This window comes from Vipera berus, assembly GCF_964194415.1.
Source record: "Vipera berus genome assembly, chromosome: W".
Taxonomy (NCBI): Eukaryota; Metazoa; Chordata; class Lepidosauria; order Squamata; family Viperidae; genus Vipera; species Vipera berus.
In genome coordinates, this window is record NC_138210.1 from 33,801,399 (window position 1) to 33,945,577 (window position 144,179).

At 42.1% G+C, this 144,179-nt stretch overlaps 1 protein-coding gene across 1 annotated transcript; it reads right to left on the reverse strand.

The window, feature by feature from the left end:
• Window positions 1-40,436: 40,436 nt before the first annotated feature.
• LOC308676565 (male-specific lethal 1 homolog) lies at window positions 40,437-109,073 on the reverse strand (the record flags this gene model as incomplete). The annotated part of the gene is made up of 8 exons (XM_081342442.1): window positions 40,437-40,963; window positions 51,578-51,650; window positions 51,801-51,925; window positions 53,053-53,120; window positions 60,210-60,274; window positions 67,594-67,970; window positions 72,387-72,607; window positions 108,366-109,073. The coding sequence occupies 8 exons, from the start codon at window positions 109,071-109,073 to the stop codon at window positions 40,873-40,875; spliced, it is 1,728 nt and encodes a 575-aa protein (XP_081198568.1). The 3' UTR covers window positions 40,437-40,872.
• Window positions 109,074-144,179: the final 35,106 nt, after the last annotated feature.

Genomic DNA, 144,179 nt, shown 5'->3' on the forward strand with positions numbered 1-144,179 from the left:
ACCCTTAAAACTACATGATCTATAATTGAATTGTTACCACAAAATAAGCTTTATCTTTGATCATGTGCATTTCTGTAGATATGTGGTGATCTCTTACATATAGTGCAGCTCCACCTATTTTGTTGGGTCTGTTTCTTTTGAATAGTTTGTATCCTTCCATCAGTACATTCCAATCACGGGTTTCATCCCAAGAAGTTTCTGTAATGGCAACTATATCATACCCTCATGTACTAATGCTTCTAGTTCACCCTGTTTGTTCCCCAAACTTTGAGCATTTGTATATAAGCATTTGAGTCTTTTATGCTGTCCATGGGTATGTTTCCTGTATCTCCTACTTGGTGTTTGAGATTTTCTTTTTTCTCATTACTCCCTACCTCATTGTTTGATTTGTTTTCTTGGGGTTTATGATTGGTTTTGTGTTCTAGAGATTCTAGAGATTGGTCACTCTCCCCCCTCAATTTTAGTTTAAAGCCCTTCTGGTGAGCCAGTTGTTTTCCAAGTACATTTTCCCCTGTTTTCATGAGGTGCAGCCCATCCCTTGCCAAGAATCCTTCATGTAGGTAATACAGTCCATGGTCCAGGAAACCAAAGTTCTCTTGATGACACCATCCCTTTAGCCAGCGGTTTATTTCTAGATTTCTTTTTTCCCTCGATGGGTGTTGACTTTTTGTTAGAAGTACTGATGAGAACACCACTTGTGCTCCTAGCTCCTTAACTTTTTGCTTTTTTATCACAGGTGTGTTTGATGATATGACCTTTTAGGGATATTTGATGATGTCTCTTTTCTAGGTGACAGGATGTTTTCTTTGAGGGGGAGGTTGTGAGTGTGCATGTTTTCATCTAGGGCAGGGTTGTGAAACTCAATTTCTTTTTCCCCCCATGTTTTTTATTGATTTTCCAATATTATATTTACATATTTGAAAAGCAACGTGGTGACTGGGTACAGCAATTCCATTACATTTAAAAATCATCAATACAAATCTCAGATTATTACAACTAATTCCCTTTCCCCCATATTATACACTGTCTCATGTTCAAACCAACCTATTTCTTATTCTATCAATCAAGCAAAAAAACCTTTCTAAACTTCATCAATAGTTTTCAGTTTATACATATCTTAATTAATTTGACATTCCATCTTTTAGACAATCTATTACCTGATAAGTTTTTCTTAACTTTAATTTCCTATTAATATTTTAAATTTAACGTTTAACCTTTGTAATTTCCAAATTTTAAGTGACCCCAGTTTCTATCACGATCCCCCCACAGTTCAAGGTTCCAGATACCTCTTATCTGTACATGATTCTCATCATCTGCATCAACCAATTAATAATACAAAGTAATGTTTTTATTTTTCTAGTAATTCTCAAATATCTTTGCACTTCAAATTTAACAGCCAAAATTTCTTCTTGGTTTTACTTAACCTTTGTCTCAATTCATAACAATATCTTTTTTTTATTGAAAAGTTTTACAATACATTTTAAGCATAAACTCCTTCCCTCCCCCTCCCCACCCACTTCCCCTCCCTCCCCCTCCCCCCCAAACTTTCCCTCCCTCCCCCTCCCCCCCTGACTTCCCAGAGCTGAATACAGGGTATTGCCTCTAACAAACTTGAGCTAAAATATGCTAACCATCTATAAATACACTTTAAATCCTATCACACTTTAACTCCACTTGAACATAACTAAATAATAATACATCTTATAATTCTAATACTCATTCATATGCTAAATGAAATTTTTAGTCCCATATTTATTCTGAATATAATCGATCCATCTTCTCCATTCCGAAATATATCTCTGCTGTGATTGTTCTTTCAAATATGCTGAAATTTTTGCCATTTCTGCCATGTTTGAAACTTTTAAAGTCCACTCTTCTATAGTAGGCAGTTCCTCCTTCTTCCAGTATTGCGAAACCAAAAGTCTTGCTGCCGTTATTAAATTCAACATCAATTTAGTTTCTATAACAGTACAATCTGTAATAATACCCAACAGAAATAACTGTGGAGAAAACCTTATCTTTTTCTTAAATATCTTCTGCATATTCCACAAAATTTTAATCCAAAAAGCTTTAACTTTTTTACAAGTCCACCATATATGGTAGTACGTTGCATCCTCACAACCACACCTCCAACATTTAGGCTGATAATTTGGATACATACATGCTAATTTTTTAGGATCTAAATGCCATCTAAAAACATTTTATAAAAATTCTCTCTTAAATTTTGTGCCTGAGTAAATTTTACATTTCTGACCCAAATTTTTTCCCAAGTATCCATCGTTATTGGCTCTTGAATATTCTGGGCCCATTTTATCATACAATCTTTAACAAGTTCCGTTTCTGAATCTATTTCTATCAATGCATTATATATCCTTCTTATATGCGCTTGACTTTGATCTCTAATTTGCTTCACCAAATTTCCATCTGTTGTCGAAATGCCAATTTTCTGATCTTCTTTCCATCTAGCTTGTATCTGGCCATACTGAAACCAAGTTTGTACTATTTTCCCTTCTTTTAAAATATTAAATGGCTTTAATTGCCATACATTCCTTTCCAGTCTAAGAATATCTTTATATGTAATCACATCATGTTTAAATCCCAAACTTATATTTTCTATCGCATGTTTAGGTATTGCCCAAATTGGTATTTTATAATTTAACTTATATCGATATTTTTTCCAAACTCGCAACAGGGCATACCTTAATATATGTGTCTTAAAAACATTATCCACCTTTTTATCATACAATAAATATGCATGCCAGCCATATAATAAATCACATCCCTCAATATTCAATAATCTTCCTTCTGTTAAATTAAACCAATCACTAATTGACGATAAAGCCGCAGCCTCATAATATAATTTAAAATTGGGCATTTTAAGACCACCTCTTTCACGTATATCTTGCATTATCTTAAGTTTTACTCTCGGTCTTTTCCCTGCCCAAATAAATTTATAAATACCTTTCTGCCATTCCTTCAAATTTGAATCTTTTTTAAGTATAGGTATCTTAATCAATAATATTTCCAATGTTAAAACAAACAGCAATGGTGACAACGGACATTCCTGTCTTGTACCCTTTTCAATTTTGCAACCTTCTGTTAAACTACCATTAATTATTATTTGAGCTGTTTGTTTCTGATATATTGCCCTAATAGGTTGTAAAAACTTATCACCAAACTCCATCTTCTCTAAGACTTTAAATAAAAATTGCCAATTCAATTGATCGAACGCCTTTTCAGCGTCCAAAAAAATCAGCGCTGCAGGGACTTGATTATTTCTTTCCAAATATTCTAATAAGTTTACAATATGTCTCACATTGTTTTTCATTTGTCTACCACTTATAAATCCTGTTTGATCATTATGAATCATTTGCTGCATAACCTTCATTAATCTATTTGCTAAAATTTTAGCAAATATCTTATAATCAGTATTTAAAAGCGATATAGGTCTGTAATTTTTAGATTGGGTAAGATCTTGATCTTCCTTTGGAATCAATGTTATAAATGTTGTTTTCCACGATGGAGGCACTTCTCCTCCAGATTGAATTGTTCTAAATAATTCTTTTAGAGGTTCCACCAACTCTAATTGTAAGTTTTTATAATAAATGGCTGTCAAACCATCTGTTCCAGGTGCCTTACCCACTTTTAGTTGTTTAATTGCTAAAATAATTTCTTCAGCAGTTATCAGTTGATTCATCCCTTCCCTTTGCTCTTGTGTAAGTATAGGGATATTCTCTTCTTGTAGATACCTATCTATATCTAAACCTTGAGTTATATCCCTAGCATATAATTTGGAATAAAATTCAACAAAAGCCTTTTTAATAAGATTTTGCTGAAACACCTCTTTACCCTTATATTCTATCTTATCTATATTACGTGATTTTTGTTTTTTCCTTAACAGATAAGCTAACCATCTACCTGGCTTATTAGAATTATAAAAAGTATTATGTTTAACATATCGTAAATTAGTTGCCACTTGGTCTGCCATCAACATATCAAACTGCCCTCTTAACAAATTAATTGCTTCTTTCAGCCTCTTATTAGATGAGTTCAAAATAAAAGCCTTCTCTTTCATCTTTATTTCCTCCTCTAATTCTTTACACTTATATTCCAATCTACGTCTATATTTATTATTCAAATATATTAACACTCCTCTCATATAAGCTTTACTTGCATCCCAAACCATTTCAATGGGTGTACCCTTATGCATATTTATAATAAAAAATTCTTTCATTTGTTTTTTTGCATTCTTCCACATTTTCTTCATATCTAAACAAATTCTTTTTTTATTGAAAAGTTTTAAAATACATTTTAAAAAACATAAACTCCCTCCCTCCCCCTCCCCCCACTTCCCCTCCCTCCCCCTCTCCCCCGACTTCCCAGAGCTGAATACAGGGTATAAACTTTAACCAACTTAAGCTAAAATATGCTAACCAACTAAAAAAGACACTTTAAATTCTATCACGCTTTAACTCCTCTTAACATAACTAAATAACTAAATAATAATAACTACTTAATAATACATCATATAATACTAATACTTATTCATATACTAAATGAAACTTTCTAGTCCCATATTTATTCTGAATATAATCAATCCATCTTCTCCATTCCAAAATATATCTCTGTTGCGATTGTTCTTTCAAATATGCTGAAATCTTTGACATTTCCGCCAGGTTTGAAACTTTTAAAGTCCACTTTTCTATAGTAGGCAGTTCCTCCTTCTTCCAATATTGCGTAACCAAGAGTCTTGCTGCCGTAATTAAATTTAACATCAATTTAGTATCTATAACAGGACAATCTGTAATAATACCCAACAGAAATAACTGTGGAGAAAACCTTATCTTTTTCTTAAATATCTTCTGCATATTCCACCAAATTTTAATCCAAAAAGCTTTAACTTTTTTACAAGTCCACCATATATGATAATAGGTTGTGTTAGGCATATGGTGATAGCCTACAATGTTGGGTTGAAAATATATTAACCATGATGTTGTGACTTTAAGATGTTAATTGGCCAATGGGTGTGTAAGTGTTCTCATGGCCATAAGAAGGAGCTAGTAACGTAGCTTCTTTCTCTCTCTGAATTCACTGCTCTCTCTACTATTACTGTTTTGCTGTACTATTGGTTTACTACTGTGATAAACCTGAACTATGTATTGACCTCTGGACCGGTAAGAAGACTTTGTATTTTGGATTACTCCTTGGACTGTTGCTATTGTGTATGACCTGGACTGTTTATTTTTGACCGTGCATTTTTGTTCTTACACCGCCTCAAAGTAAAATACTTTTTGCTTTTACAACTCAGTGTACTCTTGTGGTTACTGTGTGACTCTTACTGCTCTCAGTACCCTTCCTTGTCTGTGCAACTCCTTGGTAGCACAAGGAGACCTCTGCACAACAATACCTAACAGGTTGCATCATCACAACCATACCTCTAACATTTAGGCTGATAATTCGGATACATACATCCTAATTTTTTAGAATCTAAATGCCATCTATAAAACATTTTATAAACATTGTCTCTTAAATTTTGTGCCTGTGTAAATTTCACATTTCTGACCCATATCTTTTCCCAGATATCCATTGTTATGGGCTCCTGAAAATTCTGGGCCCATTTTAACATGCAATCTTTAACAAGTTCCGTTTCTGAATCTATTTCTATCAGTGTATTATATATCCTCCTTATATGCGCTGGACTTTGACCTCTTATTTGTTTAACCAAATTTTCATCAGTTATCGAAATACCAACTTTCTGATCTTCCTTCCATCTACCTTGTAACTGCCCATACTGAAACCAAGTCCACACTATTCTTTCTTCTTTTAAAATATTAAATGGCTTTAATTGCCATACATTCCTTTCCATTCTAAGAATTTCTTTATATGTAGTCACATCATGTTTAAATCACACACTTATATTTTCTATTGCATGTTTAGGTATTGCCCAAATTGGTATTTTATAATTTAACTTATATCGATATTTTTTTCCAGACTCGCAGCAGGGCATACCTTAATACATGTGTCTTAAAGATATTATCCACCTTCTTATCATATAATCAATATGCATGCCAGCCAAATAATAAATCAGATCCCTCAATATTCAATATTCTCCCTTGTGTTAGATTAAACCAATCACTAATTGATGATAAAGCCACAGCCTCATACAGTTGCAAGAAAAAGTATGTGAACCTGGAGTTTTGCAAGAATTGGCCATAAAATACGCTCTAAACGTCATGTAGTCACAACAATAGAAAAACACAGTCTGCTTAAAATAATACTACACAAACATTAGCTGTTGTCATGTTTTAATTGAACATAAGATGGAAACATTCACAGTGCAGGGTGGAAAAAGTATGTGAACCTTTGGACTTAATAACTGGTTGACCCTCCTTTGGCAGCAATAACCTCAACCAAATGTTTCCTGTAGTTGCAGATCAGACCTGCAAGATGATCTGGAGTAATTTTGGACCACTCCTCTGCACAAAACTGTTTCAGTGTAGCAATATTCTTGGGATGTCTGGTGTGAATCGCTCTCTTAAGGTCATGCCACAGCATTTCAATCGGGTTGAGGTCAGGACTCTGACTGGGCCACTCCAGAAGGCGTATTCTGTTCTGTTGAAGCCATTGTTTTGTTGAATTACTTGTATGCTTTGGGTCATTGTCCTGTTGCATCACCCATCCTCTGCGGAGCTTCAGTTGGCGGACAGATGGTTGTACGTTTTCCTGCAAAATGTCCTGATAAACTCTGGAATTCATTTTCCCATCAATGACAACAATCCGTCCAGGCCCTGAGGCAGCAAAGCAGCCCCAAACCATGATGCTCCCTTCGCCATGTTTTACAGTGGGGATGAGGTTTTGATGTTGGTGTGCTGTGCCTTTTTTTCTCCACACATAGTGTTGTGTGTTTTTCCCAAACAACTCAATTTTGGTTTCATCTGTCCACAGTATATTTTGCCAGTAGTGCTGTGGAACATCCAGGTGCTCTTTTGCAAACTTCAAACGTGCTGCAATATTTTTTTTTGGACAGCAATGGCTTCCTCCGTGGTGTCCTCCCATGTACTCCATTCTTGTTTAATGTTTTCCTTATTGTAGATGTGTCAACAAAAATGTTAGCATGTGCCAGAGATTTCTGTAGGTCTTTAGCTGACACTCTAGGATTCTTCTTTACCTCATTAAGCATTATGCGCTGTGCTCTTGCAGTCATTTTTACAGGATGACCATGCCTAGGGAGAGTAGCAACAGTGCTAAACTTTCTCCATTTGTAGACAGTCTGTCTTACCGTGGACACATGAACATCAAGGCTTTTGGAGATACTTTTGTAACCCTTTCCAGCTTCATGCAAGTCAACAATTCTTGATCGTAGGTCTTCTGAGAGCTCTTTTCTGCGAGGCATGGTTCACATCAGACAGTGCTTCTTGAGACCAGTAAACCCAAAACAGGTGTGTGTTTTTAAAGGGCAGGACAGCTGTCAGCAACACATCCAATATCCTCACACTGGTTGGAGTCAAGCTTGGCTCACTCCTGGCTCCAATTAGCTCTTGGAGAAGTCATTAGGCTAGGGGTTCACATACTTTTTCCACCCTGCACTGTGAATGTTTCCATCTTATGTTCAATTAAAACATGACAACAGCTAATGTTTGTGTAGTATTATTTTAAGCAGACTGTGTTTTTCTATTGTTGTGACTTACATGACGTTTAGAGCGCATTTTATGGCCAATTCATGCAAAACTCCACGTAATCACAAAGGGTTCACATACTTTTTCTTGCAACTGTAATATAGTTTAAAATTGGGCATTTTAAGACCACCTCTTTCATATACATCTTGCATTATCTTAAATTTTACTCTTGGTCTTTTCCCTGCCCAAACAAATTTATTAATACCTTTCTGCCATTCTTCCAAATTTGAATCTTTTTTGAGTATAGGTATCATTTGAAACAAAAATAAAAATTTTGGTAAAACATTCATTTTCACTGCTGCAATTCTTCCCAATAAAGACAATTGTAATTTTTTCCAACTATCTAACTCTTTTTGTATTTTTAACCATAATAGTTCATAATTATTTTTATATAATTTCGCATTTGAAACTGAAAGATATACCCCCAAATATTTAATCTTTTTAACTATTTCAAATCCTGTTAATTTTTCTAGGACTACCTTTTGTTCTGTGGTCATATTTTTAGGCAATATTTTATTTTTTTTGCGTATTTATCTTAAATCCAGAAACTTTTCCATATAACAATATTATCTCCATCAGGTCTACAACCGACTGAGTCGGTTGACTTAATGTAATAACCAGGTCATCCCCAAACGCTCTCAATCTATAATCTTGATCTCTTATGTTAATTCCCTTAATTTTATTTTAATCACGTATCTTAATCAATAATATTTCCAGTGTTAAAACAAACAACAAAGGTGACAACGGGCACCCCTGTCTTGTACCATTTTCAATATTACATGGTTCTGGTTCCGGATGGCAAGGCGACGCCGGAGGCAGCCATTTCTTGGCTGTCAGCCTCGCGGCTCCGTAGAGCCACCGAAAACAGCGTCGATCAGCTGTTCGGCGGCTCGGAAGCCCCCACCTCGGGAGAAGAGGAGGGGGTGAGCGTCCAGGTAGGGGTAGAGCTCTCCGGGGCCGCCAGAACTTAGAGTTTTGGTGGCGGAAGGATTGAGCCCCCCCCCGAAGCCTGGGCATGCTCCGGACTGCGAGGCGTCTCTGCTCCGGGTTTTTTGGAGCAGAACAGGGCGTTCGCAACCATCCCTGCTAGCAAGGAAGAGCTTTTGAGAACGAGGACGCAGGCAGAGCGATGCAGGAGATTTTGGTGAAGATGATGTTTTGATCTTTAACTCAATGGACTTTGCTGAATTTGCAAGTGAAAGTGCGTAGTTAACAATAGAGGGTGAAAATGGTGGCTATATCTTCTAAAGTTCCTGCCCTGAGGCAGCAGTCTTCGGTGAAAACTTCATTGTCCTCTGCATCTGAATCTGTATCAGCTTTTACAGTAAAAGATTTGCAGAGTTTGCTGCAAGAGACTATGGAAAAGCAAATGCAACAATTTGTTAAGATAATGGAGAAAAAGTTGGAGGAGAAGTTTACAGAGAAATTAGCAGAAATGAGAGCAGACATCACATCTGTAATGTCAAATTTGGCTAAAAGCATTGAGATTTTGGATGAAAGAGTGGAAGATCTTGTTCAAAATGATATTAGAATGGAAGCCAAAATGACAGAAACTGAAAATGTGATAGAGAAAATGGATTATGATTTGATTTCGACACAGTATTCTCAGATGGAGTTTGCTTTGAGAATCAGAGGCCTAAAAGAAAATCCTAAGGAAAAATTGACGAAAATGGTTTCTGAGGTTTTGGAAGGGGTGTTGGAGCGACCAGCAGATGAAATAATGGAAGATATAGATAAAATCTTCCGTGTTAATTCGTGGATTGCAAGACAAAGGAAATTACCCAGAGATGTGGTGGTTTATTTTACAAAGAGAAAGATTAGAAATGAAGTTATCCAGGCCTCCTATAATATTGATTTTGTAATGGATGAGCAAAAAGTTTTGATTTTAAAAGAGATTCCTGCAAGAATTTTAAGAAAAAGGAAGGAATTTGCTTTTTTGGCACAAGAATTGAGACGACGTGATATTAAGTTTAGATGGCAAATACCAGAGGGTATGGTGGTGACGTATGAAGGTACGAGGCATTGTTTTACCACGGTGATTCAGGCACGTGACTTTTACAGTAATGTTTTAAAAGCAGTCCCCATACCGTCTTTGGAGTCTACAAAGAAAAAAGGTGACAGAGAGCCTCAACGTTCCAGAGAGAATCCAGAAGATGTTGAAGGGTTAACGCAGACAGATGTGAAAGCTACAGGAGTGGGTCAAATTTCATCACCACGGGAGAAGGCCAGAAATTGGAAGAGGTGTGCTGCTTCTGGAAGAATGAAGCAAACCTGAGGATTTAGTTGCATAATTGCAAGAGATAATAATGTAATAAGGATGCTAGAAGGATTAAGTATTTGGGGATTCATTTTTCACCCTTATAAAATAATTATATAATATTTTGTGTTGCTTTAGTTTTAAGATGATTATGAAAATTTAATTGGGAAGATTTGTAGTAGTGTTTATTGATATTCTGTAGGTTATGCTTTGTTATTTGGATGGAAAGTTTTAAGCCTGGAAGGTAATGTATGGTATTTTAAGTTGTATAATACATTAGGAGAAGGAAAGGTTGTATAAACTTGGTTTTAGTATGTTAAAGTTTAGTTGGATAGAAGAATAGTTTTATAAAACTGATATAAATTGTTTTATGTGTGATTGAAATTAATTTGTAATACTTTTATGGGCAATATTGGAGTAGGTAATAGAATATAAGAATATAAGAATGATGTGATTATATAAAAAAATTTTAAGTTTGGAAGTAGTCTATGGTATTTTAATTTGTATAATATATCAGGATAATATGAATTTAAAGCTTAGTTGGGAAGAAGAACAGCTTTAGACAATTGATATAAATTGTTTTATTTGTGATTGTTTTTATTGGGTAGATTGAAAAGTATTATCTTGTTTTTGAATAATTATTGATATGATGTATATATATGTTTGGAGTTTATCTATATGAGTTAAAGTTCGATAGTCTATATAGTTCAGGATTGTTTACGTAAGCTAGATTATGATTGTTTGTATTTTTATACCCTGTATTCTGCTCTGGGAAGTGGGGGGGAGGGGAAAGGGAGGGTGGGGTTGGGGAGGGTTGGGGAGGGTGGTAGGGAAGGGGGCTGGGGGGGTTTCTTTTTCTTTTTCTTTTTTTTGTTGTTTGTTAAAGATAAAATGTATTCTAAAACTTTTTAATAAAAAAAAATTACATGGTTCTGTCAAACTACCATTAAATATTATTTCAGCTGTTTGCTTCTGATATATTACTCTAATAGGTTGTAAAAACTCATCCCCAAACTCCATCTTCTCTAATACTTTAAATAAAAATTGCCAATTCAATTGATCAAAGGCCTTTTCAGCATCCAAAAAGATCAGCGCTGCAGAGACCTGGTTATTTCTCTCCAAAAATTCCAATAAATCTGCAATATGTCTCACATTGTTTTTCATTTGTCTACCACTTATAAATCCTGTTTGATCACTATGAATCATTTGCTGCATAACCTTCATTAATCTATTTGCTAAAATTTTAGCAAATATCTTATAATCAGTATTTAAAAGCGATATTGGTCTGTAATTTTTGGTTTGGGTAAGATCTTGATCTTCCTTTGGAATCAACGAAATAAAACCTGTTTTCCACGATGGAGGCACTTCTCCTCCAGATTCAATTGTTCTAAATAATTCTTTTAGAGGTTCCACCATTTCTAACTGTAAATCTTTATAATAAATGGCAGTCAAACAATCTGTTCTTGGTGCTTTACCCACTTTAAGTTGTTTAATTGCTAAAATAATTTCTTCAGCATTTATCAATTGATTCATCCCTTCCCTTTGCTCTTGTGTAAGTACAGGGATATTCACTTCTTGTAAATATCTATCTATATCTAAAGCTTGAATTCCATCCCCAGCATATAACTTAGAATAAAATTCAACAAAAGCCTTTTTAATATAATTCTGCTGAAACACCTCTTTTCCCTTGTATTCTATCTTATCTATGTTACGTGACCTTTGTTTTTTCCTTAACAAATAAGCTAGCCACCTACCCTGCTTATTAGCATTACAAAAACTATTGTGTTTAACATAGCGTAAGTTAGATGCCACTTGATCTGCCATCAACATATTAAACTGCCCTCTTAACAAATTAATTGCTTCCTTCGCCCTCTTATCAGATGGGTTCATAATTAGAGCCTTCTCTTTTCTCTTGATTTCCTCCTCTAACTCTTTACGCTTACATTCCAATTTTGCGCCTATATTTATTATTCAAATATATTAACACTCCTCTCATATAAGCTTTACTTGCATCCCAACCCATTTCAATAGGAGTACCCTTACACATATTTATATTAAAAAATTCTTTCATCTGTTTTTTACATTCATCCACATTTTCTTGATATCTAAACAGATTTTCATTCAATCTCAAAGACCTCCTCTCTCCACTCTCTTTTTCCAATTCCAACCATACTGGACTATGATCTGATAAAGTTCTTGGACATATCTTAATCTTCTTGATCCTAGAAAAAAAATCATTAGTAGTTAATACAAAGTCAATCCTGGAAAAGGATTGATGTCTATCAGAAAAAAAGGTAAAATCTTTTTCTTCCAAATTTCTTTCTCTCCAAACATCTCTCAATTCCAAGTCATCTTTCATCTCAAAAAAAGATTTAGGCAATCTAGCATGATTTGGCATGCTTTTAAAAAGACCTTTTTTGTCTTTCTGTGTGTCCAGGACTCCATTCCAATCTCCCATCAAAATACACAATTTATAATCCCATTGAATTATCTTACTGTGTAAAAGTTTATAAAATTTTATTGCTGTTGATTAGGAGCATATAATCCAACCAAAAGAATTTTCTTGCCTTCTATTAAAAGTTCAATTATAATATATCTTCCTTGTTTATCTGTTTCAATTAAATTAGCTGTTAAATTCTTCTTCACATAAATAACTACTCCATTTTTCTTTTTTTTTATTGAAAAGTTTTACAGTACATTTTATCTTTAACAATCCCCACCTCCCTCCACCCACCCCTACTTAACCCTCCCTATCCCTCCCCCCATTCCCCCCTCCCCCCCGACTTCCCAGAGCTAAGTACAAGGTATAAAAACAAAGAACAATCATAAACATCCATATGCTAACAACAATAAACTATTAATTCTATCGCACTCTAGCTCATATGAAATGACTACAAGCAATACAAATATTACATGAAAAAGAAAAAAAGAAAAAAAAAGAAAAGAAGACTTATTCAAATGCTAAATGAAACTTTTTGGTCCCATATTTGTTCTGGATATAATCAATCCACTTTTTCCACTCCATAATATAACGTTCTTGCGAATGATCTTTCAAGTAAGCCGAAATCTTTGCCATTTCCGCCAGGTCAGAAACTTTTAGTGTCCATTCTTCTATAGTCGGCAGTTCCTCCTTTTTCCAATATTGACCTATTAAGAGTCTTGCTGCTGTGATTAAGTTCAACATCAACTTAATGTCCACAACAGTAGCATCTGTAATTATGCCCAATAAAAACAATTGCGGACAAAACTTTATCCTTTGCTTAAAGATCTTCTGCATATTCCACCAAATTTTTATCCAAAAAGCCTTAACCTTTTTGCAGGTCCACCATATATGAAAATACGTTGCATCTTCGCCACCACACCTCCAACATTTAGGTTGATAATTCGGATACATACTTGCAAGCTTTTTAGGATCTAAATGCCATCTATAAAACATTTTATAAAAGTTCTCTCTTAGGTTTTGGGCTTGCGTAAATTTTACGTTCCTCACCCAGATCTTTTCCCACGTATCCATTGTAATAACTTCTTCAATATTCTGGGCCCATTTTATCGTACAGTCTTTAACAAGTTCTGTTTCTGAGTCAATATCTATCAATGCAAGATAAATCCGTTTAATATGTGCTGGACCCTGGTTTCTAATTTGCTTTATCAAATTTTCATCGGTCATTGAGAAACCAATTTTCTGATCTTCTTTCCACCTGGCACGTAACTGAGTATATTGAAACCAAGTTTGAACGATCTTCTCATCTCGCAAGAGATTGTATGGCTTCAAACACCAGACGTTCCTTTCCAAGCTTAAGATCTCCTTATACGTAGTCACATCATGTTTGAAGCCAACATTTATGTTTTCTATTGCATGTTTCGGGATTGCCCACAACGGCATCTTGTAGTCTAACTTATGTCTATACTTCTTCCAAACTCTCAACAATGCCTGTCTTAAAATATGCACTTTAAACACATTATCTACCTTCTTATCATACAACAAATATGCATGCCAGCCAAATAACAAGTCGTGGCCCTCAAGATTTAATAATCTCCCTTGTGTCAAATTAATCCAATCACTTATTCCTGACAACGCAGCAGCTTCATAATATAATTTAAGATTAGGCATTTTAAGACCACCTCTTTCACGAGTATCCTGCATAATCTTAAGTTTAACTCGTGGCCTTTTCCCTGCCCACACAAATGTATTGATACCCCGTTGCCATTCTTCCAAATTAGAGTCTTTTTTAAGGACCGGTATCATTTGGAATAAAAATAAAAATTTAGGCAGGACATTCATTTTCACTGCTGCAATTCTTCCCAGCAAAGACAATTGCAGTTTTTCCCAGCTCTCCAATTCTTTTTGAATTTTTCCCCATAACTTTTCATAATTATTTTTATATAACTTTGCATTGGAGGGTGACAAATACACCCCCAAATATTTAACCCTTTTAACAATCTCAAATCCAGTTAATCCTTCTAAAAGGGCCTTTTGCGATGCTGTCATATTTTTGGCTAAAATTTTTGTTTTTTGTACATTAACCTTAAATCCAGAAACCTTCCCATATTGCATTATTATCTCCATCAGGTCCACAACAGAGTTTTCTGGCTGGGTCACCGTAACAACCAGATCGTCTGCAAACGCCCTCAATCTATAATCCTGATCTCTAATTTGAATACCCTTAATTTTTTCCGAGTTCCGTATTTTTATCAATAATATCTCCAATGTTAAAACAAATAATAAAGGTGATAACGGACACCCTTGTCTTGTACCCTTCTCAATATTGCATACTTCAGTCAGGCTATTGTTAACTATTATTCGGGCAGTTTGTTTTTGATATAATGCCCTAATTGGTTGTAAAAATTTATCCCCAAAATTCATTTTATCTAAAACTTTCATCAGAAATTGCCAATCCAATTGATCAAAAGCTTTTTCAGCATCTAAAAAAATTAGCGCCGCAGGGATCTGGTTGTTCCTTTCCAAAAACTCCACCACATCAACTATATGCCTCACATTATTTTTCATTTGTCTACCACTAATAAACCCAGTTTGATCCCCATGAATCATCTGTTGCAAAACCCTCATCAATCTGTTAGCTAACACCTTAGCAAATATCTTGTAGTCTGTATTTAAAAGTGATATTGGTCTGTAATTTCTTACTTGAGTAGCATCCTGATCTTCCTTCGGAATCAAGGAAATAAAAGCAGTTCTCCAAGACGGAGGCACCCTTCCCCCCCTCTGAATTGTCTGAAACAATTCCCTTAATGGCTTTATCAGCTCCATTTGTAAATTTTTGTAGTAGACCGCAGTCAGTCCATCCGTACCTGGTGCTTTGTCCACCTTCAATTCCTTAATTGCTAAAAGAATTTCTTCTTCTGTTATCAATTGATTAATCTCTTCCTTTTGTTCTTGTGTGAGAACCGGGATGCTAGCATTCTTTAAATATACATCAATATCTGTTTCGTTAATCTTCTCCTTAACATATAATTTGGAATAAAAATCCACAAAGGTTTCCTTGATAAGATCCTGTTGAAACACAACCTTTCCTTTGTATTCAATTTTATCTATATTAGAAGCCCTTTGTTTTTTCCTTAACCTGTAGGCTAACCACCTACCTGGTTTATTGGCATTGCAAAAAGTATTATGCCTAGCAAACCGTAGGTTAGTTGCCACCTGATCAGCCATCAACTTATCAAATTGTCCTCTTAACACGTTAATGACCTCCTTAATCTTCGCATCCGATGGATTCAAAATTAGGGCCTTTTCTTTTTCCCTAATTTCATTCTCCAGTTCTTTCCTTCTAACTTCCAAATTACGTCTGTATTTATTATTCATATATATTAACACCCCTCTCATATAGGCTTTGCTAGCATCCCAAACCATGTCCATAGAGGTATCCTTATTCATATTAATTTCAAAAAAATCCTTCATCTGCTTTTTACATTCTTCCACATTTCTCTGATTTCTAAACAAATTCTCATTTACGTGCCAGGAGCGCCTATCTCTATTGTCATTGTTAATCTCTAACCAGACTGGACTATGGTCAGATATAGTTCTTGCACAAATCTTTATCTTCTTAGTCCTAGAAAAAAAATCATTAGTCAGTAATATAAAATCAATCCTGGAAAAAGATTGATGTCTATCAGAAAAAAAAGTATAATCCTTTTCATGTAAGTGTGTATCTCGCCAAATGTCTCGCAATTCCAAATCATCCTTCATTTCAAAAAAAGATTTAGGCAATCTAGCATGACTCGGGGCACGCTTAAAGAAACCAGATTTATCCAGCTGTACATCAAGGACACCATTCCAATCTCCCATAAAAATAAAAGATTTATAATCCAACTGGGTAATCTTTGTATGTAATAAACTAAAAAAATCAGTTTGTTGTTGATTAGGAGCATACAGTCCAACTAAAAGCGTTTTTTGCCTTCTAACAGCAAATCTATCATAACATATCTTCCTTGTTTATCTACTTCAATTAGTTCCGCTGTCAGAGTACTCTTGACATAGATAACCACTCCATTTTTCTTATTAATTGCAGAAGCAATAAATTGCGTGCCCAGCCTTGAGTTCAACAAATACTTTTGGTCCATAACCCTAATATGCGTTTCTTGCAAACAGATAACATCAATCTTAAATTGTTTTAAATATTGAAAAACTTTCTTTCTCTTCTGTGGTGAATTTAATCCATTAACATTCCAGGTTAGGAACTTAGTCGCCATTCTTGGCATCCCGAAGCTTCTGGAGCACGTCTGCCAGGACCCCTTTAACTTCCTTAGGCCGCGCCCCTCCCACAGCTTCACTGTAAGTACGCTTTGGAGGTTCCATAACTTTCTGCTGATCTTGCTCTTGCTCTTGTCTCACTCGTCTTAAGGCGGCACGCGTTATCCTCTGCTCTCCAACAGCTGCTGATGAAACTGTAATTTGATCCCCTCCAGCACCATTCTCCTCTATCTGTATTCCTTCAGCATCTTGAGACTTTCCCTCGCCATTTCCCTTTACAGGTTCCAGAAGTGGTAGAGGGGTTGCTTTTAAAACTTTACTGTAAAAATCACGTGCCTGAGTCACTGTAACCAGACGATGTCTTTTACCTTCGTGCATCACCACCATGCCCACTGGAATCTCCCATCTAAACTCGATGTCACATTTCTTAAGTTCCTGTGCTAAAAAGGCAAAATCTTTCCTTCTCCTTAAAATCTTTGGAGGAGTCTCTTTTAAGACCAAAACTTCTTGCTCAGCAACCACAAACTTAGTATCATAAGCAACTTGAATAACTTCATCCCTAATTGCTCTCTTTGTAAAGTAAACCACCACATCTCTAGGTAGCTTCCTCTGCCTTGCGATCCATGAGTTCACACGAAAGATTTTATCTATACTTCCCTCAATTTCAGCTGCTGACTGACCCAGTACCACTTCCAAAGCCTCGGAGACCAGCTGCTTTAGATCTTCTTTAGGATTCTCTTTTAAGCCCCTGATTCTGATAGCAAACTCCATCTGATGGTACTGGACGAGGCTCAAGTCTCCATCCATTTTATCCCTTATATTTTCATTCTCTAGTACTTTTGCTTCTAATATAGAATTCTTTTGACTAAGATCCTCCACTTTTTCATCCAAGCGTTGCACACATACAGCCACAGCTTCAATTGTAGGCAAGATGTCTGCCCTCATTGCTCTAAACGTCTCTTCCATCTTCTCCTCCAGTTTCTCCTCCAGCTTTTCCATCATATCTGACATTAATTGTGAATGCTTTTCGAAGGCATTCTGTAAATCCTTAAGCGTCAATGCTGGAGCAGGTGCAGGAGGAAGCAAAGCTTGCAACGAAGTCTGTTGCACCGGGGAAGCCCCCACACTCCGGAGAACTTTGGAGGCTTCGTCGCCATCTTCCCCCACTTTCACTTGCTGCGCACTTTCACTTTAAAGCCATAAAATCCATTGAGCTAGAGAGTAAAGATAAAAGTCCACTTCACCTTGACCTCCTGTACCGCTCTGCCTGCGTCTTGATACTCAAGAGTCTTTCCTTCTGGCAGGGGTGGTTGCTAACGCTTGGCTCTGCTCCAAAAATCACGGAGCAGAGACGCTGCGCAGCCCGGAGCAAACCCAGGCTTCGGGGGGGCTCGATCCTTCAGCCGCCCAAACTTAAAGCTCAGGCGGCCCCGGAGAGCTCAACCCCTACCTGGGGCCTCACCCCGTCCTCTTCTCCCGGGGAGGGGGCTTCCGAATCACCAAAACAGCTGATCGACGCTGTTTTCAGTGATTCAACAAAGCTGCGGAGCGGACAGCCCGGAGATGGCTGTCTTCAGCATCGCATCACCACCGGAAGCTCCCTACTCCATTTTTCTTATCTGGAGCAGACGCACTAAACTGTACACCCAATCTAGAGTTTATCAGATATTTTTGATCAGCTGCATGAATATGCATTTCTTGTAAACAAATAACATCATTTTTAAATTGTTTCAAATACTGAAAAACTTTCTTTCTCTTGTGCGGGGAATTTAATCCATTAACATTCCAGGTTAGAAATTTTGTCGCCATCTTTTGCGACCTGAAGCTTTTGGAGCGCCTCTTGCAGAACCACCTGGACCTGCCTCTTCGGTGTCGCTCCTCCCACAGCTTCACTATAAGTAAATTCTTGAGATAAGATTGCAGCTTTCTGTTGTTCTTGTTTTTCTCTCATTCGTCTAATTGCAGCCCTTGTCATTCTTTGTTCTTTAACCTCTTCTGTTGACGTCTGGGGCTGCTCAACTTCTACAAGTAGCTGAGATTCTTTAATCATCTGTGAAGTAACTCCTTCTCCTTGTTTACTCTCCATTTGAGTCTGACGCTCTCCTTCTTCCTTCCTTCCTTTGAATTCTGGAGATGGCGGAGGACCTGCCTTCAATATGTTAGAATAAAAATCTCGTGCCTTCAAAACTGTATTAAGACGATATCTCGTGCCAGCATAATTCACCACCAAGCCTACTGGTATCTCCCATCTAAACTGAAGCTGCCGTTTCTTTAATTCATCTGCCAAAAAAGCAAATTTGTGGGAACGGCCAGAATTTGGCTTCTCAAGAATTTGGTTTCTCACCCTTCTGCTTTTCCGCCCCCTCCTTAGCTTGGCCTTCACTTGAGTTACAGTGAGAGCACACTCTCCTGGCTCATGGGAGGGCTGGCATGTGGGAGGTTTGGGAAACGCTATGATAAAGACTTCACATACATCTTATGCTACCTTGTTTTTGTGTGATCTCATAGGTACCTGAGTAATCCAATTATTTCTATGTATACTATTTGGTGTGAGACTGATGTAGCTTTTTGTGATGATGGAGGTGAATAAAGGTTCAGCGGGCAGTGCTCGGGGGAGTTCTTTTTCTGGAGATGAGGCTGCCTGGCTGGTTCAAAGCTCTCTATCGACTCAGGTCTGAATTCTTTTTCCTTCGCCTGAATTCCTGTCCCTACATCTGAATTTCTTTCCCCTTCATCTGGTGACCCTGACGTGATGCCTGTGCCCGAAGTGATGCCTGTGAGGGGTGTGATACATGTGCGGCTGTGAGGCAAACTGTAACTTCTGGCTTACCTCCGCTCAGCAGGAGCTAAACGAACGCGTTCAACTAATTCATCCCGTTTTAAGGGGTCAACGAGGTAAGACCAACTTATTCATTCCGTTTAAGGAGTCAACGAAGTCAGTTCAACAATTCATTCCGTTTAAGGAGTCAACGGGGTAAATATGGGGACTTCTCTTTCAACAGGACAGGAAAAACAGGTATCTGACCTTTGCAATTTGTTGACAAGGACTAAGCAAACAGTTAAAGTTTATAAAGAGGATGTAGAAGAGCTGGTTAAGATTATTGGTAAATTATGCCCTTGGTATCCTGCAGATGGATCTCTTAATCCCTATGATTGGCAAGAAATTGGGAAAGATTTGCATCAGGCTGTAACCACTCCAGTATCAGTACTACACACTTGGCAACTCTGCTATAAAGCTATTACTGAGTGGTCCAATCCTCTCTTGTACCCTCCAAAATTAATAACTCCTGAGGCACCAATCTTGTATCCTCCAAAATTAATAACTCCTGAGGCACCAATCCTGTATCCCCCAGACCCTCAGCCACCACTGTCTTATCATAATTCTTCACGGCAGGGGAGCTCTGAGAGTCAGCAAAATTTGGACTTTCAACAGCCTCAAACACAGACTGCTATTCAGCAAATGGTGCAGTCTGCATTGGTCTCTGAAAATTCAGAGGACATCCAGGAGGCATTGCCATTAATGTCTGCCTGCCCTGTGGTCCAAAACACTCAAAATCAGCAAGTCCATGAGTCTGTCCCATCTGCAGTTCACAAAGAGCTGAAAGGAAGTGTTACAGACAATGGGTTGCAAAGCAATTTCACCCGGGAGCTTTTCCCTGAAAAGGTTCAAAACGAAGGTGCTGCTGACGTTCTGATGGAACAATTGGCATTTGAAAATACTAATCAGAACTGCAAAACAGCCCTGAAAGCAATTGATTCCAAACCTGAGACAACTATTGCTCCGATGATTGATTTGTGTCAGAACATTGAAACTGAATCTCCTAAGACAAAACTTTTAGCTACAGCTCTTGCAGCTGTAGTTCATCCAGCCAAAGAAAAAAAATGCTTTGCTTACCATTTTATGGATGATTTCTTGCTTGCTAGAAAGCCTTTACCTGTTAACTGTTTCCTAACCTTACAGGAAATCTTGGCTAAATCGGGACTTGTCATTGCCCCTGAGAAGGTTCAAATAAAACCTCCCTTTCTATATTTAGGTCTTCGGATGCTTCAATCTTCTTTTTCTCCTTTTGTTTCAACTCTGTGCATTCCATCTCATTTTACTCTGGTACAATTGCAAAAGTTTTTAGGAGATCTTAATTGGGCTAGACCATTTTTAGGGTTAACTACTGCTTTGTTGCGTCCACTTTTTATTGCCTTGCAAGGTCATTTAACCCCTGACGTGCAGATTCCAGTCTCCACGGCGATGCAACATTGCCTTCATCAAATCAATTCTGCCTTTCGCAAAGTTATGGTTAACAGAGCTTCTCTTTTAGGATTGTTACAGCCAACTGCTATTTTATTTTTTCCTGAAACGCTTAAATCTATCTGCATTGTAGAATGGTTGTATTTGATACACACACCAGCTAAAAATGTATTTCCCATTGAGGTGTTATATTCTGGCTTTCATCCTTTAGTCTTTCACTTGTCTTGCACTAAGGATCAGCATGATTTTTTTCTGCAAATGTCTAATGCTTTTGTGATTGCCTTTGTAGATTATGTGGGAGCTGTGTTGTTTAACCCCCCCAAGGACCAACGTTTGATTTTCTTACAGGAATTACCTTTTGTTTTTCAATCTGCACAGGTTTTTACCTCTCTTCCTAATGCTATTACTTTATTTACAGATGGATCTCGTACCTGTGGGATGCTTGTTTGGCAAATTAATGGAAAATGGCAAACTAAGTTCACAGCTTCTCAAACCTCAGCCCAGCGTGCTGAACTTTCTGCAGTGATTTTAGCCTTTAAATTACATGATTTGATTCCTTTTAATCTTATTGTGGACAATCTTTTTAATCATATTGCCTTTGCTTACCTGTCTCCACTTTTGGATCGTAATTTACTTTCTTTATTCCTTACTTTTCAAACTTTCCTGCGTGATACTATTCCTGATGGCAACCATAGAGCCGATGTGGTTTTCCATTTTCTTAAGGAGGCTTACCCTTTGACTAACCATTCCTATTTTCACCAGAATGCTAAATCTCTTCGTGCTACCTTTAACATTCCACTTTCTCAGGCTGGTGATATTATCTCAGCCTGTCCTCCTTGCTCTTCCTCCCCCCTCTCTTTTCCCTTTGATGCTGTTGGTCCAAGAGCTGTCTGGCAGATGGATGTTACTCACATTCCGCAATTTTCTCCAGCTTCCTATCTTCACGTTTGCATAAATACTTATTCTGGCTATGTGTGGGTTACCCCCCTTCGCAGCGAAACTACCTCTCATGTTATTCAGCACCTTCTTGCTGCCATGGCTGTCATGGGATGACCACTTGTTTTAAAGACTGACAACGTTCCTGCGTATACTTCTAATGTTTTTTTTTTCAATTTTGCAGCACTTGGGATATTTCTCTCCGACATGGCATTCCATACAATAGCTCAGGCCAAGCTATCGTGGAACGTGCACATGGTACATATAAAGCTTTGTTGTTTAAACATTCAAAAGAAAGGGGAATTACTCCCTCAGATCTTAAATCCTTGATTCCAGTATTGCTATTTACTTTGAATCATTTAACTATCACTAATCAAGCTTATACTCCTGCAGAGAGACATTTTAGGAAGGAGCTTTCCCTGGAACGACTACGAGTGCTATATAAGGAGCTGCCCGAGCCAACCTGGAAGGGACCAGCTGAATTGATTACTTGGGGAAGGGGTTTTGCATCTATTCTTACTCCTACAGGACCGGTGTGGGTGCCTGCCAGGTGTGTGAAGCCATTTCGAGCCAAACATGAGCTGGCACCAGAGGCTAAGCAGTCCGCTCCCAGAATTCAATCCAGCCCTGACATTCAACCCGAACCCGGTGGGTGAAACACCACGAAGGCGTAAAAGACCTTCGTGGCCAGCAGGAACTCAGCCACCAGTAACATGGGGAATGTTATAAACACTCAGCGCAGATGCCCTTTGTGACCTTACAACTATTCCTGTCGGCATTTATTGCTCAACTTAACACCAATTCAGCACTTGGACTGTTGCTGTGTTTTTTTTGGTTTTTTTTATTTTTTCATCTGTAGGAATTCATGAAGTTTTAGCAAATAGAGGACAATTCAATTTGTGGCTACAACTGGCCAACATTTCTGGTCAGAAAAATTTTTGTTTAAAAATGTCTGCTTCTGCTCACGAAGTTATTAGCTTTTGCATTGTTCCTGTCTGTGCTCCAGCTACTACTATTCAAAATTATACTCTTTTTGCCAATTTTAATATAACTACCATCTATATACTATGTATTTTTGGGGCTCTCCAACTTATAGACTTAGGAAAATGCTTTTTTTATGGCTACCAGATTTAGCTTCGCTTAAACATTTATTTGTTTATGGTATTTTAATTATAGTTATATTGCTTAGTTTGTGTTGCTGTATTCAATGTATTCCCTCTTTGCTGGCATTACGCCGTTCGCTTTTTGTTAAGCGATCCCGCACCTCTACCTTCAACACCAAAGATTTACACGTTATACAAGCTTATCTCAAACATTCTGCTTCTGTCATTACACAAAAAAAGGGGACATGTGGGAACGGCCAGAATTTGGCTTCTCAAGAATTTGGTTTCTCACCCTTCTGCTTTTCCGCCCCCTCCTTAGCTTGGCCTTCACTTGAGTTACAGTGAGAGCACACTCTCCTGGCTCATGGGAGGGCTGGCATGTGGGAGGTTTGGGAAACGCTATGATAAAGACTTCACATACATCTTATGCTACCTTGTTTTTGTGTGATCTCATAGGCACCTGAGTAATCCAATTATTTCTATGTATACTATTTGGTGTGAGACTGATGTAGCTTTTTGTGATGATGGAGGTGAATAAAGGTTCAGCGGGCAGTGCTCGGGGGAGTTCTTTTTCTGGAGATGAGGCTGCCTGGCTGGTTCAAAGCTCTCTATCGACTCAGGTCTGAATTCTTTTTCCTTCGCCTGAATTCCTGTCCCTACATCTGAATTTCTTTCCCCTTTCCCCTTCACAAATTCTTTTCTTTTCCTTAAAATTCTTGGAGGAATCTCTTTCAGAAGTAAAACTTCTTGCTCAGCAACTTTAAATCTATTATTATAAAAGGCTTGGATAATCACATTTCTGATCGATCTCTTTGTAAAATAGACCACATCTCTAGGTAGTTTTCTTTGTCTGGCAATCCAAGAATTAACACAAAATATTTTGTCTATATCCCCCATATCTTCCGCTTGATGCTCCAAGATCGGTTCGAGGGCTTGTGGCAATAACTCTTTCAAATTTTCCTTTGGGTCCTCTTTCAATCCTCTAATCCTCAAAGCAAACTCCATATCTCTATATTGTATCATAACTACACCATCATCAATCTTTTCCATCTTATTTTCAGCTTCCAACATTTTAGCATCCAATCTCAAATTATTTTGATTCAGCTCTTCCACACGATCATGCAGGCGCTCAATACAGACTGCAAGCCCCTGAAATGCAGCTAAAATGTCTGCTCTTATTTCAATATTCTTCTCCTCAATAAGATCATCTGTTAGCTGGGATTGTATTTTTAAAGCATATTGTAAATCTTTTAATGTTAATGCGGGTGCGGGTGCCACAGGAGGAGGCATCAAAGCCTGTAACGAAGAATGCTGAACTGGTGAAGCACCAGCACTTCTAGTAACAGAAGCTTTGGTTGATTTAGAAGCCATCTTAACACCCAGTTAATTTCCGTTGCGCACTTTCACTTTCCACACCACTTGCAACTTTTTCTTTCAAAGTAAACCAGAGTTAAAGTTCAAATACTTGCTGTTTCAATATTCTCCTGCACAGCTCTGCCTGCATCCAAGTAATCCAAAGTTAATTGTTGATTGCAGGGATGGTTGCAGCATCCTGCTCAGCTCCAAAGCCTTGGAGCAGAGGAGTCCCCGAGTCCAGAGCAAATTCAGGCTTCGGGGGGGGGGCTCTCACCCTTCAACCCCCAGAATTTAAACTCTGGGGGTCTAGGGGAGCTCTACCCCTACCTGAACGCTCACCCTCCCCTCTTCTCCCGAGGAGAGGGTTTGCAAACTGCAAAACAGCTGATTGTCGCTGTTTTAGCGGTTCCAACGGAAAACAACGGGGCTGACGGCTGAAACGGCTGCCATCGAGGGAGCCTTGCCACCCGGAAGTCCCCCTTCTTTTAAGTTAAACCGGAGTTAAAGTTCATATACTTGCTGTTTCAATATTCTCCTGCTCAGCTCTTCCTGCGTCCAAGTAATCCAGAATACAATATTGAGTGCAGGGATGGTTGCAGCGTCCTGCTCTGTTTTAAAAACTTAAAACAGAGGCGTCCCCGAGTCCGGAGTTAATTCAGGCTCCAAGGGAGCTCTCACCCTTCGACCCCCAGATTGAAATTCTGGGGGTCTAGGGGAGCTCTACCTCTTCCTGAATGCTCACCCTCCCCTCTTCTCCCGAGGGGAGGATTCCCAAACCGCGAAACAGCTGATTGTCGCTGTTTTCATGATTCGAACGGAGCAACGGGGCTGACGGTCAAAAATGACCGCCATCGATGGAGCCTTGCCACCCGGAAGTCAATTCATAACAATATCTTAAGTTCAAATCTTAGTTATTTTTAAACATTCAAAATTTTAGCCAATCGGTGACCTGATAGTCAATTTTCCCTTAATATTTTAATTTAACGTTTACTATTTTTTCCAAATTTTTAATTAACCACAATTTCTTTATCACAATTCCTCATACAATTTAATATTTAAAATACACACCTTATATATAGATTCTACCATCTACCTTAACAAACTAGTAAAAACAATATAATATTCTTATTTCAGTATTTATGGTTCAAGATTTTATATAACCAAAATTTTCTTTATCTCAAGTCATTACAATATCTTTTATTCAGAATACATGTTCTATCCATTTAGATATATTCTATTTTAGATCTCATGTGTAAATCAAAACCCCAATGCTTTTCAGTCTTATTCTAGTTTTTCTTCTTTGCCAAATCATCTTTCGTGTCTTTGCTTTTAAATCACCATATAAATCTTTTTGTGTTGTTGTGGCTATCATTTGATGTTGAAAAAAACATCCAATTTATTTATTTATTTATTTATTTATTTATCACATTTATATACCGCCCTTTCCCGAAGGACTCAGGGCGGTTTACAGGGTGATTAAAAAACAGAGATACAAAAGTTAAAAACAGATTTAAAAAAATTATATTCGTCCCTGCATAAGTAAAACCCCAGTTAAAATAAGATTAAAGCTAAAATTAGAATTCTCAGCCTGGGCCAGAGAGCTCGAAGAGCCAGGTCTTCAGGTCCCGTCGGAATGAACGGAGGTCGGGGGCAGTCCTCAGCTCCACTGGCAGCTGGTTCCAAAGGGCAGGCGCACCCACTGAGAAGGCCCTATCCCTGGGTGTCGTCCGCCAGCAATCTCTTACCGGTGGCACCCTGAGAAGACCCTCCCTGTGGGAGCGCACTGGACGAAGGGAGCTTGATGCCGGCAGCAGGTGTTCCCTCAGATAACCCAGACCCAAGCCATTTAGGGCTTTATAGGTCATCACCAGCACCTTGAATCTCACCCGGAGGGCAACCGGGAGCCAATGCAGCTCGCGGAGTAGAGGTGTTACATGGGAGTATCAGGAAACCCCCATCACAACTCGTGCGGCCGCATTCTGCACCAGCTGAAGCCTCCGAGTGGTCCTCAAGGGCAGCCCCATGTAGAGAGCGTTGCAGTAGTCTAAACGGGAGGTCACGAGCACATGAGTGACTGTGCGTAGGGCATCTCGGTCCAGATAGGGTCGCAACTGGCGCACCAGGCGAACCTGGGCAAAAGCCCCCCTGGTCACGGCTCCTATATGGTCTTCAAAATTGAGTCGTGAATCCAGGAGGACGCCCAAGTTGCGAGCCCTATCAACGGGGGGTAACACCTCACCCCCCATCGTTAGAGATGGAATAGTCTGGTTGACCCGAGATGCCGATATGCACAGCCACTCAGTCTTGGCGAGATTGAGACGAAGCCTGTTTCTCCCCATCCAGACCTGGACCGCCTCCAGGCAACGGGACATCACGGCGAGGGCATTTGCTCTTTTCTCAAGAGGACTAGCTGATCTAGCAGGTCGTCTCCTTATTTTTCTGACTCAGCGTAATTGTCCTGAAGTATCTTCTGTTTTGTCTGCTTTTCTTTTTGATTTTCGGATTCCTTCTGGTTTATAAGAAGAGTCATTTCTTTGTTCTCTATTATCAATTTCTTTTCTGTGTTTTCCATTATCTGTATTTGTTGAATATCTAAGTCTTCTCTCATAATATTTTATTGCTCTGCTTTCTCTGTAGAATCCTGTATAGATGATTGTTTAGTTAAAGTCACAATTTGAGTTTGCATATCCAGGCTGGTTTCTTGTTTTTTCCTGCTGCTTCTTAATTCATCACCAATTATCAGGAGAGAATGGATAATCTCTTTTAACATGTGAAGGGTTTGTTCCTGTTCTTCCTCTGTGGAAGAAATCCATTCCTGTTCTTCTTCCATTATAGTATATTAAAATGAAAGCTTACAGTCAGAGAATCCACTAAGTAAGGAGCTGAGCTGAGTTGGTTGCAGCTGGTGTCTCAAGGTTACTTATTATCTTATCTATTTTCAAAGCTGTCAACAAGTCTCTCTTAAAGAATAGCAGGTTACAATCTCAATTTTAGCCACCAGATGTCACCCCAGAGTTATTTGGATCTTTTCAGATTTTTTCTTCTATTTTAAAAGAAAAAACCCTAGATCTTCATCAAAAATAGTGAGTAAAAATCAAAGAAAAATAAAAAGCAGAGAGTTACAAATCTTATAATCCAGTAATTTTAGGAAGTAAAGTTCCAGTTAAGATCCCAGTAGTTTTCCAACCTTTTAAACTCCCCATGGTAATTAATCGCTGCTGTTTCTGGAGGGAGGGCTAAAATCCCCCTTCCCTCACCACAGGGGGGAAAGTACTTTAGCAGCTTATGTAGGTAAGTAAGTAATTAGGGTGTGAGAGAGGTAGATCTCACCCAGTCTCTTCCGCGCTGCTCTAAAGTTGCCAGATGGTAGATGTGACTCCAGCTGTTAGCAGCTTAGGGATGAGCCATATTTCTATGGCCGGTCCTTTCATCCACTGGTTTGGAGGGAATTACCGGCTCTAAAGGGAGAGTTGCTGCTCTCCTGCAATCCAGCGAAAGCCCCTCCTTGCTGGTTGCTTCTTCGGGGTGACTTTCAGCCATTTTCAGGGCCCCCCAGTGATCTGAAACTGAACGGGGGAGAGAGAGCAAGTTTCCCAACCATCCATGGTGGCCGCGTGGCAAACCGGAAGTCGTGTGAAACTCAATTTCATTGAGGGCCGAATCAGCATTGTGGTTGCCCTCGGGGGGCCGGGTGGGTGTGGCTGGGATGGGCGTGGCCTATTGGGTAGGCGTGTCCATCTCTATATCACTTGCGTCAGCAGTGCCTGGGCAGGACTGGGGCAGATCTGAGGGTCTCCAGTGGAGGAGGGTGGGAAATGGGGCGAGCACCGGGACATGGTCCCTCCCACCCTCCCTTCCTTCCTTCCTCTGTTCCTTCCTTTCTTCCTCCCACCCTCCGTTCCTTCCTCCCTGTTCCTTCCTTCCTCTATTCCTTCCTTCCTCCCTCTGTTCCTTCCTCCGTTCCTTCCTTCCTTCCTCTCACCCTCCGTTCCTTCCTTCCACCCTCCGTTCCTTCCTCCCTCCGTTCCTTCCTTCCTCCCACCCACCCCCCTCCGTTTCTTCGTTCCTCTGTTTCTTCCTTCCTCTCTCCCTTTTTTCCCTTTCTAGAGAGAGAATAAAAAGCCTTTTTGCCAACTTCCTATCTTGCTCTCCCTCCTTCTGGCTTGCCTCTCCAGAAAAGAGAAAATAAAATCTTCCCCCAGTCAATCTCTTCCCCTTTAAAAATCCCTCCCCCAAAGTCCCACCCTGCCGCCGGCCACCGCAGAGGCCGCCGGAGCTCCCAACCTCTCTGCTGAATCCGCAGAGCTCCAGCAAAGCCTCCCAGCCACCGCCGATCCCAGCCAGCACTGATTCCCCCCCAACTCCCCTCTCCGCTACAAAAGGAATGAAGGAACGAATGTTCCACGGGGCAGCCCTGGAATCAGCAAGGAGCTGCCTTACCTCTGCCTCGTCCCCTGGGTGTATGCAGTGGAGATGGCCAGCGCCGGCATCCTGGGTGAATTCAGCCTGTGGGACAAGACAGCCAGCAGGGATGCCAGACTCCACTTGCACATGCACCCAGGGGGTGGGGTGGGGCTGCCCTGTGGATTTAAGACTGAGCGCGTTCTGGCTTTGATGGACGCAATCAGGTTGTAGATCAGTGCCTGGTGGGCCTGGGCTGGGCCAAGGTGCAGTGGGCCAGTCCTTTGCTGTTTCCAGAGCAGGTCCCCGGGCCAGATGGAACCACATATCAGTCTGGATCCAGCCCGGAGGCTTTGTGTTTGACATGTCTGATCTAGGGGGAGAAATTGGTTGCTCAGTTGTAATGGGGCTGTGTCAGGATGGGTTAGATTGGGCAGTAGGGGTTTGTTAGATGTATGCTGCTTCTTTTTTTGATTGTCATGTTTCCTTCTATGTGTGACGTGGGATGGCTGCTCAATGGTAAGGCACCTTTTTTCTCTTACCAACAATCTGCTGTTTTCACTGCCAGAGCTGGTTCTTTGGCAGTGCTGCTCCCTGGATTTGAATGGGAGCACTTAGGAATGACCCAAGGTGATTTTTGGACAAGTGTAGACCCATCTGTGAAGAGAAGTCTTGAAGATTTCAGTTGCCTTTTGGAGTGGTTGGAAAGTCATTGGGCGTATACATCTTCCTGTCAGCATTTTCGTTTTCTTAAGTATGGTAAAGTGCTTTCATTCGACTCATATTAATACTGGATTCTCATCACAGGATTTCTGTATTTTTTGAATTTACAAAATATTTGGAGGGTTTTTTTGTTTGAAATATCCAGAAATGATTTTCTTGTTTCCTTCTGCTTCAGTGTCTTTTGTTCCCTGATCAAGTTACACAGAGCAACAATGGATCAGATTACAGACAACATGCAACTTTTTGTTGCAAGTTTTATTAAAAGGTTTTTTAAAAGGTTTGACAAGATGATAATGCTCATGAAGAATATGCAGAGACATTTAGCAATAGCACTTAGCAATAACACTTAGACTTATATACCATTTTTTGTACTTTACAGCACTCTCTAAAAAGGTTACAGAGGGAATTCACCCTCACCTTAACCTGACTCGTTGTCAAAACACATACTGTAAAAACACACATTGCCTTGGCAATATGTAAATTAAATTGTAAATTATTAAGTGATATACAGGTGAAACTTGAAAAATTAGAATATCGTGCAAAAGTTCATTTATTTCAGTTGTTGTTGTTAGTTGCAAAGTTGTATCCGACCCATCGCGACCCTATGGACAACGTTCCTCCAGGCCTTCCTGTCCTCTACCATCTTCTGGAGTCCATTTAAGCTCACGCCTACTGCTTCAGTGACTTCATCCAGCCACCTCATTCTCTGTCGTCCCTTTCTTCTATTGCCCTCAATCTTTCCCAGCATTAGGCTCTTCTCCAGTGAGTCCTTCCTTCTCATTAGGTGGCCAAAGTATTTGAGTTTCAGCTTCAGGACCTGGCCTTCTAAAGAGCAGTCAGAGTTGATCTCCTCTAGGACTGACCGGTTTGATCACCTTGCAGTCCAAGGGACTCGCAGGAGTCTTCTCCAGCACCATAGTTCAAAGGCCTCAATTCTTTGGCGCTCAGCCTTTTTTATGGTCCAACTTTCACTGCCATACATTGCAACTGGGAAGACCATAGCCTTGACTATACACACTTTTGTTGACAGGGTAATGTCTCTGCTTTTTAGTGTGTTGTCTAGATTTGCCATGGCTTTCCTCCCGAGGGGCAAGCGTCTTTTAATTTCTTAGCTACAGTCCCCATCTGCAGTGATCTTGGAGCCCAGGAAAATAAAATCTGTCACTACCTCCATTTCTTCCCCATCTATTTGCCAGGAATTGAGAGGGCCGGATGCCATGATCTTGGTTTTCTTAATGTTTAGTTTCAACCCACGTTTTGCACTCTCCTTCTTCACTCGCAACAAGAGGCTCTTTAGTTCCTCTTCACTTTCTGCCATTAGAGTGGTATCATCTGTATATCTTAGGTTGTTGATATTTCTTCCAGCAATCTTAATTCCAACTTTTGATTCATCTAGCCCTGCCTTTCTCATGATGTGCTCTGCATATAAGTTAAATAGGCAAGGCAACAGTATACAGCCTTGCCGGACTGCTTTCCCAATTTTGAACCAATCAGTGGTTCCGTGTCCCGTTCTCACTGTTGCTTCTTGGCCCACATATAGGTTTCTCAAGAGACAAATAAGATGGTCTGGTACGCCCATCTCTTTAAGGACTTGCCACATTTTGTTATTATCCACACAATCAAAGGCTTTAGCATAGTCAATGAAGCAGAAGTAGATGTTTTTCTGGAACTCCCTAGCTTTCTCCATGATCCAGCGTATGTTGGCAATTTGATCTCTAGTTCCTCTGCCTCTTCGAAATCCTGCCTGTACTTCTGGTAGTTCTCGGTCCACATACTGCTGGAGTCTAGCTTGTAGGATTTTAAGCATAACTTTACTAGCATGAGAAATGAGTGCAATGGTGCGGTAGTTTGAACATTCTTTGGAACTGCCTTTCTTTGGAATTGGAATGTAAACTGATCTTTTCTAATCCTTTGGCTTTTCCAAATTTGCTGGCAAATTGAGTGTAGCACTTTTACTGCATCGTCTTTTAAGATTTTGAATAGCTCAGCTGGAATACTGTCACTTCCGCTAGCTTTGTTGTTGCTCAGCTTTTCTAAGGCCCACTTCACTTCACATTCTAGGATGTCTGGCTCGAGGTCAGTGACCACCTCATTGTGATTATCAGGGACATTAAGCTCATTCTTGTATAGTTCTTCTGTGTAATTTTGCCACCTCTTCTTAATCTCTTCTGCCTCTGTTAGGTCCCTGCCATTTTGGTCCTTTATCATGCCCATTTTTGCATGAAACGTTCCCTTCATCTCTCCAATTTTCTTGAAAAGATCTCTGGTCCTCCCTCTTCTATTGTTTTCTTCTATTTCTTTGCACTGTTCATTTAAGAAGGCATTCTTATCTCTTCTAGCTATTCTCTGGAATTCTGCATTCAATTGGGGGTATCTTTCTTTTTCTCCCTTGCCTTTCACTTCTCTCCTTTCCTCAGCTATTTGCAAAGCTTCCTCAGACAGCCATTTTGCTTTCTTGCATTTCTTTTTCTTTGGGATGGTTTTGGTTGCTACCTCTTCTACAATGTTGCGAACCTCTGTCCATAGTTCTTCAGGCACTCTGTCTATCAGATCTAATTCCTTAAATCTATTTGTCACCTCTACTGTATATTCAATAGGGATATGATTTAATTCATACCTGAGTGGCCTAGTGCTTTTTTCCTACTTTCTTCAGTTTAAGCCTAAACTTTGCAATGAGAAGCTCATGGTCTGAGCCACAGTCAGCTCCTGGTCTTGTTTTTACTGACTGTATAGAGCTTCTCCATCTTTGGCTGCAGATCATATAGTCAATCTGATTTCTGTGTTGACCGTCTGGTGATGTCCATGTGTAGAGCTGTCTCTTGGGTTGTTGGAAAAGAGTGTTTGCTATGACCATCGTATTCTCTTGACAAAATTCTATCAGCCTGTGCCCTGCTTCATTTTGTATTCCAAGGCCAAACTTGCCTGTTATTCTGGTTATCTTTTGGCTTCCTACTTTAGCATTCCAATCCCCCATGATGATAAGGACATCAATTTTGGTGTTAATTCTATAAGGTGCTGTAGGGCTTCATAGAACCAGTCAATTTTATCCTCTTCAGCACTGGTGGTTGGGGCATAGACTTGGACTACTGTGATATTGAATGGTTTGCCTTGGATTCAAACTGAGATCATGGTCATCTGAATTAAATTCACCCACTCCTGTCCATTTTAGTTCGCTGATACCTAAGATGTCGATGTTCAGTCTTGTCATCTATTTTTTGACTACGTCCAGCTTTCCTTGATTCATGGATCTTACATTCCAGGTTCCTATGGAGAAAAAATCTTTACAGCATCGGACTTTCCTTTCACCACCAGACACATCCACAGCTGAGCGTCCTTTCGGCTTTGGCCCAGTTGCTTCATTCTTTCTGGCGCTACTAGTAGTAGCCCTCTGCTCTTCCCCAGTAGCATATTGGACGCCTTCCGACCTGAGGGGCTCATCTTCTAGCATCATATCGTTTTGCCTTTTGGTACTGTCCATAGGGTTTTCATGGCAAAGATACTGGAATGGGTGGCCATTTCCTTCTCCAGTGGATCACGTTTTGTCAGAACTCTCTGCTATGACTTTTCCGTCTTGGGTGGCCCTGCATGGCATAGCTCATAGCTTCATTGAATTACGCAAGCCCCTTCGCCATGACAAGGCAGTAATCCATGAACGGGATTTTCTGTTCTACGTTGCTTTTTATCTTTAAAAGTTGACTAGCTGGTTGAATGCTGATTTATTTCAACCCCCTGCTGGACTCTAGCTGTTCCTTTTTTTTTCTCTTTTCCTCCTTGATTTATGTTATTGTTTTGAATAACTTTAGTTTTCCCTGTAAGGAAACATGGCATGTTTTTGGATGGTGAAGTGCTTTCATTTGATGTACATTCATATTGGACTCTCACCACAGGGTTTTTGCATTTTTTGCATTTGCAAAATATTTGGAATTTATTTTTTAATTTTTCTTTTAATCTTAGATTGAAATATCCAGAAAAAAACTTTCATGTTTCTTTCTGCTTCAGTGTTCTTTGTTGCCTGATTAAGTTACACAGCGCAACAATGCATCTGATTACAGATAAGCAAGGGTGGCTGAAACCTGAGAAAAGACCTTTTTGGAACATGCAACTTGTAGTTGAAAGTTTTTTTAAAAAAGGATTGAGATGAAAATGGCTGTGGAAAATATTCAGAGGCATGTAGCTTTGAATAAGTTAGACTTACAAAAGAAACATGATTTGAAAGCTGCAGACCAAAGAGATATGGACTGTAGAGACGTAGAAACAACAGAGCTGATTGCATACTCCTCTCTGAAGTTGAAGTATGATGGAACCATGAATTAGAAATGCTTTATAATTCTGATCCAGATAGCATAAACTCTGCAGAATGCTTTTAAACAAAAATTTATTGATCAGGAATCCTAGGCAGACTTACGTTTGTTGTTAGGTCCATCTGTTCATGAGCATATCTGTCCATTCTAGCAGTGTAAAAAAAATAATGGTAGATTCACCCCATGTTTGTACGGAGCGAAGAAGCCTCGTTGCTTGGATTCATGTGGTTCATTAGACAAAAGCTTTTACAACCTGGCATGTAACAGGACGTCCTGCAATAAACTTTGAAACTCCTCCCACAATTCTAGATAAGCTATAGCAGGGGTGTCAAACTGCCGGCCCGCGGGCCGAAGCGTCACGGAGAAACAGCGCCCATCCCATTTTCGGCAATGGGAAAAAGTTCCAATACGTTGCACGACGTCATGTGACGTCGCTAGTTTCACATGCCTGAGCTATAGGATTTACTAAGAACTGGACTACTTTTTGCAGAAGCCATCTCTTAAGGAAATAGCATTTAAACCTTTAAATTCTAAATGTTCTCACATGCATTTCTCTTAATGATACATTAACCCTGTAAATGCTAAATACTCTAACACAGTTCTTAAGTATATGCTCTGGCCAGATGGTTACATACAGGTGAAACTCGAAAAATTAGAATATCGTGCAAAAGTTCATTTATTTCAGTAATGCAACTTAAAAGGGGAAACTAATATATGAGATAGACTCATTACATGCAAAGCAAGATAGTTCAAGCCGTGATTTGTCATAATTGTGATGATTATGGTGTACAGCTCATGAAAACCTCAAATCCACAATCTCAGAAAATTAGAATATTACTGGCAATCAATAAAACAAGGAGTGTACATAGAACAATATCGGACCTCTGAAAAGTATAAGCATGCATATGTACTCAATACTTGGTTTGGGCCCCTTTTGCAGCAATTACTGCCTCAATGCGGCGTGGCATGGAAGCTATCAGCCTGTGGCACTGGTGAGGTGTAATGGAAGACCAGGATGCTTCAATAGCGGCCTTCAGCTCTTCTGCATTGTTCGGTCTCATGTCTCTCATCTTTCTCTTGGCAATGCCCCATAGATTCTCTATGGGGTTCAGGTCAGGCAAGTTTGCTGGCCAATCAAGCACAGTAATCGCACGGTCATTGAACCAGGTTTTGGTGCTTTTGGCACTGTGGGCAGGTGCCACGTGCTGCTGGAAAATGAAGTCAGCATCCCCATAAAGCTCGTCTGCAGAAGGAAGCATGAAGTGCTCCAAAATCTCCTGGTAGACGGCTGCGTTGACCCTGGACTTAATGAAGCACAGTTGACCAACACCAGCAGATGACATGGCTCCCCAAATCAACACAGACTTTGGAAACTTCACACTGGACTTCAAACATCTTGCAGTGTGTGCCTCTCCATTCTTCCTCCAGACTCTGGGTCCTTGGTTTCCAAATGAGATGCAAAAGTTGCTCTCATCAGAAAAGGGGACTTTGGACCACTGAGCAACAGACCAGGTCTGTTTTTCTTTAGCCTAGGTAAGACGCTTCTGACGTTGTTTGTTGTTCAGGAGCGGCTTGACAAGAGGAATACGACATTTGAAGCCCATGTCCAGGATCCGTCTGTGTGTGGTGGCTCTTGATGCACTGACTCCAGCCTCAGTCCACTCCTTGTGAAAGTCCCCAACACTTTTGAATGGCCTTTTCCTGACAATCCTCTCCAGGCTGCGGTCATCCCTGATGTAGTGTGCACCTTTTTCTTCCACACTTTTCCCTTCCACATAACTTTCTATTAATGTGCTTTGATACAGCACTTGGGGAACATCCAACTTCTTTTGCAATTACCTTTTGAGGCTTTCCCTCCTTATGGAGGGTGTCAATGATGGTTTTCTGCACAACTGTCAGGTTAACATGATTGTGATTCCTACTGAACCAGACAGAGACCATTTAAAGGCTCAGGAACCCTTTGCAGGTGTTATGGCTTAATTAGCTGATTAGAGTGGGACACCTTGAGCCTAGAATATTGCAGCTTTTCACAGTATTCTAATTTTCTGAGATTGTGGATTTGGGGTTTTCATGAGCTGTACACCATAATCATCACAATTATGACAAATCACGGCTTGAACGATCTTGCTTTGCATGTAATGAGTCTGTCTCTTATATTAGTTTCCCCTTTTAAGTTGCATTACTGAAATAAATGAACTTTTGCACAATATTCTAATTTTCCGAGTTTCGCCTGTACCTCCTATGGTTATTATGATATTTGGTATCATCACCATACTGATGATGCCAAACCAGAGGATGACCTCTCCCAGTGTGCTGCCCTGCTCTCCCCCCCTCCCACACACATATGGCAAGAGTTCTACAGGTGTTTATTCAAACCCCCCAAACAGGTCCTCAGAAAGCACCCCTGTTGTGCAGGTCCAGATTCCAAACTCAGTACAGCAGGAGTTTCTGGGTAACCAAGTCCAATGAGCACACACAAAGTCCAGGAAAACAGTCCAAGAGTCAAACAGGCCAGAATACACAGAATGAGCACACAGCAAGGCACAGAACTAGACATGCTTCTCCCCCAACACTTAAGTCCTCAGGGCGGAGTTAAGTAGGCAATGCCAGTGCAGCCCTTCATGAGGTGAGGTTGCCTCCTCATGAGTAGTCTAGCAGCTGACCAGTATTGTCCCTGTCTCCTCTCTGCTCTACATGTCCTTGGATCAGGAGGTGGTGTGGACTCCACCTCCTCCTCATTGGTAACAGGCAGCAGCTGCTCCCTGTCCTCGCCTGCAACCTCCTGGCCAAGTTGCTGTAGCTCACCTCCCTCAGCCTGTTACTGGTCCAATGAGTCTATCTGATATATTACTTTCCCCTTTTAAGTTGCATTACTGAAATAAATGAACTTTTGCACGATATTCTAATTTTTCGAGTTTCACCTGTAGTTGTCAAAAATTGTTTGATTCAAGGATGGCCTCTTGAGGAGGGGGTGCCAGCACTGCCTCTTTCAAGGCTGGAAGTATCAGCCCCTCCCTCAAGAGAGACTGACACCACAGCATAGACCTAACCATGGGTCACCTCCTTGGCTACTTTTAAGATTCCAAGAGGCCCAGATCTAGTAAACAGGTGGTTGAGCTGACAGCTCAGAGAACCCTGTCCATTCCTAGCAATGGTCAGATTACTTTTTTGATGGATGACAGGAAAAGCATTGAATTTTAGAACTGTATCTAGTCTGTCAAATGAGACAATGTATGACAAAAGTATTAATATTTGTTTCATTTTATTATAAAAATTATTTCAATTTTGTTTAAACATACAAGCAGAAATTTTCTTTTAATACCCCTAGTTAACACTGTTAAAAATGAACCAAAGCAAAACAATTTTAAAAACAAAAAAATATTAACAACCACAAATTTGGTATTTATAAATTTTTCCTTTATATAAGACAACTGATTTTACATATTTAAAATGGTATAAAAAGGATGCATTTGCAGACAACCACATTTGAAAAGGTGGAAAAACGAGGGGAAGGGAATTATACAGTTTTTAGAATGACCATAAACTTGGTTAAAGAAAATGTTTACTTAAAAAAAAAATCAGTCTAATTTGCATTGCCTTTTTCCATTAACACAATTTTCAAATGTTGAACTCCCTACAGGTTGGGAAACTATTTTTTTGCAACCCATTCCCAGCTAACATCCACTGCAAACTCTTTCTAAAAATCCTACCTACTTCCATACACCTATTAATCTTTTTATGATGCACATGTTTTAACTGACTCTAAGTCTTTCTGAAAGAGTCAACATTGTGTTCAATGAGGGGAGGGAAGAGACAATATGCAATTTTATTCAGAACACAAATAGAATTATTTCTGATAAGTCTTATTTTGGGCCAAGCAGAAACAATGTCTTCTGAAAATGGAATCTAGATTCAAGACCTCATCTTGTGTCCCATTTCCAATTACTTTAGAAAAAGCAAGTTCAAGTTCCAAAATCAACATTGGCTTCAAGAAGTTTCTACGAAAAGTCTGCTTCTTTGAAACATCCACCCTTGCAGGGGACAAAAAACAAACACTTATGGATGCATGCTAGCATGCAAAAGTTCCAAATACAGTCTTATTTAAAGCAAAATTAGGCAAACATTTTGCATGACTTCAATAGACTACATGGCAGAAGACAGGTTCTGTTGTCATTTTAATTTCAAGTCATAGAATATAACTTTCAATAATGCTCATACTAAGTGTGCTACCTTTGGTGGGAAAATAGTATTTTAAATTCCCAGGGAAAATTACTCAGAAGTGGGACTGCAACTGTCCTGAAACATCTGGAAATTAAAATGGAAAAATGAGACTTTTTTTTAGTGTCCTGCATAAGTGACGCAGGAAAATAACCCAAATTAGGGTTGTTGTTTTTTACAATCCAGGAAACTGAAATTTTTTCTCCATTTATCTAGAAATTTTAGTGATTGCAAAAAAAAAATCAGTATTCTAAGTAGGCAATACACAAACAAAGGCAGCTTCCAAAAAGTATGTACCTCAGGCAGAAGGACATGCAGGTTTACAAAGGAATTCCTTATTCTCAAGGAAGGATGGAAGTTTTGATTTCCATATACTGTAAAAGTTACATGATTATGATTGGCTTTAAAAAGTGTCAAACTTTAAGACAATCACAAATTAAAGTTTGAGCTACTACTCAGTATTTCTATTGGGAAACCCAAACAGTTCAAATAAAACAAACCCCAATAACAATTGTTTCAGTTTTGACAGGATATCTGGCAAAACAAAACAGGAAAACATCTAGAGACAGACTAGCATTATATGGTTAATTCTGGATTTTGCCAAATTATCAGAACTGTGACAAAGTTGTGAAGGCATGTAGCCCTTCATTACCCAAACTACCTGCATTCAGTATTACAAATTCAAGACCTGATTAGTAATTGTATTTTGATCAAAAGGCATGAAAGGAACCCATAAAAAGGCCTTGAAAAGCCAATGGAGAAGGGAAAATACATGAATCAATATATGAATGGTCCACAGAACAGCAATTAGAAGCAATAGGTCAAATGAAATGTTTTGATGGATAATCCCCTCCCCCAAATTTTCAAGTCCCTTAATTAGCAAGCTAATTATTCCTAAGAAATATATATACACATACAGTATAGATGTGTGTATATATATATGTGTGTGTGTGTATAAAAATCAGGTAGATTTTATGTTTCTGAGGAACTCACAAGTGGGTAATGTTTCATTATACAGGTGAAACTCAAAAAATTAGAATATCGTGCAAAAGTTCATTTATTTCAGTAATGCAACTTAAAAGGGGAAACTAATATATGACATAGACTCATTACATGCAAAGCAAGATAGTTCAAGCCGTGATTTGCCATAATTGTGATGATTATGGCTTACAGCTCATGAAAACCCCAAATCCACAATCTCAGAAAATTAGAATATTGTGAAGAGGTGCAATATTCTAGGCTCAAAGTGTCCCACTCTAATCAGCTAATTAAGCCATAACACCTGCAAAGGGTTCCTGAGCCTTTAAATGGTCTCTCAGTCTGGTTCAGTAGGAATCACAATCATGGGGAAGACTGCTGACCTGACAGTTGTGCAGAAAACCATCATTGACACCCTCCATAAGGAGGGAAAGCCTCAAAAGGTAATTGCAAAAGAAGTTGGATGTTCCCAAAGTGCTGAATCAAAGCACATTAATATAAAGTTATGTGGAAGGGAAAAGTGTGGAAGAAAAAGGTGCACAAGCAGCAGGGATGACCGCAGCCTGGAGAGGATTGTCAGGAAAAGGCCATTCAAAAGTGTTGGGGACTTTCACAAGGAGTGGATTGAGGCTGGAGTCAGTGCATCAAGAGCCACCACACACAGACGAATCCTGGACATGGGCTTCAAATGTCGTATTCCTCTTGTCAAGCCGGTCCTGAACAACAAACAACGTCAGAAACGTCTTACCTGGGCTAAAGAAAAAGAGACCTGGTCTGTTGCTCAGTGGTCCAAAGTCCTCTTTTCTGATGAGAGCAACTTTTGCATCTCATTTGGAAACCAAGGACCCAGAGTCTGGAGGAAGAATGGAGAGGCACACACTGCAAGATGCTTGAAGTCCAGTGTGAAGTTTCCACAGTCTGTTGATTTGGGGAGCCATGTCATCTGCTGGTGTTGGTCCACTGTGCTTCATTAAGTCCAGGGTCAACGCAACCATCTACCAGGAGATGTTGGAGCACTTCATGCTTCCTTCTGCAGACGAGCTTTATGGGGATGCTGACTTCATTTTCCAGCAGCACGTGGCACCTGCCCACAGTGCCAAAAGCACCAAAACCTGGTTCAATGACCGTGCGATTACTGTGCTTGATTGGCCAGCAAACTCGCCTGACCTGAACCCCATAGAGAATCTATGGGGCATTACCAAGAGAGAGACATGAGACCGAACAATGCAGAAGAACTGAAGGCTGCTATTGAAGCATCCTGGTCTTCCATAACACCTCAGCAGTGCCACAGGCTGATAGCTTCCATGCCACGCCGCATTGAGGCAGTAATTGCTGTAAAAGGGGCCCAAACCAAGTACTGAGTACATATGCATGCTTATACTTTTCAGAGGTCCGATATTGTTCTATGTACACTCCTTGTTTTATTGATTGCATGTAATATTCTAATTTTCTGAGATTGTGGATTTGGGGTTTTCATGAGCTGTACGCCATAATCATCACAATTATGACAAATCACGGCTTGAACTATCTTGCTTTGCATGTAATGGGTCTATCTCATATATTAGTTTCCCCTTTTAAGTTGCATTACTGAAATAAATGAACTTTTGCACGATATTCTAATTTTTCGAGTTTCACCTGTATGCTTTTCCATCTTTCATAGCTTCTCAGTGGATTGTGCTGGTTTCAGCTACCCAATACAGTGCAACAGAGGCATACCATAAATTGCTAACCTTATTTTCTCAACACAAGCCTCCAATACATTCTACCAAGCAAAAGAAAAAAAATGAAAAGTGAAAAAAAAATCCAGGGGAAAAAGAAAAAAAAGGATAAGCATAAAAATATTTATAGCTAAAAACAATGTACATCATGGAGGATGGTAGAAGAAAGTAACATAACAAAACATACACTTCTCTGCCATTTGTAGCAAATAACACATGCCAACCATCAAGACAGATTTCTCCTAGTTTGACATGCTTATTTCCTGCATGTTCGATGAGGTGTCTGTTTCTTCTGCATCTCTAGCCGGCAGCGACTTCGTTCATCCAGCCATGGCAGTTCGAAGTTCCTGCCAGACAGAAAGTGGTCCACAGAAAATTGTTAAGTGATGGTGAAGAGAAGAAAGGGGTTAGCAGTTATGTCTACATTTGCGTAACTCGGCTGCAAGCCAACATGCCTGGTGGCAAAAATCATACTAGAAATCAAACACAAACTCAAAAAAATTTTTTAGAACATTTGCATAACATTTGAATATAGATGATATTGAACTTTAGCTACTGAAAAAGTGTTTCACCTTAGCATTCTTCTGCAATATTGGGTGCTGTTAAATCATTTTTGCTGAATAAATCACAATTAGCTGAGTTCACATCACCTGCTATCCCTTAAGCAACAGATTACAAGCTGTAACAAATGCATCCACACAACATGCAAAGATGAAACGTCAATAACCACATTATGGCTTAGTGCAATGTGTAAAGCCAGCCACTATTAATTGTTGAAAAAAACAGGGAAAAAATGAAAATGTGAATTTTAATTCATGGGAGCTAAAAGTAAAACCAAATTTCAAAGTATTTTATCAATACATTTTCACCTCCTTACCTTTGCAATGTGAAAGGAAGTAAACCACAACTTCAAGAATGCAAGTAATATGAAGGCCACAGAAATGTGACTTCTGTGATACCATTACGATGGGAGAATCCATCAACAAAATTAGAAAGTGGAAGCATTTTAAAAAGGGAACAATTCAAGGTTTCCACTTGTAAAATGATAAACAGCATCTTTTATAAACAATAGTATATTTCTCTGAGATACGATTGATAGTGACAAGTATTTCTTTGCTTAATCCGTGAACAAGCAACTGCTGAAAGTCAGGAGTTACAAACGAGCTTCCCAGCCTTTTCCATATTTCCTAAAGGTAACAATATTGGTTAAATCAGGGGTCTTCAAACTTAGCCCTTTTATGACTTGTGGACTTCAACTCCCAGAATTCCTCAGCCAGCGTGCCTGGCTGAGGAATTCTGGGAGTTGAAGTCCACAAGTCATAAAAGGGTCAGGTTTGAAGACCCCTGGGTTAAATGCTATTTAATAAAGTATTGAATTGGCATTTTCCCATCACAGTGAAACCCAAGCTTCATGTTTCCCACCATTGGAAAGAGTTCAATCCAAATTTATTAGAGCAATTCTCCAGATGCCGCATTGTGTCTCAAATGCACTTCTGCACCTGGAGACAGGATTGATAAAAGTTGAAGCAAGAATCTGTATAACTTCTTTGAACCTTTGGCTAAAGCTTAATTTTGTTCCGCAAGGCCTTGCTCCTGTTGTGATTCAGGGTCAGCCTGTGGGTTCGGCAGTTGGGTCGGATGACTCAGAGGAGGAGGAGGGGGGTGTTGAAGAGCTTGATGAGAGTCCTCAGCCAGGCCCCTCTCATCTGGTCACGACGCAGACCCAGCTGTGTGAGCCTGACAGCGTGGATGAAGATGACCCACAGCTGGCCCTGTTCAAGGATGCCCGACGCAGGAGGCAGTCAATCAGGAGTAAACAGAGGAAGGCAATGGGGCTCCTCGGAAGGAGGCAGAGAGAAGCCACGTCCTGAACTGTATTTAAGGGGGAATGCGTGGGAGGGCTGGTTTGCTGAAGGCAACCGCTTGAAAAGCTCCTGTTTCTTGGTTCGTGTCTTGTTCTATTTGTTTTTGTAGCAATAAATTTGGCAGGCGTAATTCCAGCCTCTTGCCTTCTTGTAAAAGGGGTTGCCCCTGCCTTTTCTGCAGGGCCGGTAGCAGGCTGGTACAGAACAGTTTGCCTTCAGCCTCCCACCCCTTACTAATATTATGGAGCAGCTACATGCTGAGAATGCCCAGCTCACCCAGCAACTCACTTTGCTGGCAGCTCAGGTGGCTCAACTGCAAGCTCAGGTCCATGCTGCACCCCCACCATCACCCCCACCCAGGAGAAAATGCCAAGTTGCAATGCCGGATAAATTTACTGGCAATCCAGTACTGTTTCCTGCTTTCCTGGGACAATGCCAGCTCTTTATCAGCGTGAGAGCAGCTGATTTCCCCACTGACCGGGATAAGGTGGGGTTTGTGTTAAGCCTTCTTTCGGGTGATGCAGCTCGTTGGGGCACGCCTCTGCTGGCTCAACCTAGTCCATTGTTGGACAACTTTGTGGGGTTTTGTAATCATATGCGTCTGATGTATGAGGACCCCATAAAGACGCAGACTGCTACCCGATGCCTGAAAGCTCTGAGGCAAGGTCAATGCCCCCTACAGGGCTATATCAGCGATTTTCGGCTGCTTAGCCAGGATTCTGCCTGGAATGAGGCTGCGCCTTCCAGGATGGATTGTCGGAGGAGATGTTGGATGAGCTGGCCCGTGTGGATATTCCCTCAGACCTGAATGGGCTGATCCATCTCTGCCTGCGGATCGATGCTCGGTTGCAGCAGCGAAGGAATCGCCGTGCCACCCCACAGACCCCTGCAGCCCCTGTTGTGCGTGAGCCCCCAGTTCAAAGAGAGGAGCCAATGGAGCTGGGTGCCGCCAGGTCTCATCTATCGGTGACTGAAATGAACAGACGACGATCGGAGGGGTTGTGTTTTTACTGCGGGGACCCTGGACATTTGGCTGCTTTTTGCCCAAAGAAGCGACAGTGGGCATCACTGACTGAGTCTGCCCCGAGAAAGTCCCCTACTTTTCTGTCGGGAAACGCCCCGAGCCCGATCTAGACGGTTTGATAGATCGGGCGTCCCACAACAACACTGAGCGACGTCTTTCCGATGCTGCCTGTGGACCTCCACGGCATCTGATATTGGAGGCACGTCTGATCCTTCCTGGCAAGCCAGAGGGGATTCCAGTCCATGCCTTAATTGACTCTGGGGCCACCACAAATTTTATGGACTCAGCATTTCTGGCCAAATGGGCTGTTCCCCAGTGCCCGGTGGATCCGCCCATGTTAGTGGAGACTATCGATGGTCGAGTGCTCCTGTCTGGGCCAATTACGGCCACCACGCAACCATTATGTATGGCCATCAGTTGCCATGTGGAGGCCATCCAGTTCTATATCACCTCAGATCTGCATTTCCCCATGGTCTTGGGACTGGCGTGGCTCTGGGCGCATGACCCACAGATCTATTGGTCACAGAACTTGGTCACCTTCCCAAGCTTGCAGTGCGTGGACCACTACCGCTATATCTGTGCCGGCCAGGTGGAGGGTTCCCCAGGGGTTTCCTTGTCTCCCAAACTGTCCGACTTTGCTGATGTGTTCAGCGAGACAGAGGCGGATCAATTACCCCCGCACAGGCCCTATGACTGCCCCATTGATTTAGTCCCTGATGCGCCTCTCCCAGTGGGGCGTTTGTACTCCATGTCGGACCCCGAGTTGGCTGCATTGCGGGACTTTCTGGAGAAGAATTTGGCTCGCGGTTTCATCCGGCCCTCGTCCTCGCCAGTGTCTGCACCCGTGCTCTTCATCAGAAAGAAGTCGGGCGAATTGCGGCTTTGCTGCGACTATAGGAAACTCAACGCCATCACGGTGCGCAATCGTTACCCGCTGCCCCTCATCCCCGAACTCTTGGACTGACTCTGGGAGGCTAAGATCTTCACGAAACTGGACCTGCGTGGAGCTTACAACCTCGTCAGGGTTCGGCCGCGTGATGAGTGGAAGACGGTGTTTGGTACTCGCTATGGACATTTTGAGTACACGGTGATGCCGTTTGGCCTGACCAACACCCCCGCTGTGTTTCAGCATTTCATGAACGACATTTTCTGGGATTTGTTGGATCAGTTTGTCGTGATCTACTTGGACGGCATCCTGATCTACTCCCCGTCGCGTGAGGTGCACCATCAGCATCTCCATCAGGTCCTGCAGCGACTCCGAGAACATCGGCTGTTTGCCAAGTTGGAGAAGTGCCAGTTCTACCGGGTGACCATCGATTTCCTGGGTCACCGCATTTCTCCTGAGGGCATCGCCATGGAGCCGAGTAAGGTTGAGTCTTTGCAGAGTTGGCAACCCCCGCGTCGCGTGAAGGATGTTCAGCAACTTCTTGGGTTCGCCAACTATTACCGAACTTTCATCCCTGGGTTTGCTGCCTTGACAGCCCCCCTCACCCGGCTCCTGCAGAAGAAGACTCGGTTCCAGTGGAACGCTTCAGAACAACGGGCTTTCCAGACTTTGAAGGAAGCCTTCATGAAGGAGCCCATCTTGAAGCATCCTGACCCGCAACGGCCGTTTGCCGTGGAGGTGGACGCCTCCGACATTGCCATTGGGGCGGTGTTACTCCAGGCAACGACGCCCAGCAGTACCCTCTTCCCTTGCGCGTACCATTCACGAAAACTGAACCCTTCGGAGCGCAATTATACAATCTGGGAGAAGGAGCTGCTGGCCATCAAAGTGGAGTTCGAGGCCTGGAGGCATCATCTGGAGGGAGCGCGGCATCAAATCGAGGTCCGGACGGACCATAAGAATTTGGAAAGCCTGCAGACCGCTCGGAATTTGAACCAACGCCAGATCCGGTGGTCTCTTTTCTTTGCGAGGTTCGACTTCCGAGTTCGGTACATACCTGGCGGGCACAATCAAAGAGCGGAAGCTGTGTCCAGGAAGCCCGAATATTCCCGAGTGGAAGACAAGCTTCTACCCAGGACAGTGATCCCTGTCGAGTCTTTTGCTGCGGTGCGGGAGCCGGTTGATATACGGGCTCGGATCCGGAAGGCACAGCAGCAGGAGGTGTGGGTGGCTCAGCGGAAGGAGGAGGTGGGGCCAGATTCTCCTTGGACGGTCACGGATGGACTCTTGTATTATCGTGACCGGCTCTACGTTCCGGGAGGGCCACTCAGGGGACTCATCCTCAGCCAGTGTCACGATAACCCGGCGGCGGGGCATTTTGGCCTGTTCAAGACCCTGAACCTGGTCTCCCGTACCTTCTGGTGGCCCCGGGTCCGACACGACGTCCAGTCCTATGTCACCTCCTGCATCCCATGCAGGCAGGCCAAGTCAGCGACAGGGGCCCCGCCTGGATTACTGCAGCCCTTGCCGACACCCAAAAGACCCTGGGGGCTGTGTCCATGGACTTTCTGACGGATTTACCCCCATCCTCTGGTTTTACGACAGTGTATGTGGTGGTGGACACGCTGACCAAGATGGCGCACTTCATCCCCTGTCGCGGCTTACCGTCAGCCACTAGTCGTATGTTCATTCAGCAGGTGTTTCGGCTGCACGGTCTCCCTGATAGAGTCGTCTCTGATAGGGGGGCCCAGTTTACAGCCCGCTTCTGGCAGGAGTTGATGCATGCGTTGGATATCAAGATTTGCCTCTCGTCCGCGCATCATCCTCAAACTGACGGGGGAACCGAGAAGGTCATCGGAATCCTGGAACAATATCTGCGCTGCTACATTAAACTGCAGCAAAACAATTGGGTGGACTATCTAGCCATAGCTGAGTTTGCATTTAACAATTCGCAGCACACCTCCACACAGATGACACCGTTCTTGGCCAATGTGGGATATCACCCCCGGTTTTTCCCCCTTTCTCCCGTGGACTCACCGGAGCCGGCAGCGAACGACTTCATGGCAGAGTTACAGGCGATCCATCGATTGGTGCGACGTCAGTTAGAGAAGGCCAAGGCCGATTACAAAAGGTTTGCTGATCGGTCAAGACGGGATACGCCTCCACTATCGGTGGGAGATCGGGTCTGGTTGTCCACCAGGAACCTACCGTCAACACGGCCGGTGAGAAAGTTAGATCACCGATATTTAGGACCGTTCCCAGTCGAGGCTGTCATCAATCCGGTCGCCTATCGCTTAACTCTGCCACGTTCCCTGCGCGTGCACCCAGTTTTTCATCGGTCTCTGTTGGTCCCCGAGCAACCGGTCTGTCCACTCCGCCGAGCGGAACCTCCCCCATCAGGACCTCGTGATGGAGGCAGCACCCCCGAGTACGAGGTCGCCAGCATCAGGGATTCCCGTTGGCTGAAAGGTCGTTTCCAGTACCTGATTGAATGGAAAGGTTACGGACCAGAGGACTTCACCTGGGAAGACGCGACCGCCGTTCATGCCCCAGCGTTGGTGACCGCTTTTCATGAACAATTTCCATCCCGACCGCATCCGGATCGGCAGACCCGGGGGAAGGGCCCTGCGGTGCGGGATAGTGTTGTGATTCAGGGTCAGCCTGTGGGTTCGGCAGTTGAGTCGGATGACTCAGAGAAGGAGGAGGAGGGGGGTGTTGAAGAGCTTGATGAGAGTCCTCAGCCAGGCCCCTCTCATCTGGTCACGACGCAGACCCAGCTGTGTGAGCCTGACAGCGTGGATGAAGATGACCCACAGCTGGCCCTGTTCAAGGACGCCCGATGCAGGAGGCAGTCAATCAGGAGTAAACAGAGGAAGGCAATGGGGCTCCTCGGAAGGAGGCAGAGAGAAGCCACGCCCTGAACTGTATTTAAGGGGGAATGCGTGGGAAGGGCTGGTTTGCTGAAGGCAACCGCTTGAAAAGCTCCTGTTTCTTGGTTCGTGTCTTGTTCTATTTGTTTTTGTAGCAATAAATTTGGCAGGCGTAATTCCAGCCTCTTGCCTTCTTGTAAAAGGGGTTGTCCCTGCCTTTTCTGCAGGGCCGGTAGCAGGCTGGTACAGAACAGCTCCATTAATCCTCCAAGACAAATTCCTCTCTTCATGGATCAAGGCCGTTGAATCCAGCTTTGCCAAACTAGGCTTTTCTCCAGCCTCAATACTCAAGTTGGACTACGACCAAGCAAAACAAACTTTGCGACAAAGGGTAGAGGACATTGAGAGGCAAGCGAACTTAGGGAAAGCTCCATTGTTTCTGGCTCCAGACTGTATTAGATATATTGTTACTCCTGCCAGTTATCTTAGCCAGTTGGAGATGGCAAATCACAGGAAAGCATTTTCACTTGCACAGTGCCATGCGCTTCCATTGGCCGTCCTGCACAACAAGTATAAAAAGATACCATTGACTAAAAGACTCTTTTCCTGTGGCTCAGGAGAGGTGGAGACTGTTGGACACACACTCCAATGTTCTTTTTATAGAGAAATTCGGAAAAAATATATCCTCCCAATATTTGATAGGTATCCTGGCCATTCCGACACTGCTCATCTCCAGTGGCTGCTTAAGGATGAACAGACTGTGATTACAGTGCTGGTGGCCAGATTCTGCACAGCAGCACTGGGGATTTGTCGGAAACACGTGATTAATCCACCATAGCTACGAGAGCAATTTAGAAATAAACCTCCAGTTTTGTTATATTCTGAGTTGTAAATTCTTTAGTTGAAGTCTGGGTTACAGCTTGTAAATTGGAGTTGGCACCTAAATTTTCCAGCCTGGAGATAAACATCTCAGAAACTTTATGGATTGTTTCTAATATGAGCTTATAGTCAAGCGAGGATTGTGGCTGATCAGTTTTCATTTTGAAGTAATGGTAAATACCTGTAGTCCTTAGTGGAGGCTAATTTTTAAACAAAAGTCAGTAAATGTTCACCTCCACAAGCCTTGAGTTCACCTCCAGCTGTTTCAGGTTTTTATCTTTAGCTGATAATGTCAAGGGCAGTTCCAAAATAAACAGGTTTATTTGCCAAAAAGGCCACAAGATGTCCCCAGCATACTTGAAAACTTTTTCAGACAGAGTAAATTTATCAGTTTTGAGTACTTTTAAGTAACTTTTAAGTAATTCTTTTCTCTCTTTTCTCTCTTTTTTTAATCAAATAGACAGAATAGCCAGTTTCTGTAAGGATAGGAGTTTTGGGTCGCCAAAAATAGAACGTAAGTAAGTGAGGAATTAAATAGTATTATTCTGTTCAAGGTTTTCTTTTTTCTCCTGATGTGATCAAAGGCCGCCCTTAAGGAGGGTGGGGGAAAAAAAGCTCCCTTCCCTCTCTCCTTGCTGGGGGAAGCAAATTCAAGGAGCTTTTGACAGGCAAAAGTAGGCAATTAGGAAAGGAAGAAGGCAATTCTCACCCAGTTTTCAAGTGCTTTCAAGTGCTTTGTTGTGCTTTTGGCTTCGGCTGGAAACGTCTAAATGATGGGCCATGGGAGTGGCCGATCCTTTCTTCGTCGGTTCGGAGAGTAGCTCCAAGCTGATGGGAGGGCCGCCGCCTTTCTACCACCGACTGGAGAGACCTCTCCCCTGCTCGTCACCCCTCCAGGGCAACCTTCGACCTCTTTACAGGCCCCCCCCCTGAAGAAATCCAGACGACGTGGGGAGCATTTCCTCACGCGTCTGGTCGTGCCGAAAACCGGAACCTGGAAGAATTTACAACTCAGAATATAACAAAACTGGAACAAATTACTACTGAGACAGAGGAACACAAGGTACAACAAGAAATTGAAAAAGCTAATACAAAAAAATGTGACTCTATCCAAAGAACCGACAACTCTAAAAGTACAAGGAACTATCACTATGGCAAATAACCTTAAGGACCATCAAACAATGGGAAAACCTAATACTCAACTTTTGACTCCATCTAAAGAGCCTATAACTTTAGAAGTATACTATGTGCAAGATAGTGATGCTAACATAGAGGACATGGAAAATCAACAAAGACAGTTTCCTGAAAGCCTGGATAGCCAAGCACTAATTACAAAACTGGATAAGACTCTCTACCTAAAGCAGATGAACCCAGATGGAAGAGGAATCCAGACCGAACTGAAGATAAAGTTTTTAGAGCAAATACAGAGACTAGAACTAACAGGGCAACAACATAATGATTACAAATGGTTTGGTTTTTGTGGATCACTGATGGCTAGATGGCCTCCTTCGATTCAAATAATATGTATTGGAGTGAAGGGAGACCTATCTGGCAATTTAAAGGCCTTGGTCTGGAAACCTGATTGGCAAAAAAAGAAAGCCCAAGTTAGATTTAAAAAGTGAGTTCTTAGAGAAACATTAAAGGTTATCCTTTTAGTAATCAGTGATCTATCAGGATCTAAAATAGAAAATGTTTATGAGATAGAACTAGAATGTGTTTATGTATCTATTAGGCTTATTTTAGATAGTATAATTTGTGCACTGACATAATGGAAATTTAGTTTATAGATCCCACGTTTCATGTTAAAAGACGTTTGATTATTCCATTTAAGAATTAAGAATTAGCTAAAATTTAAAACAGAATCTGGTTGTGTATAAATAGTTGTAGATTGATAAACATAGGTTGTGATCCTGTCAGTAACGTGTGATGTATTAGGATGTGAAACAGACAATGTTTATTAAGTAGAACATAGCCACTCAGCCACTGTGTACATGTTAGATGCTATAGTTTTTGCTGTAATGGAATAAGGGAAATTTGGGTTGTGAATATTATTTGGGATGTTAAAGGCTAAATTTGAATAATATAATTAAAATCAAAATTAGGTAAAATTTAATAACAGGACATAGATATATCTCAATGAAATTGAATTGACAAATTTTTTAACTGACCATGCTATTTCTAGAAATTTATTAGTTTAAACTGGTTGTATGAAATGTTAAGGGAAATTGAGAAGAACGTTTTGATAATGTAACCTGAATTATGTACTGAAAACTCTGTTACTGAATCTCTGATTACCCAGTTACCATGATGCTTTCTAAATATGTAGATTTTAATTGAAAAACCAATAAAACTTGTTTTAAAAAAAAGAAATAAACCTCCGTTTGGTTATCAATGACAGACACTTGCAGATACAGAACTTTTATTATACACATTAGAAAACTACAACATTACATTACTTCTGTACATAACTGCCATTCAAATTGAGACACTTGTCATAATGTCTTACAAGGTTTGAAATTCCTTAGTAGTAGTTGCTCGGTGCCCAATCTGGGCTATGGGGGGTGATCAAAAACATCCCAACAGAACTGCTTCCAAAGTTCTTGGGTGCGTCTAGCGGTGTGCGGGCATTACCCTGAACCAACACCACACCAGAAGTGATGTCATAGAAAATCCTGCCAAATGTGAAGATGCCAAAGATGCTAGTAAAGTTCATGGAGTGTGGTTCGACCATCAATTCAGAAGTCTACTGTGAAACGTTACAAAAACTCAAGACAAGCCAACCATAACAAGTGTCGGGGTATGCTGACTTCCAGTGTGGTGTTGGTTCATGATAATGCTCGCCCACACACCACTAGATGCACCCAAGAACTTTTGAAGCAGTTCCATTGGGATATTTTTGATCACCCCCCTCACCAATAGTCCAGATTTGGCACCAAGCAACTATTACTAAGGAATTTCAAACCATGTAAGACGTTATGACAAGTGCCTCAATTTGAATGGCAATTATGTTGAAAAGTAATGTAATGTTGTAGTTTTCTAATGTGTATAATAAAAGTTCTGTATCTGCGAGTGTCTGTCAGTGATAACCAGAGGTTTATTTCCGAATTGCCCTCATATTTTATACAAATAACTCACTAAACCCTTTCGCATTACTATTCTTTTGCACTTTAATATTTAATGACCATGGGCCTCACAGTTTAAGGATTAATATTATAGTATAGCTAGGCCATGCTGTGTTTTGCTCATGTGTAACTGACACATTGGATGCCAAATTGTGATTTTAATATAGATTTTATCTGTTATTTATTATTTTATTTTAGAATTTTATACCGGATATCCCTTTAGAGTTTTTAACTTGTTCTGGTCTCTGGTCTTTGACTGTAATAAACTTACTTGACTTGACTTAATGTAGCTATATAGTACATTGGTATACTTACTGTGGGGTTAATTTTGGTAATGGTCGACCAAACGCTACAACAGGCAAATATGGGGTGATCAGCAAACTTTCAACTAGAAGAGGAAATGGAAGAAAGAAGAACATTATATATTTAGCAACAATGTTCATTCACATATTATATTTATTTGAAAATATATGTTTTTACAATAGAATCATCCCAGATTCTCTGTGCATAAGATATGAGAATTTTAATAACCACTTACCATCATCTGACTCTGGGAAAAATGAGGCAACTTCAGGCTCAGATTCCTGAATTCCTTTTTTTTTATACATTCTAAGTTGCAGTCGTTGCAAGATTCTTTGTTCCCGGATACGCTGAATATCCCACCTGTGAGTGGAGGAGTCAAAGAAACAACAGAAAACTCTCAAAATTTCATTTGTGGGCAAATCTGAGTATTTTAGAACAAAAGTAACGCATCTCTTTGTATTAAACATGATGTTTCTGAATTTCTATAGGTTCTCCCAAGTTCTTGTATTACAGCCAAATCATAAAATATGCTCTTGCTTAATCCCTTACTAGATGGAATTGCTACTCATGCTTTCTTCAACTAAATAAGAACAAAGTCCCAGTCCAAAGCCACTCAGCACACAGTATAAGGCAAATGCATACAGGTAGTCCTCAACTTACAACCGGTTGCTTAGCAACTGTTCGTAGTTACAACAGACCACCCCAAAAGGTACTGGTGACCCAGTTTCAAAGTTATGGCTGCTGCAGTGCCCCCGCCATTTTTCATCCTTAAGACCAACTGCAGGAACACTAAAGCCCTTCCCACCTCTCCTACCCATCCCACCAGGCCTTGGCCTGCTCCCAGGTCACTAAGCCAGGCAAAGGAGCCTAAATCCAGTCAGCAGAAGCAACTGGCACAAAGAAGGTAGTTACAGCCTTAGGCTGAGGCCTACTTCCCATCCAGTCACCCAAGGGACTTACAGGACTCAGCCTGCTCCTTGCCCAGCCCCAGGCCCCAGCAGCAGCTCAACTTACCATTTTGTTTTTTGCACAGCTCAGCCAATATGGAGCTTCCTCAAAAAACAAAGCTCCCTACAGTCTCGTAAGAAGTACTACTTGCTAGGAGAATACCATGAGGTTGCCAGCCTCTGTAAGAAAGCTGAGCCTTGCACTGCATCAGCCGTCCATGTGCTGGTCGATTCTGCTGACTGGATTTAGGCTCCCTTGCTTGACTCAATAGGTGTCTTTGGAGCAGGACGAGTCCTGAGGAACTCTGGGGGACAGGTAGCAGAGCACAGGGTGCCTCAGAGGTGGGGGAGGCCTTGGGAGGCCCAGAGCAGGTGGGCCTGGTCCTGCACTAGGCCTCCAAGGACCTGCCCCACCCCAAGGCACCCTGTGTTCCACTGTTTGCAATCAGTACAACTTCTATGTACTGTTAATTGTTAAATGTTTAAATAAAAGTGGCTACTGAAGGTTGATATGTAAAACAGCTTTATTTCATCACTCACCTTTTCCTCCTTTTCTCATCCAACTCCAACTTTGCATGTCGTTTGCAGAAGACGTTGTCTTCTAAGTTCTGTGAAAAGTTTAATATGTATATGTATATGTATATGTATATGTATATATATATATATATATATATATATATATATATATATATATATATATATATATATATATATACACACACATATATACACACACATATCTACGAAAACAAACACACATATATATATATACATATATATATACACACACACACACATATACACACACACACACAGTGCATTCAGAAAGTATTCAGACGCCCTTTACTTTTGTTATGCTGCAGCCTGAATCTATAGTTGTTGAAATTCATTTTTTTCTCATTAATCTACACTCAGTAGCCCATGATGACAAAGCAAAAACAGAACTTTAGAAATGTCTGTAAATTAAAAAGAAAAAACTGAAATATCACATTGGCATAAGTATTCAGACCCTTCACTCAGTACTTTGTTGAAGCACCTTTGGAAGCAATTACCGCCTCAAATCTTTTTGGGTATGATGTGACAAGCTTTGCACACCTGGATTGGGGGATTTTCTGCCATTCTTCCTTGCAAATCCTCTCAAGCTCAGTCAGGTTGAATGGCGACCATCGGTGGGCAGCCATTTTCAGGTCCCTCCAAAGATGTTCAATAGGGTAGAGGGCTGTAGTGATGGTTGTCCTTCTGGAACTCTGTCCCATCTCCACACAGGATCTCTGGAGCTCAGTCAGAGTGACCATTGGGTTCTTGGTCACGTCTCTTACAAAGGACCTTCTCCCCTGATTGCTTAGTTTGACCGGGCGACCAGCTATTGGAAGAGTCCTGGTTGTGACAAACCTCTTCCATTTGAGAATTATGGAGGCCACTGTGCTCTTAGGAACCTTCAGTGCAGCAGATATTTTATTGTAGCCTTCCCCAGATCAGTGCCTTGCAATAATCCTGTCTGAGCTCTGTAGGCAGTTCCAATCAAGGTGTAGAAACATGTCAGCAATGATCAGGGCTTCCGGTTCTGCGCACAGCGAAGCAGTTGAGGGATTCGGGACTCCAAGCCCTCCAGCTGAGTTTCTTCCTGTTAAGGGACCCTAAATGGGCCAGAAGCTGCCCCAGAGAGGTGGCAATGAAGGAAGTACAGTTGCAAGAAAAAGTATGTGAACCCTTTGGGATTACGTGGAGTTTTGCATGAATTGGCCATAAAATGCGCTCTAAACGTCATGTAAGTCACAACAATAGAAAAACACAGTCTGCTTAAAATAATACTACACAAACATTAGCTGTTGTCATGTTTTAATTGAACATAAGATGGAAACATTCACAGTGCAGGGTGGAAAAAGTATGTGAACCCCTAGCCTAATGACTTCTCCAAGAGCTAATTGGAGCCAGGAGTGAGCCAAGCTTGACTCCAACCAGTGTGATGATATTGGATGTGTTGCTGACAGCTGTCCTGCCCTTTAAAAACACACACCTGTTTTGGGTTTACTGGTCTCAAGAAGCACTGTCTGATGTGAACCATGCCTCGCAGAAAAGAGCTCTCAGAAGACCTACGATCAAGAATTGTTGACTTGCATGAAGCTGGAAAGGGTTACAAAAGTATCTCCAAAAGCCTTGATGTTCATGTGTCCACAGTAAGACAGACTGTCTACAAATGGAGAAAGTTTAGCACTGTTGCTACTCTCCCTAGGCATGGTCGTCCTGTAAAAATGACTGCAAGAGCACAGCGCATAATGCTTAATGAGGTAAAGAAGAATCCTAGAGTGTCAGCTAAAGACCTACAGAAATCTCTGGCACATGCTAACATTTTTGTTGACACATCTACAATAAGGAAAACATTAAACAAGAATGGAGTACATGGGAGGACACCACGGAGGAAGCCATTGCTGTCCAAAAAAAATATTGCAGCACGTTTGAAGTTTGCAAAAGAGCACCTGGATGTTCCACAGCACTACTGGCAAAATATACTGTGGACAGATGAAACCAAAATTGAGTTGTTTGGGAAAAACACAAAACACTATGTGTGGAGAAAAAAAAGGCACAGCACACCAACATCAAAACCTCATCCCCACTGTAAAACATGGCGGAGGGAGCATCATGGTTTGGGGCTGCTTTGCTGCCTCAGGGCCTGGACGGATTGTTGTCATTGATGGGAAAATGAATTCCAGAGTTTATCAGGACATTTTGCAGGAAAACGTACGACCATCTGTCCGCCAACTGAAGCTCCGCAGAGGATAGGTGATGCAACAGGACAATGACTCAAAGCATACAAGTAATTCAACAAAACAATGGCTTCAACAGAACAGAATACGCCTTCTGGAGTGGCCCAGTCAGAGTCCTGACCTCAACCCGATTGAAATGCTGTGGCATGACCTTAAGAGAGCGATTCACACCAGACATCCCAAGAATATTGCTACACTGAAACAGTTTTGTGCAGAGGAGTGGTCCAAAATTACTCCAGATCGTTGTGCAGGTCTGATCTGCAACTACAGGAAACGTTTGGTTGAGGTTATTGCTGCCAAAAGGAGGGTCAACCAGTTATTAAGTCCAAAGGTTCACATACTTTTTCCACCCTGCGCTGTGAATGTTTCCATCTTATGTTCAATTAAAACATGACAACAGCTAATGTTTGTGTAGTATTATTTTAAGCAGACTGTGTTTTTCTATTGTTGTGACTTACATGACATTTAGAGCGCATTTTATGGCCAATTCATGCAATACTCCATGTAATCCCAAAGGGTTCACATACTTTTTCTTGCAACTGTAAGTCCCAGGGACCTAGGAGAGATGGCGGTTGGCCCGATCGGTCCAGGAGAAACCTTCGAGAAACCAACAGGAGAAAGGCTAGCCTAAGTCCAGAGTCTAGCCCAAGCTGTAAGCAACTGAAGTCAAAAGCACTATTTTAAGCTGATCGTAAACAGCGTGCTTGAATCTGGGTAAGAACATTGATTTTCTCTATCCTACCTACTTTCCTGAAGGTAAGAAACTCCCAAGAAGCAAAAAAACCAAAAAACTCCGAGAGTGAAGAAAGGGGGGGAGGGGTTTCCCCCACCCTTTTGCTACCGGAAGCGGCAAATTTAGCCTTTCATAGAGGAATAAAATCTGAAAAATGAACCAGTGCTGACGCCTACTGGTGGATGAGGATTATGACAGTCATGGTAAAATCTGGGGAAAAAACTAATCTCTGCCTGTGACCTTCAAAGCTTTAACAAATAGAGAACAGCTGTGTAGATAAACTGAGACTTACAAACCTGAGGGAACAAAAACAAAACAAAACAAAAAAAGATGATTTTTTAAAAATTCTCTGGACTATAAGTATTTATTCAACTCTGACTCCAAAGCTATTTCGAAAGGGAATCTGGACTTTTGGTCATCATGGAAAATCAGAGATTTGTAGGAAATACTTATCAAGAAAAAATGAATATTTATATATGATAAGCTGCAACTAATTCAAAGAACAATGATCTCAAATCACAAAAAATTCAGAATAACTGAAAATATAAATCAACTCATCTCCAATTCAATTTTATACCAAAAAAACCCTCAGGAAAATACAGCAGAGAAGGAACAGACAAAACAGATGACTGAACATAAATTTGAGGATAGAGACTTAAAGATGGAATTCTACAAAATAAAGGAATATGATCTAATCCAAGTGGAAAAAATTTACAAGAAATACTACATTTGGAAAAGACAACTTATATTTCAACACTGCAAAATAAACTTGAGGACAAGAAAAAAGACTGGATAAAACGTTCTATAGAGATATCAGGAAAAACACTAGAACTGGAGAGACAAAAAGCGACAAGAGAAGCAGAGAGAAAAAGAAGGAAAAACATTCCCAATAAAAAGGAGTGGGCAAATGCCCCTAACAAAGATACTGATTTACTTTTTATATCTACAGCAACATTTATGAACATACGGAAAAACGTTTTGATTCAGCAAAATACATTGATTAAGAAAGATACTGGGCAAAGGAAAAAGATTGAGGTGGAAACCAAGAAAATAGATGATGGTGGGACTTATCAAAGAGAATACTTAAAAAAGAAACATTTGTTTAAAAATGGTTAAAGAGAAAAATTTTGGAATATACTATTCTAAGAGGGATGAATTCTCTAAACAATATAGTATGCTTTTTTCTCTTTTGTTTTCTTTTTCTTGATATGAGTAATATAAAAAAGTTGAAATGACTTAAAGGAAACGTTTTAGATACTTAAATGTGACTGAATTTAAGAAAATTATAAAAAAATGTTTTGAATAAGAGTTAAAGGACTAGATGACTAGATGTATTGAATGGAATGTTGAAAGATTAAAGATTAAATAGATTCTTAATTATGGTTAAAAAGAACAAAAAATGAGGAAATAAATATATATTAGCCTAGGAGGGATATATATTTTAAGTAGTATGTTCTTTCTTATTGCTTCTTTACACTTGCTTTCCTTTCTTTCTTTTTTTTCATTGTTTTATCTATTTCTTAAGAAATGTAAAAGTGTGAGATGGCTTATATGGAAAAATAGAGTTTAAATGGCAAATGTAAATGTAATTAATTTTTGAGAAAATCTTCACCAGTAAGAATATCTAGAATTTGGTGGGAGAAATAAACTAAAATAAGGATTGTAACAGGATCTATGATAAGGCAACCAGAATGACTGAATAGAAAATAAATATTATACTAATATGATTATTATTTTTAGGAATATTGGAAAAATATATATATTCAATTGTTAGTTATCAAAACAATAAGAATTGTATTACGGTAACTCAATGCTTGCAAAAGAGGATATTTTGGGGAAAGAGGAAATCAACTAAAATTAATATGTGGAATATGGATTATCGAAACTGTTAATGATTGTTTTACAAATGTAACCCAGACAACACAGTTCACAAATTATTGATTGAGTGATTTATGTTTTTTAAAAAATCAATAAAAATATTTTTAAAAAAACATGTTAGCAATGATCAAGAGAAGTGGGAGGCACCAGAGCTAAATTTCAAGTGTTGTTGCAAAGGGTCTGAATACTTATGCCAATGTGATATTTCAGTTTCTTTTTAATAAATTTACAGACATTTCTAAAATTCTGTGTTCACTTTGTCATTATGGGGTAGTGATTATAGATTAATGAGGAAAAAAATGAATTTCAACAACTGTAGAATCAGGCTGCAGCATAACAAAATTGACAAAAGTGAAGGGGGTCTGAATACTTTCTGAATGCACCGTATACAGGTAACGTGCTGTATCTGAGTTTCCTCTCTTTCCATTTTCTGATGGAAAACATTCAAGTCTGCCATGCTATGTGCAACATGTTCATAAAAAGAGGATTTAAACTTCATTTTATGATGTGTTATCCTAGGGTAAAAGGAAATACGAACTGAAGATGTTCAGGAGTGACTCCAACTTTGCTTTTGGGAGGCCTGATATGCTCTTTGTATCTTTGCAACACCAATGGAAAAATCTATTTATTAAGATATTATTGGTTATTACTTTTCCCATCACTGTTTATAAACACAATACTGTCAAAAAATATGACTCATCTAAAGATGTTTGTTTAGAAGCAAAGTTTGAAAACAGAGTCAGGAAAAATAAGCAAAAGTTAGGTTAGTTGTGGTAAAACTGGATAAGTTAATTACTGTAAGCAGTTCCAAATATAGATGTTATACATGAATAACTCTGCAAATCAATCTTTCATTTGACAGTATTTTATTTAAATGATAGTGGTTAAGCTCCTCATAGCACAACCCTCAAGTGTGAATAAAAGACACATTCTCACAGATACTGCTTGCCAAAGAGTACTAGTTGAGGGGCAGAATTGGATTAGTTTTATCAAAATTGAAATGCTTATGATACTACAGGGATTTTGAAATTGGTCCTTCTTTGGTATTTAACTTTTCTCTTTGAAATGCTGTGACGGTATTAGTATATTCACTTTGGTTTTGAAAATTATTGTAGGCAGTCCTTATGGCAACAAAAGGTCCAAAGGCCCACATCCTGCCCCCACCTTTAATGTTGTAGAACCCCTCAAGGTCATTCCACCCAAATTTGACAGTTTTCCATCTTTTGCCTGCAGTCTTTTTAGAAGAAAATAAACAGAAAAAGCCTTAAGTAGAAATAACCTATCAATTTCATTTGTAAGTTCAAAAATTCATTTCAAAAGCTATGTTCACTTCTTTGGTGATCACAAAGACCCTAATACTTACACCAACTCAGTGCTCAGAAATCAAATCTCCCTCCTCCCCTCCCCTACAGTTACTGGCTAAAAAAAAGGATGGTTGGGCCTGATATAGGATAAAAAACCACAATAAAAATAAGTGTCTTGCAGAATCACCATTCAATTGCTCACATGAATAGGCAAGGTTGAGATATTGGATTTTTTTTGCACCTGCTTGGCAGGACAAATAAAACCCAAGTAGGATTAAATATTGTAATAAAAATGTCATAAAACAAAAATGTAGACTGTCAATTAGCATTAGCAACCAAGGCCCTGGAAACTAGATGCCCTTCACCTACAAGACTCCTCTGGAGAGTTTTCTTTATTTGACAATTAAAAATAAATAAAGTAAAATAATAAAATAATTGTCTCATCCAAAACTATAGCATGACAATAAACCCTGTGAAATTTTCCTGAAATACCCCCCTTGGGAATCAAGTAGGCTGATGAAAATTGAAAATTCTGAGCCAAGACAAAATGGCTGCTCAACATTCTCATGAAAATAACTCTCAGTACAAGAAACCCCGCTTTGTTTAGATTAGTAAACTACCTGTTTTATACTGAAGGCTAAATTTAATTTGCAAACTCAAAAAACCACCATAACATGCTAAAATTGTAAACAGTTTTATTATGTAGAGTACAAGGCTTTGCTTTTTAACTATTCTTTGGACTGCAGAGAACATGTCAGTATGTCACTAGAGGATATGGATCCAGAATTTTCTGCACTTTTGGAGAAGTATATTTGGGAACTTATTTAGAGGTGAGGTGAATTTATCACAGGATCAATGAATTAATTTTGTATTCATGAATTTTCACTGTTCACTGCCAAATATAGAAACTATACATTTCTTCTTCCATAACAGCTTCCTAGGCTACCTATTCTACATCAGCAATTATACCTAGTACATGTTGCTTAGTTCTTGCTGTAAAGTTATTTGCTTACATACCTCTAAAAGTTCAGAAGGATTCAGATCTCTCAGGGGCTCTACTGTGTGGTCCCTCCATGATGGAACTAGAAAGGGGAAAACAGTGTTATGATACTAATTTTAAAGTATTTCAGTAAGGAAGCTAACAGTGTACCCATCCAAATGTTCTGAGTTAAATTCAGCTTAGATACAGTTGCAAGAAAAAGTATGTGAACCCTTTGGGATTACGTGGAGTTTTGCATGAATTGGCCATAAAATGCGCTCTAAACGTCATGTAAGTCACAACAATAGAAAAACACAGTCTGCTTAAAATAAGACTACACAAACATTAGCTGTTGTCATGTTTTAATTGAACATAAGATGGAAACATTCACAGTGCAGGGTGGAAAAAGTATGTGAACCCCTAGCCTAATGACTTCTCCAAGAGCTAATTGGAGCCAGGAGTGAGCCAAGCTTGACTCCAACCAGTGTGAGGATATTGGATGTGTTGCTGACAGCTGTCCTGCCCTTTAAAAACACACACCTGTTTTGGGTTTACTGGTCTCAAGAAGCACTGTCTGATGTGAACCATGCCTCGCAGAAAAGAGCTCTCAGAAGACCTACGATCAAGAATTGTTGACTTGCATGAAGCTGGAAAGGGTTACAAAAGTATCTCCAAAAGCCTTGATGTTCATGTGTCCACGGTAAGACAGACTGTCTACAAATGGAGAAAGTTTAGCACTGTTGCTACTCTCCCTAGGCATGGTCATCCTGTAAAAATGACTGCAAGAGCACAGCGCATAATGCTTAATGAGGTAAAGAATCCTAGAGTGTCAGCTAAAGACCTACAGAAATCTCTGGCACATGCTAACATTTTTGTTGACACATCTACAATAAGGAAAACATTAAACAAGAATGGAGTACATGGGAGGACACCACGGAGGAAGCCATTGCTGTCCAAAAAAATATTGCAGCACGTTTGAAGTTTGCAAAAGAGCACCTGGATGTTCCACAGCACTACTGGCAAAATATACTGTGGACAGATGAAACCAAAATTGAGTTGTTTGGGAAAAACACACAACACTATGTGTGGAGAAAAAAAGGCACAGCACACCAACATCAAAACCTCTTCCCCACTGTAAAACATGGCGGAGGGAGCATCATGGTTTGGGGCTGCTTTGCTGCCTCAGGGCCTGGACGGATTGTTGTCATTGATGGGAAAATGAATTCCAGAGTTTATCAGGACATTTTGCAGGAAAACGTACGACCATCTGTCCGCCAACTGAAGCTCCGCAGAGGATGGGTGATGCAACAGGACAATGACCCAAAGCATACAAGTAATTCAACAAAACAAAGGCTTCAACAGAACAGAATACGCCTTCTGGAGTGGCCCAGTCAGAGTCCTGACCTCAACCCGATTGAAATGCTGTGGCATGACCTTGAGAGCGATTCACACCAGACATCCCAAGAATATTGCTACACTGAAACAGTTTTGTGAAGAGGAGTGGTCCAAAATTACTCCAGATCGTTGTGCAGGTCTGATCTGCAACTACAGGAAACGTTTGGTTGAGGTTATTGCTGCCAAAGGAGGGTCAACCAGTTATTAAGTCCAAAGGTTCACATACTTTTTCCACCCTGCACTGTGAATGTTTCCAACTTATGTTCAATTAAAACATGACAACAGCTAATGTTTGTGTAGTATTATTTTAAGCAGACTGTGTTTTTCTATTGTTGTGACTTATATGACGTTTAGAGCGCATTTTATGGTCAATTCATGCAAAACTCCATGTAATCCCAAAGGGTTCACATACTTTTTCTTGCAACTGTATTTCACTAGTATTAATTACTTTACACTTTTCTATCTTTTATTTTCCTTTTCACCATTCTGCATGCATAAGTAAATTATGTCCTCTTTAGGGAACAATTTTTCAGTATTCTTCATCTGAAGGCCTGAGTTTAACTTGCTGTCAAACTTACTTTGTAAAACTTCCCCACACCCACACAAATGCCCAAGGTGGGTTACATAATGCCTTCTGATTTTATTCTCAAGCATTCTTTGACAAAGACAGGGTTTGCTTTTAGTTTCTCAGTCAGATTTGGAGTTCAGCAAGGTTTTAATTTCAGCAATGTTCAAATATTACAATTCAAGCTGAGTGCTATGGAATCATAATTAGTCAGTATTAAGAAACCACTTTTATATAATTTTATAGATGGTTTTTATTATTTAACAACACCATATAATCAACCATTTACTATCTTCCAGAGTGAACAATCCAGAGCTGAGCTGCAAGGATCTTCCCTTTTATCAAATTGTACGATTTGATACAAATTAAAATTCTCTTATAGAATACAGGATGGGTTCCCATATCATACTAAGCAGTAATATAGTTCATCTGATTTTGACTTAGCAAATTATATAATCTAGTCATTGTGGCAAATAAGTCATGGTTTATAACAATGTGTTTTGGGAACCAGATAAGCCAATATCCGATCAAACTACTGTATGACTATGTGTTACTACAACCAATGTTTATTACATATATCTTAGTTTAAAGTAGATATTTCAGTTAAAATTATCTAAGTATTAACTTTAGCCAAGCTTTACAATTGAAATCCATAAAAGTCCATTTACCTACACATACCTATATCACAATGTAATTGATCAGTGTCCTAAAATTACAAGCTAAAATGACAGTCTCAATAAAGGGTAATATTTGTAGCTCAGGGTTGAAATGAGTGGTCCTTGATGCTCTCTGAACTTGGTTGTTTTCTTGCAGCTTCATTACCCAAACCAGTTAACATTGTCAGTGCTAGTAAGAAGTGGGGTTTGCTCTCAGTTTATATTCTAGTGGCTTGCCCTGTAAAATGAGTCTCTTTCAAACTATAAATTGCTGCTTATTTTTCATAAAGCAACTGCCTATTTTACCATCATGTGCTGGCTGTTAAAACAACACTGCATTTTCTACCACACTTGTAAAGTTACCTGGAACATTTTTTGAAAGTTGCCAAGCTAACGTTTTGAAGAGAGATTAACACTCGAAAGTTTATATCAGGCAATTATTTATCTAAAATATTGGCAGAGGCCTCACAAACTAGGTCTTTATAGCAAATCATTACCAAATCTTCTGAGTTTAAATCAGCTCTAGCTTTACCTGAAGAATTGGCTAAGTATCACAGGATCATGGAAGAGACATTGGGCTCAGTGTTTTTAAAAGAGAAATTAATTCATGAATGCTTATTATCCTTGAGAATTACAAATGAAAATTTTCAGAGTATTTGAAGGAGATGACCAGGTAGCTATTTTCATTGTTCCTGACATCTGAACTGCCTAAAGCAGGGGTGTCAAACTGCCGGCCCGCAGGCCGGACACGTCATCCGGAAGCTGCGCCCACCCCATTGCCGGCAATGGCAAAACCGTCCCGATACAGTGCGTGACGTCACGTGATGTCGCGAGTTTGATATGTCTGGCCTAAAGTAACAAACTGGCTGCAGATGGAAATAAGCTGCTGGACTTAATGAACCTTTAAACAAATATAGCAAGGCAATTATTAAGACACAAGCCCTTATTACATTAGCAAAAACAATCAAAGAAAAAGCTAACTTAGAAGAGGAAAAGGTGTCCATAATCTGGTGTGAGAGAAAAAAAATTCTTTCCCAACCTTCAGAAGGAAATTATTTCACAGCTTCTCCAATAAATATATATTTTTGCCATTTTGTAAGACACTGTAAAAAGAATAGCAAAATAGCTCATTTTTTTTCAGGTTCAAACAGGTGAAATATGGGATGACATCAAACAAAAGTCCTAGTTACTTGTGGCTATCCTCTTATCTGACTGACACTGGGTAATGCCCCTCCTCTGAAATAAGGACATGTATATTAAGATGCTCATCTGTAAATACAGCTAGTTCTCAACTTACAACCATTCATTTAGTGACCGTTTCAACTTACAACAGCACTGAAGTGACTTACAAACATTTTTCACACGATTGTTGCAGCATCCCTGTGATCATAAGATCAAAATTCAGACACTTGGCAACTAGCATGTACTTATGACGGTTGCAGTGTCCTGGGGTCATGTGATCACCTTTTGCAACCTTCTGACAAGTCAATGGGGAAGCCAGATTCACTTAACAATCGTGTTACTAACTTAACTGCACTGATTCATTTAACAAGTGTGGCAAGAAAGGTCATAAAATGGGGCAAAAGCAGTGGTGGGATTCAAATATGTGAACAACCGGTTCTCTGTGTGGATGCCGCTTCTGGAAGTCCGTTCTGGGCCTGGGCAACAAAAAATTAGCTACCGGTTCTGCTGAACTGGCTGAATCCCACCACTGGGCAAAACTCACTTAACAAGTGTGTTGCTTAGCAACATAAATTTTGGGTTCAATTGTGGTCATAAGTTGAGGACTACCTGTACTTCTTTCCATGTCCCAAATTTAGTTCTCATGTATAAAAAAGTTTGCTGAAAGTATGCTTGCAATGGTTTAAAGTCTCAGACATTATGCTAGAAGATCCTTTTAATTGCCTATAAAGATAAAACAACTTAACTATCATGGCTTCTATTTAGAAAACCTGAAAACTGTAGTTCAATAAAAAAACGAAGTGATTTCAAATGATTCAATATTTTGAGAAGACTGGAATCTACAAGATCAATGAACACCTTTTTTTTATTCTTCATCTTTCCAAAATTTCAGCTCATGATCTTGTCAGTTACAATGCTTTCCTTGCTATGTAAAGTCAAGGCTCAATTCAATAAATTATGTAAATTTTACTTTTTATCATATATATTACAAAAGAAATTTGGAATATTAAATTTGGAATGTTATCTAGATGAAAACTTTTTAATAATGCAGAGTACAGAGTACAGTATTCCTAGCAGCTAGGAATGCTGATTCCTACAAGAGTCTAGGCCACAGTGCAGATAAATTCTAGATAGCTCAAAATCCATTATTCATAGTCTCTCATTGTCTAATTACTTACACAAACATACTATCATTCAAAGGTTATCAGACTGTCTTCTATTACCAGCACCATTTATACACACAGCTAAAGAAACATACCTTCATGTTTTATGGAACATTTTAGCAATTTTTAACCTATGTAATCAGAATTAAAAATAAGAACATGTACACATTAATTTACATAATTTAATTTGATCTTGTCTGCATAGCACAGTAGGTCTGAATGTCTGCAAATATTGGCTTACTGTGAATCAGACTGCATAACCACAAACACTGCTCAGTCTGCTCCCAAGAACAGCTATACAAGCTGTCAAATCTCTTTCCATGTCTAAATTATGATGACACCATACCTAGGATCTATAGTTTGTGTTCTTATTAATCTAGTACTATAAATCATGCTTTGTTCATGTTTCTGACCATTGACTTGTAAGAGGCAAGACAAGGATCCTGGTTTAAAGAACAATCTGATTAAAGACTTTCATTTATCCATTCTCGCTTATAGAAGGGGTCAATTGGCAGCAATAGAATAGTGTGTGGCAGCACATTAGCTCAGAATTCTAGAATACTTGGCTCATTGTGATGTGTGAACCCTTCCATACTATGTTCCAATGTAAGGTACAACTGGAACTTTGCCACAATGCTACACTATAGGTATCATTTTGACTTAAACTTTACACCATATCTTAGCATTTTGTTACACCGTAACTTTGGCAATTGTCTTTATCCTTTTTTAAAATAGTCTGATTGGACGATCTTAATCAGGGTTCTGTTTGCTAATCCATCTCTTCTAATCCACAGCAGGGCGAACTTTTATGAGGGCAATTTCGAAATAAACCTCTGTTTGGTTATCAATGACAGACACTCACAGATACAGAACTTTTATTATACACATTAGAAAACTACAACATTACATTACTTTTGTACATAACTGCCATTCAAATTGAGGCACTTGTCATAACATCTTACAAAGTTTGAAATTCCTTAGTAGTAGTCACTTGGCGCCAAATCTGGGCTATGGGGGGTGATCAAAAACATCCCAATGGAATGGCTTCAAAAGTTCTTGGGTGCGTCTAGCGGTGTGCAGGCGAGCATTATCGTGAACCAACACCATACTGGAAGTGGTGCCATAGAAAATCCTGCTAAATGTGAAGATGTGAAAGGAGTACTGCTAGTGAAGTTCATGGAGCATGGTTTGACCATCAGTTCAGATATCTACTGTGAAACGTTACGAAAACTCAGACAAGCCATCCATAACAAGCGTCGGGGCATGCTGAGTTCCGGTGTGGTGTTGGTTCATGATAATGCTCGCCCGCACACCTCTAGATGCACCCAAGAACTTTTGAAGCAGTTCTGTTGGGATGTTTTTGATCATTACCCCCCCCTATAGCCCAGATTTGGCGCCAAGTGACTACTAGTAAGGAATTTCAAACCTTGTAAGACGTTATGACAAGTGCCTCAATTTGAATGGTGATTATGTACAAAAGTAATGTAATGTTGTAGTTTTCTAATGTGTATAATAAAAGTTCTGTATCTGCGAGTGTCTGTCATTGATAACTAAACAGAGGTTTATTTCTGAATTGCCCTCATATACCCAATCTGTAACATGAAGCCCATTTTAATCACACTTGTTTTTTTGCCTCGTCCTTCATTTCTACTTTTTCTTCTGCTCCACTTTCCACCTTTTTCTTCATTTAAAAGTAGAATAGCTGCTGATTGAATGTATACCTCAGTTCAGAATGCTACTCTAGTTTGGATATTTGATTCAGGTAGGTAGATATTGAAACTTAACTGTATCTTGTCCCACAGGGTGACAATGCTACAGCAGCACCCTCACAAACCTAGAACAAACAATTGCCACAAAAACTTTAGTCACTGAAAAATATGTCAGAGCAACTTTGTGATATTGTACAGCCAAAATAGCTTATAACCTAGGAGTTGCCTAGGCAGGGAATGAAGGAAGATAGAGACCTAACCTATTACCTTGGAAAGCTCCAGCAATACCAGACTTCTCAATCACACAATCAAGCCCACCTCTCTTGGGTAACTTTAGCTAATTTACAACTGACAATTAGCTGATATACTTCCTTTCATGTGTACAACCAACCCCTCCCCCCATCATGAAATATCATGAAAGGGAGCAGATGGAAACAGAAAGGGATGTTTATTGTATATACTGTGAGAACATCGAGACATAAATGTCACTGGTATTCATAAATATCGCCACAGGTCACTAAACGGGGTGGTTGATCTTCATATTCTGCTCGCATGCAGTCTACAGCAGGGAGGGTTTCAAAGGCTTCAATAATCCAGACCCAGCATCAGCATCACTCAGAAATGGAATGTTGCTCTCTAGCTGTCTTCAAGTGTTCAAAAGACTCTTAAGGAGACCCCCAATTAATAGGTTCCATGCCCCCTCCAACCCAACATCAGGCCAATCACCACAAAGACACAAGCAAGCCTCTTACTTGCTACATTCTCCTCCTTCTTGGGAGAAGGCTCTCGCAACAGGGAAGGGGGTGGCTGGTGCCAGCAACACAAGTACATTTCAGTGGTGGAAAGATACGGCAAATCTTCTATTTCACTGCAGCAGCCTTTGTCCTTTGAATGGCACACAGGTCCTTTCAATGCAGTTGAAGACTTCAATTGTGTGTCCACCAATAATCGAGTTTTCTCTGGAGTCTCCTGACTTCGCAGTTCACGTCTGCTTAGTGACTCAGTTAAAGAACTACTGGGTTCTTCCTTTAATGCAGACACCTTGGGCATTTTACAATTGACTTTTGGGAATTCAGCTACCAGCTTCTTCACTGGCGTTTTCCTCTCGGCACTTCCAAACACAGATTTTCTGCAAAAGGACAGGGAAAGGAGCTAATAGCAGCAAATAGAAAAAGGCTGTAAAGGACCTATCAGCTATTATGATCAACCTAATGAAAAATTAGAAATCAAAATCCAACAATTTCTCAGATCTCAAATTTAAAGGGAATTCACATATGGGTTTAAGAAGAGTTTTGAAGAAGTCACAAGATTTAGTTCAGCACAACTATAAGGACCTCAGAACTCGGAATCATGACAATTCAACAAAAGTACTATCTTATAGTTCCTGACCAGCTAGAGATACTTTATCACATATCAATAAAAACCATACTTGAATGAAGCATTTATCTCAAAACCAGCATCAACACACTGAATCATCAGCAGCATAAGTCATGAGCTCTATCTGAAATCTCACCTCATTATCACACCATCTGTAAATGTGGGGGAGATGTAATAGCATTAATGTTCCTTTACAGTGAAGTTGTAGGGTTTACTGAAAGTGTGCATAAAGTATTTTCAATGCTAAAAAGAGTAGAAATCAACATTTTTAATCATCAATCTTATCTCCAAAATTCTTCTGTGGAAGATTTTTTACCATCAAAGCGTGTTAAATACTAAAAAACAAAAGGCAACTGATTATAGATGCAATGGTAATAAGGATGGACTGTAAGTCTAGAAAGGTATATAGAAATATAGTAAATGGTATTGATATAAACTTATAGCTGTTTCCTTTTCTTTTTCCTATCTCTTGTCTTTAATTTCTTTGGGCTACTACTTCATATTTCCTTTTTGCACTGTGCATAAAGTTGCTAACCCTAAAAGAAAATAGTAAGATGGCTATATAAGACACACTGTGCCCTCTTTTTTCCCTTGGCAAAAGGGAGGGAAAAAGGCGTATCAAACATTAACATATAAACTTAGATACCACAATGCTCACGGAGATGTTCACTGAAAGTACTGTTTCCTTCAAGTAATTCTACTTAGAAGATAAATATAATTGAGAGTGCCCCATTTGACTCATGATTTGGCTCTGAAGTGAGATTCATGTCCTCCGTTGACTAGCAGAGGAAAGCAGAAATGGCTGCAACTCTTTAAAAAATATTAACAGTATACAATTAAAGTTATAGGCAAAGTAAAACTATTCCAGCATACAGGTGAAACTCGAAAAATTAGAATATCGTGAAAAAGTTCATTTATTTCAGTAATGCAACTTAAAAGGGGAAACTAATATACGAGATAGACTCATTACATGCAAAGCAAGGTAGTTCAAGCCGTGATTTGTCATAATTGTGATGATTATGGCGTACAGCTCATGAAAACCCCAAATCCACAATCTCAGAAAATTAGAATATTGTGAAAAGGTGCAATATTCTAGGCTCAAAGTGTCCCACTCTAATCAGCTAATTAAGCCATAACACCTGCAAAGGGTTCCTGAGCCTTTAAATGGTCTCTCAGTCTGGTTCAGTAGGAATCACAATCATGGGGAAGACTGCTGACCTGACAGTTGTGCAGAAAACCATCATTGACACCCTCCATAAGGAGGGAAAGCCTCAAAAGGTAATTGCAAAAGAAGTTGGATGTTCCCCAAGTGCTGTATCAAAGCACATTAATAGAAAGTTATGTGGAAGGGAAAAGTGTGGAAGAAAAAGGTGCACAAGCAGCAGGGATGACCGCAGCCTGGAGAGGATTGTCAGGAAAAGGCCATTCAAAAGTGTTGGGGACTTTCACAAGGAGTGGACTGAGGCTGGAGTCAGTGCATCAAGAGCCACCACACACAGACGGATCCTGGACATGGGCTTCAAATGTCGTATTCCTCTTGTCAAGCCGCTCCTGAACAACAAACAACGTCAGAAGCGTCTTACCTGGGCTAAAGAAAAAGAGACCTGGTCTGTTGCTCAGTGGTCCAAAGTCCTCTTTTCTGATGAGAGCAACTTTTGCATCTCATTTGGAAACCAAGGACCCAGAGTCTGGAGGAAGAATGGAGAGGCACACACTGCAAGATGCTTGAAGTCCAGTGTGAAGTTTCCACAGTCTGTGTTGATTTGGGGAGCCATGTCATCTGCTGGTGTTGGTCCACTGTGCTTCATTAAGTCCAGGGTCAACGCAGCCGTCTACCAGGAGATTTTGGAGCACTTCATGCTTCCTTCCGCAGACGAGCTTTATGGGGATGCTGACTTCATTTTCCAGCAGGACTTGGCACCTGCCCACACTGCCAAAAGCACCAAAACCTGGTTCAATGACTGTGGGATTACTGTGCTTGATTGGCCAGCAAACTCGCCTGACCTGAACCCCATAGAGCAGACATGTCAAACACAAGGCCCGGGGGGCGGATCCGGCCCACGAAGTGGTTTCATGTGGCCCGCAAAGCCATTCTGGAAACAGTGAGGGAATGGCCCCCGCTGCCTTGGCCCTGGCCCAGGCCGGGCAGGAGCCAATGTACAATTTCGTGGTGGCCATCTATGCTGTAACACATTCAGTCTTAGCTCCACAAGGCCATCTGGAAACAGCGAGGGACCAGCCCCTGCTGCATCGGCCCTGCTCCCTGGGCGCGTGCTGGGGAGGTATCACTCTTTGTGAGGAATGAAGAAATGCACCATCACCTGGAAGTGGCCAGCACATGGCCCTGCCTACTTTGGGCAGGCTAGGGGCTGGGCAGCATTGCACTTTTCTTCAGATTCATGCCACCCGGCTCAGCCTCTCGGCACTGTGAGGAGAACGCCCCGCTGCCTGCCCAAACCAGGCGGGCTGGGGGCTGGGCAGCATTGCACAGGTAACATTGACTCTCATGCTGCTCATGGCATCCGCTCCCCCAGAGCCTACCAAGCCGGATATGTGAAGTAGGCAAGGGCCATGTGCTGGCCACTTCCAGGCGATGGTACATTTCTTCATTCCTCACAAAGGATGACACTTCCCCAGCTGCATTTCTTGCCTGCTTTTCTCCCTCCCTCATCTCAAATATTTTCCCACCACTCTTAGGAAGGAAGGAAGGAAGGAAGGAAGGAGAGGGAGGGTCTGAGGGAAGTCCTGCCTTAGACCTTCCCTGCTGCCCTTTCACCATTCCCCTTGCCCCCTCCTCCTGGCCTATCCTGGGGGGTTTCCCCTCCTATTGCTAAGGAACCTTTGGATACAAAGCCAGGTCTCCTCACATGGAGAGGGAGTGGGTCTCCCTCTTGACTTTGCCCTCATACCCATCATGAGCAACCTGGTTAAGGAGAGCAAGCACAGCAGCAGCAGCCTTGAGGAGGACATAAGTGCAGCTGGGCACCCCCTTGGGGAAGTGGGGCTGGGCTTAGTGCCATGAGTGCTTGAGGGCTGGGCCGGGTATTTGACCTCTGCACCACCATCCAGCCCCGCCCCCCCCCGCATGGTCTGAGAGGAACAGTGAGGCTCCTCCAGTGGACCATGCCTTGGCATTTGCTCCGGTCCCATCTCCTTCTGCCAGAGTTCCTCAGATCTGTCCCACTCCTGCCCAGGCCCCTATAGGCACCCTTGACGCAAACAATGTAGAGCTGGCCATGCCCACCCAGTAGGCCACATGGACTCCAGCTATGCCCATCCAGTAGACCATGCCCACTCTGGCCACACCCACCCGGCCCCCTGAGGGTAACCGCAATGCTGATGTGGCCCTCAATGAAATTGAGTTTGACACCCCTGCCATAGAGAATCTATGGGGCATTGCCAAGAGAAAGATGAGAGACATGAGACCGAACAATGCAGAAGAGCTGAAGGCCGCTATTGAAGCATCCTGGTCTTCCATAACACCTCAGCAGTGCCACAGGCTGATAGCTTCCATGCCATGCTCATTGAGGCAGTAATTGCTGCAAAAGGGGCCCAAACCAAGTACTGAGTACATATGCATGCTTATACTTATCACGGCTTGAACTATCTTTCTTTGCATGTAATGAGTCTATCTCATATATTATTTTCCCCTTTTAAGTTGCATTACTGAAATAAATGAACTTTTGCACGATATTCTAATTTTTCGAGTTTCACCTGTACAAAGGGAAGGTTTCCCCACTTAAATTTGAGGTGTTGTTGAACAACTCAATAAAAATGCAGATATTACAGAGATTCATTTTGGCACAACTTGTATAATTTCAAAAAAGTACATAAGCTTTGAAGCTAGGTTTCTTTAAATTCTGATCAAATTCAATTCAGTTTGAGATACTTTGTGGGGTTCCTGTTTCACCTCAGTGAGAATAGGAATTAGAACTCATTAACTGAATTTTATTCAGCCACAGTAATGCATATCCCTAGTGAATATTTTTGAAACTAGGTTTAACCACTGACGTTTTCTCCAAAAAATTAGAAATTAGATTTTGCAGGACATTAGGATTTCTTTGTAAGCAATGGGTAGCTATTTCATTGAAGAAAAATTTTCGGGGTTCATTGATAGAAACCTTAGCAGAATAGGTTTAAAAACATAACTGCAGCTTTCTAGCTTTACCGTTTCTGCCCCTTTCCATTCCTTCCATATGGGAAATGTTTCAAAGGCCGCAGCTGAGAGGTCTCCAGGAGTTCTTGTGGTGGGCATGCTATAGGCAGCTTCGCTGGTACTTCAGGGTCAACCTTCTCTCTTTCATACCCTTGAAATATTTTGCATTTCTCATGCTCGTCCTTCTTCACCAGTTGCATCCTCCTTTCCATACGTTCAATTCGAGCAAGGAGCTAAGAACACAACATTGCAATTTGGCATTAAAGGAGTATTCCATTAACTAAATACGAGGCTCCTAGTAATTAAAACTCACTCTACTTTGACATTAGATGGAAATAAAGTGTACGTTCTATACAAGCTGGGCTATTTTCATATTGCTAAGCCTGCAGTGCTTACCAGTATACTGTATAATAATTTGTTTAAATTCTTGACAATAGTGACACCATTTAGATTTACTGTGAGGAAAAAGATTCTACATTATCACCCTTTTTCAGCTAAATGACCAGCAACAGTAATCCTTTCTACAATGAATATACACACTATGTTTGAAATGTTGTATGTCAGTGTTATTACACTAGCCAATGATGCATCACTTCGCCAGGATACAGTTTTTGTATATAAAAAAAGAACTCTACTTCCTTTTTATGAGGAAACACCATGGAGGTTTCTTCTAGTTACATGTAAACCACCACAGAGAATATTTTTAGAGCTGTCAGTGCTATGGATTCAGACCATAGTCCAGTTTGGATGGAGTTGGATAAGGGTAATGGTGACAGAAGATCATGGAGATTAAATGAAAATTTATTTAGATATGTAGAAAATGTGGAAGAATGTAAAAAGCAGATGAAAGAATTTTTTATTATGAATATGCACAAAGGTACATCTATTGAAATGGTATGGGATGCAAGTAAAGCTTATATGAGAGGAGTTTTAATATATCTGAATAATAAATATAGATGTAGAATGGAATTTAAGAGTAAAGAACTAGAGGAGGAAATAAAGAGGAAAGAGAAAGCTTTTACTATGGATCCATCTGACAAGAGGCTAAAAGATTCAATTAACTTGTTAAGAGGTCAGTTTGATATGCTGATGGCGGACCAGGTGGCAACTAATTTAAGATATGCTAAACATAATATTTTTAATAACGCAAATAAACCTGGTAGGTGGTTAGCTTATTTATTAAGGAAAAAACAAAGATCTCGTCATATAGATAAGATAGTTTATAAGGGTAAAGAAGTTTTTCAGCAAAATCTCATTAAAAAGGCTTTTGTCGAATTTTACTCTAAGCTGTATGCAAGGGATAAAAGTCAAGGTTTAGACATAGATAGTTATTTGCAAGGAGTGAACATCCCGGCGCTCACACAAGAGCAACGGGAAGAGATGAATCAATTGATAACCACTGAAGAAATTATTCTAGCAATTAAACAATTAAAAGTAGGTAAGGCACCTGGGACAGATGGATTGATTGCTACTTATTATAAAAATTTACAACTACAGATGGTGGAACCTTTAAAAGAATTGTTTAGAACAATCCAATCCAGAGGGGAGGTTCCTCCATCATGGAAAACAGCATTTATAACGTTGATTCCAAAGGAAGATCAAGATCCTATACAAACTAAAAATTATAGACCTATATCATTGTTGAATACTGATTACAAGATATTTGCAAAAAATTTAGCAAATAGATTGATGAAGGTTATGCAACAAATGATTCATATTGATCAAACAGGATTTATAAGTGGTAGGCAAATGAAAAATAACGTGAGACATATTGTAAATGTATTAGAATATTTAGAAAGAAATAACCAAGTCCCTGCAGCGCTGATTTTTCTGGACGCTGGAAAAGCTTTTGATCAATTGGATTGGCAATTCTTATTTAAAGTGTTAGAGAAGATGCAGTTTGGGGATAAGTTTTTACAACCTATTAGGGCTATATATCAAAAACAGCACAAATAATAATTAATGGTAGCTTATCAGAAGCTTGTAAAATTGAAAAGGGTACAAGACAGGGATGTCCACTGTCGCCACTTTTGTTTGTTTTAACATTGGAAATATTATTGATTAAAATACGTGATTCAAAGAAAATAAAGGGAATTAAAATAAAAGATCAAGACTATAGATTGAGAGTGTTTGCAGATGACTTGGTTGTTACGTTAAGTCAACCAATTCAATCAGTTACAGACTTAATGGAAATAATTTTACAATATGGACAAGTTTCAGGATTCAAGGTAAACAGACAAAAAACTAAGATATTGTCTAAAAATATGACTATAGAACAAAAGGTAGCCTTAGAAAAATTAACAGGATTTGAAATAGTTAAAAAGGTTAAATATTTGGGGGTACATCTCTCAGTTTCAAATACTAAATTATATAAGAATAATTATGAATTTTTATGGTCAAAAATACAAAAAGAGCTAGATAGTTGGAGAAAATTACAACTGTCTTTATTGGGAAGAATTGCAGCTGTGAAAATGAATGTTTTACCTAAATTTTTATTTTTATTTCAAATGATACCTATAGTTAAAAAAGATTCAAATCTGGAGGAATGGCAGAGAGGTATTAATAAATGTATTTGGGTAGGGAAGAGACCGAGAGTTAAATTTAAGATAATGCAAGATGTACGTGAAAGAGGCGGTCTCAAAGTGCCCAATTTTAAATTATATTATGAGGCGGCAGCATTATCGTCAATTAGTGATTGGTTTAATTTAATACAAAGGAGATTATTGAATATTGAAGGGTGGGATTTGTTATATGGTTGGCATGCTTATTTGTTGTATGACAAAAAAGTGGACAAAGTTTTTAAAACACATATATTACGGTCTGCCATGTTGAGACTTTGGAAAAAATATCGATATAAGTTGAATTATAAAATTCCTATTTGGGCAATACCTAAACATGCAATAGAAAATATAAATGTGGGATTTAAGGTGCTGGTGATGACCTATAAAGCCCTAAATGGCTTGGGTCCGGGTTATCTGAGGGAACACCTGCTGCCGGCATCAAGCTCCCTTCGTCCAGTGCGCTCCCACAGGGAGGGTCTTCTCACGGTACCGCCAGTAAGAGACTGCCGGCAGACAACACCCAGGGATAGGGCCTTCTCAGTGGGTGCGCCTGCCCTTTGGAACCAGCTGCCAGTGGAGCTTAGGACTGCCCCCGACCTCCGTTCCGCCGGGACCTGAAGACCTGGCTCTTCGAGCTCTCTGGCCCAGGCTGAGAATTTTAATTTTAATTTTAATTTTAACTGGGGTTTTATTTGTTCAGGGACGGATATAATTTTTTTTAATCTGTTTTTAACTTTTGTATTTTTTGTTTTAACCACCCTGTAAACCGCCCTGAGTCCTTCGGGAAAGGGCAGTATATAAATATAATAAAATAATAAATAAATAAATAAATGACGGTCACGGTGTCCCAGGGTCATGTGAAGTCACCAAAACCTGCTGCAGCCACCCAGCAGATGGGGGCAATAAAAACCAAACACCCACCCCACCCCACCCCCGCTGCCAATCCTCCATAGAAATGCTCACAACAATGAAAACCTTGGATAGGAGGAAGAGCGCCGCCGGGCAGGCAGGCAGGTGTTTTGCTCGGCTGTGGCTTGGGGGGCACTTTTTTCAGTGCCATTGTAACTTTAAACAGTCACTAAGCGAACTGTTGTAAGTTGAGGACTACCTGTACTTCATCACCACTCCCAACCCCCTGAGACGCCACAGTAGGATACCATGGTCGATGGTATCAAAAGCTGCTGAGAGATCTAATAGGACCAGAACAGAGGAACAACCCCTGTCCCGAGCCCGCCAGAGATCATTCACCAGCGTGACCAATGCCGTCTCCGTGCTGTATCCGGGCCTGAAACCCGATTGGTACGGGTCCAGATAATCAGTCATAAATATGAATCAGTTGCCAAGCATCTGAATGTAAATCACAAGACCCTTGAGATGCTGCAACATTCCAGCTGATCGGCGCTTCTTCTGGGCTCAGCAGAAGCACCAGGATCAGTGCCGAGCTCCAGATGTAGCCTGGCGCTGATCCTGGCACTTCTGCTCAGCCCTGACAGCCCTGCAGCTCCAGCCATCTCTCGCTAAGGCTTGTGCAGTGCTTCCACCAGTTGAGCTCATTCCCCTCCCCCGCTACCACTTTTCTAGGATGGTCGCATACCACCTGCCAGGTGCCAATGTACCACAGGTGGTACCCGTAGCACTGGTTGAAAAGCCTTGTCCTAGTCACTGTTCCTCAGCCCAACCCATCTCTCAGAGTTGTGAGGAAAACAGGAAGATGCAGTATGATATATGCCATCTTCAACTCCTGTTATAAAAGGCAGGATATAAATCTAATATAAATGCAAAGTATTTGGAATGTTTAAAATAGAATTTTAAAAAATTATCAGGTGAACACCAATAAATAAACAGGAATACAAGTGAAATTATGCTATATCTAGAGCCCCTCAACTGTATGACAAACCAAGAACAGTAATGTTTTAAGTACTTTGCACCATACTGACTTGCTTTTAATTAAAATAATGAAAAAATAAATCCAGATGGACCAAGGAGCCTGCCAGATTCCAAGGAAGATACTGCTAGGTATACAAGGGCCCACAGGTGTCACTTAAAGAATGTATATTTTGTTCCAACTTCTTTACCCCTTCCCCATTTCAGTCACTGCTATAGCACATAAGATTGATTTAAAGCACTGGAATCAAACTCGCCACGTGACGTGTCGCAACGTATCGCAACTCTTTTTGCATTGCCGGCAATGGGGTGGCCGTGGCTTTGATATGAAACCGGCCCGTGGGCCGGCAGTTTGACACCCAATTTAAAGCATTGCAAAAAGTTCCTAATGGCATGAAATCATTCCACTTCCTTAGCTTTCAGGTGGAATAATGGCTTGACAGCCACGCAGCTTCACACAGCTACAAAAACTCATTTTCCCCCCAAATGACCAGACAAATGCAAACAATATATACAAAAAAATATTGCTGGGGGTGTGAGTAGTTCTTTTCTGTGGGGGTTGGAGGTCAAAAAACAATGATGTGGGGGGAGGGGGGTCAAAAAAATACAGACTGTGGTCATGGCAGTGCAATCAAGGCCTTATTTATTGAATTACCCTGATGGTAATTCTTAGAACTATACAATTTAAAACCAATTTCCACAAAGCTTCTTTTAAGCAGTACTACTGTAGACAACATGTAAGAGAGGCTAGTGATATGAAAGAAGATATTTCAGTATTTGTACAATTGAAAAGAGGCACCTCCCCACAGGAAGAAGGGGTGGAACACAGAACCAGAAAGAGAATCAGTACAGATACCTTATAAATCTGCAATTAACTAATGCAGCATCAACTAAGCAAGCAGTTCTAGTATCCACCTAACTCATAAACTTTCATTTATCTGTTCTGTATATATTATAGCTCCTCCTGGTATGGATGTTTATGGTCTGCTTTTTTAAAACCTGTGCAAGAGAATGTAAACTACTCAGTCTGCTATCATAACACCCTTGACTGCAAAATGGCAGCCAACACCTTCATATTGCTTAACTTTGCACAGGCCTGATAGATTTTGTTTGAACACTTTTTTGCTACAAGCAGTAAAATATTAAATACATATGTTGCTACTCCTGAAACCAGATGCTAATGCTACTTTCCTTTGAACACAGACCCTGAAGATTATGACTAAAGAAGTATTTCCTTAGTAATAATGGGTGCAGCAGCTGCAGGAACTGGGAAGAGGGGGCTATTTTTAGGCTGCAGATGTGTCATGCATACAGGCCAGGATTAAAATCCTTTCTGGCAATTTAGGGACAATAGTTGGGGGGGGGAGTTAAAATGATAATCAAACAGTTGTTTCCAAGACTACAGTTAAGAAATGTACATTATGTACATTATGCACTGTTTGCTTCAGATAATACTCCCTAGATGCCCAGAGTTGTTTCAATACAAGATGGGCTGCAAATAAAAACAGGAAAATAAACCAATCTTCATTTGCAGCTGATCCACATTATCTCTTCCCAATCTTCAGCCCATACCCCATTTACCTCTTATGGAAACAAGGTAAAAAAGTAATGGACCACTTTCTTATCCATCCCCATGCTTGCAGTAGTCATTGCTTTTGAATGGAAAGGCAGAATTCTTTATTAACAGCAGCTTTCATGCTGCAACTTCATAGGTTCTGAACAGCTGAATTTTACATCATTTATTAAGGTGAGGGGAAGGCAAGATAGGGTATGTTGGGTCCAGGGAAAGGTAGATGAATACTTAATCAGAGTGTTACATACTGTTTTTTCTGCAGTATTCATAATTAAAAAGTAGACTGGTACTTCTGGAAAATGAGAGGAAGGAAATCAGAGAAGAAAGGAGATGGGAGATAGCACTAAACCTACATCTGTAATCCTCCTTTAAAACATAAGTTAAAAGGCCCTCTCCCCTCTTGATGTCCACATGGCATAAGCTACAGATGATTGTTTTTGCTGCCCCAAACAGTCCCCTTTAAATTAACTCATCTTGTGCCACATGCTTCCCCAAAGAACACACCTGTTGCTTTAAATTAATCCCATTTGTTGCCAATGCCTTCCTGCCCTTGGGCCACACACCCTCCTCCTAGATAGCTGCAATCCTTCCAAAATCCATGCCCAAATATTACTATCTGGGCTGTATTAGTGTCCTTAACCACACCTATTAGGTATAGCCAAATCATTCAACAGGCTTCTTGATTTAAATCCTAGGCTATTAACTCTATGGGTTGCTTAACCTGACACATACCAATATTACAGGTCCAATTAAGTACCAAGCTGTAACACTTCAGGTACACCTTGTATTGCTGGGCTTGTCGTACTGTAGTTTATGGTTATACAGAAAGTAGAACTCCATTTTTAAATTTTAAGCTCTAATTTCCTTGCCACAGTTAATTTCTCACATACTGTTTCTATATTTGATTCTGTTTCAGGAGCCAGTCCCCAATTACGCTAATCTCTTTACCAACTCTTCTACTCATGCATACTATTCTGATTGGTGGGGGATATTTCTGTTCAATTCTTAATCCTTCTTAACTCTCCCTGTATCTACAGGAACTCATTCCCACAAATAGGTGCCAAAATCATATACTATACTCTCATCCCTTTACCCTGTTGGAAGAAAAGTCTTCATTATGGTTCATCCAAGCTGGGTGTCAATGCTGCAAACATTGATATGTTTTTGCACTGACAATATAAAAGACAGCCTGTTACTTTAATTGCTTCGCTTTGGGGGGAAAAGTTAACCGGATGTTCTGAGAAGAAAGCTCGCGTACAGAATGGGAAGTGAAACTTCATATGTAAAACTAATTGGATAATGTGATTTATGACATGTAGATAAGGGCGGGGATTTTGTGTGTTACGATGGGTTTGGGGGGGAGGAGATTTCAGATTCTGGCATTCCTCCATGAGTGCCAATGTTTCGTTTCATTATTAAGGCTTTTTAGATAAACAATGCTTGAAATTTGTTTGAACTGTCTCATTTATCAGACCCATGACATCATGCCAGAATCTACATTCTTTCAAACAACTTGCTGTTGTATATGGCCTTGAGAGAAGCTGGCAAAGATTCAGAGGAGAATCTTTATCATGGAAACAGAGAATTGGCTGGGAGATGGAGACTTGGCAGCTGCTGACAATTCAGAGCAGGAATTAACAGATAGCATGCTGTGGGAAGATGAATTTTTGCAGAACTCCCATCTGGGGGAAGAATCCGAGCAGTTAGCAGAGGTCAGCTGGTCGTCAGACTGGAACCATTCCAGTGAAGACTACACATGCCTGGAGACTGTACTGCCAGAGCCCCGAAAAGCAGAATGGTGGAGAGCTGCCAGACCATCTACCACTGAGAATCTGGGTCAGTGGAAAATCCTGGCTGCAGACCAGACTGCCTGCCAGCCCCACGAGTCCCCTACCAAGCCCTCCAGACCCACAGAGGACCCCAGCCTGGGGCCTCTGCAGCAATGGGAGGCTGGGAAACCCCCACAAGTGAAAGGCCAACAACCTCTAAGCTTGCCCCAGCTAATAGAAGCCTTGGAACAGCTGGGGGTGGTGCAGAAACCTGGAGATCAGGAGCTGGTGGGAGGACAACAGCAAGGGTGGCAGCAGCAGGACCCAAAAATGCAACCCCTGAACATACAGCAGGACCAGTGGGGCCAGCAGCAGTGGGGGCCCCAGCAACCAATTATGACCCCACCCTTCAGAGCAACCTTCGATGGGGACTCAGAGAAACTGATTTTCTTCTTCAACCAAGTACACTCTCACTTAAATCACTGGGCTCACCTCTACCCGGACCCAGTTGCTATGGTCAATATGACTGTGTCCGGTCTAGAGGGAGAAGCATCCGAATGGTTGAACAATTTATATAATGAGCAGGCCCCTGAATTGGAGGACCCCCACCTTTTCCTCCTGGGGCTGAGGGAAAGATTTGAGGACCCATCCATTGCCCTCAAAGTGGAAGAACAAATCCATAAGATAATGCAAGCTGGCAGGGCTACCCTAGAGTACGTACAGGAGTTTCAAAAGATGGCAGGTCGGATAGGGAGATGGCCTGAGCAATCCATAATTCATCTTTTTAGAGAAGGGTTAGATGACCACCTTTCTAAGGCATGTATCTACCGAGCTGTGCCTGACCAGCTGCATGAATGGTACCAGGCAGTGGTGAAATTAGATGTTCAGCTCACCCGCTATAAGAAGCCTCTCCTCCTTGAAGCCAAGTCGAGGTCAGAACAACCCGAATGGCAATCACCCCCACGAAAATCTCCAGCTACTGTGATGGCTGAAAGACCCAGGCCACCTGTAGGCCCGGCATTTAAGTGTTTCCGATGCGGACAGCAGGGTCATCGAGCAGTGAAATGCCCAGTCCCCTTCCCCCGACAGCAGAACACACTAGGACCAGCAGTGAGGAAGAAACCTGCACAGCGGCTAATGGGAGAGAAATCCAACCGGTTGACGCAGGAACCTGTTGCCCAGGTCACATCCCCCACGCAGGAGGACGCCGGAACTCAGGCTGAACCCACCCCCGTTCTACCCTCTTTCCACAGTGACAACGAAGGAGAGAACGACCTGATGGTGAGCTGACACATCCCACCTTTCTTGCTACATACCAAACTCATAATCCCTAAGTCGGGTACGCAGGTACATTTAAAGGTGCTAATTGATTCTGGATGCTCCCAATGCATCATTAGCTTGCCATTTGCCATGAAACTAGGCATACAGGTGAAACTCGAAAAATTAGAATATCGTGCAAAAGTTCATTTATTTCAGTAATGCAACTTAAAAGGGGAAACTAATATATGAGATAGACTCATTACATGTAAAGCAAGATAGTTCGAGCTGTGATTTGTCATAATTGTGATGATTATGGCTTACAGCTCATGAAAACCCCAAATCCACAATCTCAGAAAATTATAATATTGTGAAAAGGTGCAATATTCTAGGCTCAAAGTGTCCCACTCTAATCAGCTAATTAGGCCATAACAGCTGCAAAGGGTTCCTGAGCCTTTAAATGGTCTCTCAGTCTGGTTCAGTAGGAATCACAATCATGGGGAAGACTGCTGACCTGACAGTTGTGCAGAAAACCATCATTGACACCCTCCATAAGGAGGGAAAGCCTCAAAAGGTAATTGCAAAAGAAGTTGGATGTTCCCAAAGTGCTGTATTAAAGCACATTAATAGAAAGTTATGTGGAAGGGAAAAGTGTGGAAGAAAAAGGTGCACAAGCAGCAGGGATGACCGCAGCCTGGAGAGGCTTGTCAAGAAAAGGCCATTCAAAAGTGTTGGGGACTTTCACAAGGAGTGGACTGAGGCTGGAGTCAGTGCATCAAGAGTCACCACACACAGACGGATCCTGGACATGGGCTTCAAATGTCGTATTCCTCTTGTCAAGCTGCTCCTGAACAACAAACAACATCAGAAGCGTCTTACCTGGGCTAAAGAAAAACAGACGTGGTCTGTTGCTCAGTGGTCCAAAGTCCTCTTTTCTGATGAGAGCAACTTTTGCATCTCATTTGGAAACCAAGGACCCAGAGTCTGGAGGAAGAATGGAGAGGCACACACTGCAAGATGCTTGAAGTCCAGTGTGAAGTTTCCACAGTCTGTGTTGATTTGGGGAGCCGTGTCATCTGCTGGTGTTGGTCCACTGTGCTTCATTAAGTCCAGGGTCAACGCAGCTGTCTACCAGGAGATTTTGGAGCACTTCATGTTTCCTTCTGCAGACGAGCTTTATGGGGATACTGACTTCATTTTCCAGCAGGACTTGGCACCTGCCCATACTGCCAAAAGCACCAAAACCTGGTTCAATGACCATGGGATTACTGTGCTTGATTGGCCAGCAAACTCGCCTGACCTGAACCCCATAGAGAATCTATGGGGCATTGCCAAGAGAAAGATGAGAGACATGAGACCGAACAATGCAGAAGAGCTGAAGGCTGCTAGTGAATCATCCTGGTCTTCCATAACATCTCAGCAGTGCCACAGGCTGATAGCTTCCATGCCACGCCGCATTGAGGCAGTAATTGCTACAAAAGGGGCCCAAACCAAGTACTGAGTACATATGCATGCTTATACTTTTCAGAGGTCCGATATTGTTCTATGTACACTCCTTGTTTTATTGATTGCATGTAATATTCTAATTTTCTGAGATTGTGGATTTGGGGTTTTCATGAGCTATACACCATAATCATCACAATTATGACAAATCATGGCTTGAACTATCTTGCTTTGCATGTAATGAGTCTATCTCATATATTAGTTTCCCCTTTTAAGTTGCATTACTGAAATAAATGAACTATTGCATGATATTCTAATTTTTTGAGTTTCACCTGTACAAGCAAAACTGCTCCCCAAACCTGTGAGGTTCAAGCAAGCTGATGGCTTCCCTGATGGGACTTTAGTCACGCAATTAACGGAGCCCCTATGCCTAGAAATAGGTGAGCACTGGGAATTTATTTGCTTCCTGGTGGCTCCAAAAATGACTGAGGCTGTGATTCTAGGATTAGCTTGGTTGGACAAATGGAAACCGTTTATCTGGTGGGAGAAAGGATTGAGAACTGTGAGACTGTGAGATCCCCCCATTGATTCAAAAAGATGTTACAGGGGATTTTAGCCCACCCAATGAGCGAGCACACATGGCTACCTCACGGCCACCAGGCAAGCCACTCATCCCCAGTGAGTACCAGGACCTAGCGGAGGCATTTAGTGAGAAAGAATGTGATACCTTGCCTCCTCACTGGCCCAATGATTGCACCATTGAACTGTTCCACGACCAAGAATGTACACTATGTCCCCCCTTGAAATGGAGGAGATGCAGCGATATGTGGATACAAACCTAGCGAGGGGATTCATTGAATGGGCCAAGTCTACTGTGGGAGCCCCTGTGTTCAAAGAAAAAAAAAGATGGGTCTCTTCATCTCTGCGTACAATATAAGGGCCTAAACGCTGTGAGTGTGGAAAATAAATACCCTTTCCCCCTCCTGAAAGACTTACCAGCCAACCTGGCGAAGGGAAGTATCTTCACCAAGTTAGACCTGAGAGAAGCATATTACCGGTTGAGAATAAAAGAGGGGGATGAGTGGAAAACGGACTTCAACTGCCTCTTGGGAAGCTACCAGTTCAAAGTCATGCCTTTTGGACTGCAGGGGCCCCCAGCCATATTTATGCAGTTGTTTAATGAGGACCTACATGAACATTTATACAAAGGGGTTCTGGTGTATCTTGATGACATTCTGATATACAGTACGAATATGACTGATCACATAAAACTGGTCAGAGAAGTGTTAAAGAAACTATTGAATACCAAACTTTATGTCAAATTGTCGAAATGTGAATTTCACCAAACCCGATTAGATTATCTCGGCTATAGAATTTCCAACGAGGGCATCGAAATGGACCCAGCTAAAGTGAAAACAATAATTGAATGACAGCCCCCAAAGACTCACAAACAGCTCCAAAGCTTCCTAGGGTTTGCCAATTTATACTGTCAATTCATTCCCTCTTTTGCCGAGATTGCTCTACCACTTACAGAACTAAGGGAGGGGGAAAACCGCGACCTGGACAACCACTAGCATGGACTATGAGTTGTCAGAAAGCTTTTGAAAATTTAAAAAGAGTATTTGCTGCTGAACCGGTCCTAAAGAACCCCTGCCCCAGGGAGCCCTTTGTAATTCAAGCAGATGCCAGCGACGTAGCAGTTGGAGCTGTGTTACTACAAAAGAATAAGAGTGGAGTACTACAACCTTGTGCCTACACCTCTAAGAAATTCACAGAAGGCGAGAGGAGATGGGCAGTCTGGGAGAAGGAGGCCTTTGCAATTAGGTGGGGGCTATTAAACTGGCGACACTATTTAGAAGGGAGCAAGGTGCCTTTTGAAGTATGGACAGATCACAAAAATTTAGAGGCACTAAAAATTCCCTGCAAATTGTCCCCAAAGCAAGTGCAATGGGCACAGTACTTTAACCATTTTAACTTTACTTTAAAGTACATACGAGGAAGAAAAATCTTCCTAGCTGATGCCCTATCCCAGGGGTGTCAAACTCAATTTCATTGAGGGCCGCATCAGCATTGCGGTTGCCCTCAGGGGGCCGGGAGGGTACAGCAAGGGTGGGCGTGGCTTACTGGGTGGGCATGGCTAGAGTGCGTATGGCCTACTGGGGGGGCATGGCCAGCTCTACATCGTTCGCATCAAGGGTGCCTATGGGGGCCTGGGCAGGAGTGGGACAGATCTGAGGGTCTCTGGCAGAAGGAGGGTCTCTGGGCCAGGGCCAAGGCAGAGAGGGCCGTTCCCTCACTGTTTCCAGGATGGCTTCGCGGGCCACATGAAACCACTTCGCGGGCCGGATCCAGCCCCCGGTCCTTGTGTTTGACCTGTCTGCCCTATCCCGACTGCCACAGTGCAAAAGTGAACACGAAGACGTCTACGAGCCTTGGTGGAGCAGTGGGCTAATGCCTCCTTAAGTAACACCAGCTGCCTGCCATTAGTGCAGGTTCGCATCCCACCAGGCTCAAGGTTGACTCAGCCTTCCATCCTTCCGAGGTAGGTAAAATGAGGACCCAGATTGTTGGGGGCAATTAAGCTGACTTTGTAATAATCCCGCTTGGGGGTGTGTATGAAAGCCCTAATAAGCAGGCATATACATAGAATGAAGGCTACTGCTAAGCTTGTAAGCCGCCCTGAGTCTTCGGAGAAGGGCGGGATATAAATGGAATTAAAATAAATAAAAAATCCCCAGTTCACAACCTGCAGCACAACTCACGCCTCACAAAACCCCTAATCCTGATGAGCTGGGAGTGAAGAAGATAAAACGAGAGCTCCTTACCGATCAATGGTTCAAAGATAATCAAACCCCCCTAACATGCAGGGATGGTTTGGCATACATGGGGAGGAAATTGTATCTACCTGAAACCCTCCGTCTCAATGCTCTCAGACACAGCCATGATGTAAAACAGGCTGGACACTTCGGATATTTAAAAACTCTACACCTCATCCGCCAGTAATTTTGGTGGCCAGGGCTAAAACGAGATGTGGAAAACTATGTCAAGAGTTGTACCGTATGTGCCACCATGAAAAGAATTCCAGGGAAAACCCCTGGGCTACTGCAATCGGTAGCCGACCCTTCTCAACCATGGGAAGAAATAGCTATGGACTTTATTGTAGACCTACCCAACAGTTGAGGAAATACTGTCATCTGGACTGTGATAGATCTGTTTTCGAAGCAGGCTCACTTTATCACCTGTAAAAGACTCCCATCTGCACAACGACTGACTAAATTGTTCCTGAAACATATCTACCGACTGTTCTGTACCAGCCTGCTACCGGCCCTGCAGAAAAGGCAGGGACAACCCCTTTTACAAGAAGGCAAGAGGCTGGAATTACGCCTGCCAAATTTATTGCTACAAAAACAAATAGAACAAGACACGAACCAAGAAACAGGAGCTTTTCAAGCGGTTGCCTTCAGCAAACCAGCCCTCCCACACATTCCCCCTTAAATACAGTTCAGGGCGTGGCTTCTCTCTGCCTCCTTCCGAGGAGCCCCATTGCCTTCCTCTGTTTACTCCTGATTGACTGCCTCCTGCGTCGGGCGTCCTTGAACAGGGCCAGCTGTGGGTCATCTTCATTCACGCTGTCAGGCTCACACAGCTGGGTCTGCGTCGTGACCAGATGAGAGGGGCCTGGCTGAGGGCTCTCATCAAGCTGTCCAATCCCCTCAGCAAGCTCTTCAACACCCCCCTCCTCCTCCTCCTCTGAGTCGTCCGACCCAACTGCCGAACCCACAGGCTGACCCTGAATCACAACACCGACTGCATGGTGCCCCTAAGCGAATAATTTCATAGAGGAGTGCAGTTCACAGCGAAATTTTGGAGGAATTTCCTTAAATTAATTGGATCATCCCAAGGCTTATCATCTGCTTTTCATCCAGCTACCAATGGGGCTGCAGAATCCGCTAACAAAATGGTGGAGCAATACCTCAGATGCTATGTTTCCTACCAACAGACAAACTGGACTGACCTCCTCCCTTTTGCCGAGGTGGCCTACAATAATTCTGTTCACAGCAGCACTGGCTACACGCCTTCCAGAGTAGCCACAGGAAAAGAGTTCAGCCCGATGTCTGACTATCCTCACTCCGGAGGCTTACCTGGACTCATGCTGGCAGCTGCCTCCACCATCCAGCCCGGATCCGCCCAGCAGCTCTTGCAGCTGCTCCCTGACCTCAGTGCAGACAGAAAGAGAGCGAGAGCACAGGTGAATGTGGAGAGGCAGAGGGGAGCACCCTGGCCCCGCCTCCCTCTGTGGCGATGGCACACGTGCCCAAAGGGACGGCTCAGCGTGCAGCCTGTTGCACGCGTGCCATAGGTTCACCACCACAGCACTATTGAATGAGAGAATTGGATTTGGGCAACCAGCTGGTAAGGCCCTGTAAGCAAAGCCTAGCTCAGGAAAGTGCCTGGAAACTGCCTGTAATCCCTGTAAGGCAGCAGGAAGGAGTCCCTGTATTTCCCGTGTAGGCAGTCGGGAGGAGAGGACTAATGAAGAGTCCAGAAAAGTTCCCAAAACAAGGGAAGTGAGGGGTACTCTGTCTGGGAACCAGTGTCTTCCTGGACACCTTTTTTTTCCCCAAAAACCCAGAGTTCCCAAAACAGAGGTGAGAGTACTCCGTCTGAGAACCGGAGTCCTCCTGGATGCTTTATTTTTTTCCAAAAAACTTGGGAAGCTTTTTCTTTCCTTTTTGTACTTGAGCCAAAATGAGCCCCACATCTGAGAGGGAACATGGGAAGCGGCAGTTCAAAGGTGACAATTAGGACTCCCCTAGGAGGTTTGCTTGAGGCATGGGACGAACAGCAGCTGCCCGTCCTAGCTGGAATAAAAAAAAAGAAAGGCAAAAGACATATGTAGAAAATGGGCTTTGCTTAGGGCTTTACTGGGAAACCAAAGGTACTTAAAGGGAAAATAAGAAATAGTGATTCTCTCTCTCTCTCTATGTAACCACGTGGTATGTTTAAAATTTGTGCCTTCCCTAATTTGATTTAACTGAGATTTACAGGTGAAACTCAAAAAATTAGAATATTGTGCAAAAGTTTATTTATTTCAGTAATGCAACTTAAAAGGGGAAACTAATATATGTTCCCAAAGTGCTGTATCAAAGCACATTAATAGAAAGTTATGTGGAAGGGAAAAGTGTGGAAGAAAAAGGTGCACAAGCAGCAGGGATGACCGCAGCCTGGAGAGGATTGTCAGGAAAAGGCCATTCAAAAGTGTTGGGGACTTTCACAAGGAGTGGACTGAGGCTGGAGTCAGTGCATCAAGAGCCACCACACACAGACGAATCCTGGACATGGGCTTCAAATGTCGTATTCCTCTTGTCAAGCCGCTCCTGAACAACAAACAACGTCAGAAGCGTCTTACCTGGGCTAAAGAAAAACAGACCTGGTCTGTTGCTCAGTGGTCCAAAGTCCTCTTTTCTGATGAGAGCAACTTTTGCATCTCATTTGGAAACCAAGGACCCAGAGTCTGGAGGAAGAATGGAGAGGCACACACTGCAAGATGCTTGAAGTCCAGTGTGAAGTTTCCACAGTCTGTGTTGATTTGGGGAGCCATGTCATCTGCTGGTGTTGGTCCACTGTGCTTAAGTCCAGGGTCAACGCAGCCGTCTACCAGGAGATTTTGGATCACTTCATGCTTCCTTCCGCAGACGAGCTTTATGGGGATGCTGACTTCATTTTCCAGCAGGACTTGGCACCTGCCCACTGCCAAAAGCACCAAAAACTGGTTCAATGACAGTGGGATTACTGTGCTTGATTGGCCAGCAAACTCACCTGACCTGAACCCCATAGAGAATCTATGGGGCATTGCCAAGAGAAAGATGACGAGACATGAGACCAAACAATGCAGAAGAGCTGAAGGCCGCTATTGAAGCATCCTGGTCTTCCATAACATCTCAGCAGTGCCACAGGCTGATAGCTTTCATGCCACGCCGCATTGAAGCAGTAATTGCTGCAAAAGGGGCCCAAACCAAGTACTGAGTACATATGCATGCTTATACTTTTCAGAGGTGTGATATTATTCTATGTACACTCCTTATTTTATTGATTGCATGTAATATTCTAATTTTCTGAGATTGTGGATTTGGGGTTTTCATGAGCTGTACGCCATAATCATCACAATTATGACAAATCACGGCTTGAACTATCTTTCTTTGCATGTAATGAGTCTATCTCATATATTAGTTTCCCCTTTTAAGTTGCATTACTGAAATAAATGAACTTTTGCACGATATTCTAATTTTTCAAGTTTCACCTGTATGGTGGGAATGACTAGGATGTGTGAAACTAAGACTTCTGTTTCCCTTTTCTGTTCTCTTTTCCTTGTGTTTGTGTGTATATGTGTGTCAAAGTCTTTGTGTGTGAGGTAAATGTGACTGTTAATTGTTTCTAATCCAAACAGAAAAGAATTTTAAAATTCTGCTGGAAATTCTGCTTAAAATAAGCCACCAAAAGGAAATACTCTCACTCTGTTTGTCTGGCCAACGAACAGAGTGAAGGAAAATGTGTTTGTTTGTTTGTTTTTCTTCTCCCTTTCTCTCTCTGTACTCTTAAGAACAGCCCAAAGTTAGCAGGAGGGAATGTTTTAAGTTCATCTGCTGGAAAAGTTTCACACTTGCATATAAAAATAATAAAGTTGGAAGGGACCTTGGAGGTCATCTAGTCCAGTGTTTTTCAACCACTGTTCCGCGGCACACTAGTGTGCCGCGAGATGTTGCCTGGTGTGCCGTGGGAAAAATTGAAAAAACACTGACCTAGGAGACAGTGGTGAGAGGAGGAGGAGGAGGAGCAACAGCCGCGGGCGGAGCGGCGCTGCAACTCTCTCTGGCGGGGAGCCTTGGCTAAGCTGACGGCCCTACTTCGCTGGAAGCAAAAGCCCGGGAAAAGAAGTGGGCTCGACCTCTCTAGGCACCAGGGCTCCACGGCAGCGTAGCTCCGCCCCCTTCTCTGGCTTCGGAGGGTCTCTTGCTGAAGAGAGAGAAGCTGGGGAGAGGCGACCGGCTCGCTTATCGGAAGAGGACGGACGGGGGGCTAGCCCGGCTCGCCTGAGCTGTCGCGTGGTTGGTTGCCTGCAACGTTCGAAAAAGCTCTTCTTCCCCAGCACGCGCCGCTTACTCCTTACTCCCCGCGCGGCTGAGGATGCGAGACTCCCGCCTGGTCGGCTGCCTGGCTCCGCTTTCTTTGCTCGCCGTGACCCCTCGCCCCAGCCCGAAATAGAGGGATCTGACCGCTTCGCTCTTGGAGGCTTCGCTTGCGTCTGAAAAATTACATGGCTGATTTTTTTTTTAACCTGTCCTTTTGATAAGTTGCATAATAAAATGTCCTTTGGACCAAAGCAATTAAAAACCTTTGGGGAAAAGGGAGGGAGAAAGAAAAAAAGGAGAATAGAAAAGAAAGAGAGAGAGGAAGGGAGGAAGGAAGGAAGGAAGGAAAAAAAGCAGGAAGAAAAATTAAAAAGAAATGCAAGTAGCTTCCAGTTTCCACAACAAGTAGAAAGCAAGAAATTGAGAGAGGGAGGGAAAGAAAGTGGGAGAGAGAAAGGAAGGAAGGAAGATAAAGAAAGAAAAGAGGGAGGGAAGAGAGGGAAGGAAGAAAGAAAAGAAGAGAAAAAAGAAAATACAGAAAGATAAATTAAAAAGAAATGCAAGCTTTCCTTTTCCTTCACAGCAAAAACAAACAAACAAAAGCCCCAAAATAAAATAAAATAAAATAAAGAGGCTAATAATAATAATAATAATAATAATAATAATAATAATAATAATAAGAAGAAGAAGAAGAAGAAGAAAGAAGAAGAAGTAGTTGGAAGGGACCTTGGAGGTCATCTAGTCCAACCCCTTGAGAACACAGGCCATCCTCGACTTACGACCGTTCGTGTAGCGACCGTGGGGAGGTCCAACGGTGCGGAAAATGGTGGAGTGCCTCGTGATTTTTTTCATGAAACAAGTGTGCCTTTGCCCAAAAAAGGTTGAAAAACACTGATCTAGTCCAACCGCCTGATCAGGCAGGAAACCCTATACCAACTTTATCAAATGCCTTACTGAAGTCCAAGTAAATAATATCCACAGCATTCCTTTGGCCCACTAATTTTGTCACTTGGTCAAAGAATGCAATAAGATTTGTCTAGCATGATCTGTTTTTGACAAACCCATGTTGGCTTTTAGTAATGACTTTGCCTCCAGGTGTTCGCTGATTTGTTGTCTGATTATCTTTTCCAGAATCTTCCCAGGTATTGAGGTCAGGGTGATAGGTCTCTAGTTTCCTGGATCTATTTTTTCTTTTCTTCCTTTTTTTTAAGATGGGAACTACACCAGCTCCTTTCCAGTCCTCTGGTAGTTCCCTAGTGCAGGGCTTTTCAACCTTTTCACCCATTGTACCACTTTTAGGATATGGCAACATCCGAGTACCACCAGTCACCTAGTAAGGTGTCAAAAACTTGATGACCAAAAAAAAAAACCCAAGGAAAAAAGTGATGAAGTACAGGTAGTCCTCAACTTACAACAGTTCGCTTAGTGACTATTCAAAGTTACAATGGCATTGAAAAAAGTGCCCCCCAAGCCACAGCCGAGCAAGACACCTGCCTGCCCGCCCGGCAGCGCTCTTCCTCCTGTCCAAGCTTTTCACTGTTGTAATCATTTCTGTTGAGGCAGCGGGGGTGGGGTGGGGTGTGTTTGGCTTCCCCCCCAGTCTGCTGGGTGGTTGCAGCAGATTTTGGTCACTTTACATGACTCTGGGACACTGTGACCGTCATAAATATGAATCAGTTGCCACGCATCTGAATGTAAATCACAAGACCCTGGAGATGCTGCAACATTCCAGCTGATCGGCGCTTCTTCTGGGCTCAGCACCGAGCTCCAGCTGGAGCCTGGCGCTGATCCTGGTGCTTCCGCTGAGCCCTGACAGCCCCAAAGAAGCGCTAATCCTGGCACTTCCACTGAGCCCTGACAGCCCTGCAGCTCCAGCCGTCTCTCACTCAGGCTTGTGCAGTGCTGCCACCGGTTCAGCTCATTCCCCTCCCCCACTACCACTTTTCTTGGTTGGTCGTGTACCACCTGCCAGGTGCCAATGTACCACAGGTGGTACCTGTACCACTGGTTGAAAAGCCCTGCCCTAGTGCTCCAGGATCTTTGAAAAATAGTTCAGTGGTTCTGAGATCATATCTGCCAGTTTCTTGAGAACCTTGGGGTGTAATCCATCTGGTCCTGGTGATTTGAACTCGTCTAGGCTGGACAGGTGCTCACTTACTATTTTCTTGCCTATCTTAACTTGTGTTTCTAATCTATTTTTTTATGGTACTGTTTTTGATAGGTTGGACTTTTTACTTTCCCTCTGTGTAAAGACAGATGCAAGAGGAAAAAAATGAGTTAAATAGTTCTGCTTTCTCCCTGTTTCTTGTCACCTTCTTGCCACAATCATTTCTTTCACTTTTCTTGTTTCTTACATGTTGAAAGAAGTTTTTTTGTTATTTTTGACTTTGGTCACAAACCTTAGTTCATTTTGAGCCTTAGCTTTCCTCACTTCATCTTTGCAGGCTTGGACTATTTGCTGATATTCTGCTTTAGTTATGTGCCCCTTTCCACTTTTTATACTTGTCCTTTTTATCTTTCAATTTATCAGAGAATTCTTTGTGCAGCCATCCTGATATCTTTTGAGAGCTGTTATTTTTCTTTGTTGGTATTGTGCTAGACTTTTTTTTTTCAAAATTTCCCAAGCTTTTTATTTTCCCCATGAGGATTCTCATCCATGGAATCCCTCCCAAGCCCTCTCTACGTTTATTGAAATTAGCTCTTTTAAAGTCCAAGACTGTAGTTTGACTGTGTTCTATTGCAGGGCTTTTCAACAGGTGGTATGTGTACCACTAGAGGTACGCGGCGTCGCCTTCCTCCCCCCCCCCCGCCGCCTCCTCCCCACCCCCAACCCCACCCCCACACTCCGCTCCTTCCCAGCTCACTTGCTGCTGGAAAGCATGCTGCTTGGCAGTGGCCTGCAGGAACCCTACAGAGGGCGCACACAGGCGCAGAGTGAGGCCCCACCCTCCCCAGGGACTTCTTGTGCAGCAACCAGATTGACTTCTGATCGGCGCTTCTTCGGGGCACGCATGGCTGGAAAGGCGCGTAGGAGTCCCAGGTACCTGTAAGGCAATCGGCCTCCCATCCTCCCCCATCGCCCGCCAGCCCCAGGCTCCTGCCCAGCTCATTTGCTTGCGGAAAAGAGGCTGCTTGCTAAGTGAGCCCGGGATCAGCTGAATCGCGCTTAGAAATCCCGCTCAGAAACACTGATCCCGGGCTGCTGCCCAGCTCACTTAGCAAGCAGCTTATTTTCCGCAAGCAAGCGAGCCAGGCAGGAGCCCCGATCAGCGTTTCTGAGCGTGATTTCTGAGCGCGACTCAGCTGATCCCGGGCTCATTTAGGAAGCAGCGTCTTTTCTGCAAGCAAGTGAGCCAGGCAGGAGCCCGGGATCAGCTGAGTTGCACTTAGAAATCCCGCTCAGAAATGCTGATCCCGGGCTGCTGCCCAGCTCATTTAGCAAGCAGCCTCTTTTCCGCAAGCGAGCCGGGCAGGAGCCCAGGCGACACCGGCGCTTGCGGCTTTTCCGCAGCACAGACCCGAGGGCTGCTTCGTTCCCACTCATCCTCTCACAGGACCCGGGCTGCCTGCACTGGTGGGAAACGCAGCACTTCTTTTTCTGCAGCGGTGGAGTGCAAGGGTTGCTTGGGAAAGACTCTGTGAGACGTGCCTTTGCAGCAGGTTTCCCCTTCTGTTATATATCGGAGGTTTGAAAGGCAAGCTGCTCCCAGGGTGTAAAAGTAGAATCCAAATGGTGAGAGTGACGCAGCTCTCTGACTCTCTGTTTCAGGCTAAAACAGTCTCAAAGTTGGGCCCAGAGATTACTTGGCCTGAAGGAAGTGTGACTTGGTGGCGATGCGGGTTTCCTTTGGAGGAGGGAGAAAAGCGTCACTCTTCCTTTGGGCAGGTGCAAATGTAGCTTAAGAACAGTAGCAATACGGCCAGAAATGGGTATCTCTTGACAGTGCTGGGGAGAGCTATGGGAAGAACGATGTACACAGAGAGGATTGGGGAACCTGGCTCAAATGCTGGGCTCCAGTAGGGGAAAAATGACTGGGAGAAGTAGCCAATTCGTAATGTACGTGCCTGAAAACAGGAGATAAACCGGTGACATCCCCACCCTGCCTGTGCCCGTGCGCAGAGGCTGAGGCGCATGCGCTCTCCTCTGCCTTTGTGCGTGCACAGGCAGGGCCGTGATGTCAGTGGTTTTACTTTGCCCAGCCGCTCTGTGTGGATGAGAAAGCGCCGCTACCTGCCAAAACCAGGATGGGATCTGGGCGGCGTAGCACAGGAAAATGGGAGGGAGGGAGGGAGGGACAAAGAGAGAGAGAAGGAAAGGAAAGGAAAGGAAAGGAAGGAAGGGACAATGGGAGAGAGGGAAGGCACCCATCCCAGTCCCACTCCCCTCCACCAGAGACCCACAGATCCCCCCCACAGGCACCCCACAATCTGAGTGATGACCTGGCCATTGATCACATGACCCTGGGACACTGAATGTTATAAGTATGAATCAGTTGCCAAGCATCTGAATGTACTGTAAACCACATGATCCTGGGGATGCTGCAACAGTCATAAGTGTGAAAAATTGTCATAATTCACTTTTCAGTGACATTGTAACTTCGAACAGTCATTAAGCGAATTGTTGTAAGTCAAGGATTACTTGTACTTTATCATTTTTTTTCCTTTTTTTGGTCAAGTTTTTGACACCTTGCTGGGTGACTGGTGGTACTCGGATACTGCCTTATCCTAAAAGTGGTACAATGGGTGAAAAGGTTGAAAAGCCCTGTTCTATTGCTTGTGCTTCCATAATGTTGAATTCCAATATTGTATGATCACACCCCCCCCCAAGGTTCCTGTGGCTTCAACACCTTCTATCATCTCATCTCTCTTAGTGAGAATTAGATCCAATATGGCTAATTCCCTAGTTCCCTTCTCTACTTTCTGTTTGATTTTCCACTTGGTGTAGTTTGTCTCCCAGTTGATGCCAGGGTAATTAAAGTCCCCCATTACTATTGTGATGTGCTTCCTACATACCTTAGTTAGCTGACTAGCAAAAAGTTCATCTATTGCCTCTGTTTGGTTGGGTGGCCTATAGTATACACCTATGGCAATGTCATTTTTCCCCCTCTTTATATTTACCCAAATGCATTCAAGACAGTTTTCATCACTTGTGCTCTATTTCTGTAGAGATGTAGTTATTTCTTATAGAGAAACTCCACCTCTTTTATTTGGTCTGTTTCCTTTAAATAATTTAAATCCCTCTAGCTGACTGTTCCATTTCTGGGTTTATCCCACCATGTTTCCATAATGGCAACAATATCATATCTGTCCTCATTTACCTGAATTTCTAGTTCACCCTGTTTACTGTTCATACTCTGGGCATTGATGTATAGACATTTGAGTCCTTTATGACTGACCCTGTGTTTACTTTCTATATAACCTGTGTGTGGTGCCTCAGTTCCCCTATTTTCTTACCAGCTGTTTGGTTAGTGCACTTTGTGTGGCATTCACTATTAAAAGCTTGATTTTGCTTGATAGCAAGGTTGATATTCTTGTCCACACACACATCTATGTTACATGCACTGCTAACCCTGTAGTTTTTGATTGCCTGGGACAGGGATGTTCTGTATCAATTAACTCACTGTCCCCATTGTTTAGCTTAAATATTCCTCCAGAAAATCTGTGAGTTTATTGCCAAGTAACTTTGATGGATGCAAACCGTCTCTTCTTTACATTGTTTCATTGGACCAGCTACAGACACTGTGACTAATATAACCTTAAGTCCTAATATGTTACAAATGTTCACTTCAGAAATGAGATCTTTATGTTCTCTTACCAGGATCCATCCTTTTGTTTGTCCTCATTTGGGATGTCCTCATTTTGTCTATTTCTTTAACAACTGCAGTATTAATGTCTTTTAGAAGACATACTGGCTTCTAACTAAGATGGCGGACGTGTCGAGTTGAGCTCCGTGAGCTCCGTGAGTTTGGTGTGGTTTGGTGGTCTTGGGGGCGCCCTTGGAGTGCATAATGCCTCCATGTTAGGGCTGGATGATCAGACTGCCTTGTCATCCCTGTTTTTTGGGGCGTCGGTGCCCTCCATATCGGCGAGAGGCAGCTGGAGGTCTGGCCGGGAGATCATGGCTGTTTTGAAACGCCGCGGCTTGAAACGCCCGATCAGCTGATTTTCGGGCGGAAAGAGCCGCGGCTTGAACCTGCTTGCATCTGTCTGAATTAGATCGAAACGGCCTGATTTTGACCAGAACTGTCTTGTAATGGCTGGAGGAACTGCGGAGGAGGTCTTGCCGGGAGATTGTGGCCGTTTTGAAACACCGCGGCTCGAAACGCCCGATCAGCTGATTTTCGGGGCGGAAAAAGCTGCGGCTTGAGTTTGCTTGTATTTGCTTGAACTTAACCAGAAACGGCTTGTAATGGCTGGAGGAACTGCGGAGGGAGTGAATGCTCCAGCCTGGAATATTTGGAATGGCTGGAGGAACCGGATGAACTGTAGCTTAAGTGAATGTTGCCGGAGGAGTCACGGCTTGAAATGCCCCAGTTTTGGGGCAGATAGAGCCACGGCTCCGAATGGCTGGATTAACCAAAGAAACCGCAGCATGGGTGAATGCTGCTGGAGGAGCTGGGATATTTCTATCGACTCCTCGCTTGCTCCTATCTGCTACCTGCTGCTATCTACCCCCCGCTGGTTTAAAGCAGCCACTGGAGATCACCGAGGAGAAGATCAGGACGGTTTTGGTCTCCTATGTTGATTAAGATCTGCTGCCTTAAGAGATCTGAGGCAGCTTTCAATCACGGCCTGGAGTTACGGCTTCCAAGTTGGGCTGGGCTTGCCTATCACCCATATGGAGTTGGACTCTTGCATGCTGTTTCTCCTGTCCCCCATAGACTCAGGAGGACCCGGGGTGAAGAGTCGCTGTGAGAGGGCGGCTCAGTTTCTTTTCATCTACAACCTCTCCGGATGTGAGAGATCCGTGAGGGTATGTTCTTTCTCCCTGGATGGGGTCTCCATCTGCCTCCCAGATCAGCCTCGAGGTCGGGGTGAGAGATCGACTGCTGACTGTTTCTGGGGTACCCAGCACAAGTGAGAGTTGGGCTGGACTGGCGGTTTTAGACTCATATACTCCTCCTGATATGACATCATCTTTCAACATCTGACTGCCACTTCCCGAACTCACATGGCCAGTCATGGCACGCTTACGTTACTCTGGCACGGACTTATACGCCCTCAGAGGTACTGCCCCCCTCCTGGGTGCGTCCTGCCTTCTTTTTCACCTTACCTCTTGATGACGGGCCCAATTGTTGGGACCCTGAGAGATGGTCAGGTATGGATTGGGGTCTCCGGTTTATTGTTAGGAAGAGACCCTTGATCTGTTTTTTAGCAAAAAATTTTAAGGGGTTAAGGGGGAGGACCAGGTCCGGGATTGATCGCGTAGGGGGGGAGCAGGGATCGGTTGCCTCCGGAGCTCTGGAGCGGGTCGTGGGATTACCTATTCCCACGGTAGGGAATGGCAGCATGTGTACGAACAGAGGGCCGTATCGACATCCGGGAGGGCCCCTCCGCTGCTTACAAGCGGTGAGGCGCTCCGACCCTCTGCTTCTGCCCCGAGGTCCCGGGAGCGACGATGTGCAGCCACCTGAGCTCCGGTTGGTGTACTTGAACGCCAGGTCCGTTGTTAATAAGGCTCCTCTTGTCCGGGATCTGGTCGAGGGTGAGCATGCGGACCTGGCTTGCATCACGGAGACTTGGTTGGGCCCAGAGGGTGGCATTCCTCTGGTTGATATTTGCCCTCCAGGTTTCTGGGTGCTACACCGGCCTCGGGCTCAGGGTAGGGGCGGGGGAGTGGCGGTAGTCATGAGGGAGACCTTGTGTCCGCGGGAGGCCACCGTTCCCCAGATAGTCGGGTGTGAGTCTCTCTTCCTGAGATGTGGTCCTGGGGCGCAGTTGGGCTTGCTGCTGGTGTACCTTTCGCCTAGTCATGTAGCAGCAGCCCTGCCTGAACGTCTCGACATCCTCTCGGGGCTGGTGATTGAGTTCCCCAAACTTATAGTTTTGGGTGACTTCAATCTACCATCCCTGGGAGGATCATCTGAGTTAGCTCGGGAGTTCATGGCTTCCATGACGGCCATGGACCTGACGCAAGTAATTTATGGACCGACTCATGTGGGAGGCCTCACCCTTGACTTGGTTTTCTTATCTGGACGGTGGTTAGATGACCTTGGTGGGGGCTCCCCAATTGTTATGCCCCTGTCATGGACCGATCATCATCTCCTGCGGCTGGTCTTCCGTTTTGCCACTCCCCGCCGGGGGTGTGTGGAGCCAATTAGATGGTACCGCCCCAGGCGCTTAATGGACCCTGATAGGTTCCAGGCAGCGCTGGGGTCCCCACCTGCCTCCGTTGCTCACAACTCGGCGGATGCCTTAGTGGAAGCCTGGGAAAGGGCAGCCACGGAGGCACTTGACTGAGTTGTACCCTTGCGGCCCCTGACCCGGTGCAGATCCCAGCAAGCTCCATGGTTTTCCGTGGAGCTTCGGGAGATGACGCGTTGGAGACGGGGCCTAGAGAGCTGTTGGAGTTCCAGCCGATCCGAATCCGACCGATTGCGACTAAGAACCTATATTAGGTCTTATCTCGCAGCGATAAGGCCGGCGAGGTCCAATCACTTCGCTACCCTTATCGCGTCCGCAGATAACCGCCCGGCCGCCGTTTAGGGTGACCCACTCCCTCCTTAATCAGGTGAGGGAGGAACCCTTGCAGGGTCGTGCTGAGTTTAGTCAACATCTGTCGGACAAAATCGCTCGGATTCGGACCGGTCTGGACTCTGACTGGGCAGAGTCTGACAATCAGGACGCGGGCGGTCTTGTCGATATTATCTGGGAGGAGTTTGATTCTGTGACTCTGGAGGAAGTGGACAGGATTATGGGGAGATTGAGCTCCACCACATGTTTATTGGACCCGTGCCCCTCCTGGCTGGTTTATGCGGCTCGGGAGGGGACACGAAGCTGGTTCCAGGCGGTTATATCTGCCTCTTTGAGTGAGGGTAGTTTCCCCGCCATCTTGAAAGAGGCGGTGGTGAGACCTCTCCTCAAGAAGCCTGCCTTGGACCCAGCTGTGTTAAATAACTTTCGTCCGGTCTCCAACCTTCACTTTCTTGCGAAGGATGTTGAGAGTGTGGTGGCGCATCAGCTCCCTCTGGTCCTGGATGAAGCGGATTATCTAGACCCGTATCAATCGGGTTTCAGGCCCGGGTACAGCACGGAGACGGCATTGGTCGCTCTGGTGAATGATCTCTGGAGGGCCTGGGACAGGGGACATTCCTCTGTCCTAGTCCTATTAGACCTCTCAGCGGCTTTCGATACCATCGACCATGGTATCCTGCTGCGGCGTCTCAGGGGATTGGGAGGCACAGTTTTTCAGTGGTTCTCCTCCTATCTCCTGGGACGTTCGCAGTCGGTGTTGGCAAGGGGGCAGAGGTCGACCGCGAGGTCTCTCGCTGTGGAGTTCCTCAGGGGTCGGTCCTCTCGCCTCTCCTGTTCAACATCTACATGAAACCGCTGGGTGAGACTTCCGGTGGCGGCGCGGCGCCGAAGACAGCCTTTCCGGGCTGCCCGCGGCTCAGCTGTTTGTTTTTTCGCCCGAAACAGCGCCGATCAGCTGTTCGGGCGAAATTGAAGCCCCCTCCTCGGGAGAAGAGGAGGGGGTGAGGCCCCAGGTAGGGGTAGAGTTCTCCGGGGCCGCCTGAGCTTGGAGCTTGGGCGGCTGAAGGATTGAACTCCCCCGAAGCCTGGGTTGCTCCCAGCTGGCCGGCGTCTCTGCTCCGAACTTCTTGGAGCAGAGCCAGGCGTCTGCGAACCATCCCTGCCTGAAGAAAGGACTATGATTTAAAGGAGCAGGCAGAGCGGTACAAGAGGTAATGGTCAAGAGGATTATTTTACTATACTCTCTAGCTTTTTGGACTTTTTAAACTTTAAGTGAAAGTGCGTCATAACTGAGGACTAAAAGATGGCGGCGAAACCTCCCCCTAAAACTCTTCGGAGCGGTGGATCTTCGCCGGTGCAACAATCATCACTACAGGCATTACACCCTCCTGAAGTGCTGACATCGAAGGATTTACGAGATGCTCTGGATAAACTTTTGGAATCAATCAATCAATCAATGGGTGATAAATTCGCACAGATGGAGGAGAAATTGGAGAAATTGGAGGAGAGAATGGAAGAGAGGATGGAACAGAAGTTCAGCGTGATGAAGGTAGACATTTTGTCTTCAGTGCATAAAGTGGCGGGATGTGTGGAAGAATTAGATGAAAAAATGGATGATCTGGCTCAAAGGAATGCTATATTAGAAGTAAAAGCACGGGAGAATGAAAATGCAAGAGAAAAAGTGGAAAGGGAGTTAAGTCTAGCCCAATATTACCAGATGCAGTTTGCTGTCAGAATCAGAGGTTTAAAAGAGAATATTAAAGAAGATTTAAAGCAGCTGATTTCTGAGGCTCTTGAAGTGGTATTAAAGCAGCCAGCATCTGAAATAAGAGCAGCTATGGATAAAGTGTTTCGGGTGAACTCATGGATTGCCAGACAGAGAAAATTGCCTAGAGATGTGGTGGTTTATTTTGCAAAAAGAGAGATTAGAGATCAAGTTATACAAGCTGCCTATGATGCTAAAGTGGTGATTGCTGAACAAGAAGTCTTGGTTTTAAAAGAAATTCCTCCAAGGATTTTAAGGGGAAGGAAGGACTATACATTTCTCGTGCATGAGCTCAAGCAAAGAGATATAAGGTTCAGATGGGAGATTCCAGATGGGCTGATGGTGATGCATGAAGGTAAAAGGTATCGGCTGATTACTGTGAAGCAAGCGCATGATTTCTACAATAATGTCTTAAAAGCAACCCCATTAACACTTCTGGAAGCTGGAAAGGGATCGGGAGAAGGAGAACATCAAGAGGATGAAACAGAGGAAAGTGGTGTTGGAGGAGATCAAGTTACAACTTCTCTGGATGATCCTAGAGAGCAAAGAGTAACGCGTGCTGCTTTAAAACGAGCAAAGAAAATAAAAGAACAAGATCAGCAAAAGTCTTCAGATTCTTCACAACGTACATATAGTCAAGCTGTGGGAGGAGCACGGCCTAAAGAACTTAGTCCTATCAAAGCTGTGCTCCAAGAGCTTTGGGAGGATATGCATGGCAACTAAATTTTTAACCTGGAATGTTAATGGACTAAATTCACCGCAGAAGAGGAAGAAAGTTTTTCAATATTTAAAACAATTTAAGATAGATGTTATATGTTTGCAAGAAACGCATATTAGACTTCTGGATCAAAAGCATTTATTGAACTCGAGACTGGGTACGCAATTTGTTGCCTCTGCAGAGAATAAGAAAAATGGAGTGGTTGTTTATGTTAAAAGTGCCTTAACAGCAGACTTAATTGAAGCAGATAAACATGGAAGATATGTTATGATTGAGCTGTTGTTAGAAGGTAAAAAGACGCTTCTAGTTGGATTATATGCACCTAACCAACAACAAGCTGATTTTTTTAGCTTACTCCACACAAAGCTTACCCAGTTGGATTATAAATCTTTTATTTTTATGGGAGACTGGAATGGTGTTTTGGATGTACAGTTGGACAAGGCTGGAGCTTTTAAGCGCATTCCAAGTCATGCTAGACTGCCTAAATCTTTTTTTGAAATGAAGGATGACCTGGAATTGCGAGATATTTGGCGTGAGAGACACTTACAGGAGAAGGATTATACTTTTTATTCTGATAGACACCAATCTTTTTCGAGGATTGATTTTATTTTGTTGACTAATGATTTTTTTTTGAGAACTAAAAAGGTGAAGATTTGTGCAAGAACTATTTCTGACCACAGTCCAGTTTGGTTGGAGATTGATAAGGAGAAAAGAGACAGGCGCTCGTGGCGTGTAAATGAGAATTTGTTTAGAAATCAGAGAAATGTGGAAGAATGTAAACAGAGGATGAAGGATTTTTTTGAGATTAATATGAATAAAGGTACCTCTATGGACATGGTTTGGGATGCTAGCAAGGCCTATATGAGAGGGGTGTTGATATATATGAATAATAGACATAGACGTGCAGTGGAATCTAGAAGGAAAGAACTGGAGAATGAAATAAAGGAAAAAGAAAAGGCTTTGATTTTGAATCCAGAGGATGTGAAGCTTAAGGAGGCTATTAGACTGCTAAGAGGACAATTTGATAAATTAATGGCAGATCAAGTGGCAACCAATCTGCGGTTTGCTAGGCACAATACTTTTTGCAACGCCAATAAACCAGGCAGATGGTTAGCTTATAGACTGAGGAAAAAACAAAGGGCCTCTAATATAGACAAGATTGAGTATAAAGGTAGGGTTGTGTTTCAACAGAATCTTATTAAGGATGCTTTTGTGGATTTTTACTCGAAATTATATACTAAAGAGGAAATTAATGTAAAAGATATCGATATATATCTGGAGAATGCTAGCATCCCAGTTCTTACGCAAGTGCAAAAAGAGGGGATTAATCAATTGATTACAGAAGAAGAAATTCTTACAGCAATTAAAGAACTGAAGGTGGATAAAGCGCCAGGCACGGATGGCTTGACTGCGGCCTACTATAAAAATTTACAATTTGAGATGATAAAGCCGTTAAAGGAACTGTTTCAGACAATTCAGAGGGGGGGAAAGGTGCCACCGTCTTGGAAAACAGCTTTTATCTCTTTGATTCCGAAGGAAGACCAGGATGCTACTCAAGTTAAAAATTATAGACCGATATCGCTTTTAAATACAGATTATAAGATATTTGCTAAGGTTTTGGCTAATAGACTGATGAGGGTTCTGCAACAGGTGATTCATGGTGATCAAACGGGGTTTATTAGTGGTAGACAAATGAAAAATAATGTGAGACATATAGTTGATGTGTTAGAGTTTTTGGAAAGGCACAACCAGATCTCTGCAGCGCTAATCTTTTTAGATGCTGAAAAGGCCTTTGATCAATTGAATTGGCAATTTTTGTTGAAAGTTTTAGATAAAATGGATTTTGGGGAAAAATTTTTACAGCCGATTAGGGCATTATATCAAAAACAATCTGCCCGCATTATAGTTAACAATAGCCTGATGGCAGTATGTAATATTGAGAAGGGCACAAGGCAAGGGTGTCCGTTATCGCCCTTGTTATTTGTGTTAACATTAGAGATACTATTGGCTAAGATTCGGAGTTCGGAAAAAATTAAGGGGATACAAGTTGGAGATCAGGATTATAGATTGAGAGCATTTGCAGATGATCTGGTTGTTACAGTGACCCAGCCAGAGAACTCTGTTGTGGACCTGATGGAGATAATAACGCAATATGGGAAGGTTTCTGGATTTAAAGTAAATACACAGAAAACTAAAATTTTGGCTAGAAATATGACAATTTCACAGAAGGCTCTCTTAGAAGGATTAACTGGATTTGAGATTGTTAAGAGGGTTAAATATCTGGGGGTGATTTTGTCACCCTCTAATACAAAGCTATATAAAAATAATTATGAAAAACTATGGGGGAAAATTCAAAAAGAATTGGAGAGTTGGCAAAAATTGCAATTGTCTTTGTTGGGACGGATTGCAGCAGTGAAAATGAATGTCCTGCCCAAATTTTTATTTTTATTTCAAATGATACCGATTCTTAAGAAAGATTCTAATTTGGAGGAATGGCAGCGTGGTATCAATAAATTTGTGTGGGCAGGGAAAAAGCCACGAGTTAAACTTAAGATTATGCAGGATACTCGTGAGAGAGGTGGCCTTAAATTGCCTAATTTTAAATTATATTATGAAGCTGCTGCATTAGTAGGAATAAGTGATTGGATTAATTTGACGCAATCGAGGTTATTAAATCTTGAGGGCCATGACTTGTTGTTTGGCTGGCATGCATATTTGTTGTATGATAAGAAGGTAGATACTGTGTTTAGGATTCATATCTTAAGACAGGCATTGCTAAGAGTTTGGAAGAAGTATAGACATAAGCTAAGCAGCAAGATACCATTGTGGGCAATTCCAAAACACGCAATAGAAAATATACATGCTGGTTTCAAACATGACGTGACTACGTATAAGGAGATTTTAAATTTCGAAAGGAATGTTTGGTGTTTGAAATCATATAGCCTCTTGCGAGAAGAGAAGGTTGTTCAAACTTGGTTTCAATATATTCAACTACAGGCCAGGTGGAAAGAAGACCAGAAAAATGGATTTACAATGACTGATGAAAACTTGATAAAGCAGATTAGAAATCAGGGATCAGCACATATTAAACGGATATATCTTGCATTGATAGAGATTGACTCAGAAACAGAGCTTGTTAAGGATTGTATGATAAAATGGGCCCAAAACATCCAGGAAGTTATCTCAATGGACACGTGGGAAAAGATTTGGGTGAGGAACGTAAAATTTACTCAAGCTCAAAATCTAAGAGAGAATTTTTACAAAATGTTTTATAGATGGCATCTAGATCCTAAAAAGCTTGCAAGTATGTATCCGAATTATCAGCCTAAATGTTGGAGGTGTGGTGAGGAAGATGCAACATACTTTCACATATGGTGGACATGTAAGAAGGTTAAGGCTTTTTGGATAAAAGTCTGGTGGAATATGCAGAAGATTCTTAAACAGAGGATAAAGTTTTGTCCGCAACTTTTTCTGTTGGGAATAATTGCAGACGCTACAGTTGTGGACACTAAGCTGATGTTGAACTTAATTACGGCGGCAAGACTTTTGATAGGCCAATACTGGAAGAAAGAGGAACTGCCGACCATAGAAGAGTGGACTTTAAAGGTTTCCGACCTGGCAGAGATGGCGAAGATTTTGGCCTATTTGAAAGATCATTCGCAAGAACGTTATATTATGGAATGGAGAAAATGGATTGAGTTTATCCAGAACAAGTATAGGGTTAAGAAGTTTTATGTAGCATTCGAATAAGTCTTCTTTCGTTTTCTTTTTTCTTTTTCTATTTTAGTTTGTTATATATATTTAATAATGCTAAGGTTTGTTTTATCCTATATAAGCTAGAGAGTGATGGATTTTAGAATTTATAGTTGTTAGTATATGGTTGTTTATGATTGCTTTCTTTTTATATATACCTTGTACTTAGCTCTGGGAAGTCGGGGGGGGGGAGGGGGGGAGGGGGGGAGGTAGGGGGGAAGGAGGGAGGGGGGGAGGGGGGGGTGGTGGGGGGAGGAGGGAGGGGGAAGGGGGTTTTTTTAAAGGAAAACTGTATTTTAAAACTTTTCAATAAAAAAAAAAAAAAGAAACCGCTGGGTGAGATCATTCGTGGTTTTGGAGTTGGGTATCATCAGTACGCTGATGATACCCAACTTTTTATTTCGACCCCAAACCACCCCAGTGATGCCCTCGACGTGATGTCCCGTTGCCTGGAAGCGGTTCGGGTCTGGATGGGGAGGAACAGACTTCAACTCAACCCCGACAAGACTGAGTGGCTGTGCATACCGGCATCCCAGGATATTCAGAATATCCCATCTCTTTCTATGGGGGGTGAGCTATTACCCCCCGTAGATAGGGCTCGCAACTTGGGAGTCCTCCTAGATTCACAGCTTACTTTGGAAGATCACATAGTGGCCGTGACTAGGGGGGCCTTCGCCCAGGTTCGCCTGGTGCGCCAGTTGCGGCCCTATCTAGACCGGGATGCCCTGTGTACGGTCACTCATGCGCTTGTGACCTCTCGTTTGGACTACTGCAACGCTCTCTACATGGGACTCCCCTTGAGGACCACTCAGAGGCTCCAACTGGTACAGAATGCAGTTGTGTTGGGAGTCTCCCAATACTCCCATGTTACACCTCTGCTCCGTGAGCTGCATTGGCTCCCAGTTGTCTTCCGAGTGAGATTCAAGGTACTGGTAATGGTGTTCAAGGCCCTACATGGCATGGGTCCGAAGTACCTTAGGGATCACCTGCTGCCGGCATCAACTTCCCTTCGCCCTGTACGTTCCCACAGAGAGGGCCTCCTCAGGGTGCCACCGATCAGAGAATGTCGATTGGTGGCCCCCAGGGGGAGGTCCTTTTCTGTGGGCGCCCCGGATTTATGGAATCGGTTGCCGATCGAGCTCCAGATGGCGCCCGACCTTCGCTCCTTCCGACGCGATCTGAAGACGCACTTATTCGAACAAGCCAGCCTGGCCTGATGGGGGATGGGTTTGGGATTTTATTGTTGTTTTTTAATATATGTATTTACTGTTTTAGTTTGGGCATTGTATTTAATTCTTTTTTAACTTTTGTATTTTTGTATTTTTATATATTTGCCCTGTTCACCGCCCTGAGTCCTTCGGGAGAAGGGCGGTATATAAATAAAATTATTATTATTATTATTATTATTATTTTCAAAACTCTGCCTGCAAGCTACCTGCCTCCCAATTCTACTTCTCCTTTTCTTATCCTTTGTTCTCCATGCCTTTGTCTGCCTTTCCTGGGAGAGTCCACCCAGAAAGGGGGGAGTTCTTGTTCTCATGTCTTTCAGCCCTGCACAGATGATCCCCCCCAACCTTTGGAAGCAGAAGCACACTGACCCAGATGCTGCCTCCATCCATTTGAGCCATGGAATTGAGTTTTGAATCCAGCCATTCACAAAAAAGCCACCATGTAATCTGAGGATTTCTCAAGTCCTACCAGTCCCCCAGATGCCTGTGAAAAACTGAAGAAAGAAGGAGTCCTAGAGCCATGGGTCCCCATGTGAAGCCTTAGAAGAAAATTAACACTATGGGGGAGGGTGGAAACTCATTGTAGAGTTTTCTTTCTTGCCCCATTTGTATTGTAATTAAGCAGTTGAATGTATTTATGGAGTGATGGGATTTGGGAATAGTTGGCACAACAAGTACTGAACACCTTGGACTTCTATCTGGTGGGAGGGAAAATTTATCCAGAATGTATTGCCCGTTTTGTATTAGTAGCTGCGCATACACATGCACACACACCATTAGAATCACATTGAGTCTATCCCTCCACCTACCTTCAGTAAAGTCCCCAGACTGATTTTTGCTCTATTGCACTAAAACTTTGTAGGAACAACCTCCAGCAAAATTCCAAGGGGGAGGGAACCAGCCCCCGTCTGGTGATTTGCAATTCATATGCCCTAACTGAGAAGGTAGCAGGAAAGAGATCTCCTCAGCCCTGAATATCTTGCACTGGTAGATTCACTATGCGCAATTTAAGGGAAAAAAATTAATAGCCTGACTTACATACTGGCTATCCTCAATTGGACATTGCAAACCTGGGTGCACTGAACTAAGAGCTAGGGCAGGAGGCAACCCTTGAAGATGGGCAGCCAGTGGTTATGTACCATGGCTGTGAAGAACTTTAGGAGGAATATGCAAACCTGACTGGAAGCTAAAGGTGACATCCAACATTTGAAAATGATTCCACCTAACAAAATTTTTGCCCTGACTTTTAGTACTTTATGGGTTGGAAGCTCTCCTTTTGGGAGCCGCTGCAGGGATCCTTTTTCCCCTGCTGCCTCCATTAGTGTTTTTCTCCTTCTTGCATTAACAGTTTAAAGCTTGTTTACCAAATATCCCTCATCAGACCAATTTTAATCTTGTGCCAATAAGTGTGTCACCCACACTATTCTGGCACAAAGAGGGGATTGTGGGAAGTCAGCTCCCCAGAGAAGGAAATATTAAAAGGGCAGAAAAATATATTTCCTAAAAAGATATTGAAGAACCAGGAAAACATGCCCAGATTTCTTAATAGTCCCAGGTCTCCTTCCCCCTAGCAGAAAAACCAGTTCTATAGATATGCAAATGTAAACCATCAGGAAGGTTGGAGCTAGAACATTAAGAAGACAAATACACCTAAAATCTACATACCCCAGCTCCAGGGAAGCAGGACATGACCTTTGGACATAATAGGATTAACCCATCACCATCAGAATGCCAGAAGGGGACACTCAGACTCAGGTCAAAAGTTCATGACACAGGAAATAGCCTCAAACAGGAACAGGAAGCAACTCCAAACAAAAGGATCCAGAGAGTATAAAAACCTATTCCCTACATGTGGTCAGTCCTTCTTTTCTGCCAGCCATCTTCCTGTCTGGTTTTCCTCTTCAATAAACTACAACCTTCTTCCCAAAGCAGTTGCCATGTTTATTCCCAGCTTGGATGAACCATAATGAAGACTTTTGTTCCAACAACCCTTTATGTATTATCAGTGCCAATTCACCCTATCGCATCTTTTTACACATCCACTCTAAGCATGTGCATGCCTTCATTAGACGCCATGCTTTACATCAACTCCTCCCACTGTTAACACCAGGATCCCGAAGTTAACCCTTCGAAAATCAGCGCACATCCCCAATATTTAATTAACCAACTTGAACGTTAACCCCTTCTAACCCATATTTCCCAACACCCAACTCACTGTGTCCCTCTCGGCTTTGAGTTCTTCGATCTCCTTTTCCTTGCCCTGCAACTGTTGCTGCTGCTGCTCGATAAGGTCCAACTGGAGCAGCAGGATCTGCTTGAGGCAGGCCGCCTGGCTGGAGTTGCCCCCACCGGCCCCCATGGGGCTCTTCCGAAGGCTGCTCCCGCCGCCACTCCCGGTGTTGTTGCTACTACTAGCACTTTTCCACTTGCCGCTGGCTTCCGATGAAACCGGAGAACCCACCGCTGCCACTGCTGGGGGTGGAGGAGGCTGCCCGGGTTCCACCGTACCGGAAATCGGCGACGGTAGCGGCGGCAGCGAGACAGACGCTGAAGCGCCTCCAGGCCCGGTGTGGGAGTCCGCGGTATGTCCGGGTAGCACTGCCTGGTAATTGGAGGGGCGGGAGCTACCGGCGGCATCGCCCACCCCCGCTTGCCGAGTACTGCCTTTCGGGGACGGCGAGGGCACTAGGCCACCCCAACAGCAGCTACTGCCGCCACCTTCCTGTATTCCGGGAGCCGCGGCTACCGGAACGATAGACCGGGCCTTGGGGCCTGTTGCCGCTGCAGCCACGGGAATCTGGTTGTGCCGGAGAGGCGGAGGCTGGTGAAGATGCGGTGGCAGCTCCTCCTCTTCCTTCGGGCTAGGCTCCAGTAAGCCCGTCCCCGTCGTTGTCGCAGTTGCTTTATAGACGGTCGATCTCATGGCGATGCAGCACCTTCAGGCTCCTCCGCCTCCCCCTCTCCGCTGCCGGTCCAAATTTCCCACCTGGACGCTTTGGGGGACGCCACCACCCGCCCCACCAAGACCCATTGCCTCCCTTTCTTCCTACGCCACCTTCTCCCGGCCGGTCCTCCCGACTCCCCAACCTTCACTGTTCCCTGTCGCTAGTACAAGAACCATCTCTTTTTTTCCAGATTACAGGAGTGCCAGCCCTGCTCGTGTAGGAAAAGCGAAGCGGAGGCCCTGCTGGCTCCAGAATGAAGGAGCCGGTTAGATCAGTCTTAAGATTCTTCTGCAAGGAATCGGGGAGGGGCGCGTTTGCTTCACCCTTTCACACACACCCGGTTCTCTTGGAAGGAGGCACGTGAACGGTGGCTTTTGGTTTCTTTCCTTCTAACGGACACAGCGGTGCCCAGTGGGTATGTGGGGGACGGGGACAAATCGGGGAAGGGGATTACGTCTTTCCTCGCCCTTCCAGCAAGACTTAAGAGAGGAAGTGTGTGGGGTGACCAGCCCAGCTTCCAATCGATCTGTCCAAATGAACAGCAAGCAAACACTCCTATCTAGCGGATCCCCCTCACTGGGAAGCAACCTTCCCCAAGAACGTGGAAAAGGTTACCGATGTCCCCCTTTGCCAGTCTACAGGAGGAGCCGTCTACAACACATGATGTCTTTTACGCTGGAAATGGGAAGCTAATGGGTTCTCTTCAGAATATCTCGTTTGCCTACCAGCCTTTCCCAGACACTTTCTGGAAATAAGGTAGCCCCATATCCAGAGAGCACAAATGAAATTAAGGGGTTATTTTTACCCACTCTTTATTAATAAAATGATTACGGTGGAAAAAATATTATGGTAAAGAAGGGCTACTTTTACAAGCATGATTGAAACTTCCCTCAGTATTAGCGGAGGTGAGGTGAGGTGAGGTATAAATATAGGTTCTGCAAGGCGCAGGGGCATAAGAAAAATTCCCCTCCTGGAATACTTGATTTTGAGGGGCCGGCTAGGAGATGTGTGACCTGAACCGTCTACGGGAGGCGCGGGAAATTCCAGGCGTTTCCTAATGTGGAATTCTGTTACATTCTGACAACATGGCGGAGCAGAAAAGGGGGGATTCGGTGCAAAAACCGAGTTCTGCTTAATCGGTTACCTTAAAACGACCGCCATAGCCCGGGCCGCCTCCCGGCAATGCGCATGCGCCAACCGCCATTGAGGGATGGAAAAGTAGCGCCCTGGAAGGGAAGGGGCAACACTGACTAGCCGGAAGGAGGAGAATTTCCAAGGCGGGGAGGAGTAACGCAAGATCGGCAGGAGCTAGATCAGGGGTAGGCAACCTTGGCTCTTTTATGACTCGTGGACTTCAACTCCCAGAATTCCTGAGCCAGATAAAAACCAAAGGCTGAAGAGCTTCCCGCCTTACCTAACCTGTTCTAATATATTAGCGATGCCTAGCACAGATACAGCGCCTCCTACAACGTATGAGATATTCTTAAAACATAAATGATTCCGAGAGCACCTCCAAAATCAGATCACCTTGGGAATACAGAAAAAAGTATATTTGTACACTTTGAATTTCAACACACATACCTCAACAGCTGTGGCTCCATTAGTCAATGTTCCCAGTGAACCTTTAAAATCCTTGAGGTTCTGTTCTGAGCCAGGTCCATAATTCGGTTGTTCAAAGTGCCCCAACTGATATCTTGGAAGATCGTGGATTGGGAAAGGTGTATGAATACAACTGCAACTTCACAAATGAATGACTTTCTTTCACAGGGCTCTCCGTCAAGAATTGCTTTGAAAGGCTTCTAATTGTGATAACCTGTCATTTCTAATATAAACAGCTTTTATCAACCTTGATTGCCCAAAGCTAGTGTACAGTTTTATTTTAAACCCCATCCAAATCAGGATACCCCACAGGAAAATTTTCCTAAAGGAGTGTAGGAAGACACACACACACCCCGAGAAAATATTTTGGAGAATATTAAAAAAGCCAAATATTATATTTTCCCCAAAGGAATAATGGAGAAGTTTTTAAAAGGCAGAAACTTCTCCCTCTCCCCCAGCCAGAAACTCAGCAGGCCAGGTCTGTAGAAATGCAGATTTGATAATCCTTTCAGAAAGACTGGAGCCTGGAAGCTTGGAGCTGATGGGATTAGAAAGACAAAGACCCCTAAAAATCTACATCCCCCACCCAATATCTAAAGAGATGACCTTTAGGACATAATAGGATTAACCCAGCACCACTAGACTACCAAAAGGGCACACTGAACCTCAGGTCAAAGTTCATGCCACAGGAACAGGAACAACTCCAAACACAAAAGCCCAAGAAGGTATAAAAACCCACCACTCCCTGCAATATGTGGTGAGCTGCTCCAGATCCACATGCTGTTGTGGTTCTGTTTTTCAATAAACTAGAACCTTCTTTCTAAAGCAGTCTCCATTTTGTTTATTCCCGACTTGGACTGGACCCTGACAAAGATTTTTCTTTCCACAGGAGTGAGAAGAAATACCCATAAGAAAACACCCCACTCTCTTTTTTTTTCCTTTAAACCGATTATGCCGTCTGCCGGCATTGCTTATTACTGGAGAAAGGTGGTTTCCATTCATAAAAGACAATGTTTCCTTAACCAATTAAGATGGAGATGCAATGTATTCGATAACCTCCGAAAGCCGGAAAAGTAATAAACTCAAATGTTGCTATCACTGGCAGATGGAAATAGATTACAGAAAGCAAACCTTTATTTGCTAAATTTGCAATAGCGGAGATACATTTTCCCAACCTTAGATAACCGGAGAAAGTAATAACTTGGAGCGCTAAAGAGGCGGCAGTACAAAGAGCTCAGACAGGCAGGAATTCTTCCCTGAAACCAATCCAAATTTAAATGGCATGGGAATTTAACACCTGTGCTCATGTTCTCCTGAAGGACAAACAACAAAACCCACATGCCCAACCAGAGAGATCTTTCTGATAAAAAAAACCAAGTAAAATATTTTCTCTTAAGTTTCTCCAGTCCTAAAATCATACACCACACTCACATTTTCTTCACAAACATAACACAAAAGGAGGAAATGGTAACCAGCACTAATTAACAAATGTAATGACAGAAAGGAAAAATAGATATACTGTATGTCTAATAAAGTAAGAGAAAAGAGGGAAGATATACTACTAATCAGAATGTCATGGTTCCGATAGATGAAACCACAACAATGACAGCAACGCATGGCTGTTCCCCCCTTAAAAGCTACATTTGATGGGGACCATGAGAAGTTAACTTTCTTTTTGAATCAAGTGCATTCTTATGTGAACCACAATGGCAACACCTATCCAGCCCAGGCGGCAAGGGTTGATGTCGTTGCAGCTAACCTGGAGGGAGAGGCTTCTGAGTGGCTCAATAGTCTGTACAACAAGCAAGCACCTGAAGTATGAAATTTCAACCTATTCATCAGGTGGTTGAGAACCCGATTTGAAGACAACTTCATAGCCTTGAGTGCAGAGAAAGACATTCATGAAGTGAAGCAAGGTTTCGGTCTGCTGTGGGTCCAAAAAGGACCGAAAGTCACCCCATAGAGGTGACAGATCGCAGGAAGGCAGTAGCCGACCCACTTGATCCAAGGAGCCCTCCGGAACGGCAGGAGAAAGACTGGTTCTTTTTTTTTAATTGAAAAGTTTTAAGATACATTTTTAAAAACATAAACTCCCTCCCTCCCCCTCCCCTCCACCTTACCCTCCCTTGCCCTCCCCGCCCGCCAACTTCCCAGAGCTGAATACAGGGTATTAACTTTACAAACTTAAGCTAAAATATGCTAACTAAAAAAAAAACATTAAATTCTATCACACTTTAACTCCCCTTAAACATAACTAAATTACTAACAAATAATAACTAATAATACATCATATAAAACTAATACTTATTCAAATGCTAAATGAAACTTTTTAGTCCCATATTTATTCTGAATATATTCGATCCATCTTCTCCATTCCACAATGTATCTCTGTTGCGACTGTTCTTTCAAATATGCTGAAATCTTTGCCATTTCCGCCAGGTTTGACACTTTCAAAATAGTAGGCAGTTCCTCCTTCTTCCAATATTGCGCTATTAAAAGTCTTGCTGCTGTAATTAAATTCAACATCAATTTAGTATCTATGACAGTACAATCGGTAATAATAACCAACAGAAATAACTGTGGAGAAAACCTTATCTTTTTCTTAAATATCTTCTGCATGTTCCACCAAATTTTAATCCAAAAAGCTTTGACTTTTTTACAAGTCCACCATATATGATAATACGTTGCATCCTCACAACCACACCTCCAACATTTAGGCTGGCAGTTCGGATACATACTTGCTAATTTTTTAGGATCTAAATGCCATCTATAAAACATTTTATAAAAATTCTCTTAAATTTTGAGCCTGTGTAAATTTTACATTTCTCACCCATATCTTTTCCCAAGTGTGCATTGTAATAACCACCTGAAAATTCTGGGCCCACTTTATCATACAATCTTTAACAAGTCCCGTTTCTGAGTCTATTTCTATCAGTGCATTATATATCCTTCTTATATGTGCTTGACCTTGATCTCTAATTTGTTTTACCAAATTTCCATTGGTTATTGAAATACCAACTTTCTGATCTTCTTTCCATCTAGCTTGTAGCTGCCCATACTGGAACCATGTTTGTACTATTTTCCTTTCTTTTAAAATATTATATGGCTTTAATTGCCATATATTCCTTTCCATCCCAAGAATTTCTTTATATGTAGTCAGATCATGTTTAAATCCCACATTTATATTTTCTATTGCATGTTTAGGTATTGCCCAAATTGGTATTTTATAATTTAACTTATGTCGATATTTTTTCCAAACTCGCAACAGAGCATACCTTAATGTATGTATCTTAAAAACATTATCCACCTTCTTGTCATACAATAAATATGCATGCCAACCAAATAACAAATCATAACCCTCAATATTCAATAATCTCCCTTGTGTTAAATTAAACCAATCACTAATTGATGATAAAGCAGCAGCCTCATAATATAATTTAAAATTGGGCATTTTAAGACCACCTCTTTCACGTACATCTTGCATTATTTTAAATTTAACTCTTGGTCTTTTCCCTGCCCAAACAAATTTATTAATACCTTTCTGCCATTCCTCCAAGTTTGAATCTTTTTTAAGTATAGGTATCATTTGAAACAAAAATAAAAATTTTGGCAAAACATTCATTTTTACTGCTGCAATTCTTCCCAATAAAGATAATTGTAATTTTTTCCAACTATCTAACTCTTTGTATTTTTGACCATAACAATTCATAATTATTTTTATATAATTTTACATTTGAAGCTGAAAGATATACCCCCAAATATTTAATCTTTTTAACTATTTCAAATCCCGTTAGCTCTTCTAAAACAACCTTTTGTTCTGTAGTCATATTTTTAGACAAAATTTTGGTTTTTTGCGTATTTATCTTTTTTTTATTGAAAAGTTTTACAATACATTTTTGAATACAAACCCCCCCTCCCCCTCCCCTCTCCCCAACCCCCCCAACCCTCCCCTCCCCTCCCCCCTCCCCGACTTCCCAGAGCAAAATACAGGGTATAAAAATACAAACAAACATAATCTAAAATATGCAAACAACTATAAAATATTAAATTCTATCGCACTTTAACTCAGTAAAATGACTACAAGCTAGTTATACATTATATCCGCTACTTATTCAAATGCTAAATGAAACTTTTTAGTCCCATATTTATTCTGGATATAATCAATCCATCTTCTCCACTCCACAATGTATCTCTGTTGCGATTGGTCTTTCAAATATGCTGAGATCTTTGCCATTTCCACCAAGTTGGAAACTTTTAAAGTCCATTCTTCTATAGTCGGCAGTTCTTCCTTCTTCCAATATTGCGCTACTAAAAGTCTCTCTGCCGTAATTAAATTCAACATCAACTTAGTGTCCACAACGGTAGTATCTGTGATAATACCCAATAAAAACAGTTGCGGACAAAACTTTATCCTTTTCTTGAATATTTTTTGCAAATTCCACCAAATTTTAATCCAAAAAACTTTAACCCTTTTACAAGTCCACCATATATGAAAATACGTTGCATCCTCACAACCACACCTCCAACATTTGGGCTGGCAGTTCGGATACATACTTGCTTCCGTCTCTGAATCAATTTCTATCAATGCAAGATATATCCTTTTTATATGTGCTTGACCTTGATCTCTAATTTGCTTTACCAAATTTTCATCAATCATTGAAAAACCAGTTTTCTGGTCCTCTTTCCACCTAGCCTGTAATTGCCCATACTGAAACCAGGTTTGTACAATCTTTTCTTCTTTTAAAATGTTGTATGACTTTAATTGCCATACATTCCTCTCAAAACTTAAAATTTCCTTATATGTAGTCACATCATGTTTAAATCCAACATTTATATTTTCTATTGCGTGTTTAGGTATTGCCCAAATAGGTATCTTATAATTTAACTTATGTCTATACTTTTTCCAAACTCGCAACAGAGCATACCTTAAAATATGTATCTTAAACACATTATCCACCTTCTTATCATACAATAAATATGCATGTCATCCAAATAACAAGTCATGATCCTCAAGATTTAATAATCTCCCTTGTGTTAAATTAAACCAGTCACATCGATGACAAAGCAGCAGACTCATAATATAATTTGAGATTAGGCATTTTAAGACCACCTCTTTCACGCGTATCTTGCATTATCTTAAATTTAACTCGTGGCTTTTTCCCTGCCCAAACAAATTTATTAACTCCTTTTTGCCTTTCCTCCAAATTTAAATCCTTTTTAAGTATAGGTATCATTTGAAATAAAAATAAAAATTTTGGCAAAACTTTCATTTTCACTGCTGCGATTCTTCCCAGTAAAGATAATTGTAATTTTTTCCAACTATCTAATTCTTTTTGTACTTTTCCCCATAACTTTTCATAATTATTTTTATATAACTTCACATTTGAGGCTGACAAATATATCCCCAAGTATTTAACCCTTTTAACTATTTCAAATCCCATTAGCTCTTCTAAAACAGCCTTTTGTGATACTGTCATATTTTTAGACAAAATTTTAGTTTTTTGTATATTGATCTTAAATCCAGAAACTTTCCCATATTGCGTTATTATCTCCATCAATTCTACAACTGAATAATCGGGCTGAGTTACCGTAACAACCAGATCATCTGCAAACGCCCTCAATCTATAATCCTGATCTCTTATTTGGATTCCCTTAATTTTATCCGAATCACGTATTTTAATCAGTAATATTTCCAATGTTAAAACAAATAATAGAGGTGACAACGGGCACCCCTGCCTTGTACCTTTTTCAATATTACATAATTCAGTCAGACTATTATTAACTATTATACGGACTGTTTGCTTTTGATATATTGCCCTAATTGGTTGTAAAAATTTATCCCCAAATTCCATTTTCTCTAATACTTTCATCAAAAATTGCCAATCCAATTGATCAAAGGCTTTTTCAGCATCCAAAAAGATCAGCGCTGCAGGGATCTCATTGTTTCTTTCCAAAAATTCCAATAAATCTACAATATGTCTCACATTGTTCTTCATTTGTCTACCACTTATAAATCCAGTTTGATCACCATGAATTACTTGTTGTATTACCCTCATTAATCTGTTAGCTAAAATTTTTGCAAATATCTTGTAGTCCGTATTCAAAAGTGATATTGGCCTATAATTTTTGGCTTGGGTGACAACCTGGTCTTCCTTCAGGATCAAAGAAATAAAAGCAGTCTTCCAAGATGGAGGTACCCCTCCTCCCATTTGAATTGTCTGAAACAATTCCCTTAAAGCCTTCACCATGTCTAACTGTAAATTTTTATAATACACAGCAGTCAATCCGTCAGTGCCCGGCGCTTTACCCACTTTCAGTTGTTTGATTGCTAAAAAAATTTCTTCATCAGTTATCAATTGATTCATCCCTTCCTTTTGTTTTTGCGTAAGAACAGGAATATTAGCTCTTGTCAAATAATTATCTATATCTACATCTCTAATCTTATCTCTAGCATACAACTTAGAATAAAAATCAACAAAAGTCTTTTTAATAAGACTCTGCTGGTACACTACTTTACCCTTATGTTCTATTCTATCTATATCAGCAGCCCTTTGCTTCTTCCTTAACAAGTAAGCTAACCATCTACCTGGTTTATTAGCATTACAAAAAGTATTATGTCTAACATACCGTAAGTTAGTTGCCACTTGATCTGCCATTAACTTATCAAACTGACCCCTTAATAAAGTAATTACCTCTTTCATCTTCCCATCAGATGGATTCAAAATTAAAGCCTTTTCTTTTTCCTTAATTTCATCCTCTAATTCTTTCCTCCTAAATTCCAATTTACGTCTATATTTATTGTTCAAATATATTAATACACCTCTCATATAAGCTTTACTTGCATCCCAAACCATCTCAATAGAAGTACCTTTATGCATATTAATTTTAAAAAATTCCTTCATCTGTTTTTTACACTCTTCCACATTTTCCTGGTATCTAAACAAATTTTCATTTAAGCGCCAGGACCGTCTATCCCTATTATCTTTTTCTATCTCTAACCATACTGGACTATGATCAGATATAGTTCTTGGGCAAATCTTGATCTTCTTAATCCTAGAAAAAAATCATTAGTAATTAATACAAAATCAATCCTAGAAAAAGATTGATGCCTGTCGGAGAAAAAAGTAAAGTCTTTTTCTTGCAAATTCCTTTCTCTCCAAACGTCTCTCAATTCCAAGTCATCCTTCATTTCAAAAAAAGATTTAGGCAGTTTAGCATGACTTGGGGTGCTTTTTAAAAAAAAAACCTTGTCCATTTGTACATCCAGAACGCCATTCCAGTCTCCCATCAAGATCCACGATTTATAATCCCACTGAATAATCTTGCTGTGTAATAAACTGTAAAAATCTCCTTGTTGTTGATTAGGAACATATAGTCCAACCAAAAGCGTTTTCTTGCCTTCTATTAACAGTTCAATTATAACATATCTTCCTTGTTTATCTGCTTCAATTAAAGTCGCTGTCAAAGTGTTCTTAACGTAAATGACCAGTCCATTTTTCTTATCAGTTGCAGAAGCAATAAACTGTGTACCCAACCTCGAGTTTAACAAATACTTTTGATCCGTGGCTCTAATATGTGTTTCTTGTAGACAAATAACATCATTCTTAAATTGCTTTAAATATTGAAATACTTTCTTTCTCTTCTGTGGTGAATTTAAACCATTAACATTCCAGGTTAGAAGCTTTGTCGCCATCTTTCGCAACCTGAAGCTTTTGGAGCGCTTCTTCCAAAATCACCTGCACTCTCTTTGGTCGCGCTCCTCCCACTGCTTCACTGTAAGTAAGTTTTTGAGGTGCCGTCATAACTCTCTGCTGTTCTTGCTCTTGCTCTTGTCTCATTCGTCTAGCAGCAGCACGTGTCATTCTTTGGTCTCTAACCTCCCCCGATGATACTGAAATTTGATCCACTCCTGTAACTTTCTGAAATTCTCCATCTTTCATCTGTGTAGCTCCTTCAGCACCTTGTGCATTCTTACTTTGTGATTGACGCTCTCCCTCACCATTCTTCTTTTTGGATTCCAAAAGTGGTATAGGGACTGCCTTTAAAACATTGGTATAAAAATCACGTGCCTGTAACACTGTAAGAAGACAATGTCTCGTGCCTGCATACATCACCACCATACCCACTGGAATCTCCCATCTGAACTGAATATCCTGTCTTCTTAATTCTTCTGCCAAAAAAGCAAACTCCTTTCTTCTTCTTAAAATCTTTGGAGGGATCTCTTTTAAAATCAAAACTTCTTGCTCTGCAATTGCAAATTTACTATTATAAAAAGCTTGAATGACCTCATTTCTAATTGCTCTCTTTGTAAAATAAACCACCACATCTCTAGGTAATTTCCTTTGTCTTGCAATCCATGAATTAACACGAAATATTTTGTCTATATCCACCATAATATCTTCTGCTGAACGCCCCAAAATGCCTTCCAGGGCTTCTGAAAGTACTTTTTTCAAATTTTCCTTAGAATCCTCCTTTAAGCCCCTAATTCTCACAGCAAACTCCATCTCATGGTATTGAACCATGGTTAAATCATCGTCAATCTTATCCATCACAGTTTCAGCATCCGTCATTTTAGCATCTAATCTGATGTTATTTTGACTAAGTTCTTCTACTCTCTCGTCCAAGCGCTCAATGCAAATGGCCATGCCTTGAAATGCAAGTAAGATGTCTGCCCTCATTTCTGTTAGCTTCTCATCCATAAGTTCTGTAAGCTTCTCATCCATAAGTTCAACTAATTGTTGAGATTGCTTTTTCATAGCCTCTTGCAGAACATCCTGCAAATCTTTTACTGTCAAAGCTGGAGCAGGTGCAGGGGAAGGGGGCATTAAAGCCTGTAACAAAGATTGCTGCACCGGGGAAGCCCCCGCACTTCTAGGAACTTTAGATGATTTGGCAGCCATTTTCACCCACTCAATTCTGCCCTACATGGCAGGGGGCCGGAGTACCTCAGGGAACACCTGCTGCCGGCATCAATCTCCCTGCGCCCTGTGCGTTCCCACAGAGAGGGTCTCCTCAGGGTGCCACCGATCAGAGAATGTCGATTGGTGGCCCCCAGGGGGAGATCCTTCTCTGTGGGCGCTCCGGAACTATGGAATCAGTTACCGGCAGAGCTCCGGATGGCGCCCGATCTTCGCTCCTTTCGTCGCGATCTCAAGACGTTTTTGTTTGTACAAGCCGGCCTAGCCTGATGGGGGATTGGTGGGGTTTTTTAGTTTTGTATTCTTAATATTATCTTTGGGGTTTTATAATTGTAATATATCAATTGTTTTAAAATCGGGCAATTATTTAATTTCCTTTTAATATTTGTAACTTTGTATTTTATTCTTGCCCTGTGAACCGCCCTGAGTCCTCAGGGAGAAGGGCGGTATAGAAATATTATTAAATTAAATTAAATTAAATTACACACTTTCACTTTTTAAAAATCTCCACAAAGTCCACTGAGTTAAAGATCATATACTTGCTCTGACATGATTCTCCTGTACAGCTCTGCCTGCATCCAAGTAATCCAAAGTTCACTCTCGCTGGCAGGGATGGTTGCTGCGCCCTGCTCTGCTCCAAAGCCCTGGAGCAGAGGCGTCCCGAAGTACGGAGCAAACTCAGGCTGCGGGGGGGCTCAATCCTTCAACCACCAGAGTTTAAACTCTGGCGGTCTGGGAGAGCTCTACCCCTGCCTAGGCGCTCACCCCCTCCTCTTCTCTCGAGGAGCGGGCTTCCGAGCCGCCAAAACAGCTGATCGATGCTGTTTTCGGTGGTTCCACGGAAACAACGGGGCTGACAGCCTGAATGGCTGCCGGCGGCGGAGCCTTGCCACCCGGAAGTCGTTTTGCGTATTTATCTTAAATCCAGAAACTTTTCCATATAACAATATTATCTCCATCAAATCTACAATTGAGTAAGTCGGTTGACTTAATGTAATAACCAAGTCATCCGCAAACGCTCTCAATCTATAATCTTTTTATTAAAGAGTTTTTAAAAACATTTTTACAATACATATCCCCAAAACCCACCCACCCCAAACCACCCCCCTTCCCCCCCCACTTCCCAGAGCTGAATACAAGGTTATAGATATAATAATCATATTCTAACTAAAATTATCCATTATAAAATTAACCAAATTCATAATGTGCTTTAACTCCCCTTTAACATAGATACATTCAAATTATTAAAAACATAATAATAATAACTTAAACAAAAATATAATCAATACTAATACTAAAATTAATAACAATATCCCTCTAAAATCTACTCATAAGCTAAGTGGAACTTTTTAGTCCCATATTTGTTCTGAATATAATCTATCTTCTCCAAACTGAAATATATCTTTCTTGTGAATGATCCTTCAAATAAGCAGAAATCTTAGACATTTCTGCAAGATTCAATACTTTAAGTACCCATTCTTCTATAGTAGGCAAACTATCCTTCTTCCAGTATTGTCCCACCAGTAACCGTGCTGCTGTTATCAAATTCAACATCAGATTGGTTTCTTTAGTATCACAATCTACAACAATACCCAATAAAAACAATTGTGGAGAAAACTTTATCTTTCTCTTAAAAATCTTTTGAATGTTCCACCAAATTTTAATCCAAAAAGCTTTTATATTTCTACAAGTCCACCACATATGAAAATAGGTGGCATCTAAACTACCACATCTCCAGCATTTAGACTGTAGGTTAGGATACATGTTAGACAACCTTTTGGGATCCAAATGCCATCTATAAAACATTTTATAAAAATTTTCTCTTAAATTTTGAGCCTGAGTAAATTTAACATTTCTAACCCAAATTACCTCCCAAGTATCCAACAGAATTGGTTCCTGGATATTTTGTGCCCACTTTATCATACAATCTTTAACTAATTCCGTTTCCGAATCCAATTCAATTAAAACATTATATATCCTCTTTATATGCACATGATTTAAATCTCTAATTTGTTTTACTAAGTTTTCATCTGTAGTTGTGATGCCAACCTTCTGATCCAGCTTCCACCTAGCTTTCAGTTGGGTATATTGAAACCAAGAGTAACTTATGTTTTCTTGTTTTAACTCATCTAATGATTTAAGTTGCCAATTATTCCCTTCCAATCTAAGTAATTCCTTATAGGAAAACATATCCAAACGCACTCCCATAGATACGCCTTCTATCGCGTGTCCGGGAATTCCCCAAATTGGTATTTTATAATTTAAATTATAGTAATACTTTTTGCAGACACGCAGCAAGGCACTTCTAAGAATATGAGATTTAAAAGCCATGTCCACCTTTTTATCATAAAGCAAATATGCATGCCATCCATATACCAAGTCCCAACCCTCAAGGTGAAGTATTCTTTTATTAGTTAAATTAAGCCAATCGCTAACCCATGTCAAGACCACCGCATCATAATACAATTTCAAATTAGGCGCCTTGAGTCCCCCTCTTTCCCTAGCATCTTGCAGAATCTTAAATTTGACTCTTAGTTTTTTCCCCGCCCAGATAAATTTATTAATACCCTTCTGCCATTCATCAAGGTTGGCATCCTTTTTCAATATAGGTATCATTTGAAACAAAAAGAGAAACTTCAGCAGAACATTCATTTTAACAGCTGCAATTCTTCCCAATAGAGATAATTGTAATTTTTTCCAATTATTTAAATCCTTTTGTATCTTCAACCATAGTGTTTCATAGTTATTCTTATATAATTTTGCATTTGAAGCTGCAATATACACTCCCAAATACTTAACCTTTTTTACTATTTCAAAACCTGTTGTTACGGTAACTCAGCCTGAAGATTCAGTTGTAGAACTGATGGAGATAATAATGCAATATGGGAAAGTTTCTGGATTCAAGGTTAACATACAAAAAACTAAAATGTTGTCTAAGAATATGACAGTATCACAAAAGGCTGTTTTAGAAGAGTTAATGGGATTTGAAATTGTTAAAAGGGTTAAATATTTGGGGATATATTTGTCACCCTCAAATGTAAAGTTATATAAAAATAATTATGAAAAGTTATGGGGAAAAGTTCAAAAAGAATTGGATAGTTGGAAAAAACTACAATTATCCTTATTGGGAAGAATTGCAGCAGTGAAAATGAATGTTTTGCCAAAAATTTTATTTTTATTTCAAATGATACCTATTCTTAAAAAGGATTCAAATTTGGAGGAATGGCAAAAGGGTATTAATAAATTTGTCTGGGCAGGGAAAAGGCCACGAGTTAAATTTAAGATTATGCAGGATACGCGTGAGAGAGGTGGTCTTAAAATGCCTAATCTTAAACTATACTATGAAGCTGCTGCTTTGTCAGCGATAAGTGATTGGATTAATTTAACACAAGTGAGATTATTAAATCTTGAAGGCCATGATTTGTTATTTGGTTGGCATGCATATTTATTGTATGATAAGAAGGTGGATAATGTGTTCAAGGTACATATTTTAAGACATGCTCTGTTGCGAGGTTGGAAAAAGTATAGACATAAGTTAAATTATAAGATACCTATATGGGCAATACCGAAACACGCAATAGAAAATATAAGTGTTGGGTTTAAACATGATGTGACTACATATAAGGAAATTTTAAGTTTGGAAAGGAATGTATGGCATTTAAAGCCGTATAATATTTTAAGAGAAGAAAAGATTGTACAAACTTGGTTTCAGTATGGGCAATTACAGGCCAGATGGAAAGAAGACCAGAAAATTGGTTTTTCAATGACTGATGAAAATCTGGTAAAGCAAATTAGAGATCAAGGCCAAGCACATATTAAAAGGATATATCTTGCATTGATAGAAATTGACTCAGAGACAGAACTTGTTAAAGACTGTATGATAAAGTGGGCTCAGAATTTTCAAGAAGTCATTACAATGGATACCTGGGAAAAGTTTTGGGTGAGAAATGTAAACTTTACGCAAGCTCAAAACTTAAGAGAGAATTTTTATAAGATGTTTTATAGGTGGCATTTAGATCCTAAAAAATTAGCAAGTATGTATCCGAACTGCCAGCCCAAATGTTGGAGGTGTGGTGGTGAAGATGCAACGTATTATCATATATGGTGGACTTGTAAAAAAGCCAAAGCTTTTTGGATTAAAATTTGGTGGAACATGCAGAAGATATTTAAGAAAAAGATAAGGTTTTCTCCACAGTTATTTCTGTTGGGTATTATTACAGATTGTACTGTCATAGATACTAAATTGATGTTGAATTTAATTACAGCAGCAAGACTTTTAGGATCGCAATATTGGAAGAAGGTGTATGGTGGACCTGTAAAAAGGTTAAAGCTTTTTGGATTAAAATTTGGTGGAATATGCAAAAGATATTTAAGAAAAGGATAAAGTTTTGTCCGCAACTGTTTTTACTGGGTATTATTACGGATACTACTGTTGTGGACACTAAGTTGATCTTGAATTTAATTACAGCAGCGAGACTTTTAGTAGGGCAATATTGGAAGAAGGAAGAACTGCCGACTATAGAAGAATGGACTTTAAAAGTTTCCAACCTGGCGGAAATGGCAAAGATTTCAGCGTATTTGAAAGACCAGTCGCAACAGAGATATATTGTGGAGTGGAGAAGATGGATTGATTATATCCAGAATAAATATGGGACTAAAAAGTTTCACCTAGCATTTGAATAAGTATTGATGTGATATTTATATTGCTTGTAGTTAGTTTATAAGAGTTAAAGTGCGATAGATTTAATAGTTTAATGTTGTTTGCATAAGGTAGACTATGATTGTTTGTATTTTTATACCCTGTATTGAGCTCTGGGAAGTCGGGGAGGGGGGAGGGGGAAGGGAGGGAGATGTTGGGGAGGGTTGGGGAGAGGGGAGGGGGTGGGGAGGGGTTTTGCTTTGTTAAAAAATGTATTGTAAAACTTTTCAATAAAAAAAAATAAAAAAGAATTGACTCTTGGTTTTTTCCCCGCCCAGATAAAATTATTAATATCCTTCTGCCATTCATCAAGGTTGGCATCCTTTTTCAATATAGGTATCATTTGAAACAAAAAGAGAAACTTCAGCAGAACATTCATTTTAACAGCTGCGATTCTTCCCAATAGAGATAATTGTAATTTTTTCCAATTATTTAAATCCTTTTGTATCTTCAACCATAGTGTTTCATAGTTATTCTTATATAATTTTGCATTTGAAGCTGCAATATACACTCCCAAATACTTAACCTTTTTTACTATTTCAAAACCTGTTAATTTGATTAACATTTCCCTTTCACTCATAGACATATTCTTAGACAATATCTTGGTCTTATTACTATTTACCTTAAACCCAGAAACCTTACCATACTGAGTTATAATTTCCATCAAATCTATAACCGATTGTATCGGTTGAGATAATGTCACAACCAAGTCATCAGCAAAGGCTCTCAATCTATAATCATTCTGTTTTATTTTAATTCCCTTTATCATAGAGGACTCTCGAATTTTAATTAATAAAATCTCTAACGTTAAAACAAACAACAATGGTGATAGGGGGCATCCCTGTCTTGTAACTTTTTCAATTTTAAACGTCTCTGTTAACCCCCCATCTCAATCTATAATCTTGATCTCTTATTTTAATTCCCTTATTTTTATTTGAGTCTCGTATCTTAATCAATAATATTTCCAATGTTAAAACAAACAACAAAGGTGACAACGGACACCCCTGTCTTGTACCCTTTTCAATATTACATGCTTCTGTCAAACTACCATTGATTATTATTTGAGCTGTTTGCTTCTGATATATTGCCCTAATAGGTTGTAAAAAATTATCCCCAAACTCCATTTTCTCCAGTACCTTAAATAAAAATTGCCAGTCCAATTGATCATAGGCTTTTTCAGCATCCAAAAAAATCAGCGCTGCAGAGACCTGGTTATTTCTTTCCAAAAATTCCAATAAATCTACAATATGTCTCATATTATTCTTCATTTGTCTACCACTTATAAATCATGTTTGATCACTATGAATCATTTGCTGCATTACCTTCATTAATCTATTTGCTAAAATTTTTGCAAATATCTTATAATCAGTATTTAAGAGCAATATTGGCCTATAATTTTTGGTTTGGGTAAGATCTTGATCTTCCTTCGGAATCAGCGATATAAAAGCTGTTTTCCACGATGGAGGCACTTCTCCTCTGGATTGGATTGTTCTAAATAATTCCTTTAAAGGTTCCACCATTTCTAACTGTAAATCTTTATAGTAGACGGCAGTCAAACCATCTGTTCCTGGTGCTTTCCCCACCTTTAATTGTTTAATTGCTAAAATAATATCTTCAGCATTTATCAGTTGATTCATCTCTTCCCTTTGCTCTTGTGTAAGAACAGGGATATTCACTTCTTGTAAATATCTATCTATATCTACACCTTGAATCTTATCCCGAACATATAACTTAAAATAAAATTCAACAAAGGCCTTTTTAATAAGATTTTGCTAAAACATCTCTTTACCCTTGTATTCTATTCTATCTATATTACGTGACCTTTGTTTCTTCCTTAACAAATAAGCTAACCACCTACCCGGCTTATTAGCATTACAAAAAGTATTATGTTTAACATACCGTAAGTTCGTTGCCACTTGATCTGCCATCAACATATTAAACTGACCTCTTAACAAAGTAATTGCCTCTTTAATCCTCTTATCAGATGGATTCAAAATTAGAGCCTTCTCTTTCCTCTTAATTTCCTCTACCTCTTTTCACTTATATTCCAATTTATGCCTATGTTTATTATTCAAATATATTAACACTCCTCTCATATAAGCTTTACTTGCATCCCAAACCATTTCAATAGAGGTACCCTTATGCATGTTTACCGTATATTAAAAAATTCTTTCATCTGTTTTTTACATTCATCCACGTTTTCTTGATATCTAAACAGATTTTCATTCAATCTCCAAGACCTCCTATCTCCACTCTCTTTTTCCAGTTCCAACCATACTGGACTATGATCTGATAGAGTTCTTGGACATATCTTAATCTTCTTAATCCTAGAAAAAAATCAGTAGTTAATACAAAATCAATCCTGGAAAAGGATTGATGTCTATCAGAAAAAAAAGGTAAAATCTTTTTCTTCCAAATTTCTTTCTCTCCAAACATCTCTCAATTCCAAGTCATCTTTCATTTCAAAAAAAGATTTAGGCAACTGGTCTTCCGGTGGCGATGCGACGCTGAAGACAGCCATCTCCGGGCTGTCCGCTCCGAGGCTTCGTAGAAGTGTTGAAAACAGCACCGATCAGCTGTTTCAGCAGTTCGGAAGCCCCCTCCTCGGGAGAAGAGGAGGGGGTGAGGCCCCAGGTAGGGGTTGAGCTCTCCGGGGCCGCCTGAGCTTCTAGTTCGGGCGGCTGAAGGATCGAGCCCCCCGAAGCCTGGGTTTGCTCCGGGCTGCGCAGCGTTTCTGCTCCGTGCTTTTGGGAGCAGAACTAAGCGTTAGCAACCACCCCTGCCAGAAGGAAGGACTTTGGAGTGTGAAGAGGCAGGCAGAGCGATACAGGAGGTCAAGGTGAAGTGGATTTTTGTTCTCTAGTTCAATGGATTTTATGGACTTTAAAAGTGAAAGTGCGTAGCAAGTGAAAGTGGGGGAAGATGGCGGCTAAAACCTCTAAAGTTCTCCGGAGTGCGGGGGCTTCGCCGGTGCAACAGTTCTCGCTGCAAGCCTTATTGCCTCCTGCACCTGCTCCGGCACTGACGGTTAAAGATTTACAGGATGCTTTGGAAAAGCACTCACAACAAATAGCAGATATTATAGATGGAAAGATGGAAAAGCTGGAGGAGAAGATGGAAAAGCTGGAAGAGAAGTTTACAGCAATGAGGGCAGACATCTTGCCTGCACTTCAAGGTGTGGCTTCATGTATTCAATGCTTGGACGAAAAAATGGAAGATCTTAGCCAGAAGAATTCCAGATTAGAAGCAAAAGTGTTAGAGAATGAAAATGTGATGGATAAAATGGACGGTGATTTGACTCTGGTCCAGTACCACCAGATGGAGTTTGCTATCAGAATCAGAGGTTTAAAAGAGAATCCTAAAAAAGATTTAAAGCAGATAGTCTCTGAGGCTTTGGAAGTGGTACTGGGACAGCCAGCAGCTGAAATTGAGGGAAATATAGACAAAATCTTTTGTGTGAATTCATGGATTGCAAGACAGAGGAAGCTACCTAGAGATGTGGTGGTTTATTTCACAAAGAGAGCAATCAGGAATGAAGTTATCCAAGTTTCTTATGATACTAAGCTTGTGGTTGCTGAGCAAGAAGTTTTGGTTTTAAAAGAGATTCCTCCAAGAATCTTAAGGAGAAGGAAAGATTTTGCTTTTCTGGCACAAGAACTTAAGAAACACGACATCAAGTTTAGATGGGAGATACCAGTGGGCATGGTGGTGATGCATGAAGGCATAAGACACCGTTTGGTCACAGTGATCCAGGCACGTGATTTTTATAGCAATGTTTTAAAAGCAACCTCTTTACCACCTTTGGAATCTGCAAAGAAAAATGGCGAGGGAAAGCCTCAAGATGCTGAAGGAACACAGACAGATGAGAAAGCTACTGGAGGGGATCAAATTACAGCTTCATCGGAAGATGCCAGAGAGCAGAGGATGACGCGTGCTGCCTTGAGACGAGCGAGACAAGAGCAAGAGCAAGACCAGCAGAAAGTTATGGAACCTCCAAAGCGTACCTATAGCGAAGCTGTGGGAGGGGCGCGGCCTAAGGAAGTTAAGGGACTCTTGACAGACATGCTCCAGAAGCTTCAGGCCGCTAAGGATGGCGACTAAGTTTCTAACTTGGAATGTCAATGGCTTAAACTCACCACAGAAGAGAAAGAAAGGGGGGAGGGGGGAAGGGGGGGAGGGTTAGGAAGGGTTGGGTGGGGGGAGGGGGGAGGGATTGTTAAAGATAAAATGTATTGTAAAACTTTTCAATAAAAAAAAAGATTTAGGCAACCTAGCATGATTTGGTATACTTTTGAAAAGACCTTTTTTGTCTTTCTGTGTGTCCAGGACACCATTCCAGTCTCCCATCAAAATACACGATTTATAATCCCATTGAATTATCTTACTATGTAAAAGTTTATAAAATTCTCCTTGCTGTTGATTAGGAGCATATAATCCAACCAAAAGTATTTTCTTGCCTTTTATTAACAGTTCAAGTATAATATATCTTCCTTGTTTATCTGTTTCAATTAAATTAGCTGTTAAATTCTTCTTCACGTAAATGACTACTCCGTTTTTCTTATCTAGAGCAGACGCACTAAACTGTGTACCCAATCTAGAATTTATCAGATATTTTTGATCAGCTGCATGAATGTGTGTTTCCTGTAAACAAATAACATCATTTTTAAATTGTTTCAAATACTGAAATACTTTCTTTCTCTTGTACGGGGAATTTAAGCCATTAACATTCCAGGTTAGAAACTTTGTCGCCATCTTTTGCGACCTGAAGCTTTCGGAGCGCCTCTTGCAGAACCACCTGCACCTGCCTCTTCGGTTTCGCTCCTCCCACTGCTTCACTATAAGTAGGTTCTTGAGATATGATTGTAGCTTTCTGTTGTTCTTGTTCTTGTCTCATTTGTCTAATTGCAGCCCGTGTCATTCTTTGTTCTTTAACCTCTTCTGACGATGTCTGGGACTGCTCAGCTTCTGAAATTTGCTGAGATTCTTTATGCAAAATAACTCCTTCAGCTCCTTGTATACTCTCCACTTGAGTCTGGCGCTCTCCTTCGTCCTTCCTTCCTTTGAAATCTGAAGATGGCGGAGGACCTGCCTTCAATATGTTAGAATAAAAATCTCGTGCCTTCAAAACTGTATTAAGACGATATCTCGTGCCAGCATAATTCACCACCAAGCCTACTGGTATCTCCCATCTAAACTGAAGCTGCCGTTTCTTTAATTCATCTTGCAAAAAAGCAAATTCTCTTCTCCTTAAAATTCTTGGAGGAATCTCTTTCAGAAGTAAAACTTCTTGCTGAGCAACTTTAAATCTATTGTTATAAAAGGCTTGGATAATCACATTTCTAATGATCTCTTTGTAAAATAAACCACCACATCTCTAGGTAATTTTCTTTGTCTGGCAATCCAAGAATTGACACGAAATATTTTGTCTATATCCCCCATAATATCTTCTGCTTGACGCTCCAAAATCGGTTCGAGGGCTTGTGCCAATAACTCTTTCAAGTTTTCCTTTGGATCCTCTTTCAATCCTCTAATCCTCAAAGCAAACTCCATATCTCTATATTGTATCATAACTACACCATCATCAATCTTTTCCATCATATTTTCAGCTTCCAACATTTTAGCATCCAATATCAAATTATTTTGATTCAGCTCTTCCACACGATCATCCAGGCGCTCAATACAGACTGCAAGCCCTTGAAATGCAGCTAAGATGTCTGCTCTTATTTCAGTATTCTTCTCCTCAATAAGTTCAGCTATTTGCTGGGATTGTATTTTTAAAGCATATTGTAAATCTTTTAATGTTAATGCGGGTGTGGGTGCCACAGGAGGAGGCATCAAAGCCTGTAATGAAGTAGGCTGAACTGGTGAAGCACCAGCACTTCTAGGAACAGAAGCTTTGGTTGATTTAGAAGCCATCTTAACACCCAGTTAATTTCCGTTGCGCACTTTCACTTTCCACACCACTTGCAACTTTTTCTTTCAAAGTAAACCAGAGTTAAAGTTCAAATACTTGCTGTTTCAATATTCTCCTGCACAGCTCTGCCTGCATCCAAGTAATCCAAAGTTAATTGTTGATTGCAGGGATGGTTGCAGCATCCTGCTCTGCTCCAAAGCCTTGGAGCAGAGGAGTCCCCGAGTCCAGAGCAAATTCAGGCTTCGGGGGAGCTCTCACCCTTCAACCCCCAGAATTTAAACTCTGGGGGTCTAGGGGAGCTCTACCCCTAGCTGAACGCTCACCCTCCCCTCTTCTCCCGAGGAGAGGGTTTCCGAGCTGCAAAACAGCTGATTGTCGCTTTTTTAGCGGTTCCAACTGAAAACAACGGGGCTGACGGCAGGAACGGCCACCATCGACAGAGCCTTGCCACCCAGAAGTCCGAGAAAGACTGGTTCTATCTACACAGCCAGTCAGCAGCTGCTGACAGCTGGGAGGAAAAGCTATTTAAAACAAGCGTGATCAATAATTTGGACTTGGGTGAGACTATTTTCCTTTTTTCTTTTTTCTGTACAAAGTGAAAACCTGTTCTGGGGGTTTTTCTTTTTATGCTATTCTATATTATTTTTGGAGAATATTGGATTAAACTTGGTCTAAACCAGTGATGGTGAAACCTTTAGAGACCAAGTGCCCAAACTGCAACCCAAACCCCACTATATTTATTGTCGGATGCCGGGTGGGCGTGGCCCACTGGGTGGGCATGGCTGCAGTGGCCATGGCAGGGTGGGTGCGGGCGTGGCCACCTTGATGTTGCTCGTGGGGCGGGATGCCTGTGGGGGTCCGGCAGGGTTGGGGGAGATCCAGGGGTCTCTGGTGGGTAGGATGCTGGGCAGGAGGCTCGTCCTGCGGGGTGAGAGGCAAGGCAGGGGGAAGGGCAGGGGTGACATTGCCACAGGGCAAGGCAAGGTGAGGCAGGGGCCAGGGTGGCACCTGCCTGACACCATCGGCCCCCGCACACAGTGAGCCAACTACTCCCAAATGCCATCCCTCTATGAATCCCTTCAACTGTTTAATTACAACACAAATGGGGCAAGAAAGAAAACCTTACGATGAGTTTCTGCCCTCCCCCCATAGTCTTTCCAGTTGTCTTCTGAGGCTTCACATGGGGGCCACTGGTTCCAGGACTCCTTCCTTCCTCTGTAGATTTCACAGGCATCTGGGGGTGGGGGTGGTAGGACCTGGGAAGATCTGTTCCAATCTGGTTGCATGGTGGCTTTTAGTGGATGGCTGGATCAAACCCAATTCCATGGCTCGAATGGAGGCAGCATCTGGGTCAGTGTGCTCTGCTTCCAAAGGTTGTGGGGTTCATCTATGCAGGGCTGAAAGATATGAGAACAAGATCTCACCCCTTTCTGGGTGATTCTCCCAGGAGAGGCAGACAAAGGCATGGAGAACAGAGGATAAGAAAAAGAGAAGTAGAATGGGGGGCGGGTGGTAGCTTGCAGACAGAGTTTGAAAAGGCATTAATACTGCAATTGTTAAAGAAATAGATAAGACCAGTCACAACAAAATGAGGACACCACAGATGAGGACAAAAGAGAGGCTGGATTCTGGTAAGAGAACAAAAATGAAAGGTCTCACTTCTGAAATTGAACATTTGCAACATTTTAAAAGAAGACTTAAGGACTTGCAACTTGAAAATGCTAGGCAGCTTGAGAATGCTGAGAGCTCCAAATAATTTTAAAAGCCTAATATTTTAAGGTGTGCAATTTGCCAGGGGCAGGAGAGTCTACCTTTTATATTTATTCTAAAATAGACCACATTATTTTAGAGATTAAAAATGCTTATATGTTCCAGGATTAGTTTCAGAGTAGTTTCACTGATTAGTGATAGGATAAGAAAAATAACTTAAGAAGGTTATTTCCCTACACAAGCAAATTTGAGCTTCAGGAGGCTCTTGTAGCTAGACACACCTCATGTTTCAGGAAAAGGATAGACAGATAAAACCCATTTACAACACATACAGAAAATGCACGAATAAAACAAATGAACAAAATTTCCATTCTAAATGAGCTTAAAACATTCCCTCCTAACAAGGGAAGGCAAACGGGAACTCAATTATCTTCAGCCTGTTTTCTGGCCATGCAAACAGACTGAAGATATTTTCTTTTGGTGGCTTATTTTAAGCAGAATTTCTAGCAGAATTTTAAAATTCTTTTCTCTTTGGATTAGAGACAATTAACAGTTACATTTACCTCACACACAAAGACTTTGACACACATATACACACAAAGACAAGGAAAAGAGAACAGAAAAGGGAAACAGAAGTCTTAGTTTTACACATCCTGGTCATTCCCACCATAAATCTCAGTTAACTCAAATTAGGGAAGGCACAAAACTTAAACATATCATGTGGTTGCATAGAAAAAAAGAGAGAGAGACACAGAGAGAGAGAGAATCACTACTTCTGGACTTCCGGTTTGCCGCGTCGCCACTATGGACATTTGGAAGACGATTCTCGTCTTCCCTGTCCAATTTTGCATCGCTGGGGGACCCTGAAAAGGGTCGAAAGTCACCCCGTAAAGGCAACCAGCGAGGAGGGGCCCTCGCTGGATCGCAGGAGAGCAGCAACTCTCCCGTTAGAGCCAGCGAATCTCTCCAAACCGCCAGACAAAAGGACCAGCCATAGAAATATGGCTCGTTCCTAGGCTGCTAACAGCCGAAGTTGCATTTACCATCTGGCAACTCTAAAGCAGTGTGGAAGAGACTGGGTGAGATTTACCTCTCTTACATCCTAATTACTTACCTGCATAAGCTGCTAAAGTACTTTCCCCCCTGTGGTGATGGAAGGGAGATTTTAGCCCTGTTAGATGTTTTTGTGCCAGCCATGGCAGTTCCCCAAAAAGGTCATCAGATGGGAGCAAAGAGGCATCTTTGCTCCCACTGGTGGGTCAGGGGTCCCCGGCCCCTGCAGCCCCATTGGAGAGAGTTAATTGGTAAGGGAGGGGCTGAGGACCCCCATAAAAACCTCTGCTCAGGGGCTGCTCCCTCTCTCGCTCTGCTTGCTTGCTCTCTCTTGTTGCTCTCTTGTGGGAGTGATCCATGAGCTCAATCCAGGCATGGATGCCTCCATGCCAGGGAACTCTTTCTCTCTACTCTATCTTTAAATAAAGTTTCGTCTGATTGCATCCCTGCGTGCTGCCTTTTTACTTGGAAGCACCTTAACGAACCATCGGTCTCGTGAGGCCATCTCACAAATTGGTAGCAGAGAGGATGGTTTGAGGCAACGCTTCCAAGCCAGCAGCTAGAAGCAAGATGCCTGGAGGTTCCAGCAAGAACCCATTTGAGACGGATGGCAGGAGATCCCCGATTTCATTTCATTTCATTTCATTTATTTGATTTCTATACCGCCCTTCTCCCTAGGGACTCAGGGCGCTTCACAGGTCATATATAAATAGCTATACAAAAATTAAAAGAGAATTAAACCATGCCCAATTAAAATACAACAATAATAGAATAATAAAAAAAACCAATTAAAAAACCCATATTCCCCATCAGGCCAGACCAGCTAACTCAAACAAGTGGGTCTTCAACCCGCGACGGAAGGATCGGAGGTCCGATGCCATCCGGAGCTCAACCGGCAGTTGGTTCCATAATGCCGGAGCACCCACAGAGAAGGCCCTCCCCCTGGGGGCCACCAGTCGACATTCCCTGACCGGAGGCACCCTGAGGAGGCCCTCTCTGTGGGCACGCACAGGGCGGAGGGGAGTTGACGCCGGCAGCAGGTGGTCCTCGAGGTATCCCGGACCCATGCCACGTAAGGACTTAAAGATCATAACCAAGACCTTGAACCTCACCCGGAAGACAACTGGTAACCAATGCAGCTCGCGGAGCAAAGGTGTAACATGGGAGTACCGGGAAACTCCCAAGACAACTCTCGCGGCCGCATTCTGTACCAGTTGGAGTGGTCTTCAAGGGAAGCCCCATGTAGAGAGCATTACAATAGTCTAGGCGAGAGGTCACAAGCGCATGAGTGACCGTACGCAGGGCATCCCGGTCCAGATAGGGCCGCAACTGGCGCACCAGGCGAACCTGGGCAAAAGCCCCCCTAGTCACGGCCACTATATGGTCTTCCAGGGTAAGTCGTGAATCTAGGAGGACTCCCAAGTTGCGAGCCCTATCCACGGGGGGTAAGAGCTCACCCCCCATAGAAAGCGATGGAACATTTTGAATGTCCCGGGATGCCGGAATGTACAGCCACTGTCTTGTCAGGGTTGAGTTGAAGTCTGTTCCTCCCCATCCAGACCCGAACCGCCTCCAGGCAACGGGACATCACAGCGAGGGCATCACTGGGGTGGTTTGGGGTCGAAATGAAAAGTTGGGTATCATCGGCGTATTGATGATACCCAACTCCAAAACCACGAATGATCTCACCCAGCGGTTTCATGTAGATGTTGAACAGGAGAGGCGAGAGAACCGACCCCTGAGGAACTCCACAAACGAGAGACCTAGGGGCCGATCTCTGCCCCCCTGCCAACACCGACTGCGAGCGTCCCAGGAGATAGGAGGAGAACCACTGAAGAACTGTGCCTCCCACTCCCAATCCCCTGAGACACCGCAGCAAGATACCATGGTCGATGGTATCGAAAGCCGCCGAGAGGTCTAATAGGACTAGGACAGAGGAATATCCCCTATCCCGAGCCCTCCAGAGATCATTCACCAGAGCGACCAATGCCGTCTCCGTGCTGTACCCGGGCCTGAAACCCGATTGGTAAGGGTCCAAATAATCCGCTTCATCCAGGACCAGAGGGAGCTGATGCGCCACCACACTCTCAACAACCTTCGCAAGAAAGCGAAGGTTGGAGACTGGACGAAAGTTGTTCAATACAGCTGGGTCCAAGGCAGGCTTCTTGAGGAGAGGTCTCACCACCGCCTCCTTCAAGACGGTGGGGAAATAACCCTCACTCAAAGAAGCAGATATAACCGCCTGGAGCCAGCCTCGTGTCCTCTCCCTAGCTGCATAGACCAGCCAGGAAGGGCACGGATCCAATAAACATGTGGTGGAGCTCAGCCTCCCCATAATCCTGTCCACTTCATCAGGGGTCACAGAATCAAACTCCTCCCAAATAACATTGACAAGACCGCCCGTGTCCTGATCGCCAGACTCTGCCCAGCTGGAGTCCAAACCGGTCCGAATCCGAGCGATTTTATCCGACAAATGTTGACTAAATTCCTCGGCACGACCCTGCAAGGGATCCTCCCTCACCTCCTGATTAAGAAGGGAGCGAGTCACCCTAAACAGGGCGGCCGGGCGATTATCTGCGGACGCGATGAGGGTAGAGAAGTAATTACACCTCGCCACCCTCATCGCTGCGAGATAAGACCTAATATAGGTTCTTAACTGCAACCGGTCGGATTCAGATCGGCTAGACCTCCAGCAGCTCTCTAGGCCCCGTTTCCGATGCTTCATCTCCCGGAGCTCCGCGGAGAACCTGGGATCTGCACCGGGTCAGGGGCCGCAAGGGTACAACCCGGTCAAGTGCCTCAGTGGCTGCCCTTTCCCAGGCTTCCACTAAGGCATCCGCCGAGTTGTGAGCAATGGAGGCAGGTGGGGACCCCAGCGCCGCTTGGAATCTATCAGGATCCATTAAGCGTCTGGGGCGGTACCATCTAATTGGCTCCGTACCCCCACGGCGGGGGGTGGCAAAACGGAAGACCAGCCGCAGGAGGTGATGATCGGTCCATGACAGGGGCATAATAAATGGAGAGCCCCCACCAAGATCATCCAACCATCGTCCAGATAAGAAAATCAGGTCAAGGGTGTGGCCTCCCTCATGAGTTGGTTCAGAAATTACTTGCGTCAGGTCCATGGCCGTCATGGAAGCCATGAACTCCCGAGCTAGCTCAGATGAGCCTCCCAGGGATGGTAGATTGAAGTCTCCCAAAACTATAAGTTTGGGGAACTCAACCACCAACCCCGAGAGGATATCGAGCAGCTCGGGCAGGGCTGCCGCTGCGCGACTAGGCGAAATGTACACCAGCAGCAAGCCCAACTGCGCCCCAGAACCAAATCTCACAAAGAGAGACTCACACCCGACTATCTGAGGAACGGTGATCTCCCGCGGACATAAGGTCTCCCTAATAGTCACCGCCACACCCCCACCCCTACCTTGAGCTCGTGGCCGGTGTAGCACCCGGAAGCCTGGTGGGCAAAGGTCAACCAAAGGGACCCCACCCTCTGGGCCCAACCAAGTCTCTGTGATGCAAGCCAGGTCCGCGTGCTCACCCTCAACTAAATCCCTAATGAGGGGAGCTTTGTTAACCACGGACCTGGCATTCAGGTACACCAGCCGGAGCTCAGGAGGCTGCACATCCTCGCTCCCGGAACCTCGGGGAAGAGGCAGAGGGTCGGAGCGCCTCACCGCTTGCAAATAGCGGAGACGGCCCTCCCGGTAACGATACGGCCCTCTGTCTATCCACCTGCTGCCATTCCCCGTCGTGGGAATCGGTAATCCCATGACCCGCTCATGAGCCCCGGAGACAACCACACCCTGTTCTCCCCCCCGCGCGGTCAGACCCAAGTCTGGCCTGAGCCATGGTTGATTGGCCCCCCCCATAGCCAGACAACCCCTGTCTCCCACCCCTCTCCCTAACCCCATAAAAAATTTCGATAAAAAAGTAATCAGGGGCCTCCTATTAAATTTGACCAGGAGTCTTCAATCAAGGACAGCAGCCCTGCATCCAGCCCCTGACACAAGCTTCGCTACAGGGACCCCTTCACATGCCTCCCTACAGCTGCAAGCCACAGAGGGAAGCATGGAAGGCTTACAGTCCACCCAAGACTGCCCAGACGCAGCGGAAGCAGCCCGGGCCCAGGCCAAGCACAGCGTGGACCAGATGACTGAACGGGAATGCAGGGAGCTGCTCCAAACGTTCCTTGCAACACAAAGGACACCACAAGCCTCTCCACGAGGAATACCAGCGCAGGGGGCCTCTGGACACCGGGTACGTCCTTCCCCAGCGCCCACGAGGCCCCCTAACATGGCATCGGCCACCCTGGGGGACCCCGGGGCCCCGGAGCTTTTGGTGGGAAATTTCCTGCCAAACTGTGATCTGCAGCTTCCGGGACCAACCGGAAGCAAGATGGCAACCCCCAGGACACCAACGTGGTCTGATAGGCCTCAGCCAAGCCTCGAGGCCCAGCAATCGGTGGCAGCCAGCCGAAGCGGCACAGAAACCGCCCGGTCTTCCCCACCGGAAAGCCTCAAGGCCTATGATGGCAGCGAAGCCTGCCCAGCCAAGACTGCTACAGCAGGGTTTAAAGCAGCCATCCAGGTCCTGGTTGCGGCCCTGGAGGCCAAAACGACTGCGGCCTCGACATCGGGGGTAGCCAGCCTCCCTCGCTACCCCCAGAAGCCTCCCGGAGGAGCTCCGAGGCCTCCAACCCTCTCCCCGGGGCCTAACTACCGGGAGGCGTCCGGCCTGGAGCCTCCCAGCTACGTCTTGCAATGCCAGAGGGCCCCCAGTGAACCCCCGGGCCCTCCGGCCTACCTTTCCCCGCCGCCCAGACGTCCTGCTTGCCAGATGGTCTTTGGGGGGCCTCCGGACGAGGCCCCCTCTTCCAGAGCCGTGTTCAGCCGCCTCCAGGGTCTTCAGGACCAGCGATGGGTTCCTCCGGGCGATCCTGGGCATCTCTGTGCCATCCCAGCCCCATTCTGCAGTCTTCGCCCCCCGGTGAGTGTTCCAGTGCCGGGGGGGCTTCAGGAGGAATCTTTGGGGCTTCTGCGGCCTTCAGCCCCTCTTCAGGCCCAAATCCCAGCCTGCAGGCCTAGGCCTGGGCCTGGCCCAGAGGCAGAGAGAGAGACATACGCTCCCTCCGCCTCCTGGGCTCAAATGAATTCTGAGCATGCCCAGTCAGGGCCATCCAAAAATCAGAGAAAAATACCACCACCTGCCAGCAGAGTGATCCCTTTTCCATTCACCTCAGTGGAGAACTCACAGATGTATAGAAATGGACAAAAGGCTAAGGAAAATTCCCTTTCATCTGCTTCTGCCCTCCCAAATAATTTTGAAAAACTGCATCTTGGGGTGCAGAATTTCGACAGTTGGAGTAAAGAAGTGCAGATATGTCTATTAAAGGATGGGACTCTAGAGATGGTTCTGGATCCCCCACCTCTTCCCTGGGGACCCCAAGAAGAGTGGTATCATAGACAAGCATATACCACTCTACTGAGCTCACTGGATGCTAACTTGTACCCCAGCATTCCAGATGGGCTCACAGCTGGCGAAGTTTGGGGGTTATTATACAATTTATTCAACAGCGACAGCATCGGTTCGATCACCAGACTCACAACTGAGTTTTACACCACCAGGCTGAGGTTTGGGGCTAACATGGCCGAGCACCTGGGAAAATCGAAGGCGCTCAGTGCAGAACTGATATTCAGAGACTACCTTGTACCTGAGGCGAACATGGTCGCTGTCATTCTGGCTTCCCTGGACAAAAATTGGAGCAGTTTCATTGTTTCACTGGAGGGGACAAGGAAGGAAGCCATGACTCTGTCCTACGTCACAGGGAGGCTCATTGAGGAGGACAGGAGGCGAAGAGATGCAGGAGAATACGCCAGAGCCACCACCCAGCGAGCCAGCAGTAGGCACCACAACTCAGAGCAGGTTAATGCTCTACTTAAGTGTTTCTTTTTTTTTATTAAAGAGTTTTACAAAAACAAAATTTTACAATATATCCCCAAATCCCTCCCACCCCAAACCCACCCACTTTCCCCCCCCCCCACTTCCCAGAGCTAAATACAGGATTATAGTTACAATAATCATATTCTAAATAAAAATTATGCATAATATACAATTAACCAAATTCATAATGCGCTTTAACTCTCTTTTAACATAACTACAAACAACGTACCAATAACAATATCCCACTAAAATCTACTCATAAGCTAAATGGTACTTTTTGGTCCCATATTTGTTTTGAATATAATTTATCCATCTCCTCCAAACTGAAATATATCTTTCCTGTGAATGATCCTTCAGATAAGCAGAAATCTTAGACATTTCTGCAAGATTCGAAACTTTAAACACCCATTCTTCTACAGTGGGCAAACTATCCTTCTTCCAATATTGTCCCACCAGTAACCGTGCTGCCGTTATCATGTTCAACATCAAGTTAGTTTCTTTAACATCACAATCTACAACAATGCCCAATAAAAACAATTGCGGGGAGAACTTTATCTTTCTCTTAAAAATCTTTTGAATGTTCCACCAAATTTTAATCCAAAAAGCTTTTATATTTCTACAAGTCCACCACATGTGAAAATAGGTAGCTTCTAAACTACCACACCTCCAGCATTTAGACTGTACATTAGGATACATGTTGGACAACTTCTTGGGATCCAGATGCCATCTATAAAACATTTTATAAAAATTTTCTCTTAAATTTTGAGACTGGGTAAATTTAACATTTCTGACCCAAATTATCTCCCAGGTGTCCAGCGAAATTGGTTCCTGAATATTTTGTGCCCACTTTATCATGCAGTCTTTAACCAGTTCCGTTTCCGAATCCAATTCAATTAAAGCATTATATATCCTCTTTATATGTGCACAATTTGAATCTCTAATTTGCTTTACTAAATTTTGATCTGTAGTTGTGATGCCAACCTTTTGATCTGATTTCCACCTAGCTTTCAATTGGGTATATTGAAACCAAGAGTAACTTATGTTTTCTTGTCTTAACTCCTCTACTGGTTTAAGTTGCCAATCATTCCCTTGCAATCTAAGTAGTTCCTTATAAGAAACCATATCCATACTCACTCCCATAGATACGCCCTCTATCGTGTGTCCAGGAATTCCCCAAATCGGTATTTTATAATTTAACTTATAATAATACTTTTTCCAGACACGCAATAAAGCACTTCTAAGAATATGGGATTTAAAAGCACTGTCTACCTTCTTATCATAAAGCAAGTATGCATGCCATCCATATACCAAATCCCATCCCTCAAGATGAAGTATTCTCTTGTTAGTTAGATTAAGCCAATCACTAACCCAGGTCAAGGCAACCGCATCATAATACAATTTCAAATTCGGCGCCTTGAGTTCCCCTCTTTCCCTGGCATCTTGTAAAATCTTGAATTTAACTCTTGGTTTTTTCCCCGCCCAGATAAATTCGTTAATACCCTTCTGCCATTGATCAAGGTTGGCATCCTTTTTCAATATAGGTATCATCTAAAACAGAAAAAGAAACTTTGGTAGAACATTCATTTTAACAACTGCAATTCTTCCCAGTAATGATAATTGTAATTTTTTCCAATTATTTAAGTCCCTTTGTACCTTCAACCATAGTGTTTCATAATTATTCTTATACAATTTTACATTTGAGGCTGCAATATATACTCCTAGATATTTAACCTTCTTCACTATTTCAAAACCTGTTAATTTAGATAACATATCCCTTTCACTCATAGATAAATTCTTGGATAGTATCTTAGTCTTATTACTATTCACCTTAAACCCAGAAACCTTACCATACTGAGTTATAATTTCCATCAAGTCTATAACCGACTGTAACGGTTGGGATACTGTCACAACCAAGTCATCAGCAAAAGCTCTCAATCTATAATCATTCTGTTTTATTTTAATTCCCTTTATCAAAGAGGACTCTCGAATTTTAATTAGTAAAATCTCTAATGTTAAAACAAACAATAATGGTGATAGGGGGCAACCCTGTCTTGTACCTTTTTCAATTTTAAAAGTCTCTGTTAATCCCCCATTAACTATAATTTGTGCAGTTTGTTGTTGATATATAGCTTTAATAGCATGTAGAAAACCTTCCCCCTTCATGGATTACTGCCTTGTCGTGGCGAAGGGGCTTGCGTAATTCAATGAAGCTATGAGCTATGCCGTGCAGGGCCACCCAAGACGGAAAGGTCATAGCAGAGAGTTCTGACAAAACGTGATCCACTGGAGAAGGAAATGGCAAACCACTCCAGTATCTTTGCCATGAAAACCCTATGGACAGTACTAAAAGGCAAAACGATATGACGCTGGAAGATGAGCCCCTCAGGTCGGAAGGCGTCCAATATGCTACTGGGGAAGAGCAGAGGACTAGTACTAGTAGCGCCAGAAAGAATGAAGCGACTGGGCCAAAGCCGAAAGGACGCTCAGCTGTGGATATGTCTGGTGGTGAAAGGAAAGTCCGATGCTGTAAAGATTTTTTCTCCATAGGAACCTGGAATGTAAGATCCATGAATCAAGGAAAGCTGGACATGGTCAAACAAGAGATGACAAGACTAAACATCGACATCTTAGGTATCAGCGAACTAAAATGGACAGGAGTGGGTGAATTTAATTCAGATGACCATCAGGTATACTACTGCGGGCAAGAATCCCTCAGAAGAAATGGAGTAGCCTTCATAGTCAATAAAAAAATAGGAAAAGCAATACTGGGATACAATCCTCAAAATGACAGAATGATCTCAGTTCGAATCCAAGGCAAACCATTCAATATCACAGTAGTCCAAGTCTATGCCCCAACCACCAGTGCTGAAGAGGATGAAATTGACCGGTTCTATGAAGCCCTACAGCACCTTATAGAACTAACACCCAAAAATGATGTCCTTATCATCATGGGGGATTGGAATGCTAAAGTAGGAAGCCAAAAGATAACGGGAATAACAGGCAAGTTTGGCCTTGGAGTACAAAATGAAGCAGGGCACAGGCTGATAGAATTTTGTCAAGAGAATACGATGGTCATAGCAAACACTCTTTTCCAACAACCCAAGAGACGGCTTTACACATGGACATCACCAGACGGTCAACACAGAAATCAGATTGACTATATGCTCTGCAGCCAAAGATGGAGAAGCTCTATACAGTCAGTAAAAACAAGACCAGGAGCTGACTGTGGCTCAGACCATGAGCTTCTTGTTGCAAAGTTTAGGCTTAAATTAAAGAAAGTAGGGAAAAGCGCTAGGCCAGTCAGGTATGAATTAAATCATATCCCTGTTGAATATACAGTAGAGGTGACAAATAGATTTAAGGAATTAGATCTGATAGACAGAGTGCCTGAAGAACTATGGACAGAGGTTCGCAACGTTGTACAACAGGTAGCAACCAAAACCATCCCAAAGAAAAAGAAATGCAAGAAAGCAAAATGGCTGTCTGAGGAAGCTTTGCAAATAGCTGAGGAAAGGAGGGAAGCGAAAGGAAAGGGAGAAAAAGAAAGATATGCCCAATTAAATGCAGAATTCCAAAGAATAGCTAGAAGAGATAAGAATGCCTTCTTAAATGAACAATGCAAAGAAATAGAAGAAAACAATAGAAAAGGGAGGACCAGAGATCTTTTCAAGAAAATTGGAGAGATGAAAGGAACGTTTCATGCAAAAATGGGCATGATAAAGGACCAAAATGGCAGGGACCTAACAGAGGCAGAAGAGATTAAGAAGAGGTGGCAAAATTACACAGAAGAACTATACAAGAATGAGCTTAACGTCCCTGATAATCACAATGAGGTGGTCACTGACCTCGAGCCAGACATCCTAGAATGTGAAGTGAAGTGGGCCTTAGAAAAGCTGAGCAACAACAAAGCTAGTGGAGGTGACAGTATTCCAGCTGAGCTATTCAAAATCTTAAAAGACGATGCAGTAAAAGTGCTACACTCAATTTGCCAGCAAATTTGGAAAACTCAACAGTGGCCACAGGATTGGAAAAGATCAGTTTACATTCCAATTCCAAAGAAAGGCAGTGCCAAAGAATGTTCAAACTATCGCACCATTGCACTCATTTCTCACGCTAGTAAAGTTATGCTTAAAATTCTACAAGCTAGACTCCAGCAATATGTGGATCGAGAACTACCAGAAGTACAGGCAGGATTTCGAAGAGGCAGAGGAACTAGAGATCAAATTGCTAACATACGCTGGATCATGGAGAAAGCTAGAGAGTTCCAGAAAAACATCTACTTCTGCTTCATTGACTATGCTAAAGCCTTTGATTGTGTGGATCATAACAAACTGTGGCAAGTCCTTAAAGAGATGGGCATACCAGACCATCTTATTTGTCTCTTGAGAAATCTATATGCGGGCCAAGAAGCAACAGTGAGAACTGGACACGGAACCACTGATTGGTTCAAAATTGGGAAAGGAGTCCGGCAAGGCTGTATACTGTCGCCTTGCCTATTTAACTTATATGCAGAGCACATCATGAGAAAGGCAGGGCTAGATGAATCAAATGTTGGAATTAAGATTGCCGGAAGAAACATCAACAACCTAAGATATGCAGATGATACCACTCTAATGGCAGAAAGTGAAGAAGAACTAAAGAGTCTCTTGTTGCAGGTGAAGAAGGAGAGTGCAAAACTTGGGTTGAAACTAAACATTAAGAAAACCAAGATCATGGCATCCGGCCCTCTCAACTCCTGGCAAATAGATGGGGAAGAAATGGAGGTAGTGACAGATTTTATTTTCCTGGGCTCCAAGATCACTGCAGATGGGGACTGTAGCCAAGAAATTAAAAGACGCTTGCTCCTCGGGAGGAAAGCCATGGCAAATCTAGACAGCACACTAAAAAGCAGAGACATCACCCTGTCAACAAAAGTGCGTATAGTCAAGGCTATGGTCTTCCCAGTTGCAATGTATGGCAGTGAAAGTTGGACCATCAGAAAGGCTGAGCGCCAAAGAATTGAGGCCTTTGAACTATGGTGCTGGAGAAGACTCCTGCGAGTCCCTTGGACTGCAAGGCGATCAAACCGGTCAGTCCTAGAGGAGATCAACCCTGACTGCTCTTTAGAAGGCCAGATCCTGAAGCTAAAACTCAAATACTTTGGCCACCTAATGAGAAGGAAGGACTCACTGGAGAAGAGCCTAATGCTGGGAAAGATTGAGGGCAATAGAAGAAGGGGACGACAGAGAATGAGGTGGCTGGATGGAGT